The sequence below is a fragment of the Xenopus laevis genome, chromosome 6L (assembly GCF_017654675.1).
Source record: "Xenopus laevis strain J_2021 chromosome 6L, Xenopus_laevis_v10.1, whole genome shotgun sequence".
In the NCBI taxonomy this organism is placed as follows: domain Eukaryota; kingdom Metazoa; phylum Chordata; class Amphibia; order Anura; family Pipidae; genus Xenopus; species Xenopus laevis.
In genome coordinates, this window is record NC_054381.1 from 52,539,829 (window position 1) to 52,675,021 (window position 135,193).

Consider the following 135,193-nt stretch of genomic DNA (forward strand, 5'->3'; position numbering starts at 1 on the left):
CTAAAAGTTAACTTGAAGTTACTTATTGTAACCAGAATTGCCTAGTATTGCTGTTACCTCCTGGAAATCCATCTCATATGAAACAAAATATATAAACGTAATTATATAATATTATATAAACTATATGGTAGTATATAAGCTATTAACATCCAGGCTTGCCAACACGACATCTCTGTGTATCAATTATGTCACTGTATATAATAAATATTTTTATCCTCTATTATTTCAGTGAGTGGATTTTTCCTATCTTCTGATATAGATGTAAACTTCCATTTATATATTTCACAGAGTATGAAGGAAATGCAGAATTATGCTATTTTTTATTGCACATGTTTTAGATCACATGGACCCTTTCTCATGTGTAACCATGGGATCTAAAATATGTTGTGCACTAAAAAATAGCAGCATAGTTCTGCATGGTTACCAGTATTTTACTAGAAGTACCAGTTTTTTTCAATGGTGTAATCTCCAGGTTACACCTTCTGTAGGTTCAGCTGTGAATGACCAATGCCTCTTGGATGCCTCTTGGATTATACATAATGTTGCCCAGGGATCTGGCAAAAGGTTTTAATGGACCTTTCCATTTATACTAAGGTGAAATGTATCAACATAGTTAATAGCAAAGTGCACTGGATATGTGGAATAACTATTACTTTCTGTTGATTTGTTGCTATACATTGAAGTTGTTTATTTTTACCACTCATTTTCCTAGGGTATTTGAATAGAATAATTTGTGTAACCAGGCAGGCTTGATGAAGGGCTAGATAGAGCCCAAAAATGACTGAAGCAACCTGTTTCACCATGGTAATATAGAAGGATCAGACATTATCAGCCAAAAAATACTCTAAAGCATGTTTTTAGTCCAGGAAGAAGGGCCACCTTCTAGTATGGCTTGGAGACTTGCACAGAAGAAATACACCACTGGATTCATTTTAGAAGTCAGTTTCACAAACCAAGTATTTATTTACTTTTTTCAATTTCAGCAAGATATTTCACTATATTAAAAAGAATCCAAGGGACCCAACCTGATGCGTATGTTACAAATTCTTGATCGATATTTAACTTTAATCTTGATGCTCCTATAGAATATATGGAAATGTTCATTCATCCAGGTCATGATATACAGTATCTAGTAGAGTTAAAGGGGTGGTTCATCTTTAAGTGAACTTTTGAAATGTTCCAGAATGGTTAATTCTAAGCAACTTTTCAATTGGTCTTCATTATTTATTTATTTTCTATACTTTTTTTTTATTTATCTTCTTCTTCTGATTTTTCCAGCTTTCAAATGGGGTTGTTTAGAACTAAATCATACATCATACTAAAAGTTAACTCTAAGTTGAACACCCCCTTTAAGTCTAAAGCAACAGGACTGTTTTGAGTTTTCTTTAAAACGTTTCACCACACATCCGGAAGCCACACTGAGTGGTGAAACGTTTTCAAGAAAAAGTCCACTTGCTATAGGCATAAGCCTACTCGATACGGTATTCCTATACGAGAAATATATTGAACAACCGCATTCGAGATATAGTAAGGTGCCTAAATGATTCAACCACTACAGTCAGGCTTAGATGGACTTATTCTAGAAAGAATTCTCCTTTTCCTTCCTTACCAAACTAACAAACTACAAGAAGGTGCTCTTAAAGGAAGAATTCCATCATCAAAAGGAATTTCTTTTCTTGTTTTATGAAGGTCCATTGGGTAATGGGCCCAGATACCCAATTTTAGAATTAATGGTATGGAAGTGTTATTTATTTGGATGCTGTGCACACATGTTTGCACGAGATAAAGCAGGAACCCTAGGAAAGCTGGGACAAGCAGTTAATATTCAAGTGAATGGAGATGCAATTTGGAGCATTTGGTTCCCACCTACCAAGATGGAAATCTTTCTTAAGATGATTGGTTTTCTACATACACAGTGAGCTAATTCACCTTACAAGTCTCTTGACTCTTATCTGTATTTTATATTGCAGGAAGCACTATGGACTTTGAACACCAATAAACCTGAAATCTGTTGTCACTGTGACTCAACAGTTTTTTCTTTTGACTCACACCTTTCCATCCTTATCGCTAAAGGAAAAAGTAGGTGCCCTCTGCAAAATATTCTGTAGAAGGTCACAGTAGCACATTCATTGTCACACATAATTAGCTCTTAATTTTGATTTTTAGTTTACAAAAGCACTACCTAAAATATTTCAGATAGGTAAATTGGCTAAATAAATTCTCAATTGCATTTGAGAAACCATGAAAAATGTATGGTATGCTCAAGGTTACTGAAAATGCCTACCACTTTTTATATAACCTTCCCTAAAGGTGCATAGCCACAGAAATCTGAAAATAATTAAGCCCCAAAATAATATTTCATTATAGCACGATTATGTATAAATGGTGGAATAATTATACCAAAATGTGATTGTGATCTATTTGTGCTTCTGTCATTGGAAAAATTTGCTGCATTGACTTTTATATTATATAAGTATAAATCTGTGTTTTGTGAGTCGGCCCCTAAGCTCAGACAGCTGCCCAGGTCATGTGACATGGATCAGCAGAAAAGAAGATGGGGCACTACTAGGGAATATCTGGTGGTACAGATCTTCGCTTTGATTGCCTTGGGATGGTGCAAAATCCAAAGCATAAGGTGTAGCATTCCCAGCTTAAATCTTTATTAAACATTAGCTTTATATACAGTAAGGCAGAACCTCGAGGAGGAATGCATAAGTGATACACAGTTCTTATTTCATGTGTCACAATAAGAATTTAATTCCTTGTTAATCCACTTGTTTGTAAATTCTTTCAGTCTTTAAGGCTCATCAACAGTTGCTGGAGGAGCCATCTCCACTTAGTATCAAACGAAATAGGGACCGGAGAGCCTTTCAATGTAGTCTGAAGTTCTGTATTGAAGCACTGCATGTTTTGGACAGCAAATGTCCTTCCTCAGGTGCATGTCCAACATGATGTATCTTGGAGGAACCACCACTGATCCTATTCTAGTAAGATGGCAGGTCGTGTATTTAAAGAAAATTTAGCATTGTGTATTGGCTTTAAAACGGATGCAGTCCACAAATCTCTTCCTGTGTGTGACCTTAAGAGTTGTGCTTGCGGTCACAATTATGACTTCAAAGGATTTACTGAATGAAGCGAATGAAGCACTGCACCTTGAACCTCAGTTCTTTATTAAAGGCCATTTTTTTCTCAAATGACTGCTTGTTTTACAGAAAGATTTTTTTCTCTGCCACTGAATAATCTAATTCTCTTCTATTAATTAGTTTTTGTAGTTTCCATATTTTAAATCCATGCAGTTTGCCTACCATCAGGTATGTTGATATTTGCATTTCCTTAAATTTGGCTGCCGGAGAAAGTAAACATGTTGCTTGGCATAGATCAAAATGTAACTTAAATTCTAGAAACAAAACAATGACTTTATGAATTCTGCAAATACCTACAGTTCTCAACAATAAGAACCATGCCTTAGACAGAACTTCACCAGGGAGCGGTAAATAGGTCTAAACCCTGGTTTAGGTAATATCTGTAGTGGTTGGAAAGCCACCCTAGGTTCCTTCTAACCAAAATGTAGCTGTGACATCCTCCCAGAATTTTTCTGGGATTGAAATTGGCCTCATGTGATATAAACATTTAGGCAGAAGCAGCCATTTTAATTTAACATGATGTGTACAATGGAATGTAAAAGTTTAGCCAGCTTGTGCAAATTTTTTATAAAGGAACAAAGAAAATAGTACTTGTGGCATGTGCAAAAGTCTGGAGACCCATTAACTTCTCCAGTGATGAACAGTTTTTTTAAGGTCCTTGACCCCAATTTCCCTTGATTAGCCTTGATAATCATTAGGAGTTGTAACCTGTTGATTGCAGAGCTCTTAACAAAAAAAAAAAAAAAAAGGATGTTCACCCCAGATAGTAATATTTTTCAAAAGTACTCATTCCTCTGGATCCAAAATGTGAACACGTCTTTCTACATCAAAGTAGCAAACTGCAAAGCTTTCCCAAACTTGATTTTGATGACCATTTCCTCTAAACACCTCAAAGCTTCCACTTTGCAGCATCTTATCTCCTACAAGTCATTAGCCTAGAACAGTTCTAACGCAGCACAAGACAACCTGTTCTCCTTATACTGTATATTTTATTTTGTGTACAGTCAAACTATTTTGTCAACAGATAAAGCCAATAAAATTTAGAAACACATTAATAAAACAAATTAAACATATACACTTTATTTACATTTTTTATTACTTACTGTAAATTATAAGAGCCAAAGATGTTGCTGAAAGATACATCTATTAAAGGAAAAATGCCCCTGATTAGAAGGGGTTATCTTCAAACTGTTTTATCTTCATCAGAAAGTTCATTAAAGGGCACACATTAGACTTTGACAAACGGCACATATTTCTGTTATAGACTACAGTGAATGCTTCAACGAAAGGAAGAGTTTCTCCAACTCATATGCAATTTTAACTGTGTGTGTGTGTGCACGCTATTAGAATATACCCTCATATTAGCTGACAAAGGATAAACCCTAATAATGCTGTTATATTTTTCCTTAAACTAGGACTTACTGAAAAAGCCATACTTTGCCAGCCCATTTCATGTTTTCATGCAACCATTTCAGAGAGTAGCTATAGTCAAGGATATAAACCTGTTCATTGGCATTATTGACAGTCATGTGCTTTATGACAAGTCTTGGTGTTGACAGCCTAGAGGCCTGAACCAGCCGGCCCACTGCATCCTGATAGTCATCTTTACATTTAGTATAATCTTTATGCTGAACTCTCTCTTCTTCACATCTGCAAAAGGGAAAAACAAAAAAAACAACCAGAAAACCATCTTGATCCTGAAAGAGCACGGTTATGCTTTATAGTGAGCCTACACACATAAATGACAACTTGGTGCAAAGTGTGTCTGTTTTCTAATAGAATATTATCCAAAATAGAAAAAAGGAAACAGGCCGTACTGCAAATCCTAAGTAAAAACAGTCCTTCATTTCATTGGACTGGCAAGCACCCTACTCCTTTGGTATTTTCCCCAATATCTATAGAAGCAACACAAGGGGTGAGTCTGAGTGGATATATTTTTCTCTTTCTTTCTTTTGTTCTCTAATAGAATATTATGCCATATCTCACAAAAGAAAGGAGAGAACATGGAAATACAAAGGGGCCTATGTGCAAAACACTGGAGAAAAACATCACCAGTGATGTTGCCCATAGCAACCAATCAGATCTTTGCTTTTGTTTTCTAACTTGTAGGTGACTGCTGAAACCTAATTGCTGATTTGTTGCTATGGACAATATCGCTGGTGATGTTTTTCTCCAATGTTTTACAAAGCATGATAAATAGGCCCCAAATTATTCTACATTTACTGACACTTTAAAAAGAGGCCAATATTTGTATTCCCCGTTAGAGAGGGTAAGTCCATTCTGCATGCAAATACATAATGCACAAATATGCTCAAGATTGTACAGAGTTCATAAAGTCCAGTTCATGAAGTCTGGGGAAAATTACATAAAACAACAAGGTTGCCCAATCATAGAGCTACAATATCTTGAACTACACTTTATCAACATGTGCACTGTCTTAACCATAAAATAGTTATGTATTTATGTTTGACCTAATTGAACATATTTTCCATGTAGTATTTATACTTATACATTTGGTACAGTTTATTTATGAATGTTTAAAAACAAAAAGGCGGTATAAATGTGAAACCTTTATTGGCTAACTAAGATAATCATAGCAAGCTTTCAGAACATTTTAGTTCCTTTTACAAGCTGAATATAATGAAGCTGTGGTGTTCTCTGATATAGAGGGAGTCCTCGAGCTACATACACGCGACTTACATACAACTGATACTTACAAAACAGAGGCTATTACAGTAACATACTATGTTTGCTTGGCCTTTATTAGCATTTAGCTTTAATAAACCACCTGCCCAAATCCCCTACTTACTTACTTCAGAGCACAAAAAGGTAAAAAAATAAATATGCACAGAAAGGTAAAACTAAATACTATGTTAAGACAAACCTCTATCTTGTTGCATTTAATAAGTAAATGTATATGTTTAAACATACATACAAATTCAACTTAAGAACAAACTTACAGACCCTATCTCATATGTAAACCATACTGCCTGTATATACAATATTCATAGATCAAATGACCAACAAAAATCAAAGTCCATCTCTGTGTGAAGTGCTAACAAAGTCATATACAAGGGGAAATGCAAGGGTACCGAATAATGTGGATCAAAGTGGCTGAATATTAATCAGGGCTAAATGAATGGAGTGTGAAATAAAAGGAATTCTATATGAACAGGTAGTCTAGTGTCCCAACAGCTGTTTGTGTTTCCTAGGTGAAGGCAGTTCTTAATCCACATAATTAGCCATAAATCCAAGACCCAGGTTCAGTCCCTTCTCCAGAGAAGGGTGGTGGGTTGTGATAGGGCACTTCTTGTTAGTTTTATTTTAGGTTTGGAAGCTAAATGCTAGACGTGGTGTGTCTGGGAATATGCTTTTGAGCCTCTCATCCTCTCATCCAAGTGTACCCTGTATATCCCTGGCTATTTTTCTTAGGGTCTTTAGTTGTGGATTGTATGCGACCACTAGAGGCAACTGATTTATTTCAGGTTTTTCATTATACTCGAGAAGTTGACTCCTGGGTGATTGACATATTGATGTGATGAAATCGATGTGATTTTGGGTTGGGTTAGAGGAATCACCAGTGTGGCAAATTAAAACTTAGGCATGTACTATACTATAGCAATTACTGAGGGCAAACAATGTTAAATGCACTTTTAGTAGCCTTTAATAGAAGTGCAAACTTTCCCCCAATTTTTTTCCTTAATGTAAAATTGACATAGCAACATGTCAAGCAACTATAGTAAAAAGTTGAGCAAAGAATAATCTCTCAGGCTCCAGATCGCTAGACTATATGTATTTCTGGAAAAGTACTTCCATTGACACTGACCAGTCTGACTCCCTGGGACTATCAGAAGTATATTCAGAAGTAATTTCAAAGCAACTCTGGAAACTAAACATAAAAGATACATGCTGCAGTATAAATCCAATGTATTTTTAATGTAAGTGTATTGCTTTGTGCTTTTTATATGCTGAAACCAACCTTTTCAGAATGATTTGCAGAATCTGATTGCTGCCTCCTGGTGACTGAATGCTGCTGGCATTCGATACCATGAAAATTTCAATGGATAACAACATCTCTATCTCGGAAACGAAAGAGGGGATGAGAAGCACTTTACGATACAGATTTCCTTCCATGGGTGGGTAGCAACCCAATGATACTGCACCTGAAAAAAAAAGTGCAGAAAAACAAATTGGGATATAGAGTTCTATAAAAAAAAGTCCAAATATTTTCTGGCAAAATAATGCACTACATTAACTCTACTAATTAACTAGACATTTGCAGCTTGTACACTAGTTGAAAAGTACAGCAGATACCTGGAAAATTAACTTAAAAAATATCACTATAAATCATGCATAATAAGCATTTTAATAATGTCATTCCTTTATAATTAGAGAATAAAGATCCAGGGGTTACCACTGATGTTGTATGATTTAGTCAAGTATCTTCTATAGTGATTATAATCACTATTCTTAGATCCTGGGCCAGCATTAAAATACATTAGCCCAAGGTACTACTCGATTGAGCTCTCAGTGTGCATATAGAGTGGAGTAACAGTTTGCATTCTACAGTCTTCCTGCCCAGGAAGGCCACAAAGGATCCCTGGGACAGAAGAAGTTACAGAACTCATAGATCTTTCGTTGAGAAGAATTGATTTTAAATGTTTGTCACCTTTGTCCTGATGAGTGAGATATAGACATAAGATTGACTAGCAATCAAAAACCTAGCACTATTGATACCTGTATATTATCATGTGCTGTTTACCAACTGCTTGCCTTTATTCACTTGCATGTTGCCTAAATGTTTGTTGAAATGCATATGATTCTTGCATTGTAGTATACTGTACAGCTCCATTTTCACCCTAGCTCCTGTGGACTTTATTTCAGGATGTCTCAAGCTGTACATTCTCATAGTAACCAGCCTTAACTTACTTATATGTGCTGAAGCAAACGCAGGCTGCTTTTTTTTTTTGCCCTTTCACACATTGTACTTTTCCTGGATGATGAGACTGTGAACTGTCTTTTTTAAACGCAGGCCCCTACCACCAACCAGGCAACCTGCCTCCCCCCCCCCCCCCCCGCCTTGCTCTGCCCAGTTGGATTAGCAGATGCAAAACTGACATGGCAAATATGGCAAAAGCACACTGCAAAATGAGGTTTAGAGCAACACAATCCAATTTGGAAGCTAATTAGGTGTGGAAAACAGAGGTAAACGCGAGGGGTAATTTTCTACCAGGAAGGCACAAGAAATTGAGCATTGACTAATGCAATCAGTGCTTGCCGCAGGCCTGTGGCTACTTACACAATGCATCACAGAGAATGCACCCCCCCCAAAAAAATGGCTGATTGCACCAATCAGCCCATAAAAAAAAATATTAAAACAGGGCCTAATTTTCCCACCAAATGTGTATCTCCTCTTGCCATGGGAAATTATTTGATACTATACCTTGATAAACTATTTTTTATAATGCTTTCAGTAACAAATAGTAGCAATTCATTGTTAAGTTTTAGAGATGTGCTTATTATTGATAATTAGCCAACACACAATGCCCATTGGCTACAAATTCCCAAGAATAGGTTGTTATTGATGTAATGTATGACGTGTGCCATGTTTGACTTAAATAAACATAAAGGGTACATTTAGCCCATCATTGTGGAACAGTTTCATATTTCCCTTAGGATAATATGTACTTCTGACTTCTATGCAACAATTAAACTATACAGGTATGGGATCCATTATCCGGAAAACCAGTTATTCAAAAAGCTCTGAATTACGGAAAGACATTTTTTTGGGGTTGACATTCCCTTTAATGTACCCAGTGAAAAAGCTGTATTGCTAGTGTATGCTACTGATTAAAAGTGAAGAGCAGAGAAATAACTGGCACCACTTGGGTTATTTCTAGCAGGGAAAACCCTTGCTCATTTATTGCAGATGCAACATTTCGGGGTGTAACCCCTTTGTCAAGCATGCTTAAGTATGAAACCAGTTTAAGATTTCTCAAAAGCCCATATTTTTACAAGTGTAATGTGTGTGAAAGTGTGTTCTTATTTGTTTAGGATCTTGAGATGCTGGCAAAGGGGTCTTTCATTATTCTGTATAAAATATGTTACAACTCAAAATATACGCATAGATCTATGCTAAGAGGGCAGTACAATGGTGCCATAGTATGTACTCTAATCAAAGTAGCATTGCCAGGTTGTTCGATCTTCAAACATTGTTTACTCACATTTATAAAGTGCTCTTGCTCGGAGCCATAGACAACTTCGTCCCAAGGATGTGATTAATGATCTGAGTAAGGTAAAGTCAACTGGAATTTTTTTGGCAACCATAAAATCTATCACATTTGAGGATACACCAAGAGTATTATTTTCTATGCAGGATTCCAAAAGTTTGTTAAAAAGCAAGCTGTATTGGGAGACATCCACATCCGCTGAAAAAAAAAGAAAACTTTTTTTTATTGAACTTCCTTCAACTTAAGGAGATTAATGATCTTTTAAATACTGGTACAACTTTTCCTGCCCAATGTGCCAGCTTCTGGCCACAAATCTGCATCAACAATGGATATGGTTGGCAGATGGCTTCCAAAAAAAAGAGGGGGCTGATCAATGCACATTCCCTGGGCCAAATCTCACAAGTAATTCACACAGTGTAAGTTCATACACCAGGGGGTTCTAGTCTCAATTTTATCATCACACAATATCCAAACCCACTTTTGGCCATAACATTCACAGGCTTGGTGTGGGGGGCAAAAACAACACGAAGGTTTGGCCTTTCATCCACAGAATGGCTTTGCTTAAAAGGATACTGATGGGAAAATTGTTTTTTTTTTTCTTCAGTTAATAGTGTTGCTCCAGCAGAATACTGCACTGAAATCCGTTTCTCAAAAGAGCAAACAGATTTTTTTATATTTAATTTGAAATCTGACAAGGGGCTAGACATATTGTCTATTTCCCAGCTGGCCTAGTCATGTGATTTGTGCTCTAAATATTTTAGTCACTCTTTACTGCTGCACTACAAGTTGGAGTGATATCACCCCCCCCCTTTCCCCCAGCAGCCTAACAACAGAACAATGGGAAGGTAACCAGATAGCAGCTCCCTAACACAAGATAACAGCTGCCTGGTAGATCTAAGAACAGCACTCAATAGTAAAATCCAGGTCCCACAGCGACACATTCAGTTACATTGAGTAGGAGAAACATCAGCCTGCCAGAAAGCAGTTCCCACCTAAAGTGCTGCCTCTTTCTGAAAGCACATGACCAGGCAAAATGACCGAAGATGGCTGCCTACACACCAATATTACAACTAAAAAAATACACTTGCTGGTTCAGGAATGACATTTTATATTGTAGAGTGAATTATTTGCAGTGTAATTTAGAAATAAAAACTACATCATAAAAATCATGATATAATCCCTTTAAAGGAGAAGGAAAGCTATGAAGTCATTTAATTGCCAATAGATTAGCTGCTATAATGAAAGCTAGAATGCTATATTTATTGTGTAGAATATTTTACCATACCTGAGTAAAAAGCTCTAGAAGCTCTCTGTTTGTTTAGGATAGCAGCTGCAGTATTTGCTTGGTGTGACATCACTTCCTGCCCGAGTCTCTCCCTGCTCTGGGCTTAGATTACAGCAGAGAAGGGAGGGGAGCAAACTGAGCATGCTCACGCCCGGGGCAAGGAGGTTTAAGCTGACGGCAGGAAGTCTAATACAGAAGCCCATGTGTACACAATAGAAGGAAAAAAATGCAGTGTTTCTTTTGACAGGGGACTCAGAGCAGCATTACTTTGAGGGTTTACTGGTATATTTAGGTGGACCTTTCTGATAAGGCTTCTCCTTTAAAGGGGTTGTTGATCTTTAAATTAACTGTTAGTATGAGTGATACTCAGATAATTTGCAATTGGTTTTCATTTTTTATTATTTGAGTTATTTAGCCTTTTATGCAAGAGATCTCCAGATGTTTGCTATTTAAGCAATCTGGTTGCTAGGGTCCAAATGACCATAGCACCATTCACTGATTTGAATAAGAGACTGGAATATGAATAGGGGAGAACATGAATAGAAACATGAGTAATAAGAACATTTGTAGCCTTACAGAGCATTTGTTTTTAAGATGGGGTCAGTGACCCCCATTAAAAAACTGGAAAGAATCATAAGAAAGTGGCAAATTAAAAAAACAGAAAAAGATAGACAATGAAAACAAACTGAAAAGTTGCTTAGAAATGGCCATTCTATAACATACTAAAACTAAACTGAAAGGTGAACCACCCCTTTAAATATAAAAATTCAAATGGGGCTGTAGGAACACTCCAAAAGCAAAGTAAAATAAAAGTAAAGACCTGATCGAATTTGCTTCAAACAAAAAAACATCACAAGTAGTGGGTCTGTGGAGCTCACAGCAAGATAAGTAGCCGTTTTAAGTGAAAGAACAGCTAAGGACTGACCAAACCAATGATTAAATTATGGATGCATATACTACATAGGAGTGACCTGGTCGGCATTTTAAAATAATGAAAATTGAATGTACTGTTGCTCTGCACTGGTAAAATGTGTTTGCTTCAGAAACACTATTACAGTTTATATAAACATGGGGGCAGCCATTCAATCACAGGATAAGCAATAGATAACAGATAAGTTCTGAAGAATCCTATTCTATGCTACAGAGCTTACCTGTTATCTGCGCTGTATCCTGTGCATTTCTTCCTTTTTCAGCTTTGAATGGCTGCCCCCGTGGTTACACAACAGTCTTTTTATATAAACTATAACAGAGTTTCTGAAGCAAACACACCAGTTTTACCAGTGCAGCGCAATAGTACAGAATGTACTTTAATACAATTTTCTTTTTTTGGAGCTACTGTTCCATTAATATGTAAGGAAATGTTCTTGATAATTCCAATTCTGCTGATACGCAACTTGTCTTGTGACCCCTTCCATTAATTGAATGAATTGTGTTATACATCAGTTCTTTCTGAACCTATATTTATAGTTGTTATATGGATTATGTTTTTAACAACGGTTTGTTTTTTTCTAATAAAAAGTGTTTCTGTATGCTTGAAATCCCTTTGAAGCCTGAGTGGGCTCATTCTTGTGTATGGCTTTTCACTAAACAAGAAACCTGTTCTTCTTAGACTTACTTAATGAGCACTGCAGTCCTGGCAGATTCTGAAGCACCTCGAGACACACATCAAACATGTTTTTATTCAGCGTTTCCTGTGCAATTGTACACAGCAGGTTATGGCGATTTAGCACATCCATCCTTTCACAGGGCCACACTTGTGTGTTAATAATCCACTCTGACTCTGGGAAAATTAGAACATTACAAATATGTTGTTCATAGTCTGGCTACTAAAACATTTGGGAACTGTATAACAAGAATAAATTGATCAACTTGCAACACATTTTCTACATTCTTTCATAGACTGCTTGCAAACCAACAACATTTGTATTTATTAGTGTGTGAATATAGCTTTGGATACTCTATGTTAACAGCATGTGCCATGACCTGACTCTTTTGACTTGCATATTTAGGATTTAACATCTCTACTGAGAGATGACGCTTTATTACTCTCTCATATACATTTTTTTTTGCACATGCTGGCACTTACATTTTTATCTCCAAGAAACAACACACACCCTCATACTTGAAAAAAAATCACAAAACTGCACTTAAAGACATAAAGGAGAAGGAAAGGTTAAAACTAAATTAGCCTTATCAGAAAGCTCCACCTAAATACACCAGTAAACCCTCAAAGTAATGCTGTTCTGAGTCCTCTGTCAAAAGAAAATCTTGTGTACACATGGGTAGGGATGTAGCGAACTGTTCGCCGGCGAACTAGTTCGCGCGAACTTCGACTGTTCGCGTCCGCCGCAAGTTCGCGAACGTCGCGCGACGTTCGCCAATAGGCGTTCGCGTCAAAATCGGTCGCCCATTCGACCATTCGATCGCTAAAATCGAACGATTTTCGTTCGATTCGAACGAAAATCGTTCGATCGAACGATTAAAATCCTTCGATCGTTCGAATCGAACGATTTTCGGATGATCGAAGTTCGCGAACAGTTCGCGAACAGTTCGCAAATTATGCCGGTGTTCGCGAACGGCGTTCGCGAACACATCGGCGGCGGTTCGCTACATCCCTACACATGGGCTTCTGTATCAGACTTCCTGCCTTCAGCTTAAACCTCCTTGCCCAGGGCGTGAGCATGCTCAGTTTGCTCCTCTTCCCCCCTTCTCTGCTGTAAATTGAGCCCACAGCTCCAAGGGAGAGACTCAGGCAGGAAGTGATGTCACACCAAGTTAATACTGCAGCTCCTATCCTAAACAAACAGAGAGCTTCTAGAGCTTTTTACTCAGGTATGGTAAAACATTCTACAGAATAAATATAGCATTCTAGCTTGCACTATTGCAGCTATTCTATTGACAATAAAATGCCTCTGTAGCTTTCCATCTCCTTTAAAGGGAACGTTTTTTCTCCAACTAGTCCTTATTACACCTTTTCCCCAAGGTCTTTTGAAGATAACATTAAACAGAATAAGTGGAACCTCAATTTTGCATCCCCTGATTTTAGGTTTTCACAAATTTTACATTGTTGTTTTGTTGTCCCATCTATATATTATGCATAATACATTTCCCTGATTTTACACCATTTTTTTCTGGTCCCCCTGAAAAAAGTAAAATGGGGGTTCTACTGTAATTTAAAAGGTGTAATTAAAAGGTAAGTGATACAAAATTATGAAGATTTTATTGACCCATAATTTTTTTTTACTCAGTTAATTAAAAACCTGGCCGGCCAGGAACTGCACTTACCTCGCAGAACCCACAATGCACCATTTAAGTATTTACAGTTTAAGAAAATCTCTACAGCTGTGTTTACAACTTGACATCGTGTTGCTTTACTCTCATCCCCTGTGAGTCCATTTAGGACTGTGAAATGGATCTGCATTTTCTGAAGTTTTTTGAGCACCTTCCTTCCCTATAAAGAATGAAGGAAACTAGTGTAAGGCATTAATGCTGTACTGCATTAGGTGATATATTTGTATGGTCCAGTACACCTACTGTAAACACATACACATTTCTGCAATTTTATCTCAATGTCAAATATCCATTAGACAGCTAGTACAAAGATAAAGTACCTTTTGCCAAAGTTTATTTCTGGAATAGTGATACATGATGGAAATTCCAATTCTTCCTAAAATATTTTTGTCAATTTCACTTAGTTGGGCGTCTCTGTACACTGCAAATAATAATGTAACAAAGGTAAATTCAAGTATTAGCTTTAAACATTCACTATAAATATTTAATGTCAATTTATCTGACAGTAAAACACAAGAATGCTTTAGAATGGACAAACCTACAGAAAAAGGCTATCACTGCCAAACTTGATCACAAAAGTACCCAATGGATGGTCACAATCATTCCCCTACTGAACATCTGGCATGTATTTGTCCTCAAACAGGGTGGTAATTGCAAAGATGAAATTTATGTCCCTGCTGTGAGCAACATAGTAGTAAAATGATCATACCCAGAGCCGTATGTTTGGTAATAAAAGAATATTTGGTGCTTGCGCTTTCAATTATATGGCTAATTTACTGCAAAAATAATACAGACTTAGTGATAATACCAATTACCTGTGTCTGCAAAGTCACAATATGGAACTTCAGATTTATCGTCCTTTGACTCTTTCTGAAGTGCCCCCACAATGCAATTAGAAAACTTCTTAAGGTCGGTCACATTCTCACAACCTTTACGTAGGTTTAGATACAATGTTCCCAATTTCTGCCAATCATTTTTTTCTTTACAATGCTGGGCAAAAATAAATGTAAAGGTAGTGAGTTTCTTAACATGATCTGTAAATATGTTTAAAGGAAAGGACACTTACCTTATTCTAAATTTTGTATCAAAGAAGGAAGTGAGAAGACAACAAACATATTGAAAGGCAGTTAAGAGAGTTCAGAAGACATTTTCTGGAGCTGGAAAATAATTAGGTCTAGGGGACATAACCTTAAATTGGATAAATGTATGAAATAACGAGGAGAGGTAGTTACACGATTAAAGGAGAAGGAAAGGTGAAAGAGCGCCAAATACGGTACTCCTGTAAGTATAAAACTGCACAGGCTTTGGGTACTTCCTCTTCATCCTTCAATGCCCCCAGGCCCCACAGTGGAGTGAACAAGTCATCTTTTTTAACTCAAAGTTCAGCTTTTCACTCTAGTGCCACACCCGGTGTAAAGAAGGATGATTGCGCCGTTGTGATCGCTCACCCCGGGAATAGAGGACAAAAAGAAGACTTCACTATTTTTTTTTTACCTGAACTATGCAACAGATTATTTGGCAAAAACTTTAATAGAGTACAGGTATGGGATCCGTTATCCAGAAACCCATTATCCAGAAAGTTCTCTACAATTGTCTCTCCTCTTACATGCCTTTTGGGAGTTCTAGATGATATTGTAATGTCCAAATATGCTTGAAATAGATACCGCTCATTTCTATTCTATGCAAGGAAAAACTTAGCCATGCACTGGATGGACCCCGTCCACCAACGGTCAAGACTTGGAAACAATTGGATCACAAAGCTATCCTCCTAATTAAACTGACCTATGAAGTTAGAGGGACTGAAATACTGGCCATCTGTTACTAATGTATCGCTCACCGTTTGCTTCCCTTTGCTACACTCTCTGAACTGGAATGGTCTTGGTTGAATGTATTTTATTAAATATCAATAAAAAAGTTACCTTTAAAAAAACAAAAACGTACATACTTTTGCCTAAAAGCCCACGCCTCTATCACATTCCAATCCGTATACGCCTCTATAACTCTCTCGCAGTGGCTCTGTCTTGTATATGTCATAAAACAGGGAATAACCAAATATGCTTGCCACAATATGCATATAGCCATTATTTTTAGGGATGCACCGAATCCAGGATTCGGCCTTTTTCAGCAGGATTCGGATTCGGCAGAAACCTTCTGCCAGGCCAAACCAAATCCGAATCATAATTTGCATATGCAAATTAGGAGAGGGGAGGAAATTGTGTGAAAAAATGTTTTCCCCTTCCCACCCCTACTTTGCATATGCAAAATAGGATTTGGTTCGGTATTCGGCCGAATCTTTCGCAAAGGATTTGGGGGTTCGGCCGAATCCAAAATAGTGGATTCGGTGCATCCCTAATTATTTTAAGCAGAAACGCCACCTTCAGAATCACATTCCTACTGCTTGTAGATTAAACTTATGTTAGCAAGGCCATCTGCTGCGCCTTCTCTTTCTTTTGTTATGTGAACTACTTCATTTTATTTATAACATAAATGACAGAAATAAATGAAAATGAATAAGATGAAATTATAAAAATAAATGTGCAAAAATATTAAAATAAATCCTACATACCCCAACTTCTGCAACCGCTATATCCAAGTTACACAGCCAGTTCTTTTTTGAAAGTTGCATTTCAATCCTTCATGCAAACAATAAAAAAAGATAAATTAGATTATTCATAGAAATTTTTTTTTTTTCCTGGAAAAATGTAACAGCTATTTTATCTTCCTAAAATGGAATGTTATCCAGTACTGCAGCAGTTTGGTTGGTGAAACTGTAATATTAGGCATATAAATAAAGTGTAATTTCTGAAATATCTGCAGTTATCTTGTGAGCAAGACAACAAAATAACTGGGTAATTACCTTGAGACTTCAAGAGAGGCTGGCACAAGCCTGGGTTGAAAAAGCTTACGTTTTATTTTTCCAAAAATTAAGAACCAAGGCCTGACGCGTTTTGTGTCTACCAAGGACACTTAGTCATAGGCATATAAATAAAGTGTCATTTCTGAAATATCTGCAGTTATCTTGTGAGCAAGACAACAAAATAATTGGGTAATTACCTTACCTATGCAAAAATAATTACATAAAATATTGATTAAAAATGTTAAACGTTACTTTTTGATTAAAAACAAAACCTTTACAACATAGAAAATGCTTTTCTATATCAATACAGAGATTTTATTGGCATAATTCCCTTTTACAAAATACAGTAGAATACACCATTTTACATTTTTCAAGGGACCAGGAAAAATAGTGACAGCCTTAGCAAACCACCCCTTTAAAGAAAAGCCCAAAACAGAGATCCAAGGATAACCATAGCAGAACATGACAGAGTGCAAAAAATGGGGATTGGCACAGTCATAAAAGAACCCTTATAGAATCAGAGAAAATAAAAGAAATAAAATAATTCTTTGCATACAGGAAGTCTGAGAAAACATATGGAGTAATGGACTAAAAGGAGAATCAGCCTGGAATGAAAACACACACAAATGCAGAAAAGAACATTTCTGATTATAGAAAATAAAGCCAAATAAATATAAATTTGAATTATTTGCTTAATATAGACTCTACGAAAGATAGTCTTCCTGTAATTCAAAGCTTTCTGGACAAGAGATCCAGATAAGGGTCCCCATAGCTCTACGTAACATAGAATATGACAGCAACACAGTAAACATAAATTGCAGAAAATGCATTATTCTCTGCACAGTGAGATAATGCTTACACTTATTCAAATGGCAAAGAATACAATTAAAATAACTTTTACAGCTGTTTTAGCTAGGTTTTACCATCAATTAAAATTTAAATTAATTAGTTTTGGTTCCCCTTGTCATGTTTTTTTTTTTTTTTTATATATTCTTTATTTTCCGTTTTTAGAAGACAAAATACACACAATAAACAGCAAGACTGATGTAGAAGAGTTACATGCATACATATCCTAAGAGTAGCATTCATGGACTATCACACGTTGCAAGGTAGTAACCGGAGTGTAGTCTTAGTCACATATACAATTTCCATAGCAATGAGTACAGAGAGTTTTAACCATAAACCTCAAAGTGGAGTCATGTATGCACGCTATACATCAATAACAAGGGGAGGGGGGGGACACAGTTCCAATGCAAAACCATCAATTCCCCTCTCAACAAACGAGGGGAGATACTAAACCCGAGTATGTAGCATCCTATGAGTTGTCTCAAGGTCACCCTGAGCTGTCTTGGACATACAGGTAGAGGAACAGAGAAACAGAGTACGCAATCAATTGACCAGCATATTAGTATAATCAGGTGATTCTCTAAAGACGACCCATGTCGACCATGTGCGGACAAAGTTGTCCGGTGTTTTGTTGGAATAAGAGAGCAATTCTTCATTGCGCATGATAGAATTAAGTTCCTTTATCCAGTCCCCTACTGGCGGGGTAACACTTTGTTTCCAATATCTGGGAATAACTGATCTTGCCGCTGTTAGGGCGAAAGCAACCAATGCCTTCCGCACAATAACGGTTTGTGGAGGAGGTATCGATAAAAGTGCCATCCCCGGGTCAATGGGGAGGTCCATAGCCGTCACTTTAGATATACATTTTATTATAGCGACCCAGTAGGTACGAATCATAGGACACTCCCACCACATATGCAACATATCACCCTTGTGTAAATTACACCTCCAGCATTTGTTAGAGGAGTTTGGGAACATCTTATGAAGGACCACCGGGCACCGATACCATCGGGACAAAATTTTATAATTCGTCTCTTGCGCTTTACAGGCTGTTGCCATCGTATGTGTTAGCTTAAAGCTTACATCCCACTCTTTCTCGGTAATGTTGCGTTTGATATCAGCTGCCCATTTCGTAGTGTAACTAGGTAACTGTAACTGTTTCAGATTGCGAATGATATTGTAAATCTGCGAAATGGTATGTTGTGGTGGGGCTTTAGCCAGACATAGCTCATCAAATGGCGTTGTATCCGTCAATAACTTAACCTTTTCAGAGTGTGTTCGGAACCAATGTACTAACTGGTGATGCATAAATTGAAGGGAGAAAGAGTTCCCTGGCTCAGCGACAATAGTGTGAAGGGGGGCTATGCCATTAGAACTTCTGACTGAGGTAAATGCCAAAGTGTCACGCCCACGTTTATGTAAAAACCCCTTACTCAAAGTACCTGGAGGGAAACTAGGATTACCAATCAGCGGGGTCATGGGTCCCGGATTACTTGAGATGGCGATTGATCTGGATAATTTATCCCACATAGAGAGTGTAAGTTGCGTAACTAGGGGGAGAAGTTGTCTATTAAGTCTGTCAGATACTTTCAGCCAAGGAAGCGCTGTTATGGGCTGCTTCATCTGGTTTTGCTCAAGCTTTACCCATAGTTTGCAAGCAGTGTGATGAAAGCAGTCTACGATACGCTGGCAATTGGCCGCCTGGCAATAAGTAAGTAAATCTGGAAGCCCTAAGCCTCCTTTCCGTTTGTGGGTAAATAGAATAGACCGTTTCGATCTCGGCGATTTGTTGTCCCAAACAAATCGTATCAAAATAGTATTGACCTTCTGGATCATCCCTGGGGGCGGTGGATGAGGTATGGTCTGGAAGTAATATAAGTATTTTGGCAAAATAACCATTTTTATTGCGTTGATCCTTCCAAACCATGACAGGTGAAACAAACCCCAAGAACTGATATCTTGTTTCAGTTGAGCTAATAATGTATTGTAATTCAATGTTGCCGTCTGGCTCAGATCTCTGGGGATTTGAATGCCTAGGTATTTAAGCGAATGAGACTGCCAGGAAAACGGAAAATTCTCCTGTATTCGCCTGGCTTCTCCTGGGGTCAACGAAATATCTAAAGCTTCAGATTTTGTGACATTTACTTTAAAGTTACTGAACTTCCCAAAATTAACCAATTCCGCAAGTAAGGGCGGAGTGGATAGGAATGGAGATTTAAGAAATATTAAGAGGTCATCTGCGAATGCGGCAGTCTTGACCTCCTGGCCCGCAATTGTGGGCCCCAATATCAGCTGATTCGATCTAATCGCTTGCAAGAGGTGTTCCATCGCCAAAATGTATAACAATGGAGATAAGGGACACCCCTGACGTGTCCCATTCGCTAAACTAAACGGTTCAGACAGGATCCCGTTAATTCTAATCCTAGCAGTGGGAACAGTATAAAGGGCCATTACCTTAGATATAAACCGCTCACCCCATCCCACCTGCAGCATTGCAGCTTTAAGGAAGGCCCAACTCACCCTATCGAAGGCCTTCTCCGCATCTAGGGACAATAAGAGCACCGGGGTTTTCCCCGTTTGAACAGTCTGTATAAGAGAGAAGACCTTCAAGGTATTATCTCTCGCTTCCCTCCCGGGCACAAAACCCACCTGATCTGGGTGTATCAAATCATTCAACAACGGCTTAATTCTGTTACCCAACAGTTTTGCGTACAATTTGGTATCTACGTTCAACAACGAAATGGGTCTATAGCTGGTACAATTCTTCGGGTCTTTGCCCGGTTTTAAAATTAAAGTGATGGTAGCCTCCAAGAATGCCGGGGAGGGAGGCGAGAGATCTGAGATAGAGTTATAAGCCGCTAGCATTGCCGGAGCCAAATTCCCTCCCAGGGACTTGTATATTCCCACTGAGAAACCATCAGGACCCGGGCTCTTTCCGCTCGGAGTTGTGGTAATGGCTGCCTTAAGTTCCTCTGCTGTAAAAGGCTGAGATAACGCTTCCTGCAGGGACGGGTCGTGAGTCGTTATGCGAGATGAGTTTTGGATATAATCCAACATTTGTGGGGAGATGTTTGATGCAGCGGGATTATTGATATTGTATAGTGCCTGATAGTACTGCTTAAAGGTCTCAGCCACCTCCGAGGAGAGGTGGGTGGTCGAGCCATTTGGAGTGTTAATGTGGGGAATGTAGGTGGCCAAATGTTTCCTCTTTAACTGTCTAGCCAGTAAACTCCCACATTTACTGCCAATCTCATAGAACCGACCCTTACACCGTTCAATAAATTTCTTATAGCGTTGTTGAGTGAGAGCTAACAATTCCTGACGAGCCTTAGTCAACTCACCAAATACCTGTTGGGACAGAGATTGTTTGTGGGATCGTTCCAAGGATTGAATTTTAAGAATTAACTCCTGCATAACTTTAGCCCTTTGTTTCTTAAGTCTCGCTCCGTGTTTAATCAACGAACCCCGCAGCATACACTTCAGAGTTTCCCATTTAGTTAGACACGGGGTAGGGTCTTCTTTATGATCAGATTCGAAATTAGAAATTACATCTCTTAATTCAGCAAGACAAGGGGCATCATCCAGTAAAGATTCATTAAGTCGCCAAGACCAAGCACGTATGGGAAGGTCAGGAACACTCAGATCTAAATGGACCGGGTGGTGATCTGAACAAGTCTGAGCCCCGATTTCTGTGTTTCTAACCCAATCCAGGACATGATGGGAGATGAAAAGGTAGTCAATCCGACTATATTGGTTATGTGGAATAGAATAATGGGTATAATCCTTAACGGTCGGGTGTTGAAACCTCCAACTATCCACTAACTGATGGGAATGAAGCATTGTTTTAGCTTTTTTCAGTTGGCGATAGGGGATACTCGATTTCCCAGTGGATACATCTAATAGGGGCTCCAGAGCCATGTTCAGATCTCCCCCCACAACCACAACTCCCTCCATCAAATTGGACAAAAATTGAAACGACTTCTCTAAGAATTGGGGCTGTTGAACATTCGGAGCGTAGCAATTGACTATGGTCATAATAGATTTCTGTATCTCAATTTTTACTGCAAGTATACGCCCCAAGTCATCTTTCTTGGTATCAATCAAGTGATGGGTGCAGTTGCGGTGTATGGCTATCGCTGTTCCCTTAGTCCTAGCCTCTGGATTGTCATTAAAAAACCAGGTAGTATAGTATTTGTTGGTGAACACAGGCCTATGTCCTTCCTTAAAATGCGTTTCCTGCAAAAGTAGGATATCTGTTCTAGACTTATGCATTTCATACAGTAATTGTGACCTTTTCTCTGGGGTGTTCATGCCTCTGCAATTTAGAGTGGAGACTCTAATATTAGCCATTATCCAAAATTACCAAAAACCAAACTGCAGGGCATGAACTCCTCGGGCTCGGGGGATGAGGCAATTGGAACTGTGTCAAGGGAATCGGGATTTCACATACAAACAGTAAACAAAAAACTAAGTACACAACTGTGATCACGGGTCTCATACCCATGGTTTCCCTAGTGTGGGGAGCAAAGTCGGGCGCCAGTACCATGTCGTACTGGAGAGCACACTAGAGAGGGGTGTAAAAGAGGAAAAGGGGGCCTCCAAAGCCGCCAAGAACAAACTGGAATAATGATAATTTTTTTTTTTTTTCTCTAAATTTTAAGTTTTGAACTAGAAAAGTAGGAAACAGTCATAGCACCGTGGGGGATCACTACAGAGAAGGCTAACAGGTACGTATGCATCTGAAAGTCACAAATACTCGTGAGCCTGATGTGTGCCTGCACACGCACTGCCACTCAGGATGATTAAGGATATAGAGAAGTAGTGGCAATCTAAGGCCTCTCGTGCAGACCCACATTCAGGCCACTTGCAGCAACCCTAAAAGGCACATATAGTAGGCACAAACCTAGTAACAGCAGTAGTAGCATGACCCTCTCACATATCTGTAATACAGAACATTGGAATATGCAGACGAAGTTGCAGATAGTAAAACAAGAGGAAAGAAGTGGAGGGAGGAAAGACAAAAATAAACAAGATAGAGAAAAAGGCATAGGCATTAATATCTCACGTCTCCCAGACCACGGTGGAAGAGCTGCCATCGATTACAAGTACAGTCACACAGGTATCTCATCGAGGGAATCGGCCAAAGCACTGGATAGGCAAACAGGAGTCCCGGCCAACATTACAGTCCTGGGTAAAGCTGTAGAGAGGTGTCGATGACTCAGACAGGGTCGGAAGCTCCAAATTTTCAGGGTGGTCTCCTCTGCGGGTCCCAAGCGAGTTGATTCCAATCCGGAACCGAGATCTTGGGTAAGCTGAGCCGTTTCGTGAAATCCTCCAAGTCCGCTGGGGATCGCAGCACCGCCGTGCGCCCTCTATCAGATGCAATTAAGGCGAATGGAAAGCCCCACCGATATTTGATACCCTTGTCTTGCATGACCTGCAACAACGGGCGAAGCGCTCTCCTTTGCCTTAGCGTGTATTTGGAGAGGTCAGAAAACAACTTGAGTTTAGCACCATCAAAGTCAATTTCACCTTTATCATTCGCCTTCCGCATAATCATCTCCTTCTCCGCATAGAAATGGACCCGGCAAATGACATCCCTTGGAAATTTAGCCTCCGGGTTGAAAGGCCGTAGTTCCCGATGTACACGGTCCATTTCCAGGTGGGTACCGTCTGGCCGACCCAGTAAGCTATTGAAAATGTCCTGAATGGAGACACGCAAGTCCTCCGGCCCTGTAGCTTCTGGTAGGCCCTTAATGCGGATATTGTTCCGACGGCTCCTATTTTCCTGGTCATCCAGGTGTTGCTGTAGCTGGAGCAGTTGCCGTGACTGGGCGTCAATCACTGCTTGCATGGACTCCGCCTTCTTGGAGTGTTCCCCATGTTGATCCTCGAGCCTCGTTACTTTAGCGCCCAAATGTTGGATGTGCTTGTTAATAGTCGTGATCTCACCCCGCAAAGATTGTTCCAACTGTGCCATCTGCATGGTAAAATCAGTTTTCGTGGGGAGATTGCCAATGAGGCTCCTAATGGCCTGCATATCCGCGGAATAAACACCAGGTGTAGGTGGCAGGTGGGAATGCGCCATAACATCGTCCGCCATTAAGGGTCGCCCCCTCGTGTCTTGGTCAACGGCACCTGTTAGCGACTCAGCCAGAGTGCAGGAGCCAGGTAGTGGGGGTTGCGACTGGTTAACATACACTGCTGCAGAGCAGTCAGGGGGTCGGGCCGCGCAGCCCTCAGACTGTAAGGCCCGCGACTCATGGGCCTTGTCCCACTCCCCCCCGTCGCCACTGCTCCACTCTAGAGAGCCCTCGGCAATAGGCGTATGAGGAACAGTACTTGCCGTGCGGTGTGCTGGGGAGACTGCACTGTCACCTGGCTGTGTGTTGCGCCGCGGTGTCGTGGAGGTGGAGGTAGAATTACCGCTTTCCCGGGCCGCCTCCTCATCTAGGCCTGCTTCCCAAGATGGCCGCCGCTGACGGTCTGTCTGACTGCCACTGCCCTCTTTGGCGTTAAAGAAGGATTGTATTCCGCTCTTAGAGGGTACTTCTTGTCGAGGGGATTTCGCCTTCTGTTTCCCACGTTTAGTCATCTTATATCGCAATTATCTCGGCTTTGGAGGCCCTTCGTCTCGGGAGCTCTCAACACATGCGACTGCACAGGTACAGCGTCAGGCCACGCCCCCCCCTTGTCATGTTTACAAGTAGCAGCTCAGGAAGAATGATTACTAACTTTCTAAATTCTTACAATTTGTGGTAGTGTTTGAAAATCATATGCTTCCTGAAGGCGAACTTCCCCTTAAATGTAGGGACACATAGAATTATGCTATTTTGTATAAGTAGGAGCACACTTTGTAAATTCTACACGGAAAAACTACAATGTGCATCTCCTAAAGCTGAGAAATGATTGCCAGAATTTCACATTTAAAAAAAAATATTGTTCTGAACTTTTTGCTATTTTTATTTAATAAAAAAAAACTTGGGGGTTGTACAAACTTTCAAAACTAAATGCATCTACACAATGGATGAAAATTACTACATATACAAAGGTTACATAAAGATGGATTTGTTCAGTCATTATACAATTCATCAGTCATATTCTCACCTTGTTTTTATGTCTAGAATTATACTGATGGAATTTTTGGTTGCCTGGAGATGGTTCATTGCGGCTATTAACATGTTGATTTCCTCTGGCTTTAGCATCATTCCAGCTTCCACAAGCTGTAGGACAGTAGCACAGTAATGTTCAGTAATTAAAATCAGTTTGCTTACAAATAAAAAATGTGCCAACATATCAAATACAATTTGAGCGGATTAAAAACGTATTAACATACACAAAAGGTGGTCACAGACCAAATACAGATATAGGACATGTTATCCAGAATGCTTGGGACCTGGGATTTTCCAGATAAGGGGTCATTCTGTAATTTGGATCTCTATACCTTAAGTCTACTAAACATTTAACACGTAGGGGCCAATTCACCAAGCTCGAGTGAAGGATTCGAAGTAAAAAAAACGTAGAATTTTGAGGTATTTTTTGGGCTACTTCGAATGGGCTACTTCGACCTTCGACTACGACTTCGGATCGAAGGATTCAAACTAAAAATCGTTCGACTATTCGATAGTCGAAGTACTGTCTCTTTAAGAAAAAACTTCGACCCCCTAGTTCGCCATCTAAAACCTACCGAACCCAATGTTAGCCTATGGGGAAGCTCCCCATAGGCTTGCCTAAGTTTTTTTGGTCGAAGGATAACCCTTCGATCGTTGGATTAAAATCCTTCGAATTGTTCGATTCAAAGGATTTAATCATTCGTTCGATCGATGGATTATTACTTTGATCGTTCGATCGCAGTTTTTGCGCTAAAATTCTTCGACTTCGATATTCGAAGTCGAAGGATTTTAATTCCCAGTCGAATATCGAGGGTTAATTAACCCTCGATATTCGCCTCTTGGTGAATTTGCCCTTAAGATTGTGAGGTTTTGAGTTATTTAGATTTTTCTTCAGCAGCTCTGCAGTTTGGAATTTCAGAAATCTGCTTGCTAGGGTTCAAATTACCCTAGCAACCATGCATTGATTTGAATAAGAGAGTGGAATATGAATAGTAGAGGACCGGAATAGAAAGATGAGTACTAAAAAGTACCAATAACATTACATTTGTAGCCTTACAGAGCATACGATTTTAGATGGGGTCAATGACCCCTATTTGAAAGCTGGGAAGAATCAGAAAAAAAAACTGCAAATTATTCAAAAACTATAAAAAAAAAAAAAAAGAAAAAAAAGAAGACCAATTGAAAAGTTGCTTAAAATTGGCCATTCTGTAACTAAATGTTAACTTAAAGGTGAACCACCCCTTTTAACATAAACAAGAGTCATACCTTGCAGAATACATCCACTAAACTTGGTACTGCGGTTGCTAATCCTGCAGTGGCAATATTTTCAAATAACTTGATAAGCATTTCAGAGGAGGGCTGGAACAAGAAAGTTATTGAAGTCCAAATGTTATAACATCAGCCATTTAAAAAGAGACACTTTTTTTATTTTATAATAGTTATGGACATTGCTAAAATAGAACGCATATAGTAAATGTTCAATATGTAAATTAAATATAGGCCTAGCAAGACCCACTCAAAGAAGATCACATAAACAGGTCAATGCACTCCTTGGCAGACAGGCAGATACAGTACATGTCCCAAAACTCATCTTTTTTTTTTTAATAGGTTTTATTTATGCATTTTCAACATCTTATACATTAAGACATTTTTTCATCTTGGTTTTAGTACAATTTTATTTTATATAACTAACTAAACGCGTTTAGTTAGTTAACCGAAACGCGTTAGTTTCTGCACATACCCACTGCCATGTACCTCGCACTGTGTTTTTGAATAAAGCCACATTTTTCAAAAACGATTCTGCATGATACTTGGATCAGTGCCGGATAGCGGGTTTCATCTCAATACAGGTATACCGGACGGAAGTGGCCGGGTCCCGCGAGAGCAGTGATCCAGTGGTGTCAGTGGACACTGACACTCAAGCACATTATTTCCATTTTATTTAATTACATCTTTTTCATTCACTATTCCACATGGGTCTTTATGTATATAATGAGTGCTACATAGTGCCATAGATTTATTTGGAGCTTTGGTCGCATGTAAAGTAGAACCCCCATTCTACATTTTTCAGGGGACCAGAAAAAAATTGTGTAAAATCCAGGAAAATGTAAAATCAGGGAAATGTGTTATGTATAATATATAGGTGGGACCTCAAAACAACAATGTAAAATGAGTTAAAACTTCAAATCAGGGGATGTAAAATTGACAGATTTACATCATTTGAGGGGGGGGGGGGACGCAAAGTTAGAATAAAGTAAGTTCACCCCAGAAAACCGGAAAGTACACATACCCGCAAATCCAATTTGGGTACCTTTCCTAAATTTGGCAATTTTGGTGACATTTCCAAAAATAACCTAAAAACTTCCAACCTGCAGCATCTTATTTCCCACATCCTATTAGGTATCAAGATAAATCACCCCAAATATGGAAGCCTGGGGTCCTCTGAACAGTTTGATGTCCAATATGTATAGGTGTACCTAAGCACGTGGCATATAGGGGGCCCAAAATGAAGACCCCCCCCCATATGGTTGGTCATTTCAGGTACTGCAAAACCAAAACATCTACATTGTTTTGGGGGACGGCAAAGGTAGAAAAAAGTACGTTCACCCCAGAAAACCATATATTTTCGGAAAGTACACATTCCGCCGAATCCAAATAGGGTATGCATGTCTTTCTACTACACAACACCAAGCTGCAAAACTTTCCTAAATCTTGTGATTTTGGTGACATTTCCAAAAAATCACCTCAAATTTCCACCTTGAGATGTCTTATTTCCCACATACTATTAGGTATCAAGATAAAACACCCCAAATATGAATGCCTGGGGTCCGCTGAACAGTTTGATTCCCAGTGTACATAGGTTTATCAAAGTCCATGGCATGTAAAGACCCCAGAATCTGCCTTGTGCATACTTACTTGATGACTTACATTTAAACTAATTTATAAACCATGCCAGGTTTATGTGGTATTAAAAGTACCAATAATTATGGTGACCCCTGAAAACCATATATCTTTGGAAAGTACACATTCTGACTAATCCAAAATGGTTAATTATGTATTTTTACTCCAAACTACTCAACTGCAAAGCACTGCTAAAGGCAGTGGATTTTATGACATTTCTAAAAATCACCTAAAAAAAGTGGCAGCATTTATCTCACCATATTTCTTACATACAATTGTAAAACACCATCAATATTGACGCCAAGGGTCTACTGAACAGTTTGATGGCAATATGTATAGATAAACCAAAGGAGCTGACATGTGCGGCCCCCAAATAAAAATAGTGCATATGAATTTTCTCCTCTGCCGATTCGCCTTCTGTGAACAAAGCCCCTAACTACGTATTATGTGCCACAAGACCCTTTAACAGCACAAAGACCCCCCCAAAACCATATATATTTTTGTAAAGTACTCATTCTGACGAATACAAAATAGGTAATTATCTTTCTCTACTCCAAACTACCATACTGCAAAGCTACGCTAAAGGCAGCGTTTTTCTGAAAATCGCAATTGGCCACATTTATCTCAACCAATTTCTTACATACAATTGTAAAACACCCTAAATATTGACACCAAGATCTACAAAACAGTTTGATGCCCAATATGCATATATACACTAAAGCAGGTGGCATGTGCGGACCCCAAATAAAAATAGTGCATATGAATTTTCTTGGCTGCCAATTCGCCTTCTGTGAACAAAGCCCCCTAACTGCGTATTATGTGCCACAAGGCCCTCATAACAGCACAAAAACCCCCCAAAACCATATATTTTTGGACACATTCTGATGAATCCAAAGGCGTCTTTCTACACCAAAACTGCATAGCTTTTCTAAACGTAGAGGTTTTTATGACATTTCTGAAAATAGCCTAACATTTTTCCGCATTTATCTCACACAATGTTTTACTTACAAAGAACAATCACCCTAAATATGGACGTCAGAGGTCTACTAAATAGTTTTATGCACAATATGCATAGATTTACCAAAGTATGTGATATGTACGGACTCCAAATGAAAAACGTGCATATGAATGTTCACTCTGATCAACTCAGCTGCTGATGACAGAGCCCCGAATGTGCATTATGTGCTGTAAGACCCCAAAACTGTTAAAAGACCCTCAGAAAACCATATATTTTTGGAAAGTACATATTCTGACAGATCAAACAAGGTAAAATCTGACAATCTGATGGCTGGAGGGATCCTGGAGCAGTGTGTCTGCAGAGTCTCGGCAAGCAGGAAGTGTGTGGGAGTCGCAGAAGAAGGTGGTAAGAAAAAGGAGGCAGGGCATCGCAGCGGATGCGCAATCTGCTGTGTCTGCTGCTTTTAGGTTGGCCCTGACATGTCGCAGGACTGACATGACAGCCCCCCAGCTTCGTTGCCCAGGGGGCTGTCAATGCTGCTAAATCTCTGCAGAGACGGCTAAAGTTGCCAATGTACGTGCTTGGCAATTAAAGGCCTTGCCTGCAAGTACGTATGGCGTACGTGCTTGGCAGCCATAGGGTTAAAACTGTTTTCTGTAGTGCAACAGTTTTGTATGATTTGACCACCTTAATTAAGGATATCATCTCAAGAGTTTATGAGCGGTCAGTTTCATGAAGTACAGCATAAATTTACAGTCTTGTCTGTGTGCGGGCATCTTAATTGCTTTCTGTTGCTTACAGTAAAAATAAAAATATTCCAATATAGAAGCCATTCTCTAATTTATGCACGCTAACATAAATCAAAAATTTCATAACAGTTTTTAATAAAGTAGGTCGTATTAACACATAAATACTCAATGCAGGATCATTTCTAGCAGCTTGCTACTGACACGGAATGTGAACAATATGTTGATGACATTTGAAATTAACTTACCAATATTTTGACAATGGCTCCCTGTACCAACAAATGAAATACATCTCCCCACATTTGACGTACATATAAGGCATGGAGAATTTTGGTCAGTAGATTCGAGTCGTAATGAAAACCAGGAACATACATTCTGTAGTAGGCAGTAAATATCCAAACTAGTATAATAGTGAAAATAAAGATGTTAATGTCAGTGTTTGTGCTATGGGGATTCTCAATCAGCATTATAAAAATCTCCAATACATACATACATACATTTTCTTTCTACATTTTCACAATTCTGTAACCTTTTCAGCTACCTATAAACCAAAGAAATCCAAAAGCTATTGATGATTATCTGTAACACCTGGAGCCTGCATGCCAGAAAATGCTAGTGTATATTACTGATAAAAGGACAGAAATTGTTACTATGCCATCACCACAACGATATATATATATATATATATATATATATATATATATATATATATATATATATATATATATATATATATATATTTATATTTATATATATATATATATATATATATATATATATATATTAATTAATAAATCTAAGTATTTGAAAGCTAATTTTAGTTATTTCTGAGATATTTACACTTTTAGACTGCACCAGGCTTTCAGCTCCACAGATCTCATTGAAGGTCTCACTGAAGTGTCAGCAATCATGTCTATTCAGTTAATCCTAGGATTTCTGAACAAAATGATGCAAAAAGCGTGGCACTGGCAGTCTAAAAAATGTAAACCACTCAGAAATGGCAATGAATTGAATTTCCAAGTAAACTGTAAAAGTGCTCAAAGAAGCACACCAGGCTTGCATCAAATAACTTTTGGGTTAGATCCCCTTTAGCAGACAATGCATCAAAAAAAGGCAGATCCAGTTACATAAAGTCTATTGTCACAAATAAAATAAAATACATACCAGCACGTCTTAATAATGATGTGTGATTTTCATTCACAAGTTTGTGAATCAACTCCATGCACACCTATACATTAAGGAGAAATTATGAAATACTATAGCATGCTTAACAGAGCCTAGGTTATAAGTAGGCATGCACCAAATCCAGAATTCTGCCTTTTTCAGCAGGATTCGGGCGAATCTTTCTGCCCGGCTGAACCAAATCCAGGGAGGGAAATCGCATGACAGTCACAAAACAAGGAAGTAAAAAATGTTTTCCCCTTCCCACCCCTAATTTGCATATGAAAATTAGGATTAGGTTCGGTATTCGGATGAATCTTTTGTAAAGGATTCGAGAGTTTGCCGAATCCAAAATAGTGGATTTGTTGCAATCCTAGTTATAAGGAACACAGTGGTATGTAGATTTTTACATTCATGAGGCGTTAAATCTCAGTATACTGTATAATGCAAAGTCTATGCATACAAATACTATAAAGAACACGTCTGCTGTGTGCAAAGAATTACAGTAGTAAACAGATGCAAACACATTACTTTAATCACTGTTAAACTGCAATATCAAGATGTATGGCTTCTGATTTACTCAAAAATTGATAATTTACATACACTTCATCTTCTATTCCAAACATTTACTTTGGTAGCAGTCATCATCTCATGGCTCAGGGCCCTCTTGATATATACACTGTCATTCTATAACTAGAAAAAAGATATTACCTCCTGGCATTTAAAGTGTGGCAGATTTTACAGTTGTATCTGTGTCAGTATGAATGTGGAAGGCTGAAATGACTTTAGGAAAATGAGAATGCACTGCTCCCATGACACCATTATCCTGGTGAAAAATGGTATATGGTTATTTATGAGAGTGCACAGACAGATCGGAAATTCTCCTTACTGAACAAATTGTCACCAGAAATGGCAATCTTCAGGATAAGAACTGAAAACTCACTGAACCCATTGGCTCAAATGGTACCTGCTGAAGAGCCTTCAAAATCAAGTTCAGGTTACCCACGGATAGGGATCTTTGCATAGTGGATATAGTTTAAAAAATGGCACACTGTTAGCAAGGTTTTGATTAATGGGCTTAAAAAGGAAATTTCTTACCTGGAAAATCTTGCAGGACAACTGGGGTTAAGTTTATCCTTTCCGGAGGCAGGGCAAACTGAAAGAACTTTCTCCAATCTCCTTCTACCTCCTGGCTCCACCTTTTCCTCCAGTTTTGTACCAGAGCCTGCTGGTGCTGACAGAGCCTAAGGGTAGAACTCCACGGGCGATAGCTTCCGTTCCGACGCGCTGAGATAAATCGCAGGCGTTACGTTGGATGCACTGAATCTAAGGTAGGTAATAGGATTTCGGACGTTGTCGCTGCGTGCATCTGTCACGACCTGACTCTCGGATGCGAACACTGAATGCTGGGTCTTCATCAGACATTCATGTCGTATGCACGAGCGACAACATCCGAGATTCCTATTACTTACCTTAGATTTGGCGCATCCGACGTGACGCCTGTGATTCATTTCAGCACGACGGAACGGAAGCTATCACACTTAAAAATCGCTTGTGGAGTTCTACCTTAACTGCCTAGCTAAACTATACTAAATGCCAAGCAGCAAAAAAAAAACGGCACCCCATAAGTAATGACAGTTCGGGCCTATGAGAAAAAGATTTTCCAGGTAAGAAATCTCCTTTTCTCAGTTGGCCCTACCTGTCAGTGCAGGACGACTGGGGAAGTCCCAAAGCCGTCCAAATGGGGGGGGGGACTATGGTGCAAACAAACCTGAACTATAAAAAAGACAGAAACTATACATGTGCCACTGCTGCTCATAGCACCTTTCTGCCGAAGGCAGCTTCTGAAGTGGCCGTAGCATCTTAACTGAAGGGCCCAGCACGGACTTTCCTAGTGGATTGAGCTTGAATTCAAAACGGAACTTTTTGGCCCATGGACTTGAGTATCGCTGAAACTATCCCTCTAGCAAATGAATAGGACAAAGAGGGCCTCTGACTGTCTGAATTCAGCTGTTCTGTGAATGTAATAATTTAATGCCCGTACAGTATCCAGTGTGTGCAGTTGCTGTTTTCTGGAATTCGCTGATTTAGGGCAAAATGACAGTAACACAATCTCCTCATTGAGGTGAAACTCCGAAGTGACCTTTGGTGGATGTGATGGAATTGTCCTAAGGACGACTTTATCCTGATGAAATATCGTCGAAGGTAGTTTCTGAGATAGAGCTGCTAGATCTGACACCCGCCTGGCCGAGCAGATAGCCAGAAGGAAGGCTTTTCAGGATAGAAATTTGATTTTGACAGAACCCAAGGGTTCGAATGTGGCCCGTTGTAGAGCCCTGAGTACCAGGTTTAGATTCCAGGAAGAGATCTGCACCTTCGAATGAGGAGGTGGTGAGACCTTTGTCTACTCCACTTTGTATGAAGTCTAGTATGTGTGAAGATGAAGGAAATTGCCAATATATGCCCTGTGCCCCGCTCCAGGAAATGAAGCAGTTCCATATTCTGTGTTATATTGCCAAGGTGGAATGTTTCCTTGCTGCTAGCAAGGTACGGATCATTCTGCCTTCCACAGCCTGGCTTCAATAGCCATGGCGTTAAATTTAGTCTGTGTATATGGTGGCTACTCCTTCCATTCTTATTTTGTGCAGTAGTTGAGGAATGATCAGAATGGGGGGAAATGAGTACGCTAGCCGGCTGTTCCATGGGCAATTTAAGGTGTCTACTCCGTCTGCCTTGGGATCGTGTGTCTTCAATAGGATTTGTCAGAGTTGTGTGTTGAATCGAAATGCCCTTACGTCTAGGCATGGCAGGCCCCATTTGTCTACTAGTTGTTGAAAGATTGCTGGCTTTAGGCGCCATTCTCCTTGGTCCAAAGTATTGCGACTTAGAAAGTTGGCTTCCCAGTTCTGTACTCCCGGAATTAATATTGCAGATATGAGGACTCTGTTGACTTCTGCCCAAGTCATAATCCAGGATACCTCTCGTAGGGCTGCGGACAATTTAGGTAAGCAACGGTGGTGCTGTTGTCGGATTGGATTCTGACACGCCTGTCTCCAGGTGGTCTTGCCAATTGCACAGGACATAGTAAACTGCCCTGAGTTTCAGAAAGTCTATGTGTAATTTGCTTTCTTGTTGTGACCATGTGCCTTGGCATACCGGGGGTGGACACATCGCTCCCCATCCTGTAAGACTGGCATCCGTCATGATCACGTCCTGGACTGGACATCCCCAGTCCCTGCCTTGTGTTAGATTGGGAAGGTGTGCCCAACATGTGAGACTGTGTATTGCTGTCTGTGAGAAATCGATTATTTGAGAGGCCGTGGTAATTTAGAATTCCACCTTCTAAGGAGCTCCCATTGAACAGGTTGCAAATGAGACCTTGCAAAGGGTACGCATTCTATACTGGAAGCCATCAGGCCGAGCAGTCTGAGAATGTTGTGTGCTGACGGTGGTTGCTGGTGTGCCGCTTGTTGTAGGGAGATTGACTTTGGTCTTGGCAGGAATTTTTTTTGATGTTTGTATTGGATGTGCATGCCCATAAATTCTAGGGACTGTGTTGGTAGCAAAATGCTTCTTGCATGGTTTACAGCCAGCTGTGGCGTTGTGGAGATAGCGGGCATTCTTCTGCATGGAATCTGGCAACCTCTTTGAGTCTGCCACGACCATGAGAGTCTAGGTATGGCATTACGTGGAACCCGTTTCCCTGACCTTGAGATTGTTGTCCTTAAAACCTAGAACAGGGGTAGCCAACCTTTTTTTTACCCGTGAGCTACATTCAGATGTGGGGAGTTGGGGAGCAACACAAGCATAAAAATGTTTATGGTGGTGCAAAATAAGTGCTGTAATTGGCCATTTGGTAGTCTCTATTTGGACTGCCAACCTATTAGGAGGCTTTGTTTGGCAAAATTTGCCTCCAAGCTTGGAATTCAAAAATAAGCACTTGCTTTGAGTCCACTGTGAGTAAAAGCCAAGGGGTTGGTTCACAAGCCACTGTTTGGGGATCCCTGACCTGATCAAAACTGTCTGTTACTGAAGGACCACAACCTGAGGAGATAGTTAATTTTATGGAATTTCTTTTAGGTTTCTTTTTCTGCGAAAGGCTTCTGTCTGAGATGATTTGAGTTCCAGACCAAATAGTTCCAATAGAACAGATCCAATGAATTTAGAGAAGTTAGTGTGTTCTTGGAAGCAGTGTGTCCTGGCCACTGCTGTTACCAGAGCACACTATGGGCTGAAAATGATGTTTCTAAACCTCTGCTGCATCACCTAGAATTGAAATCTATTTTGTTTTCCATTCTTAAAACATTTCCTCGGCTGATTTTTGCTGGCCCTGTGTAACATGGACTACGGCAGTTGTGATACTAAAGAGAGATTAGCAGAAGCCTGTAGTTGAGGCTGAGTGTGGTGACTGTGCTTTATAAAGTGCATGACTGGCTTTCACTATAGTACACTATAATATTGTGTAACCCATAGGACCCAACCATTCAGACATCTTCATTAATATGACATAAGAGTTTACCTGGGAGCAAACTAAAAAACTGGTGGAATAGCCACAGACTTTCTGTCTAAACAGAAAGACTGACAACTTATTCGAGGCCAAACTTGCATGCATTTAATTTCGCATTTTAGTGAATTTGCGTAGCATTGGCGAAACTACGCCTGGCGAAGTGCGGCGAAGCTGTCGTAACTTCGGATCTAAGGGAATTTGCCCCTTTAAAGGAGAATTCAATCCAAAAGTTAAAAAGCCCTCACCCCGCTACCCTTCATAGACCCCCCCCTTCCTCCCAGCCTAGCTGCTACCCTGGGCAAATGCCCCTAAGTCTTTACTTACCCCTCCATGCAGATTCTGTCCAGCGTAGTTCATGGGCACCATCTTCTTCTCTTCAGTAATCTTCGGAATGACGCCGGCGTATCGGCGCATGCGCAGTTGGAGCAACTTTCTGTTTTGCGTCAGCTGCACATGCGCCGAAACTCACGAAAATTCATTCCGAAGATTACCAAAGCGGCTGAAGATGGTGCCCATGAACTCCGCTGGACAGAATCTGCACCGAGGGGTAAATAAAAAGTTAGGGACATTTGCCCGAGTTAGCAGCTAGGCTGGGGGTCTATGTAGGATAGGGTTTTTTTAACTTTTGGGTTTAGTTCTTTAAATACAAAAGGAATGTGGAAGTAGTGTTTCATGCGGATTTATTGAAAATTTCTCCAAAATCTCTTGCCTATAGTTATACTATGTGTCCAGTGAGTTACAATGAGAGATTTATTTTATGTAGATTCAAAAACATGAAGAGTTTTACATTTATAATACAAAAAAGGTGAACATTACGATCATTGTATATAAACATCATGTATAGAACCACTCCTTTGAAAACACAGTTTAAACAAGATATTACCTTTTCATCTGTTTGGGATGGTACATGCTGGTACAAACAATTTGGTTTTGTGCATCCACGGAAAGTATTAAAAAAATATTTGCAGTACCAAATGGGCAATAAGGTCTTCGGTATAGGTTTATAATCCTGCAGAAAGTAATGCATTAAGAAATGTCAAAAACTAGTATCCAATTAAAAGAAAAAAATTATATATATATATATATATATATATATATATATATATATATATATATATATATATATATATATATATATATATATATATATATATATATATATATATATATATATATATATATATATATAGTGAATAAAATACCCCCTCTTGTAAATTATAACGATATTATAACTTACCTAGGTAACTTCTAATATCCTCATATTTTGCAACATGGGGTACTTAATATAAACACACACAACAAAGTCAATTTGCCCACACTCCTCTCCAACCGATTTATCTAGGTGCACGGCCAGTTAAGAATACATATATATAAGGACCATCTCTTGTATTCAATATCAAGTGATAGATATGATTTATAAACCCATAAAAATCAGAATGGGCGTGTATACACTATATGGGAGAAAGCATGGGAAAGCCTTCATGTACTTTCCAAGGGTATAATACCGTTGTTTTGTGGTCCCACCTATATACTATGCATAATACATTTCCCTGATTTTACGTTTTCCTGGATTTTACACCATTTTGTTTTTTGGTCCCCTGAAAAAACGTAAATGTAAAATGGAGGTTCTACTTTATGTTAGTCTTCTCTTTGTTGCTAAGCAGCCTTTACCCTCTACTCTTCTGGGAAGGCTTTCTACTAGATGCTCAAACATCATTGATAAGACTTACATTAGCAATCCAGTTCACACCATTACCGTTACTTAGTTTGGTTGAGGTCAGAGTTTTTTTGCAAGCTAGAAAAGCTCTTCCCCTCCCATCTCTTCCAACCACTTCTGTATAGACCTTACTTTAGTCATGGGGTTACTATGAAAATTACACAAAAAAGGGACTTCGACAACTGTTACCACTAGTATAAAGCATGTCAAGAATGTCATTGTTTGACAGTGGTATGTGTGTTGCTACATGATGAGCATGGCTTAAATAGCCAATTCCAATAGTGTCCACATACTTTTAGCCATATAGTGTATACGCAAGTTAGTTTGTCTTCAGTCATTATATAGTGTTCACAACCAAAGCCCTCAAAAGGTCATATTATAGAGATAAAACCATCTTAAACTAAGCTAGCATAGTTACAGGGTTATCTTTGATTGCAAAATATCGATATTGTTGGCAAAACAATTGGGTTTATTTAATATTAAATGTTTTCTAGTATGTTTAAAATATGGTGATCCAAATTATGTAAATTCTGACAACGCAGTTGTCCCTGTACTCTATACAGTATATGCCCTTTCAGACTGTCAAGGATTCCACTGCCAAGCAAAACACTATAAGAAGTACAAGTAATCCAATTGAAAACGATTATATTGTCTTGAACTGAACCAACTTGTATCCAGTGACTCTTGGCTACTAAAAATTAGATTGCTTTTTATGATGTCAGAGGCCAGTAGCATTTGAAAAGGGGACAGAAAGTAAGTTTAGGAGGAAATAGGAATACCAATATTTCTATCACCTGTCTGCAAGGATGGCCCTATAATAGCCAGCCTCTTCCTGCAAATAGTGTTTAAACGGGTAGCTCACCTTTAAAGAGATAATGACACCAGAAATGCGTTTGTTTTTTTTTACATCGATCATAACATTGTCTTGCATGCTATGTATAATTTTGCCCAATATTTGCCCAATGTTTTTACATTACATATTCAATTCCCCATGTTCCTTAAAAAGGGGGCTGACATTTTTCTGCTGCAGTAGTCCATTATTAGAAACTCTGACAGGTTCAGAAGGGACAGTCAGGTCAGAAAAATAGTCAGGGTTAGAAACTTTACGTAACAATTACTTACAAAAGCAGCCCTATCAGTGATAAACAATGAATCAACATGACCTATTAGTAACTGTTGATACATATGTTCTTGAAGAGTTGTTTTTTAGTGTCACTATCTCTTTAAGTTAACTTTTAGTATTTTATAGATCACCCTATTAGCAACTTTTACATTTCCAGCTTTGAGAGGAGGGTCACTGACCCCAGCAATCAAAAAATGATTGCTTTGTAAAACTACAATTTTACTTATGTGTGGTCAGTGGGGTAAAATTGTACCTTAGCAACCAGATTGTTACTGAAATTTCAAACTAGATAACTGCACAACAAAAATGCTAAATTATTAAAAAAACTACAAAATATAAAGATCAATTGCAGATTGTCACAGAATATGACTTAATATCAATGTCTATATTATACTAAAAGTTCATTTAAAAGTGCATTACCCCTTTATTTAGTCAGTACAAACCTTTGTTCAACAATAATTCTACTAATATGGCTTGTGGTGATTATATTTTTTCTGATTTCTTGAAATAAATAGAGCAAGAAAAGCCTAGGGCTAATATCACCTATTATAGTAAAATACTTTTCTCTTTGTAGATGATCAGAGACTTGTATTGTAATTTGTGAACCCACCCAACCATAAAAAGCCAAAAATATTACAGGAGACCTGTCACCCAGACAGCTGCATGATAAAAATCCTTTTTCAAATTAAACAAGAAACCCAATTGTTATTGTTATGGATCTATATGGATCAATATACAGCAGTTCCTTGTATTTAAGATATAATCCCGTTTATGCGTCATATGAAGACTTGAATTCAAGTTCAGTCAAAATCCAGCACTATTAAGAACAGTCAATTTGTAAGGATATCACCATATTATATGTAGTACTTATAGTACACTTAGGAAACTCCAGGTCCCATATGCGGCTAATTAGAACCGTATTCAATAAACAGTGGATTGGATTGCAAATTCAGAATGCCCATGTACTTGTATTATGACTATGTTGGTACTTATCGTTGAGTCGTCCATAATGGGATAACCACCGCATCCATCCATTTTACATCCAATTAGGTAACGAAACAGTGTACTGTTTATTAATGAGATCATTCGACCACTCCATGCAAGCTGCTCACTTTCGGGGTCAGGGTGAAGAAATAGGGGGGCCCCTTCCAAACCTGCAATTGCCGCACCTCGACAACCGCAGCTTTCTCCAAGTGAATAAATAAAAAGGAGCAGAGGAGTGAAGGGCTTTGAATGTTAGCAGAAGGATTTTTTATGCTATCCTTTGCTTAAAAGGCAGCCATGGTAAGGATTTTAATTGGAGTTGAACAGGTTCCCCAGGAGAGAGCAGGAGGATCCTAGTAGCAGAGATTAAGATTGATTGGAGGGGAGATGGGAGTCAAGAAAACCAGTTAGTAGCAGATTTCAATAGTCTAAACGGGATAGGATAAGGGCATGGATTAGTGTTTGGCTAGTATGTGTCAAAGAAAGGGTCTTTATTGAGGAGGCAGAAGTGGCAGGTTTTGGCAGTAGTATGAATATGATTAGAGAAGGAGAGAGATTGATATGGGAGTGCACAGCCCTAGCTTCATACTGGTCAGAGATTCTTGACACTCTAGTGAACAGTGAAAACCTGCTTTTTCGGTATAGGCCTCAATGATACCTTTACATTCCTGCAGGGACTTTTTGTTAAGGAATGTTAAAAATTGTCTATTTTTAGCAAGGAAGCTCATCACAAGGAAGTGGAAGGATGACCTACCTCCTTCCTCTGCACATTGGAGACAGGAGGTTAAAATACTATGTAACCTAGAGACCTTGGTATATAAAAAAAAAGAGGTAGCATTAAGAAATTTAATAAAATTTGAGATAAGTGGCTGGACTGGGTGCAGGACTAGGGAGTCTCTGATTTTTCTTGGTAATGGTGAACACTGATATGTACTTACTTTGATACTTCTGAAGTGAAATATTGTTTATATAACAGAATGTGCCTTTGGCTTTATTGTATAACCAAATATGATAATGTGATGATATGCTATGTAATTGCATGACTTGTATTATTGAGTTCAATAAACCATGCCTGAATCCAAAAAAAAAAAAAAAAAAAAAAGAGAGAGAGAGAGAGAAGGAGAGAGATTGATCAAAGATGACATTGGATGGGGTTGGTTCATCCAGGACAGTGGTCCCCAACCAGTAGCTCGCGAGCAACATGTTGCTCCCCAACCCCTTGGATGTTGCTCTCAGTGGCCTCAAAGCAGGTGCTTATTTTTTAATTCCTGGCTTGGAAGCAAGTTTTGGTTGCATGAAAACCAGATGTACTGCCAACCAGAACCTCCTGTAGGCTGCCAGTCCACATAGGGGCTACCAATAGCCAATCGCAGCCCTTATTTGGCACCATTTTTCATGCTTGTGTTGCTCCCCAACACTTTTTACATCTGAATGTTGCTCACGAGTGAAAAAGGTTGGGGACCCCTGATCCAGGAGATAGCTAGTAGACAGTTTGCTATCTGAGTCTGAATGTCAGTGGTTAGTGAAGGGGTGTCATTGGCATACAGGTGATATTTGAGACTAAATGAAGATATTAAGTCTCCTAAAGAGAGAGTGTACAAGGAGAACAACAGAGTGCCAATTACAGAACCCCCGAGGCACCCTCACACTAAGCTGAACCAGGGGAGTTGTTTGTTAGCAACATTAACAGAGAAGGAGCGGTCAGAAAAGTAGGAAGATAACCAGAATGCAGCTTGGCCTCTGATACCAAGTGATAGGAAAATTTGCAGTATCAAAAGCAGAAGACCAGGAGATTGAGAATGTCCTTTGGATTTAGCAGTCTGGAGATCATGTGCATAAGGCAGTCTCAGTTGAGCGCGCAGGTCTAAAGTCTGACTGCATCCAGAAGATGACGTTTCAGAAGTTTAGAGGTTAGCGGTAAGAGAGCTAGACAAACAAGATGGGTCCAGTGTAGCTTTTTTCAGAATGGGCTTGATACAGACCTGCTTGAGTAACAAGGGGAAAGTCCCAGAGGTTAGTGAGGAATTGAATATATGAATAAGTACTGGAGTAAGGACAGGAGCACACAGTTTTAGAAATGGCGATGTCATGGGATCAAGTGAGCAAGTTGTTGATGGAGAGGACAGGAGAAGTTTTGAGACTTCAGACTCGGTTATAAGGGCAGAAGAGTTGAAAAGAGAAAGGAGATTTAGGAAGGGTGAGAGCATCTGATGGGTGAGAAAATTGTTTGTGTATTGATTTTGCTTTTAAAAATGTCAGCAAAGTAGTGGGGGTTATGTTTATTTGTAGAGGAATGAGTATTGAGTTGAATATGTAAAATAAGTGTAAAACCAATTCGTATTTGGAGTGTTTGGTATATAGTGTGGAACCCAAACAGATTGCGCTACAGAGTGTGAACCAGAGATGCAGCCGTAGAAGCACAACCCTACTGTGGATGCGACATACACTGGGGAACCGGAACAACAGTAGCAGTTTGAAGAGATTGCACAGCCCAATATTAGAGGGCAGAGAATTTCATGACTGGATATATTACCCCATGACCTGTTTGTGATCCCTTGGAGGGGAGAGGAGAAGAGATTAGCATTTACAGCTATTAAGTTAGTCTGAAAACCGAGAAACACTCGCCAGCAATCGGATATTGACCTGAATATAAGACTTGGTATTTATACCCACGGACACTCTTTTTGAATTTTGGATTGGAGTTTTTTTGTTTTTCCATAGGAGCACTATTAGGACTTATAAGACAGATGCCAAGCTCATCCCACCATAACCAACTTCTCTCTCAATAGCGTTTTGATAGATTCATACCAGGGATGCACCAAATCCACTATTTTAGGATTTGGCCGAATCCCAAATCCTTCACAAAAGATTCAGATGAATACCGAACAGAATCCGAATTTGCAAATCAGGAAAACAAGGGGTGAACGTGTACTGCTAGCCGAGTTTACTTCCTTGCTTATGTGATGAAAAGTCACATGGTTTTTAGGATTTGGTTCGGCCAGGCACTTGGATTTGGCCAAATCTGAATCCTGCTGAAAAAGGCAGAGACCTGACCAAATACCGAACCGAATCCTGGATTCGGTGCATCCCCAATTCATAACATTTATAAGATACATACAAATAACAGTTGGGGATAAGATTTCCTTATATGCATTCCCTTGCTGCAATTATAATTTGAGATACTCACGTGAAAGGGATTATCTTGATTCCACTGTTCTTTCTGATCCAAAGTAAGCACATCCGTCATTACCATGTGTTTGCCTGAGTATCTGAAATCTAAGTAAAGATAAGGAAAGGTCTACTACATCACTTTAACCAAACACCTGCCAATAATGATCTAGAAAAGTGCAAGAATCATTGGTGGAAAACCATATATTTTTTTACAAACATGATGTCGATTGGCATGCCTTACTTGCTATGCTTAAATAAAAACAATTACCGGCCATACTTTTTGCTAGAGATTTATTATTCTATCCATAATAAGACATCATATTATGCAGACGCAGTCACACTGGATGGTGAAATGAGTCAGGCCATACAGATTGTGCTTGATTTGCACCCTTGTAAGTGTAATTTTATTTATGGGATAAATTCATGTTTACACTATGGGAGCATGTCCACTCTTTTTTGTTTGTTTTTTAGATGCTGTTTTGACATACTATTATTTGAGGTGGCTGCACCTGTCTTAACTACAGTATTGAGTGGCTTGTTTAAGATTCCCAACTTTTATAGGATTTACTATGTTCTTTACTTCTTTATATTGGGTATTATCCTATGAACTGGCTCACACACTATGTAAAAAACAAATATATTATATGTGACAATTATAATTAAGGTCCGAGTGTTAGAGAAATGGTGACAAAAGATTCATTTTAATGGTCAAAATTATTCAGCCACCACATGTCACATTGTAAGTAGGCAGCAGAGAAAGCACTATGCATAGCAATTAAGCAATAAGGAGAATGCATATCAAAGGAATTTAGGCGAATTTCAAGCGCTGAGTAAAGTTTTTGCATTGTGACGGAGACGTGTCAGAGAAATGATCCTCGTCACCTCTCAGTGGTGAAATAGATAGATAGATAGATGGTATAAATGCCCCTTTACATTAACTGGGACATACTCCCTTAATTTTTTATGGTCTGTACTGATGTAAGGCATTAATCCAGGTGCCAGAACCACTAGTTATTCATACAGCTTGAGGTTACAGCACTTTTTTAACTTTGGATGAAAGGCACACCTGACAGTTTGTTAAAGAATCAGTAACACTGCCTATTACAGGTCCTTGAGGAGACAGTAGGCCTGCTCCAGAATGCTCCCAGAGCACGTTCATGGTAAAATATATACAATTCCTGTTTTCAAACTCGCTCATGAGGACAAAGTCATCCAAAAGAGATTTGAGAAGTCCAGGTATGATAAAGTTGAATCGTTCCAAGGCTACTATGATGTTTTTTGAAAAGATGTATCCAACTCTATTACTTTTATGATCAGTGACACTTTAATTCTTTACGGTATGGTCTGTTTTTTGTCCGTTTTGTATTTAAAAAACACAAAATTGCAATAAAATTTACATTAAAAAAGTGTGCGTCTCAGGCCTAAATATTATTAAAGCAACATATCTGATGCAAATTAAACCAATAACAGATTATTAGAAGTAAAAATCTTGTTAAACAGAAGACTAGTTAGGGATACTGAAAAGGCAAAAACATTTTAAAAATAAAGCAATATAAATAGTAGAAGGCATGTGTGCCAAAATGTCTATTGTTGAATAGTCTCGGGGAATGAAAAGAAGACAATCGTGTACTGAATGGGCTCAAACTGTAAGAGACTTCATTTTAACTCTTTCAGAAAACTCATTTATGTTTGGCATGCCTAATATTATTGTCAGACAATTTAAGTTTAATGCCAGTTGCTGGCTGGGCAATGCTAGCATTACCATTCATCCAATGCAGAGGCCTATAGGTATGCGAGGTATCTCTTCTCCAACAACGGCTGTGGGAATGAGATGACCCTGGAGAGGCATCCTTGGACGAAGACTCTTCAAAACTCAGACTATAAAACACAAAGAAAACATTCTCCTTTTTAGCTTTTAAGTACTACCTGGAAATGATGCACTCCAGCAAATATTCAAGATCTTTTGAAGCAGCAATGGGTGTTGGAAATAATATTTTAACATATTGGATAACTACAGAGAGCAGGTCACTTTTGGTAAAAAGTGGAGTCTGTGGCTTTTATAGATTAGGGAGTTGGTGATATTGTTTTCTATGTTCCCTATTTAAGAGCATGTACAATATAAATGGCTTAGTTTCTGCATCTGTCTGAATGCTTTCAAGTCCAAGCCCTTTATGAAACGTAGGACACAATTTTTTTTTTGCTGAAAGTTACTGCAGTTTTCCCATTATCAGCTTATACATGGACACTCTCATAGCAATTTGTTGCTCTGCACATGTGAAAACTTAGAAAGACGAACAAGGGAAAGTTGTGCTCACCACCATTTTTTAAAACCATTAGGCGGGGGTGCAATGAGGCTGTGACCACAAAATACATATAGTCAAATACAAGAGTCCTCTGCACTCAACCCATTATCAATATATTTAAGACACCGACATTTTGTGCATACTGCTACTAAAAAATGCCTTACCCTTTAAACAAAACAGGGATTGTTTGTCCATATATTGCAATATATTTAAGCTGGCCAACTACGTCAAAGTCATCCCATATCTGGCCAGTCCTATGCTCAATTTTATCTGATTCATTAAGAATTCTATTGCTTCATTATAAATTTTACAAAGGGACTACGTTTTACCTGCAACTTACTTGCTGCTTTCAAAGTAAACCTCCATACTTGGCTGCCCTTTTATTAGACACCAGTGGGATCACCTGTCTATAGCTGGGAAGGGTGGGAGCTACAACATGGAGCTCAAGGAGTGACCAGCTCCATCCCTGTTTTGTTTAAAGGGTAAGGCATTTTTTAGTAGCAGTATGCACAAAATGTCGCTGTCTTAAATATATTGATAATGTGCAGAGGACTCTTGTATTTGACTAAAACTTAGAACGACAACAATAATTGAAACCAAGGGAGCTATGGAGGGCAGTCAGAATAAGAGGTAAGAAAGGAACATATTTTCATCTAAATCAAACTGAAAGAGTACACATTGCAAAAATGTCAGAGAAGCCAATAAACACTGGGCAGGAGATTTTAAACAGGAGGCCAGCCTCTTGCAAGACAATATGGTCAGGAGCACGAGGAAAGCCAGGATACGGTTTCGCAAGGCAGGAAAACAATATTTTGTAGAACCAGTGGTTGCTCAAATGCAGATAGTTTACACATTGTGAAGATAAATTTTTAATAGTTAACTATAGTATCTTAATTAGGGCTACTTTAAAACTTTCACCAACCTGCTTCCACTTTCAGATGAATTCTTTTCAGCATATTTTACCTGAAGAATGCATTGTAAATAAATATTAAATAAGAATTATTTGCAATCTCATTAAAAATTCACGGTCATAATTTTAATTGGGTGTATTTAAATAAACAATAACACAGAATATAATGTAATAGAAATGTCACACCTACAAACTGCGTGCATCCAACGCGACTATCGTATGCAAACGTCGCACGTTGTGTCTTCATCTGACAGTCGTGTCGGATGCATGCAGTTTGTAGGTGCAACATTCTCACATTATATTCGGCACATCCGTCTCGTCGCATGTGCTTCCTCTCAGCGCCTCAGATCTGAAGAAGGCACACTTTGTAGTTCAGTACTTAGTCTGAACTCAGTAACGTAACTAGAGCAGGGCGGGCCCTGGTGCGTGACGCGCAGCCGCCCCCCCCCCCGCATATGATTTTCAGGACGGATTACAGTGGCGCGCAAGCTGCCGGGGGCCCTGAGGGGGTGCGGGCCCTGGCCCGCTCGCACCCCCTGCTCCCCCGGTAGTTCCGCCACTGTCTGAACTGGTTTTTCACATGATTTGTTACATATTAATTCACAGTTAAAGGGGTTGTTCACCTTCCAAACACTTTATTCAGTTTGGTTGTTTTTCAGATTGTTCACCAGAAAGAAATAGTTTTTCATGACCTTCCATTTTTTAATATTTGAATATTTTTTAATAATTGAAGTTTAAATTTCCTTTCTCGGGTGTTTCAGCTCCGTAATCCATGTGCGGACTCTGAACTGTCACAATTTGCTACATTAGTTATTACATTTCTCTGGAACATCTGAGGAATATCAGCAACTATTGTATCAATTATAACAGCTGCCTTTAATGAAACTCAGGGATTCTGCTCAGCAGGGCCAAATATAAGAAAGATGTATCAACTAAATGTATCAATTTGTTGTTGGTGACAACTCCTTAACAGGTATACTATCTACCGCACTTACTTAATTCTAATCCCACAGTCTATCTACACTAGCTTTCCCATGTTGCTCTCCGACTCCCACTTGCCTACTTTAAATACCCCTCTGAACTCTTAGTCATTGTACTATTTGTCTAAAATAGCAGACAAATACAAAAATTATTCCACTTTAACTATACATTTTAACTATACATTAAACTTCCAAGATCCCACTGTCTTCTAAATTGTTCTCCCAGCTGTTAAAATCATCCCCATAAAGCATTGCCATTTCCTAGTTCACACTTCCTTTCCTCTGACTAATCTGTTGGGATGTACAAATTCAAGATCATCCTCCCTTTTCTTCTTCTTTACATTGGGCTTCCTTACTGTAAGGAAAATTAAAAATCACTTTTTATTCATCATAAATATTAAAAAGTAGGCATACAGACGAATTGATGCTCCGCCTTACGCGTTTCGCACCCACAGGCACTTATTCATAGGCATTACTGTTGTTACATTTGGTCACAAAATTTATACCCCAGGAAATCCCTCCCCAAACGTTAAAACCAATCACGTGTTGCCACCTCACATTTCTTTTCTTAAAGCAACATACATATCAAATTGGTCCTATTAGCAATGTTTTCTGCCTATACTCTGTTTCATCTCACAAACATTTTATTAGGATACCCATATTTAAACAAGTGTTTAAATGGCAATTACTGCCCCATTACATTGTATTTTCATTCCTAATATTATTACCAGTAGATATCACATTCTCTTATCTGCCCCATACAATTCTATACATCCACCTCATTGAAGACATTATTGGCCACATTATAATTTACGTAACGCATGTTACATCAAACTCGTAGTTCAAACCAAGTGGTAACCGAGTGTGCAAGTAAAAAATCCAAAAAAGTTCCCTTTTTGCTAACAGCCCTGCCAGATTACCCCCTCTACTACCCAGTCTTACTTTTTCTATTCCCTGTACAGAAAAATATGCTATATCCCTTACTGTAATGGCCATAGACGTTAAGATTTTTCTCTCCCAAACAACCAATTCTTGTATGATCTGACGAATCAATCAAATTATGGTGAGGTTAGTGGGAATCAAACGATTGTGCATCTAACTATTTTTCATCCAACATCAGTCAGAAAATCGGCCGGGTTAGAAAATTTTCATCGGTCACAGTGAAATCTATCTGCAATTGTTTGCAGAGCTAAGCAGGCAGCTACCCTCAGTTTTCCTAGCTTCAACTAGATAACATCGCTTGAAATGGTCTTTTTAGTTGACGGACAAATCGTACATTCAAACGATCGTTTCAAGATAAGCTTGGTCTTACAATAATGAAAAGATCTTTTAAAAATCCTAACGTCTATAGCCAGCTTTACCCAACTGATTGTCTTATTATACTGCATCTGTTCTCCACCCTAGGTGCTACCTATCCCAGCTAGGACCTGCTATAGTACATTTATAACATCAGGGCAAAGAATATTTTGTTACTTACACATCTTGGTGGTCAGCTACAGGAATTAATAGATTACCTCTCTATCTAGGTCAAGATGACCTCTGAACCCCTCAAAATCAGACTGTGCAGCATCATAAAAATCTTCACTGTTTTCCTCCAAAGAGTTAGGTATGATCAGTGGGTCATTTTTAACTTCTAGATCTGAAAAGCAAACAATTTTATTCAGTTATTTTTGCCAATTTCATACATACATCTATTTATCTACATACTGAAACATCTACACGCAGCCGTTTGGGTATTATTAATGTAAGCTTACTTGAAGAGGTGGTTCACCTTTACGTTAACTTTTAGTCTTCATTGATTTTTTTACAGTTTTTTTTTAACTTCGGACTCTTTCCGCATCTTAAAACCAAATGCTCTGTAAGGCTACACATTTATTGTTATTGCTACTTTTTATTATTTATTTTTCTATTCAGCCCCCCCCCTATTCATATTCCAGGCTCTTATTCAAATCAATGCCGGGTTGCCTAGGGTAATTTGGACCCTAGCAACCAGATTGCTAAACACTGAAAAACAGCAGAGCTGCTAAATAAGTCAAAAATCACAAATGATAAAGAATTAAAACCAATTGCAAATTGTCTCAGAATATCACTCTCTACATTATACTTAAGTTCATTTAACGGTGAACACCCACTTTCAGGTAATATATTTGACTGTATTAAAATAAGCTAGAAGTGTTTAACTCAGTTAAGGATAAAATGGCATAAACCAAATACTAAGGGCAATTCTGACAATTTACAGTCCAGCAGGATCATCCAACATAAAACCCATAAAAACATTAGGACATGAACTGATGGTAGTATATGGGGGGGCACTCAAAATAAAATTACTTTCTTTAAGTCAATTGGCTCAATGGTTTTTTTTCAGATTCTCATGGCAGTAAGCTCTTGTATCTTGGTGTAAGGGGAGCATGACCATTTATCACTAATAAACATGGCATGACTCGTGCTCTCATTCATTTGCATGTTGTTGATTCAATTGCACAAGTCTTGCATAATTGTATATAGCTTAAGGAGTTCAGTAAAGCTTCATATTTAGGGGGTTCTTTTTAAGTGTGTTATGTGATGCAGACACAGATTGCCACCTGTCTCCAAAGGGAGAATTGGAAATCAGGGAAAAAATATTTTCCAAGGTGCATATCTTAAAAACACCCCATCAAATATTATGTAAATGACAGAATATACATTTAAAATTACAAAACGATTATGCAACTAATCATGACAAAGTAATATGTGATTAAATCACAGTTTTCAATTTGTGATATTAAAACTCCATACATATAGTTATGGCATATGCTTGTGCTCAACAATATTAAATCAGTTGTTTCATGTGAAAGGGACAGAGAAATCCTGTGCAAGGATGCCAGGTAGCAATGACGTGCATTTGCTACCTGGCAGGAACAATTTGTCTAAGAAAACATGAATTGCACCTACTTATTGAACTCTGCAGTGTTTTAGTTTATGAGTCCTATGAACTTTTTGAAAGAACTGAAAATCAAAGATACAAAAATTACAGCGGAGAGTATCGCAACCAGTCCAATGTCCAGGGTAAAAGGGCTGTTTCACACAACAACTATTCAACAACCTATTGAACACCAACTTGCTTCCATACACTAGCAGATATAAGATGCTGACAGATTAAGTTTGCAGTTTATTTGGCAGTGTATGGGGCCCTCAGACTGGCTTTCCCGACTTCGACCAACTTTTGGCCAGATGTCGATAGGGCGGGTTTAAAAATCCCATCGGATCGAGGACTGCAACAGTTCCTTGATCCGACTGCCCTTATTCTCCTCCCTAGGGCACACAATCTGATCAGCCCAATATTGCCCATTTCAAGGTGGGCAACTCGGGGAGAGATCCACTCGCTTGGCAACCTTGATAACCGAGAAGATCTCCGTATGAATGGCCAGCTTCAGAAAAACTGCATCTGTTAGACATCATTGAAAACAGAACATTTACAAATGAAGCAGGAACCAAATACATATTAATAGGTTTTACATTGAAAACTATGTCTTCAGCTGTAATTTGTGCCTGATAAATGAACACAGCATACTAGAAAAAAACCTTAGGGTAATGACACAGGTCATTTTGGCCAGGTTGAGAGCTGTGTTATTAAGAGGGCGAAAAAATGCTTTGCCAAAGCTTCTCCGATTAATTTGCATGGCAGTTGCCTGTAAGTTCATTTGCAAGCACATTTCAGATAGTTGCCTTTAATAGCATAACGCCGAATTTTACTGCTGTAGACGTCAATTTTCAGCTACTTCAAATTTTGGTGCTTGAATCTCCCTGTATGTTACGACCATAGGATTGTAATTATTATATTAAGACCCAGACTAAGGCAGTAGGCAGGTTCACAATTTTTATGGCAAAGCGGGAAATTTTCACTCATCCCTATTTATAACTATATAATTACACTGACCAAGAATACAGCTCTACATGAAGATGTTTAGGTCCTTACCAGTCATTCCTTCTGCAAAATATGTACTTCTCTCTTCTACATTTTCCTCAGGACTGGCATCGTTTGTGCTGCAAGGTTATAAATATAACATTGTCTAGCTGAGAAAAGATATAAAATACTGCTACATTTATGTCTATGCATGTATGTATATTAGGTAACTTTAGACAAGCTCAACTATTTTTTCATATCATATAGTCCTTTCAATGGTGTAAAATTAGAATTAACATTTAAAAATGCAAATATTAAAGCAATATATTTTATATATTAAATGCACTATAGTAATATTAATGCCTACAGTTACCTGATTGATGAATGTATTTTATTTGTTAACTACTTAACAATTAAAGATTCAGTTTAAAAAAAATATATATATATTAGTAATAAGCCTGGAATGTAATTTAAAAAAATATATATTTCTCCTTCATTGTTATTGCAGCAGAATATCAAGGGCCTCAAAAATGTATGGACTATCATAGCCTAGTGGGCCAATCTTTTATTCTGCCATAATGGAATTGCAGCAAAGTAAAAAAAGAATGCAATGTACAATAGTGACACAGAACCACAAAGTGTACATCTGGACCACCTTCTGAGATCAGCCACATTTCTGGTGGACACAAAACCTGTACCATACATCCTGGCTCCAATTGGATACATATCCAGAACATGTCATGCTAAATGGCAAATCTGGACATACTACAGGTATGGGACCTGTTATCCAGGATGCTCGGGACCTGGGGTTTTCCGGATAACGGATCTTTCCGTAATTTGGGTCTTCATGCCTTAAGTCTACTAGAAATTCATTTAAACATGCAAACCAAATAGGCTGATTTTGCTTCCAATAAAGATTAATTATATCTTAGTTGGTATCAACTACAAGCTAGCGTTTTATTATTACAGAGAAAAAGGAAATCATTTTTAAAAATTTGGATTATTTGGATGAAATTGAGTCTATGGGAGATAGCCATTCCGTAATTCGGAGCTTTCTGGATATCGGGTTTCTGGATAAGGGGTCCTATACCTGTACTGGCATTCCCTGGGCGAGTCACCTAATAAAATCTAGACTACAAATGCATATAGTAAAGAAACTGTGCAAAAAATTATATATATCTAATCGGTATGCACTATATAAAAGCCTAAGACGTTATAAATCTAGAAAGTAACCACCCCTTTAACCACAGAACATGCATTTAGGAACATTTAAGAAATTACAATTGGCTTGAGGGTAGTCGACTAAATTCCAAAGCTGCACCTTTAAATAAGACTTTTGAAAGGATCAAAAAAATATCCTTATGCCATCCCCCTTTGGCACATCAGCAGAGCTCCCTATCTGATAAACCTAAGCTCTGTAAAGACCAAGGCTACATAAGTTCAAGCAAATTTTGCATTTGGAAGGTGTTCAAAATTCAATTTGTTCAAGTACCTTGAACATGCACCCAACAGGGGTCTTTTTCCTATTATTGGGGATCAAGTGCACTGTAAGTATAGTAACACTATTTTACCCACGATGAACACATTTGGACCCAAAACATCAGTTTTCAAAAACGTAGATTATACTTTCTAAAGGCATTTGATTTAGAGTATTGCACAATCAGGGTATTTTGTTTGCACCTACTTAAAAAATCAGGGGATGTACAAGTAAGGTTTCACTGTAGTTAAGTTCCATTTTACCCTGTTTTGTTCAACCAATATACAACGCATATACATTTCCCTGATTATACAACATTTTCTTCTGGTCCCCTGAAAAAAGTAAAATGGGGGTTCTACTGTACTTGCCTAATCATTAGTGCACGAAAACACATTTTCAGGGGAAAACTACATGAAAGCAGTTAATGTTTTAAGCATATTGGCCAGATATTAGCTCTGTGTGTTTTCAGGAGAAGTCATTTACAAATTTACAAGTAGGTGCTAGAAGTTAACTATAATGTAAGTAGAGAATGGGAGAGAGTAGAGAGTGGGAGCTTGCTTGTTTTTGGAACTAGTGAATTTCTTTAGTGTGCAAATATGTCTTATAGTTTGAATTAAGATATTTTCTGTGTGAGTGTTATTTTACATATATGTGACATATTGCACATTGTTAGTGTAAATAAAACCCCTAGAAACTAAAAAACTAATATGACTGACAGTTCAAACTGGCTACATCGTAGTATAGAGATTTCATAAACACCATGTAACTAACAACAAATACTCTCTATTTAATATATATATATATATATATATATATATATATATATATATATATATATATATATATATATATATATATATAGTAGCAATTTGTAACATTCCACAATTATGTAGAAAACCTCTATTGAATGCCTTAATGGGATTGTACAATGCACAATGTTATTTGTATTAACTTATGAGTTGTAAAAATCCCGATCGGGATTAATGTTTTTATGGGTGTGGCTTGTGAGGCTTTATTAACTGGTGTGGGGGGTTTGCATACCTTATGCTTCTGAGGAAGTGGGGGAATGCTTCCAAAAGAAATGCTTCCAAAATGGGATAATGTCACAGGAAAACATGTTTTTTTCAAAACGCATCAGTTAATAGTGCTGCTCCAGCAGACTTCTGCATTGGAATCCATTTTAAAAGGGTAAACAGATTTTTTTTATATTTAATTTTGAAATTTGCCATGGGGCTAGACATATTGTCAGTTTTCATGCCATGTGACTAGTACTCTGAGAAAACTTGTCACTCTTTACTGCTACACTGCAAGTTGGTGTGATATCACCCCTTCCTTCCCTCCCCAGCAGCCCATCAGCATCCTATAAGCAGAACAATGGGCAGCTAACCAGATTGCAGCCACCTGACGCCTCGGCTGAAGGATTTGTTTGCATTGCTAGCCCCACCTATTGGTAGACATGAGTATAGCAGCAAATCTTAATGCAAACACAACCTAGGGTTGTGGTATAATACAATGGGAAGGGCAGAAACAATAGCTGTCTCAAAACAGTTCCATCCTGAAGTGCTGGCTCCTTCTCAAAGCTCAGAATCAAGCACAATGCACTGAGATGGCTGCCTCCACACCAATATTACTGCTAAAAAAATTGATTTGTTGGCTTAACAATACAATTTTAAATGGTAGAGTGAATTATTTGAAATGTAAGCAGTATAATTTAGAAATAAAAAGTAAACAATAAAAACATTAAATAATCCCTTTAAGTTAATGATATGCAGATTTTGAAAAGACTATTTGCTGGCAAGAAATGACCCATTTTTAAGGTTATCATTATACAGGGTGGTTTTTTTTTACAAAATACCTTTTATTGATTTTTGCGCTCTCCTGTTCCTGCAGATTACGCATTAATGCACTCAGATCATTCTGTTTATTATTTTCACTGTTGTCAGCATTATAAGCTGGGCTTTTATAAGGTTCTTCAGGAATCCCAAAAAGATCTGGATCATCTGAAACAACATCTAGAAACAGCACATCATCTTCATATTCTTTCATCCCATCTGAACTTTTTCCGAATTCCATGAGCTTGCTTTTCTTTGGAGATTCAACCTGGGTCAAAGCCAATCCACTTGAATTTGAATCATCTAATGGGCCACCAGTATTATCAAGTTGTTTGGTGGTATGTTCCTCACTTAGACAGGTGTTATCATTTGCAGTTTTGTGCATACAATGAAAAAAGCTGAATTCTATCTCACCATTATTGTTTGCTTCATTACTGTCTAAACATTCATGTATTGGAGATACATGCTGTATACTCTTTAGCACAGTCTCTGACTGGAGGAAACTCTTATCAGGTTCCATGGAGCTGGCTCTGGAATAAACACTTGGTTCTGAGTTTTCAAAAGAACTGCTAAGGGCAATGTCATCAACTGTTTGTAAAAAAGGTTGAATTTCAGAAAAAGGGCAACTGGTAACATTTTCATCATCAAGAAGCGGTTGAGTAAGAATATTGATGGTACTTTCAATAATAGTTGAACTGCATGGCCAACAATCTAAATTTTCATAGCGGTTTTCTTCATCTAGTGAATGGACACTTTCAGTTACATTACATACCTCCTCAATTACAGTATTAGGTAGCTCAGGAGTTTCTGACTGAGGATGAGGCAAACCCTCATCATAAATAGCTTTGACAGCAAGAGGGTCATTTTTCGATATAAAATCCAACTTTAGTTTTTTACATATTCCTTCGCTGTCATCAATTGTGCTCTGCAATGGTTCTACTGCATTACTCTGAAATAAAGAATTTATATCACTGGGATAGGGGGTGAGAGACAATTCTGAGTCAAGTCCAAGTATATCTGTACTAAATAAAGTGGAAGCTCTTTTTCTTGGGAAAGCCCATACACATGTCCTTGCACAAGAACTTTTCCATTTGGTTTTCCCAGTAAACTGAATTGTTCTCTGACAGGAACAGGTTTTGCATTCTTCCGCACACTCATTTATATGATTATTATTTACAAAGTTAGCCTCTTCTTCTGTAAGTGAACAGTCTGAAAAGCCACCAACCACTGGCTCATTTACAGACATTCTAATAACTGCGGAACAATCTAAGTCAAGGGATTCCCTATCATTTCCTTCATACTTTGACACTACAAGTGGTAATTGTGTAGTCCTGCATTCTATCGGAGGCCAAGCATAACTTTCATTTTTGTTTTGACTTGGGCTTTGATCAAAAAGAGTTTCCTTCAAATTCAAATGTACAGAGTCACTTTTGTTATTGTTTATCTCCTCAATATTCTTTTCCAAAGCATTAGTGCAAGGATCTGATGATTCAGTGTTGACAGAATGATTACTACTACATTTTAAATCTTTCGTTTTCTGTTTGACAGACATTGCAGAGTCCCTTTGAATATGTTCATTAAAACATGTTGTAGAATTACTTGTTTTTTTTCCAAAGTCCCACTTTACCTTCAATATTCTTTTAATTTTCCTATTTGCCAAGCCATTTGTAATAGATTGCAGTTCCTTGGAATTATTACCTCCAATAGAAGAATCTGTACCGACAACTGAATTTACAGTGTAAACAGGAGATGGTAGTTGTTTTTGAGGATCAGGTTCTTCTACTGTTGCTGCAGGACATGTATTCTCATTTCTGGGACTGCTTACCCTCAGATTTGAGCAACGTATAAGCCTCTTCATGTTGCTGCAGTTACGTAATTTTACTACAGGATTTAGAAATGTTAAAGACTGGGAACAACCATATGAACATTTACTTTCTCTATTTTTTGCTTCGTCAAGCAATGGATTTCGCATGCACTTTATTCCATTTACCGTGTGTGCTTGATCTGTAACAGTGAAAGAACAGTTGTGTGTAGAACATAAAGCTTTCTGCTGTGTACGATCTTGTTTCGTCCCTTGCTCTGAAACACAACAATGGAATCCACAGAGTTTTGGCTGTCCTAGAAAACAAAAACAAATAAATTATTATCCAATTTTCATATTTAAAAGCAACAATGGTAAATATTTTCTATTGCATTAGACATTTTGCCCTTTGTTGTATGTGTATATATATATATATTTACATACACACAAAATCACATCTCTCACATGACTTATAAAAAAACAAAAACATTTATTGTTTTAGCTGTTACCAGCCTTTACCAAAGTTACAAAGTACAGTATGGAACCCCCATTAAAGCGATACTGACACGTTCCTATTAAAATCATAGGAACGCGTCAGTATAAAGTAAATGCTGCACCAGGAATCGTTTCGCTCAAAGCCCCCGCAAACCTGTGTTCATCTGACCCTCCGACACAGCTAAAGGTATAGGAACGGGTCAGTATCACGCATTTTCAATTATATCAGCAAAACATTTATTCAATTAATTGAGTGCTCATTGCAAAACTTAGCACAGTAAAGAAAGTGCAAAAGGACTTGCCCAGGGAGAAATAATAAATGCACTGCTACTTTAAAAATTCATGTGTATTTGTCAGATTTAGACTTCTGCATGTGCAGTAGGGTAAAACCATGGGACTTTGCACTACTATGCAGGAACAAATCATAATCGAACTGCCAGGTAAGCAAGATAAGATGGCACTGCTGTGGTGACGTTTTTTCCTAACAGGAGCATTAAGTTCTGTAGAACATAATGGGTTTATCTATTAACCACTATTTAACGTGTGCCATATAGCCTTTTTTCAATTTCTCATCATTGCTACACAGCAGCAATTTATAAAGTTTATATGAACTATAGTAGTGTTACTGAAGCGAACACATCAGTTTTACCAGAGCAAGGCAACAATACATGATATTTTCATTACTTTAAAACACAACATTTTTGGTGTTACTGTTCCTAATGCGTTCAGACACCGTATGGCAAAAAAAAAAAAAAGGGGGGCCATCCTCTGTTCTAAGAAGAGATTAGCAACTCATCAATCTATCTGAGCAATCAGATTTGAGAAATCCATACAGTTTGCCCAAATGTCAAGTTATCCTCCACTCCCAGCCATGCTCATAAAAGAACAGCACTGAAGCATTCCATAGCATCTGCAGAGTAGCAAAGGAGAAAACATAGATCTGAGGTTTTATATAGGCAATAAGCTTGGTTATGCAATCTATTTGCCTGCAAACTTGATAACCAAGGCAATACTGGATAATTAAAGGGGACCAGTCACCCAAACATAAAAGCTCATAATAAAAGTCCCACATAAAACCCAACTTTTTTTTTTTAACTAAAACAACCATACCTATTATAAACATATTTAAAAACAGATTATCTTCACCACCTCTATGCCCTAGACACAACAATCACTTTCCATTCTACACTTTCTAGGGATCACTTTACTGTTGTAACATTCTACCAAGTGAACACACAAGCTATAAATATATGTTCATACAGTAGAACACCCATTTCAGTTTTTCAGGGGACCAGAAAAAAATTGTGTAAAATCCAGGAACATTTAAAATCAGAGACATGTATTATGCATTATATCTTGATGGGACCACAAAAAAAAACAAAAAAAAAATGTAAAGTAGAGTCCTGAACGGAACCAATTTCTAAGACCCGGACCCGCAGCCCTAAACATGACCCGCATATTTACCCACTACCACTACCTGACCCGCAACTGTCTTATCCGCAACCCACTGACCACCATCAAACCGGAAGTGATCTTGCTGCAAACCGGAAGAGACATCATCAAAAGTGGCCGATAGCCAAGGGGGGACAGAAGCACGCCGTGTGATGTAAGAGAGTTGTGTCTGAAGTCAGATGGGAGGGGAAGACGAGTGGAGGGAAAGAGCTGCAGCAGGAAGAGACCCGCGATCCTGCAGCTATACCCGCACCTGAAAAGCCTACCCTCATTCCGCAGGGTACCCGCTTTTTTTTTTTGCAGGTAACCTGTGGGTACCTGACCCGCTGCAGGACTCTAATGTAAAGTGCGGGGAAACAAAATCAGGGGATGTAACACTTAGGTTTCACTGTAAACCCTTTTATGAACAGATAGAAGTCTCTTAATTGCATCTTGCAAAAGGGAGGTTTAATAATAAATAGGGATGCACCAAATCCAGGATTCGGCCTTTTTCAGCAGGAATCGGCCGAATCCTTCTGCCCGGCCAAACTGAATCCCAATCTGCATATGCAAATTAGGGGCAGGGAAGGAAATCTAGTGACTTTTTGTCACAAAACAAGGGGGTAAAAAATGTTTTCCCCTTCCCACCTCTAATTTGCATATGCAAATTAGGATTCAGATTCTGTTCGGTATTCGGCCAAATCTTTGGCGAAGGAATCGGGCGTTCGGCCAAATCCAAAATAGTGGATTCGGTGCATCTCTAATAATAAATATTTTTAATTCCAAGGAAATAAAACCCTATATACTGTTAAGTGGATCTGCAAGAAATTTGTGAGATAATTACACCTATTGAAATTAAGGCTGTTCCCACTCTACTAATTAAAACATTAGCATCAAATATTCTAATATAAAGGGGCTGATCATCTTTGAGTTATTTATATTTTTTATTATTTGTTTTTTTAAGTTATTTAACTTTTTATTCAGCAGCTCTCCAATTTGCAAAATTAGCAATCTGGATGCTATGGTCCAAATTACCCTAGCAACCATTCACTGACTTGAATAAGAGACTAGAATAGGGCCTCAATAGAAAGATGAATAATAAAAAAGTAGCAATAACAAAAAAAATTGTAGTGTTATAGAGCATTTGTTGGGGTCAGTGACCCACTTTTTAAAACTACCAGAGGATTTTGTGCAGGACCTGCGGGTTTCGGGCTGGCCCGCACATCATGTTAAACCTTTAATATATACTGTCGTCACTGCAAAAATAAACATAGAGCACACCTACATGTGATGAAAAAGGTCTTGGTGCAGTTTAAATAAAGGAAAATCAATATAAAAAATAATAATGTAAAATTCTGGAATAAATACCCTTAATCTTTATATATGGCTCTGTGGGATTCAGACCAACAGGGCTAAAATCATAAACATTCACTTAGAAGCAAGGTAGAAAGCATAACAATTCACCACATAACAAATGCAACTTAGAACTCTTGTAGGCATATACCCTAAAGCCTCGGACATGATCAAACTAGTTGGATAACAAAGAATAGGAAGGAATCCTTTGATTTGCATTGCAGTCAGATGAAAGTTCTGACTTAAAGAGCACCAGTTACCAAAACATATTATCCCTAACCAAAGGTGCAAGCTAATAGAGCCTGCACTCCAGTTGGGGGGGGGGGTAACAGTAGCTTTTGCATAAGGCACTTCTGACGTCACGCACATAATGAGCAAGTTGCTGCATTTGCTCATTATACACATGCATGTGCCCCACCCAACATGGCCGCTTGCGATGGGAGTGCTGTCCCGACACAGGTGTCCTAGTGCTGGCGGGGGCAGTCTTAGTGCTGGCGGGGGCAGTTTGAAAAAAAAAAAAAAAAACACTGTTACCCCCGACCGGGCTCTATTAGCCCACACCTTTGGTTGGGGATAATATTTTTTTTGGCAACAGGTGCCTTTTAAGGTGGCCATAGATGCTAAGATTTTTAAAAGATCTTTTCATTATCTTAAGCCTGGAAATGATCTTTAAATTCAGGAATTGTCCATGAAAAAAAAAAAAAAAACATTTCAAGCGATATCATCTAGTTGAAACTAGTAAACTGAGGGTAGCTGCCTGCTTGGCCCTGCGAACAGTTGGGACAATGGGTACATGAAAATGATACACCGATGAAAATTTTCTAACCGGCAGGTGGGGGAATTGATATTTGACCAAAAAAAACCTCAAAAACTTATATTTTCATGGAAAACACAACTTGATCCTTAATAAAACTGCCCCTTATTGTAGATCAAGGGCTACCTGGCGTTTAATTTAATTAAACTTGGCACCGCCACTGAATTTACTTTTCCTTTAAAAGGATAAGCAGGTAACTATATTTGTTATTATTAAAGCAGTTCCTTCCCAGTAATTTTCAGTGGATGGTTATTCCGTATTTGTAACATAATTAAACACACCTTTATTTTATGTCTTCTCAAGTCTTAGGTTAGAACTTTAGTGCTATTCTGAATTAGTTGAGAAAGATACCCCCACCTGCCCTGTATATGCTTCTATTGGAGTAAAAGACTTCCCCGGGCACTCTTTACCAATCCTGGAAATGTAAATTTTGTGCAGAATTAAGCCAATAAAGAACTAGAATTAGCAGTGTCAATTTCACACAAATCTCAAACTGTTACAACTCATATATGCATATATACTATTAGTACTGTAGAACTTCAAGGAAGTGCAGGTGTTATATAAAAACAGAGTAGTTAACCCTTTAATTATTGGATATTCATGCTAACATAACATTCTAAGGTTAGCTACTCCATTACTGGTTACTTTTAGAATCTACAGAATTAAAATAATTCAATGCACATAGAGATAATAGCTTTTGAAATTGATAGGTTTCAATACCAGCTCATAGAAAACTCCCTGCATCCTGCACAATACACAACTTCGAAAATAGTAAAACAGATTGAAAACAGTTGCTCCTAGACTTATAACGACAATGGAAGACCTGTTATGATATTCGTAGACCATTACACAACTTAAACATATAAAAAAGTACATAATTTGAATATTGGGTTTAAAATCATTAAACATTCTCAATAACAGACATCTAAACAAATAAAGTGTCTTACTAGGACTCCTGCGATTCTTTTTTAAGCAGGTCACATCTGTAGCATCATTCCTGTCTTCTGTTTTTGTTGCACCACCTTCCTGCCTATACTCAGACTCCTGAAGTGGCACACTCCTTTGATGTGCTGTGGAGATTTCTGCCCACTGGGGGATAAAGTTCAATGGCAATCGCTGTACCCTGACATGAAGGGTACGCATTTTATCCAACTGTGCACAACACCCAGCACTAATTTTATTTTTGCCAACACCATCACCCACTTTTCTGCCTTTTTTCTTTTCTACTGGTTTTTCACATGCCCGAGTCTCTCCTGTGCCATGCACAGCATCATGCTCAGTTTTTAATTTCCTTCTCATGCTTGTTATTCTTACACATCCTTGTGTTTCGCCTTCACCACTCACAACTTTCTGCTCAGTTTTCGGATTCCTCCCCCTTTTCTTTCCTACTTTCTTAACACAACTCACAACACTGTTCTCTGTTTTTAGCTTCCTTTCCTGTGCTATTAATTCAACACATTGTGGAGACTGGCCTATGCCACACACAGTACCCTTCTCAGTTGTTGGCCTCCTTCCTCTTTTCTGTCCTATTATTTGTCCACATTCCTGAGCCTCTCCCTTGCCACACACAACATTCTGCTTAGATTGTGGTTTCCTTCCCCTTTTCTTTCCTATTAGCTTCAAACATCCTTGTGTTTCTCCTACACTACTCCAATCTTCCTTATCAATTTTTGGGTTGTTTCCTATTTTTGTCAATAATCTCTGTTTGTGCAGCACATGAGCAGGACTGCAAATACTCTTAATATTAAGTGGAACTGTAGCCTTAGTCCTCATATTTGCGGAATGTGTATTTAGTACTAAACTCTCACACTTTTCTGTTTCAGATACCTTTGCAACACACAGATCAGTTGCCTTCCTTCTGGTTTGTCTTTTCACCTGTCTTTGACAAGATGGCAAACTTGAAGCATTAATGATACTTCCTCCAGAGTCATTAAAAGTAAGAACAGGCTCTGGAAGTGCTAGTTTTTCCATCCCTGTGTCATTCATGCTGGTAGCATCAGGTTCTGTAGACACCACTTTGCTTCCACCAGATTCAATCACACCACTCTCTATGTCCTTTGGCACATGACCTGGCACATTCTTTCCATCACCAGTCGCTTCAGAGGGATAATGTAAAGGGAGCGCAGGATTGATGAGAACTGAACAGCTTTTTTCAGTTGTTTCATCCTCATCACAAAGCTCTGCTAAAGAGCTGGATTCAAACTGGTTTGGTGGAACTGGCTTAATTATTTTCCTTGGGCGTAACACAATCATTAGAGGTATGTTTACATTTAAGTAAAATAAGGAAAAGAAAACTCACTTACTTGGCCCAATTAAATTGTTTTTTCAGATACAAACCACCTCTGAGGTTTCTGTGTGGCAATATAAGCATGTAAACACAAAAGAAAATGAAAACATCCCAATCTTAAATGCTTGCCATTTTCACTGGACACGGTTATTATTATGCAAAAAACAGTCATAAATATGTGAACGCGCCAGATCAAAAGAAATGTACTATAAACCCGTAGGTTGGGCAATGCTCACACAGCACATAGGCTCCAATCACTCACAGGCCGCACAACCAAGGCCAGAAAGAAAACACAAATAATTAGCAACACATCATAAAACCAACTATAATAAAGCAATAAAAACCAACATCAAGCTGAGCTTCTATTAAGGCATTGTATCTCTGGCCCTGAAAATAACACACATCCCCCTGCATAATATGGAATCCAATAGCGTCTGTTTTACTCATTCACCAAACCGATCGATCTTCGTAATTCTCAACTATGGAATTCCGCGACCAGACTCCTAGAGCAACACCCACTTTTGGCGCGTATCCGGAAGTCACACGGTTCTGCTCCGCCCGCGCGGCCCACTACGCTGATCTCACGTCGATGACGCCGCGTGTTCCGTACATTCTGTACCACTTGGGGAAATCAGCGCGTCTGGATATATACAGTATAAAACGAATACGGAAATCTTGTTTTTTTAGGTGTCCTATACCTATTTATCTTGCTATATAATCTATCATTTTTATTATTGGCAGCATGCTATTGTTTCAGTCTGAGTTAAGGCACATCTTTGGGGTTGCCTAGAAGGTCTTAAGTACATAGAATAATAATACACCCACAAATCTAAGGCAATTTGGCCTTCAAACTGCCCCCACGTTTTTCTTAAGGATTGTGTGCCTCCCTTCCCAGGCTGCTTGGGTGTTTTAGCACAGGGCCTTTACTTCATCCCAAACCCCACCTAAGTGTTACCATCTCCACCCATTAAAACCACCGCATTATGAATCCACACCATCTATTTGAGCATACCTCCCAAATGTCCCTTTTTCGGAGGGACAGTCCCTCTTTTGACAGCTCAACCCGCAATCCCTCATTTGTACTGGATTTGTCCCTCTTTTCTCTGCACTGAACAGCCAGAAAAAGAAACTTAATTGGCTTTTAGCAGAGAGCCCAGAACAGCTAACAGGTGCAAATAAGATACTTTGTAACAATTTTGAAACACAAAAACACAGTTTAGATAAGGAGAAATATTTTCAAACTTTCATAACCTGCCAAATTTTGTAAAACAAACATGGTAATTAGGCGGTGTGGCCACAGAAATGGGTGTGGTCAAAAAATTGCTGCGCTACATGCGGAAAAAAATTTTTTGTCCCTCTTTTTACTTCCAAAATGTTGGGAGGTATGTTTGAGGAATTTAGATGCATGTTGAATGGCAATCAGTTCAGTCTGCAGCATGCATTTAAAGTAACTGCTAATTAGTCATGAAAGATGTGGTTGGTGTTAAAGGGTTGTAGGTGGCAAGACTAGATACAATTATATTTAAGTTTGGTTTATTCTGGCAGATCTGGGTAGTGACCAAAGGTGCAGTGATTATTATTATTATTAGCTTGCATTTATATAGCATTAACAAATTCCCAGTGTGTCACGAGAATCCAGAAAAAATGCTAGGCTCCCTGGTCTCGGCTCTTGCTTCCGCCTTTAACAGCCGCCTTTCACCTCGGGAGGAGCCCTCGGCTAATTGGATGCCGCCAAGTCTTAATCAGAGAGGAGCCAAGCGAGGGTTCTGGACGAGCAGAGGGGCACGATTGTTTAACAAAGTCTTTTGGGCAGAAGGTCACAGTTCAAGGAACAGACGTAAAGAGTAGTCAAAGCAGGCCGGGTCAGTGCGGGCAGAATACAAGCGATGTCGGCCAGGCAAGGGTCAAAACCAGAAGATCAAATCAGAAGAGTCAAGCCAGGCACGGGTCGGATTCGGAATAGTCGGATAACAGGCAGAGGTTGGGATCACGGAAGTCAGCAAAGTCAGGCAGGCAGGGTCAAAACAGGAATCAGAATACAAACAGATCACACCCAGGAACTGTTTGAATTTGGCACGCCAGCATCAAATGCGCATAAAACACGGAAATGCGCGCCATAGAGCAAACCGGCAGCCAAGAGAGAGGATCAACGCGGCGGTCGTCCCCGCCGAGAGCGTGGCGGGAGCGACCCTGCCGGCCCACTAGACTATCAGTTTTTGAGCTTCTTCCTTTATTATTTGTACACATTACCAAACCTCTCATGTGCCATATAAAACACTAAGAGGGTTATTCACTAAACTCCGAATGCAAAAATCATGAAAGATTTGTGTTATATATATATATATATATATCATCCATCCAAAGAAGATCAGCACTCTCAGGGCTTAAAAATATGAAAAAGGTTTTATTGAAAATAACACAGCATAGGACTAACGTTTCGGCCCTGTCCAAGGCCTTTTTAAAAGTGTGCTTCGGACTAAAACAATTAGAGGTATGTTTACATTTAAGTAAAAAAAAGGAAAAGAAAACTCACTTACTAGGCCCGATTAAATGTTTTTTCAGATACAAACTATCTCTGAAAATGTTCTGTGTGCCAATATAAGCATGTCAATACAAACGCAAGGACAAGAGAAAATTAAAACATCCCAATCCAACAAAATTCAAGGAAAAAATGGTGTATAAAGCTGTGTAAAATAAGTTATCAAGGCGTGTGTAATTTTACACACTGCTGTTATTTTGCATTGCTTCTGGCAGATGTAACTGTAACGTGTAACAATTTTACACGTAAAAAAGGCGTAACAATTTTACACAATTTTTTTACACCTCTATTTTACACAGCGAAGCCTAGCGATGTGTGGTGTATTATACCGCTGTTTTTTGCACTGCATAATAAATATGCCCCTAGGTGTGGCCATGATGGAGAACGGAATTAGCCATCTAGGCAAGGTTGGCATTATTGTAAGTGAAGTATCGTAAAATAAGCTATCAATTAATAACCACGCCTGCAAAGAAGTCTACATTGTAAAAGGGAAAATTGTATCATACTTACCGTAATTTTCCTTTCCTGGTCCTCTCCATGTCAACAACGTTCTGGATAGGTCCCTCCCTCTCCTAATTGTAGAACCCACCCATTAATTAATTAATAAATACTTACCCCCAACACCCACCGGCGTCTAGTTACAAGTTCGTAAAATATCCGAAATACACTGGGTAGGGTAACCTTGACATGGAGAGGACCAGGAAAGGAAAATTACGGTAAGTATGATACAATTTTCCCTTTTCCCCAGTCCTCTCCATGTCAACAACGTTCTGGGACGTAGCAAGTTCACTGTCCCAGGGTGGGAAGAAAAAATAACGCCTCATAGACAAAGATGCTGCAATCATGTTTTAATTTTTTGAGGAGGCAGATTTAAGGACTTTAGCCCCAAAAAGGGAATATTCAGAAGCTCTCACGTCCAGCTTATAGTGAGCAATGAAAGTACAAGGCGTAGACCAAGATGCTGCTCTGCAGATCACCTCTAATGGAACCCCTGCTTCTGCCGCCCAGGAAGCTGCGTGTCCCCTGGTTGAGTGCGCTCTTATTTCAGATGGCTCCGGGAGGTCCGCGGAAGAATAGGCTCTTTTGATTACCCACTTTATCCAATGGGAAATGGATCTGGATGAGGCTGGATTCCCCTTCCTTGAACCAGCCGGGATAACAAAGAGTCTATCCGACTTCCTGATTGAATCTGTTCTTTCGCAGTAGATTCGAATGTTTTCCGCCACATCCAGGGCTTGCAAATCTGGTGAAGCTGATTCCTTCGGAAAAGCTTGTAAAACTAACTCATCCCTGAGATGAAATTGCGAAACCACCTTAGGCTTGAAGGATGGTATGAACCTTAGGATGACTCGATCTGGTAAGAAAGTAGGACTGTCTGGAGAAAAGCTAAGTGCCTGCAGTTCCCCTACTCTCTTAGCTGAGGTAATGGCCACTAAAAAGGCCGCCTTTGGTCAATAACCAAATTGAGAGAGAATCCATTGTGTCGAATGGAGGTGATGACAGCATCTTGAGAACCCTAGGAAGATCCCAATTGGGACACCTTGGTCTTCTTGCTGGTAAGATCCTAATCGCTGCCTTAAAAAATCGGGACACCAAGGGGTGTTGAGCCCATTTTACTCCTGAGACTGCAGATATTGCAGAAACTTGAGTTCTCAGGGTACTGACAGATAATTGCTTTTCCATTCCTGACTGCAAAAATTCCAAGACTTCTGCGACAGAAACTGGCAGAGATAGCGACGACCTTCGACAGTTCGTGAAAGTGTCCCAGACCTTTGAATATCTTGAGTTTGTTGAAGATTTCCTGGATCTTAATAGGGTTTGAATAACGCTTTGGGACAGCCCTTGGGACTCTAAGGTCTGCCGCTCAACCTCCACGCCGTGAGAGCCAGAGGACCTGGATCTGGATGTCTGAAAGGCCCTTGGACTAGAAGATTCTCTGACATTGGGAGTTTCCAAGGACGGTCCTTCGAGAGCTGAACCAGATCCGTGAACCAAGGTCTTCTTGGCCAGGCTGGAGCGATGCAAACCACCTCTGCTTGGTCCTGCTTGATCTTCTGAATCACTGCTTGTATTAGAGGAAGAGGAGGAAAGACGTAGCACAAACGGTGAGTCCATCTCTGGGAAAGAGCATCCACTGCTAGAGCCATCGGATCTGGCTCCCTCGAGAAGAAGAGGGGACATTTGGAATTTGTGGATGAGGCCATAAGGTCTATGACCGGCTGTCCCCATATGCGAACTAGAGTCTTGAAAATCTCTTGATTGAGACTCCAATTGTGCCTTCCCACTGCATACCTGCTGAGAAAATCCGCAGCCTTGTTCAACTTCCCTGGAAGATATACTGCCGTGAAATCTATCACTGTTGACTCTGCCCACTGAAAGATTGGTTCCACCTCTGCCATAAGGAAAGGACTTCTTGTTCCCCCTTGTCTTCTGATATAGGACACCGCCGTTGTATTGTCGCATCTTATTTTTAGTCTTGAGCCTCCCAGCTGATCCTGAAAATATAGGCAGGCTTGATGAATGGCCCTTAGCTCTAAGACATTTGATGGCTCTTCTGACCAAGGTGCTGGCCATGATCCTTGAGCTACCTGGGCGCCTAGCTGAGCCCCCCATCCTCTTCCAGATGCATCTGTAGATATTACAGTCCAGGCTCTTGGAAACAGTTCGGAACCTCGGGACAGATGCTGGGGCTCCGTCCACCAGAGTAAGTCTGGGACCACTGCGGAGCAAATCTCTATCTGTTGATCCTTGCTGTAACCGTCCCATTGATGAATAAATGCATGCTGAAGTTGCCTCATTCTCCAATGGGCCCAGGGAACCAGCCCTATGGTGGATGACATCATCCCCAAGATTCTTAGGCAAGTCCTTGCCGAGACCCTGTGACACTCCAAGATGGATGCAACCTCTTTCCTGAGTGCTTCCTGTCTTTCTCTGGACAATGAAATTGTACCTTCTCTGGAGTCCAAGATTGCGCCCAAGTATTGTAGCACTTGAGCTGGATGCAATTGACTCTTTTGTAGGTTCAGGGTCCATCCGTGGGATCTGAGAAACTCCATCACCCTGTCTCTGTGGTTGACGGCTTGGGCCTGCGTAGAGGCTAGGATAATGAGGTCGTCCAAATAATGAAACACTCGGATGCCCTGCCAACGCAGGTGGGCTATAAGAGTGACCATGACCTTTGAAAACACCCTTGGTGCTGTGGAGAGGCCAAAGGGAAGACACCTGAATTGAAAGTGAGCGTCTCCCACCTTGAATCGGAGGAACCTTCTGTCTTCTCTGCAGACCGGAACATGGTGATAAGCATCCCTGATATCCAGTGAACACATCCAATCTCTTGGTGCAATTGCATTTTTGACCGAGTCTATGGATTCCATTCGGAACCTTTGGACCCTCAAGGCCCGATTGACACTGTTTAAGTCCAGAATCGGACGCCAAGCACCCGAATGCTTTTGTACTATAAAGAAAATCGAATAGTTTCCCTGTCCCCATTCCTTTTTTGGGACCTGGGAAATAACTCTCTGAGACTTTAGAGCTAGTAGACATGACCGGAGACTCCTTCTCTTTATTGGACAGGCTGGAAGAGGTGAAGGACGAAAGCATGGAGAAGGAAGATGTTTGAACTCCAACCTGTAACCTTCTCGAATAATGCTGAGAATCCACTTGTCTTCTATCGATTTCTCCCAGGCGGTTCGAAACAGTGTCAGTCTTGCCCCTACTGTTTGCCCCTGGGGAGCACCACCTTCAGAATTGTTTCCTAGGATTGCTGGAGGATCTACCTCTTGCCACCCTAAAGAATCCTGACTGTCCCCCTCTCCAGCTACCTGCTCTTGGATTGTTGCTTCTGGAACGAAAATTCTGTTGATCGTATGGGGGAGATCTAGATCTGAATGTGCCTCTGCCTCTGGCCGACTGTTTATTGGGGTATCTTCTCTTTCTTTTCTGAGGCATCAGCTGGCTTTTACCTCCTGAAGCCTTTGAAATTAAGTCTTCCAATTTCTTGCCGAAAAGTGTCTGACCCTGGAAGGGCAAGGAGCATAATGCGAATTTAGAGGCTGAGTCCGCTTCCCAGGATCTGAGCCACAGAGCTCTTCTAGCCGACACGGAAAGAGCCAGTGATCTGGAAGCCAAATGAATCTGATCAACAAGGGCGTTCATGAGGAATGAGGACCCCAGCTTGAGTTCCTTCAAACCCTCTATTATGTCAGTCCTATCGCGTCCTTCTTTGAGGGCTGCTTCTATGTTAGTTAGCCAAACTTCAAGAGCCTTGACTACTGACAGACTTGCCATTGCTGGTTTAAGGGATTCCCCTGCCACTAGAAAGGCTCTTTTCAGATCTGTTTCCAATCTCTTGTCCATGGAGTCCTTTAATGTTGCCTGGTCCTCGATAGGAAGAACAGTGTTCTTTGATAGGTTGAGGACTGGAGCATCCACCTTGGGGAGAGTAGATATGTCCTTCATATCTTCTTCCTTAAATGGATAGAGCTTATTGAATCGTGCTTGCGTCGAGCTCCTCTTAGACACTGATTCCCATTCCGATTTGACCAGCTCCAGTACTTCTTGATGTAGCGGGAAAACTTGCGCAGATCCCTTGGCCTTGGGAAGAAAAGAGGAAGAAGTTGCCTGTTCCTCTGATTGCAGAGCTAAGGAGGTTCTGACTGCCCTTATCAATGGCTGAACTAGGGCGAAGTCAAAGGCTGAATGCTGAGTCTCATCTTCCTGATCGGTATCTGATTCCAGCACTGAGCTTGTCCAGAAGTCCCCTTCCTCTTCCGGGGAAATGGAAACCCCTGAGGGTCCCCCCACGTTTTTGGAAGCTGCCTGCACTTCCTTGGCCACAGTTTCTTTTATCCAAGCAAGGATATCTGTACTGGCACCTGCTGACTGCCCTGCTGCCGCATTGAGGCATGACTGGCATAGTTTCTTGTCCGGCAGAGGTGCCTCTGAACATCCCAGGCATTGGGACTGCGTGGTCTGAACATTTTCCTCCCTGGGGATGGACTGTTCCTTTGATCTTTCTCTGGATCTGGAAGGCCTCATAGCACTGCCAGGATGAGAAGAGAGAGAGAGAGAAAGATTTAGAAGTCTTGGGAACTGCTTAACTAGCATCCCGCCTTAGACTGCTCACCCTCCATTAGTTTAGTGTCTAAAAAGAATATATATATATATATATTTTTTTTTTTTTTTTTTTTTTTTTTTTTTTTTTTTTTACCTCAACCAGGGGTGTAGACTTTTCTGGGGATGGCGGCTGGAACAATACCAGGAACTGGGCAACCTACCAAAAAGGAGGAGAAAAACAAAAAGATAAATGAAAATGCATTAAAAATGCATTAGCAGGCTCCTAGCCCAGTTCACAGGCTACTGCTCCCCTACCTACCGAGAAAAACTTAACCACGAGGCAGGAGCAGCGTGTGGTCAGCCGAGTTAGAAAGAGCTTATACGGACCGCTGCTTCCTGTCCCCTAATAAGGCCAAGGGCCCCGCCCCCCAGCCGGAGCCAATCGGCGCGGAGGCGCCTAGCATGGGACGAGAGAGAGAGAGAGACGATGCTCCCGACCCGGAACCATACCGCCGCTTGATCCGCAAATGTGACGTATGCGGAAGTTCCGGGTCCCACGCTCTCTCTCTTCTCTATCGGCAATAGACCTTGCCGAAAGCCGCAAAAAATGTTTCCCTGACTGCCGCCATCCCCCCTGTTCCCCAAAATACTCACAGAGTCCGGGTGAGGGAATGAGCCCCGAGCCGCCGGGCACCAACAGGGGCCGGTAAAGGCTAGGGAACAGGGGGACCACAGCGGACGGCTTCTCTATGGGAAAAAGAGAGAGAGAGAGGCCCTGCTGTCGGAGAAAAAGGCTAAACACCAGCCAAAAAAACTCCGTCCCTGGGACGTACTACGACAGCCCCCTGCTACACCTCTGGAAAAAGAACAAACGAGCTCCTGCAAGGAGCTAGGAGAGAGACAAAAAGAACCCAAAAAAAGACGCCGGTGGGTGTTGGGGGTAAGTATTTATTAATTAATTAATGGGTGGGTTCTACAATTAGGAGAGGGAGGGACCTATCCAGAACGTTGTTGACATGGAGAGGACTGGGGAAATATGATTTACACCAGATTTTACTTTTTTGAGCACCTGCACATTATATGAAAAAAAATAATGCCTGCAAAATAATATTTGAGTATATGAATTTGTTTTCCAAAGACCGTGAAAAAAAAATGTAAATTTCAGAATGATCAATGTAGGGCTTGCAGCATTGTCATGATTTTTGCATTAATATACAATTTATCAGACTGGTTTACAGGCATCAATTGATTACATAATTTCTATCCAACCTTAGTTTTAAGAAATATTTTGCACCACTGAACAATTTAAATGCCAATTTCTCTTAAGTATTATTATACAGGGGTTGCCTGTTGCCATAGTTGCATAGTTGAATCATGCAGCTGTATTTTGCAATCTTGCTTTTCTCATTAAAAATAGACATGGTACGGTAAATGGGAAAAATCTAAAAAAGAGACTATTTTGGCTACTATAATGAAAAATACTATGTGTGTATGAAATGTCAGCAAGATTAGTGTTCTTTCTTTACAGTATGTCTAGCAGAATGACCTTAATGGAAACAATTGCTTAACCACCCATATTGCTATGTCCCTATCAACTTATAAGAAATTGAAATCTTTAGGGAAAGGAGATATAAATAAAATGAGGACTGTGGCACTAAAGAGACAACACTAAGGGGCATATTTATACAGGTATGTAAATTGTTTTATATCACAAAATAATATAAAAAGCATAGTTAAAAAATGTCATATATCAACATTTTACACTCTGCTACACATTTGATACACAGCTTTATCATTTCACATGATTTTACACAATGTAGCATAGAGTTGATTTTGTGATCCCTGGTGTAGAGTCCTGCATCATGTTGGGTACCCCAATAGCTGCAAAGCTGTCAGGTTTCGGGGCAGAAAGACCCCTATTCCCTGACCAAGGCTATTGTGATACTAAGCTCTATAGTTAGTATAGGTATGGGTATATAGAATTTAATTAAAAGTAGAGAGGGGTGTGTGTATGGATGCTGGGTTTTCATTTGGAGGGGTTGAACTTGATGGACTTTTTTCATCCCAATTTAACTATGTAACTATGTCCGCAGGTACGCTAAGTGGGTACCTGGGCCAATTGGAGGCTTGCATTCTCCCCACCTCCTGAAATTAGAGTATAGCATTTTTTACACAATACACAACTTTATAGCTATCCACAGTTACAGACAATTTCACTCAATTATCCTTAAAGGGATGTTCCCTAACTTTTATTATTATATAAAACCTTTAAAACCAACAATAGCTATAAACAATGGTATAGCAACGTATGCTCTTTTACATTTTACTTTTATTTTCTTTACTTACCGTAAGTTCTCCACACTGTATCTTATATAATAACATGTTACTATTAACACTATCCATTCTACAGATTATTCCGTTACATTAGTTCAATATCTCTCCTTATTCTATATAGTATTTAATTTCACAATCAGAGCATAAGTCACATGACTGAGGGCACCTGGCAAACTAAGAACATGTCACGCCCCATGCTAATATTAAAAAAAACCCATTTTTTTTCTACTTTAAAAGACAGATTTCAGTTCAGAATTCTTTAAAGTAGTGGGCAGCCTGCACTCATGATCTGGTTTGCTTATTGATCCTCAGATATAGGGCTTCCTGAAGTCTTACAGGCCCATCTGGGCTCTTAGTGATGGTCCACCGTTCACCACTATGCTTTCTTTTAAAAAATTTTATCATGATCAGTTTTTTTGTGGTTGAGTTTTTAGAGGAAAAAAAATAGAATTTTTATTAAACCCCAAAGCTGCCAAAAATTAAAATCTGGAAATACTCCAGCTAAAATCTGTCATGGTTTTCATATTGTAATCCAATTTGGTGATTTTGGGTGTAAACGATTCAAATGTCAAATTCAAAAAAGTTATACGATTTGAATTGTCACATGATTTTGTCAAGACTTTTTCGGGGCTGATTTTTTGATAAATGCGTTAGATTCGTACATGGGAGTTAAGTCGACTTTGTGTTAATTAAAAAATGGGATAAATTTGAGTTTTAGTAAGTAAGTACCCCATAGTGCTCTAAATCCTGTTAAGAAAACGGAGTATCCCACCTCATAAATTCATGATGTCGGCTATTGTCACATGATGCATATTCTTGAGACAGAGATACGCCTAAAAAGACTCAGGTTGCATTGAACATTTTGCAATTTCAAGTACACAAAAGTTACCATCAAAATACTTCAGAGCTGTAGCTCTAGAAATGTGGGGTAGTGGTTGAGAGGGAGCAGCCTGAAGTTTAGTTAGGTAGAGATTTGGTTATACTGCTTATTTGCTGTTCTAGCTAATCGAGTAATCCCAGACCTAAGATTACCTATCGTCATATATAGGGTCAACGCATATATTCTGTCTGAATTATTCTTAGGGTTATTGCTGAATGGCTAATATTACCATAATGTATTCTGTATATTTGTTATTAAGGAGGCCTGATCAAATCCCTCAAAGGGGGTCTTGAACTAAAAAGAGATTGAAAAACACTGGGAAAGAGAAGATAAACTGTGGATAACAATAATGTGTAGTAACCAAAAGTACTAAAGTAACCACCAATACCATCCAATTGTGGTTCCCATATCCAATGTATGTCCATAGAATCCACAGTTCATTTGTAATAGCCTCTCTCAAAATGTCATTTGTCCACAAGCCACAAATAAATAAACTGTGAAAAATGCACAGCAATTTAACATGAGTTGTTTCCTGGATACATTGTGCTCATACATTTTAGTTACTTTAGTAAAGTTGCTATGTCATAGTTTGGGTGCCACTTTTAAGAATAATAAAATCTTTCATAAAAAAACAATAGTACAGGTAGGGGATCCATTATATGGAAACCCGTTATCTAGAAAGCTGTAAATTATGGAAAGGCCATCTCCCATAGACTCGATTTTATCCAATTTTTTAAAAATTATTTCCTTTTTCTCTGTAATAATGAAACCCAAACAGTAGCTTGTACTTGATCCCAACTACAATATAATTAATCCTTATTGGAGGCAAAACCAGCCTATTGGGTTTATTTAGGGGCAAATTCATCAAGGGTCGAATATCGAGGGTTAATTAATCCTCGATATTCGACTGGGGAATGAAAATCCTTCGACTTCGAATATCGGAGTCGAAGGATTTTGCGCAAATACTTAGATCGAACGAATAATCGTTCGACCGAACGATTAAATCCTTCGAATCGAACGATTCGAAGGATTTTAATCCAACGATCGAAGGATTATCCTTCGACCAAAAAAACTTAGTCAAGCCTAAGACCTTCCCCAAAGGCTAACATTGGGTTCGGTAGCTTTTAGGTGGCGAACTAGGGGGTCGAAGTTTTTTCTTAAAGAGACAGTACTTCGACTATCGAATGGTCGAATAGTCGACACAAAGTCGTGGCCGAATAGTCGATACGAAGTCGTAGTCGAAGGTCGAAGTAACCCATTCGATGGTCGAAGTAGCCCAAAAAACACTTCGAAATTCGAAGTTTTTTTACTTCGAATCCTTCACTTGAGCTTGGTGAATTGGCCCCTTCATGTTTACATAATTTTCTAGTAAGATATGAAGATTACCTTACGGAAAGATCAGTTATCCAGAAAACCACAGGTCCCAAGCATTCTGGATAACAGGTCCCATACCTGTATATACCAAGTACGGAACCTGTTTTCCAGAATGCTCAGGAGTTGGGGGTTTCCAGATAAGGGTAATGTAATTTGGATGTCCATGCCTTGTGTCTACTGAAAAAACATTTAAAAACTCATTTATAAAATTTGATTAAAATGAAGTCTATAGATGATGGCTTTCGAATATGGGATAACAGATCCTATACTTGTATATACAAAATTTCACTCACTGGGGATAAGGTAACCAATAATGACCAAGACTTTCTGCAAGCAAAATGGTTACTTTATTTTGAGCATAGTTCCAAAAATGTATGCAAAAAAGACATATAATGTAATTCATATTTCAATTTCATTTACACCATTACATCTAAAAATAGTGAATTTGGATTTGGTTGTTCCTACAGTATACTGTATCTATTCCTCCGCTGTCTGTGTAGCTTTAGGAACAAGGTTAAGAATAATAGGTTTTGTGGGCTTTAGGTTTCCCTTGGTACAAACTTTCAGTGGATCCTAAAGATAAAAAAAAAAAAATACATTGATTTTAACATGGTAAATTAATGTCAACATTTTTTAATGTGTAGATATGATTTGAGGTTTGGGAAATTGACATTGTCAGACCAACAAATTAATGAAAACAGAAGGAAAAGCAACAATCACTGGGGGCACTATTGTTGTTGCTATAATAAACAGTCTCAATGCTGTCCTACTTTTGTCATGTAGAAGGTCAGATATCCACTATACAAAATGGTCAGGAGACTGTACAAAATCTATGGAGAACCTGTCAAGGGCCTGCACGTGTATCAGTTTTAACAGCAGTTTCTAGTATGTGACTCTCACAGCATGTGTCGGTTCCTATTATTTATCCAATTTGGCCAGTTCGATACAGACATGAAACATCTAAAGGACGGTATGCTGCCCAATAATTTTTTATGGAAAGTAGTACAGTAGGTTTATCTGGAATTTGGCTCCTACTTACTGGAGTGTCTTTACATGTCTCAAATCTGAAATTCTGCAACAAGAGGGTGAGGGCCACTTTCATACTAACTGAGGCAAATCTCATTCCAATACAGTTTCTGGGACCAGTTCCAAAAGGCAGAAAGTTGTAGGGGTCCTGGTTCTTTTGATTCTCTTTACTGAATCTAAAATACAGAAAGAAATGTGACAAGAGGCTTAATTTGCCCTTATATTAGCATAAGCATTGTAGGAATATTTGCTAAAGATGTGTAGTTCAGATTTGGGACCTGTTCTCCAGAATGTTCAGGACCTGAGGTTTTCCAGATAAGGGACCTTTCCAAAATTTAAATCACTATATCTTAAGTATGCAAAAAATCCTTTAAACTTGTAATAAACCCAATGATTGGTGTACCACCAAAAAGTATTAATGATATCTTAGTTTGGATCAAGTACAGCGAAAACATTTTTTAAACCCCAAAGCTGCCAAAAATCCAACTCCAGCTAAAATCTGTCATGGTTTTCATATTGTAATCCAATTTGGTGATTTTGGGATTTCTTTTTTTTTTAAATTTTAAATTGAAGTCTATGGGAGATGACCTCCCCATTATTTTTTTGGATAACAGGTTTCAGGATAATGGATCCTATACCTGTACTTCAGCATTGCTAAATAATTTCTGTCCTGGGTTTTCTCACCAAAATGTATTTGTTCCAATACCCTTCAATAATTTGGTTTGAGGACCCCCCTCTACAATTAAATGATCATTTAATGGTATCTCTGGCATAACAAACTGCTAAGCGTGAAATCAGCTTAAAACAACCACATAAGGCATGGTACCCTATATAGGCATATAGAATTTTCCTGTATAGTATGTGACAAAACTATTCAAACAAACACCAATGTTTGATAGGAAATCTGCATTATGAGCCAATAGCAGCCAATATTTTTATCTCCTCGCCCCCACACCCATTGGGGTATATTTATCAAAGAGTGAAGTTAATAGTGAAGTTCCGCCACTAAAGTGAAATTCCGCCACTCTCCATTCATTTCTATGGGATTTTTATAGGCGTATTTATCAAAGGGTGAACTAATACTTTCACCCATTGATAAATACACCTTTCAAAATCCCATAGAAATTAATTGAGAGCTGCAGAATTTCACTCTAGTGGCGGAACTTCACTCTTTGATAAATTTACCCCTTTGAATTCATCAACAAGACCAGTCTGCAGGGCAGGGTTTCTTCATGATTCACAGGAGCTGGAACAGACTTTGGTAAGTAACATAGCATAGTAAATACAAAACAGCAATACGTACAGCCTATAGAAAAAAGACTTTTAATTTAATGGATCTGAAAAAAGTGTAATCTGAATGGCTGATGGCCATTTAATTCACCAGGTTTGTGTGCAATTGGGACACTTAAATGTATTGCTAACTACCACTTATCTGGGCTCAGCTTGGTTAGGCAATATCTTCCCACTGATTGTTCAGAAATAAGATTGCTGTCAGAGTGTGTGTCAGCAGTTGTCCTGTGTTACAACACAACAGTGTCTTGGGGAGTGGTCAAGACTAAAGGTGGCCATAGACGCACAGATATCGTATGAAACTCATTTTTGTACAATATTCGGTGCGTGTATTCGTACGATATTATCTGTGCGTCTATGGCCACCTTTAGTCTTGACCACTCCCCAAGACACTGTTGTGTTGTAACACAGGACAGCTGCCGATACACACTCTGACAGCAATCTTATTTCTGAACAATCAGTGGCAAGATGTTGCCGACAGATATCGGCATAAGATTTGGATATCGGCTCGTTGATCGGGCTGGACGGAAAATTTTGATTGGGTGCTTTTGAAGGCACCCAAACATTGCCCATTGTTAGTGCTGAATAGTCAGACACAGGTAGAATTCTATTGTTTTTACGTGTATATCTGACGAATCAGCTCTACACGTGTATATTGAAAGAAACAATCTTTCTTGGAAAGATCTTTTCCAAGAAAGATCATAATTGTTACATCTATGGCCACCTTAAGCCGTAAGTAGCAGGAGCCCTAAATGTATTCATATTCTGTACAATTAGAGAACATAAACCCATGTCTAACATACTGTATGCCTTTCCCTTTATTAGGCACAATCAAGCAAATATATTTTTGGAGGCTGTTGGTTTTGTATTTTGTTTACAAAAAGTGTAAAAATTACAAAATAAAAGCATTAACTGCAAATGCAAGTTAATGGTATCACTCTTCATGAATACTCTTAAGACAATATGCCAATACATGTTTCTTGGTGAGGGATGGCATCAGTTGGTGGGAAGTACATGCTGTATAACTTGCTTGTTACAACGTGGTGCAAAGTAAACAAAAGCATTTACCTTTTCCTATCTCCTTAGTCTGCAAAACAATTATTTGGTAAATATGGCTGATTTTCTGGTATACAACCAGAAGCATGTTGGGCAAAGCATGGTATACAAATCATTAAATGGTAGTGTTGTTTTCATAACTAGTTATACATATTTTATTTATTATTTCATTCCTTATGCACATTAAATGAATTTCATTTATGGTACCTTTCTGGTTGGAAATGATCTGGTTCTGGCCAGACCTCCGGATTCAGGTGCAAAGCAAATAATGGCACCACAATTACAACTCCAGCTGGGATTGTTACTCCATTAATCTCCATTGTTTTCTTGCAAACTCTCTCAATTCGTATAGTAGGAGGTAACACTCTCAAGCTCTCATTAATAACCATATCCATATATTCCATTTTCATAAGTGCTTCATAGGTTGGTGGTGCCTGTAGAGAATTTATTATATAATATATTATTGTAGGGTATACTTTACACATCTAAGAACATACTTTCTGGCATGCATAAAATTAATTAACAAAGGTTTTTAGAGACAATTTTCTATATATTATTTACACAATTTAGTAATAGTCTGTCAATAATTCTTGACTGATTGTTTACCTTGTTAGGCAGTAACGTATCAATCTCTTCCTCAAGTTTTTTCTGTACATCCGGATGCCTTGCTAGGTGATAGGTCAGAAACATGAGGGTTGTGCTTGTAGTCTCATAGCCAGCCATTATGAAGATAAGTGATTGTGCCATAATCTCTGTATCTGATAACTCTGCAAGTGCATAAACATGGGAACATCTCAATCGACAATTCAAATATATTTATGTATATAGTCTATAAGAAATGTACTGCATTTGTTACCAAAGCTGGTTACATGAGAGCAAATAATTATAGTAGGTGCTCAGACTGAAACATCCACAAACAGCATCTTAAAGGAGAAGAAAAGGCACTCTTTACTTGGGGTGCCAAAAGTTAGGCACCCCCAAGTGATTGTATATACTTACCTGAAATTCCGGGCTGATGTTGCTATCAGCAGAAAACTGCACGGGCCCAGGGTTCTTCCAGCGAGCAATTGTCTCCCGGCTTCTTCTTCTTTCTTTGTGCAGGTACGCATGCGCAGTAGTGCGAAAAACATGGACTTTAACAAAGAACTTGGCTATTTAGTTCTACTGTGCATGCGTCTGTCCAGGGAAATTTGAAGAAAGTAGAAGAAGGGAGCCAGTCGCTCCGCCGTCCTCGCTGGAAGAACCCCTTGGGGGTGCCTAACTTTTGGTACCCCCAATTAAACATGCATTTCCTGCTCTTTTAAAGGGGATTAATACACAGTCCCAAATGCTTGAGTAATTTTTTTATTTTTTAAGGTGGTGGAATTTAAAAAATGGTGGTGAAAGGTCTGGCAAATGTTTATTGGCAAGTAGTAAAAGAAGATATCCTGCTGTACAACAACAGCTATACCAATCGTCCATTACACCACATTGTCTCAGGTTCCATGAACCAAGTACCCAGAGAAGATCTCTTAAAATGAAGATTATTTGTGTTAACAGTGCCCAAGTGCACAGACAACGTTCACAAAATGAGTATAGTCAAGAATGTTGAAAATGGGTATAGCCTGCTCCAGCACGCCTGTTTACACTGTAGAAAATGGAACAAACAATATCATCACTATTTGAACTGTACTTTGGACTCTAAACTGCAATGTATTACCTTTATATCTCTCTTTTTCCCCTTCTGATACTGACTCGCCTTCATTGTTTTGTGCATCAACCATAAGCTGAAGGAAATCCACTCTATCCTGTAAAAACAATGAATAATTTCTGATTTCCAAGCATATTGGCAGAATTTAGTATATTTACATTTTACTATGTTTCCAATTGATACACTATTTGCGAATTTCACCTATAGCAACCAATCAGCAGGAGTCATTTACTGGTCACCTGTTTAAAAGCAGCCTTCTTATTGGTTACTATCAGGGCCGGAACTAGGGGTAGGCAGAAGAGGCACCTGCCTAGGGCGCAACGAAAGGGGGGCGCTGGGCAGGTACCTGACTTTTGCCTACCACTAGTCCATGTTCGCTGCTCCTCCCACTCCTCCAGCGCTCCTCCCCGCCTCCCTCCCCTCAAACGCTTTACCCCATCTCCCCAGTCACTTTCCCCGCCTCCCTCCCCTCAGTCACTTTCCCTGCCTCTCACCACTCCCCTCGGTCGATTTGCTCTGCCTCCAGCGCTGTAACACTCTCCTCTCCAGCGTTGTGCGAATGTGTGCGCACAATGGTTTCAGGAGCGCGCACGTCCGTGCGAGCGATTGTGGAGGGGAGCACGGAAGAGAGCATGGAGGGGAGCGCGGTGGCCACCCGGGTCTCCTAGGGCGCCCGGTTGGCTTGGCCCACCACTGGTTACTATGGGTACTGTACCTGAGCAGACAGAGCCTTTTGTTACATAGGTGGTTTCGTTCTATGTACTTCCCAAAACACACTGACTACTGTGGGATTGCACACTCATGTGTGGTTTATCTCTAAATAGTTTCCAGCAGCTCATCATAAGCTCATTCATAAGTGGATTGTATATCTGCACAGCACATACAGCAATTCAGGCTCTTGCACCCATCAATTTACCTAGCAATTGCAGCCTAATACAGAGTGAAACAAAAAAGAATGCAAGCCATGCAAATGTCAACACTCCGCTATAAAAACATATAAAACTAAGGACGAATAACCCCCTCACCACAATCCTTTAAGCATGGAATCCCATTAGAATTGGATGGAATTCCAAAATCATAAATAAATGGCCGTGCAATATATTTTAAACAGGTACATGGTCACATCTCCTAAAGCATCCATTACACTCCTACTAATGTTTCCCAAACAAGAGAAAGCTATGGATAAAGCTGTTTATAAGAGGAGGAGGATGAATTCTTTTTAGGATTACAAAAATTAACAAAAAAAGGAAAGCAAGGGCTGTGAAATGTAGGCATGGTCTGAGATAAAGGCATCTTTTCATCTTTGGCGGGAATTCATTAAAGGGTGTATTTTCGCCAGCGAACGCTCTGCCACACTTCGGGCCACTTCGCCAGGAGTAAATTCGATACCACTACACTAACTCATTAAAATGCAAAGCTGTGTCTTTGTAGCTGAATGTGGGCGAAGTTTTGCTAGCCTTAATTCGTCAGCGCGAGCATTTCATAGAGGACTTTCACTAACGTTTGTTTCTGCTCTTACGCTTAGGTCAATTTGAATAGGGCGGGTAGATATATGTCATAAATACGTCTTTATTAGAGATGTTGTAACAAATGCTTGAAGTGGCCAATTATTACAAATGTCCAAGGAAGCAAAATAAAGACAAAAGAGATCCTCTAATGCCCTCAACATGAGCCCACCCTAAAACAAATGTGGCATGCCCCTCAAATGGTTGGGAAAAAAATGTTAACATAAAAAAATAGTTAGGACTTTTGAAGGCAATCCGGCTTTAAAATGTGAAAAAAAGTTTTTTAAAACTTTTATGAGTTTCCGGCGTACAGGATATGATGTCAGTGACATAAGATTGAGGAGGATGTAACTTTATCTTATCAGTTCGCCAGGTCTAAGGTGGCAAGGAAAATCTGGCGAAAGTGGTAACGTTCTGTAAAATTGTAATGATCGTTCGCCTGAACAAAAATTTGCCTGGCGAAAGAGCGCAAAACTACGAATTGTCCTCTGCACCTGTTAGTAAATTGGGGATGTCCCTGCGGATAAGTTTTCTGGCGAATTTTCACTAGCGACAGCCACTTCGCCCTTTAATAAATCTGCCCCTTTGTATGAATGAGAGATGAATGGCAGGAATACTAAAGCAGTATGCTACCTCTACTTTAACTAAGTACATTTTGTGTCTCCTTAGTCTTGTGTACAAAGCAAATGCCCTAACAATACTAAAACCAGTCAAATTTACAGTTGTTAGTTTGTACCTCATGAATACCCTTTTGCCTTTTTTTCTTGATACTTGTGACTGCATCCTTAAAAAAGTTTAGGATTTTCAAAGAGAGAAAACAGAAGTTCATTTTGTCCAAAAGAGGAACAAGGAACGGACATAAAACTGGAGTAAAATGGAAACAAAAGTTAGTGCAAAACTGATCTGAAAGACATTAGAAATCATCAGCATAGATCACTACTGTATTGTCTATCAAGTCTGTGACTGTAAGGAATGTGTGATTAAGTTGGTTGCATTGTTTTTTGCTGTTGGGTCTAGCAGGAGAAAGGAGAGATTGATTGTGGTGAGCATCCATCTATAGATTATTATATAAAAATCTGTTGCAGTTAATAAAACATGGTGGTGGACATTACTGAATCAGTAGACACATTGCTAATCCTTAAAGGAGAAGGAAAGGTATTTTTATAATGCTATGGCAAACTGTTGGTTACATTTCCTCCTCCTAAAACGCCATAGTTTGAGTAGCAAATTTAGTTTAGTTTAATTGTACCGGCACGTTGAAAAAAATCACCACTGTGGACTTTGAGGCCGCCATCTTGGTTAAGGTCACGTCATATCCTCTAATATGAGAATAGTAGGAGAGGAGTCTGCTGCATGCGCACGTGGGATTAGCAAAGCAGGAGCCAGCGTGCGCCAGCAGTTTGTTTTTTCTAAGCTCGTTCATGCATGACTCACTGCTCGTTCTGGTTCATTCTGGGAGGATCAGAGCTTGCTAATTACTGCACTGTAAAATGCCATGTTTAAGATTGTTATTGTTGTTGTCAGGGGCGATCCTGCCCAATTTGCCGCCCGAGGCGGCTTTTGTTTTTGCCGCCCCCTGTCTCCCCCACGGCACATCTTCAGCGCCGTTCGGGGGTCCACATCGCTAGTGCAGAGAGCGCAATTGCGCTCTCTGCACTAGAAGAGCCAAATTTCCGGGTTGAAACCCGGAAATTCGGCTCTTAGTTACCAGGAACGGCATTTTTGCCGCCCCTGGCAACCAGGGGGGGGGCGCTGCCGGCTGAGGCAAGTGCCTCAACGCCCCTGGTTGTTGTCAGCAATCATTAAAACAAAGCTTTTGATATTCCTTGGAAAATATTTTTATTGAAGCAGTTGAACAGGTCAGAATTCCATTTAGACAGTCGCAGATGTTTGGAATGTGCCTGGCTTTGAGCTGAAGGGAACTGGTCATCTGTAGGAGAGTTTCTTTCCCGTGCCGGATAGTTACTACTCGTGCATTTCGGCAGCATAGTGATCACGAAAAGCAGCTGTGCTCTGAATAGTTAAAAGCTTCGCACAGGTCAAAGAGCCACATTCCTAATTGCAGCGGCCATACTCTGTGGATTTTACTGCAGCTCTGTAGCCACTGACATGTTAACAGGAGGCAGGCAGGCACTATGACAAGGGGAGGGAGGATCTTCTAATGCAGCCATTTCCTATGAGGTTACCAGCTTGGGCAGTAAACAAAGCTGCGAGAGAGTTCAGAGTGATTTTCTCCTACACACTCACATTACAGCATTTGCACACTCCCATGAAGAGAACCTGAACGTCATCGCTGGTCTGAGGGAAAGTAGACTATCATTTGCTCATGCGCAGGGCTTGGATGATTTGTTATGCGCATGTACAAGCCCTGTTGTGCAGTTTTCTATAAGCAGAGGGATGTCGTTTATATTTTATGCACTTTTCAATATTTTTAAAGTCGATCTTTGCCTACAGCTGGACAGGAACTTGTATAGAGGCAGCATTATTGTAAGTAGCTCTTCCCTTAAGAGGCAATCCATAGAGCTTTATTTATATTTTACCTTTCCTTCTCCTTTAAAGGCATGCCATATATTAGATTAGCCAAATGTGATAGAAACTCAGCAGTGGCGAAACATATATTGGAAAAACATGACGGGAATATATGTATCTCATTTCAAATCATCGATTTAATAAACCCGGGCGTCAGAAAGGGAGATATGGAAAAATTACTTCTTAAGAGAGAGGCTTTTTGGATCCACACTCTCGATACGATCATGCCCAATGGCCTGAATAGGGAGTGGGAGGTGAGCCTGTTTGTAGACTGATTTGATCTTTCAGCTATCCAATACACATTTGCCCTCTCTCTCATGGTCGAGATTGTATTTAGAACAGGTGTTGAGGTACGATGCTCTAATTATTTTATTATTTTCTAAATTATAGATTTACATTATTATCTAATTATTCTATTGAATTTATTATTCTTTAGACATCATACCTCCACGCCTTTACTATCTCTCTCAATACTGCGTCATGCCAAGTTTATAATAACAGTATACTAAATATTATTGTACATCTAGGGCCTTACATATAAGTAGGTATTTATATTTATATTTATATTTAATGTTTATTCCTTAAATGTCCACACTTTTTGGAGCACAAGCGTGTTTCCAATTTGAAAGGCCCATATATCTGATATTTATAATTCTTCTTTGCTATGAGCGAGTAGTGACTGTGATTTTAAGTGTTTATATGTAGCCTTTAATTATAAGATTGTTCTATATTAATATAAAAACAATATATTTGTTACACATTAACAATTCCCTAACCTAACAGTAGGGGGGAAGCTGCATATATATTGGCTTTGGCAGAAGGCGCATTGGCTTCTTGAGGAAGTGACCAGTTTTGCGTCACGAAACGCGTCAAGCCATGCTCTCACCCTGCCTGCAACTCATGTCTGTGTGCTTACATGTTTTTATGCCACATTTTGAATAAATTTTGACTTTTTATCTTCCGTACATATGGATTCCCTGTTTACGGCAGCCAATGTGCCTGTTTGCTTTGTTCCTTGAAGTACCACGTGACTGGAGTGGAACGGCTGCCTAGCGGATGCTACAGGGTCACCACCCCGAATTTTCCCTAAGACCTCTCCTCTCGGTGTATTCTACCTATTAGATTAGCCAGTAGTTTACCTTCCCTTCTTAGCACCCCCACCCTATATACTGTATATATGTATTGTTTTATTTTCTTCTCGTATGTGCATTTAATTCCAAAAAGCTGATTAACACATTAAGAAACAAATAAAACTCACTTGTAAGCAGAAACAGGGGCTTGAAGAAAGAGAATGTGAAGAGATTCCTGGCGTTGGTGACAAATGGATCGTTGGGGTTATTCATGGAATCCACATTGACGCTGAATGATGTGCTTAGGATCGTGTCCATGCTGTAACTTCCAAAAATACTGCACAAATATAAAACATCAGTGTTAAGGCTAGGGACACACAATTCAGTTTTTGGCTTGTGTTTCTCCGAAGGCCAAGATCCACATGATATGGCCCTAACCTAAGCAGTAGCATGACTGCTTTTGCAGTGGCCATTTCTCATGCAGTAACCGAAGCAAAGTATTCCCCAAGCTCTGTTTTCTTTTTATGGAGTTCTGGGAGTTCAAAACTATTCACACTTTTTCATTGAAATATACAGTAGAACCCCCATTTTTCATTTTTCAGGGGACCAGAAAAAAAATTATGTAAAATCCAGGAAAATGTAAAATCAAGGAAATGTATTATGCATAATATAAAGGTGGGACCACAAAACAACAATGTAAAATGAGGGAAAACTTGAAATCATGGGGGTTCTACTGTATACTAAAAACAGTATTAGTAATAAATGACCCACATTACTGCCCCCACCCATTACTTACTCCTTCATGTCTAGTGGCTCATTATTATCTATTTTCTTTTGGATATTCTTCACCAAAAGCTCTCCATAGTGTTTCATCAGAGGGAACATCTGAAATTGGGCATATTATTTAGTGTAGGAAACTTAAAAGCAATTTCGTTTCATTTCTGTTTTTAATGGTGCTTTAGGTGACATATACAATTAGTTAGCCCTTAAGCCCACTGTACAGCAAATTATACAAGAACAGCTTTATAAAGAATTTATAGTACAAGTATGGGATCCATTATACGGAAACCTGTTAACCAGACAGCTCTAAATTATGGAAAGGCCTTCTCCCATAGACTCCATTTTACCCAAATAATGCAAATTTTTAAAAATGATTTCCTTCTTCTCTTCTCCCCGAACTGTGTCCACAAGTAGTAAAAGTTTCATGGTGCACATAGTATTCCTGTTTGACATGTGGAGGAGCTGAAGTGGCAGCCTCAGACCAACATTACAATGAAGAAGTGGAGATACCATGTAGGACCCCTTGTTCAGTCCTTGGGACAGGTGGATATTGTACAAGATCTGTCTGTCTCTGGCCTCCTCTAGAGTAATGCATAATGGTCCCCTAACCCAATACCAATCAATGCACAAAGTGGACTACCTCTATTTTGAATTGATGCGATTTTTTAAAAAAACAATAAATTAATAATAAATTCCTAAACCTGAACAAAGAGGCCTTACCTGTTTTAATTTTCCACTGGTGAAAGTAGGTGAAAGCACTGTGCGGATCCTTTTCCAATTGTCATCTTTGGAAAGAAAGACAGAAGACTTCAAGGGCCCACTTAAACCAAAATCCTAAGTACCATGGAAAAGTAATAACACAGGTGTCATGGAGGGATTTCATTTATTGAAAGAATATGAAATGACAAGGCAGTTGAATTGATCTCAGTGAAAATATGAATTAACATCCTGTTTCATAGCTCCAGCTGATGCATCATTAACACATTTACTATTGACAAATGAATTGCAGAAGTCTGTTACATTTATACTGTCTTGAAATTTAGAAACACGCACACACACTTATATATTTTATATATATATATATATATATATATATATATATACACATACATTCTGCATCATGTGATGAAACATACCCTTCTGTTGGTGAAGTTGGTGTAGCATTCCTTGACCATGATGCTTTTAATTATCACAGGATCCACTATCGCAAGTACAGGCTGAGGCCCATCATAAAACCTGAAGAAAATCAAGAGACCAGAAAAGGAGTCCAGTAATCAAAATGCCACTGAGCTGTAGAAGATGATACAGTGCGGAACACAAACAATATTTAACTTCCTTAAAACAAAGGAATCAATTGATTCTTATAAGAAGCAAGCTATGTGTTTTGTTCAGTGTTTGCCTTAATTTTTCTTCCTTTTGTGTTCAGTGCCCTCTGCTGTACCATTCTTCTGGCTACTTTGCTCTCCCATTTAACTTTGCAAATTCTTGCTCTATTCCCTCCTGAACAAATATTTTGCTGCCTCTGTAGAAATGTTTAATACACTCTGTAACAAAATACTTGATCTGGGTCACAAAGGGTCATCTATCTTGGAGTTATGCTGGGCCACACTGATCTTTATCTGTTTGGATTGTTTCCTACAGAAGCCATAGTACAAAAGTACAATTAAGGCGGTGCACACTGTAGGAATAATCACACATACGTATAAACATTTTAGATAAGAAAAGGAATGTGTGAACACCAAAATAATTGTATTGTGCAGATGTATATTGTCCATGACAATTGCTTCTTACATGTTATATCTGTATGGTGTTTTGGAAGGTTATGTGCATTCCATTCTAAGAAAAGCATGTATTTGCAAACGGAATAATGTATAAGAAATGTATAAGAAAAATTCTAATGGTAGAGTGACACTTTTTACTGGAACAGTGTGCTACAGTGATTCAAGGACTTTATCTGTTGTTATACTGACAATTTAATTATAAGTATTGGAACAAATCTGTATGCCAGGCTTTACAGTTGTTTATGTCTATGACTGTTTTGTTCAGCATTGCAGTACAGAGAGCTTGCTACAAATTAACAAATAATTAAAGCTGCACGGTCCTATATTGGTTGAAAAATTACATGTTCATAGGGTGTTAAATATAAGCATCTCAAAAGCGCTACACAAAATTTATTTTGGCTTTAACCCTTTCTCACCCTGTAACGACTGTGACCTGGGTGTAAAGACCCCAGGTCCAACACTTCAGCGTGAACCAAAATAAAAGGAAGCCGTCTGAAGCCGGGAAAACACTCACCCGACGTATCGAGTGGTCCGGGTACATCGCCCCGAACCCGTAGCAATGGGTGTTTTGTATGAAGATTGGCAAGCACTCCGGAAACCTCTCTTTTGGTAAAATTCAGCTTTTATTTCAACAAGTTAAAACCATTACATCCTGATGCGTTTCGTATCTGAACGATACGTAATCATAGGCATGAGCTTGCTACTCTCAACAGGTCTTCGTCTACTTAACATGCTTTCCCTTTTCAATGCTACTGCTTATACCAATTGACTTTGTGTTTTCCATACAAGTTGAGAATCTCTTGATAACGCAATATGATCCTTATTATGATATGTGGACCCTATACTGAGTAACAAAATAGATATTGTATAAATCAGACTGTAGCCTTGACGTGTGTACCAACACCATTAGCCTACAATTTAAAAAGCTGATCCTTCATCTATTTATACATCTTATACATCATTTTTGAACCTCTGATCATAAGAGGTTTGAGTGTGGCACTTGGGACATTTTCATATATATATATATATATATATATATATATATATATATATATATATATATTGGATCATTTAAGAGCACTCACGGGTGTTGTGAAGAATATTTTTTTTTTTTATTGGAGTGTTACAATCTACCCCACATCAACGCGTTTCGGTTCTTTCTGAACCGTCGTCAGGATGCACCCAGAAGTCATCACGTGATCCATAAATACAAGCATAAACCAATCAGTGAACAGAGATAATCAGTGAGCAGAGTTAATTAAATATTCACAACAGTGTTCTGCATTAAAGTGTTAGCATAAATTACTAAATCCATTGACAAAAATTCCATATACATGTTAAAAATTCCAAATACATGTTAAAAGATTTTTTATAAAAAGTGTGAAAAAAGTGAAAAAAGTTAGCCTTGTTAAAACTTTAAAAAATATATGTATATAGTGGCTAATATAGTTTCTTAGAGGCATAAGGACTATACAGATGACACATCACAAAACAAGGTTATCAAAGGTATCCATGTGTTTTAGTGCAAAAAGCTGGTCCAAAAGAAAACTTTCAATCTATAAATAATAATGTAGAGCAGCATTTGGGGATGCATAGTGACTGAGTTAATAACAGCCCTTCCAGAGCCATATAGCATCTCATTGGAATAGGGGTCTAATCACATATTAATCTGTCAATGGTTCCATGTACTTCACATATCGAACCGCATGGACTGCTTATCTCTTATTATTGTTGTTTCTACAGGGCAGAATAATCCTGTCCAAAAGCACCACTCAAATATAATCAAATATAAGTTCATCCCTGACATGTGACTGTCTGGAAAATATTTTGAACCATTATTATAGCACCTATATTATATATATTGTTAGCATGGTTCCTTGATACCCAGTTCTGAGGTCAAGTATATGTAGATAGAGGATGATTCCCAATTATAGTGTATCTATATGTCGCCACTCCCATATCCCACTTATCGTGTAGAACAATTCCCTATACCAAGAAAGATAAAAACAAAAAACAGAACCGTACTGCCAATATTTCAAAGTAAGTACGATGTTGATTAGTCCTAGAAACAGGAAAAAAGGAGAAAGAAAAAGGAAAAAGGACGGACAGGAGTCTTCTTAAATAAAACATGCCAATGAGTACATTTCATTGAGGCCCCTGGGGGCAACTGTGTCTAAAGTCCGTATCCACTTGGCCTCTTTTTGAAGCAATATCCTCCCCCTGTCCCCTCCACGTTTAAGTGGGGGGACATGATCAATTAGTACACATCGTATGGAGGCGAGCGAATGTCCAAATCTCACACAGTGTCTCGCAAGTGGACTGTCAGCCTTGCCAGAGGTTAGAGCGGTGCGTATGGTGGATCTGTGGTTGTTCATCCGAATCCGAAAAGTAGTGGTACATTTCCCAATATAGTACAAGCCACAAGGGCAAATAATACAGTATACCACATATTCAGAAAGACAGGTTAATCTATGTCGTATTTCAAATCTCTTACCACTATGAGGATGGGTGAAGTGAGATCCAGTTAGAAGAAAGCCACAAGTGATACAGCCGCTACACCTAAAGCAGCCCATCTTGTTAAATATCTTTTTATTCGATTTCAGCCATGTCTGTGGCAACGTAGTCTCCCGCATGTTTTGCAAGTCCGTGACCATCAACATGTCACGCAGGGCCCGACCCTTTCGGTATGCGCATCTCGGCGCCTCCACTTTAGTGAATGGTAGGCTATTATCCATTTGTAGTATGGGCCAATTCTTTCTAATGGATGTGCATATGTGTTTACTTGCAGGCGAAAAGTTAGAAACAAAGGTTAGAGTGCCCCCCTTGTTCACTTCGCCTGACCTGGTAACTGACTTGTTTGTATCCTCTTTTGAGAGAGCTCTTTCCAATTCCTTGTCCAAGAACTCTTTCTGATACCCACGTTGTACAAATCTCTCATACATCTCATATGCCTGTTGTTTTGCCCGCCCAAAATCAGAATTGTTGCGAACAACTCTAAGAAATTGTGTATATGGTATGGATCTCAAAATAGAGGGCGGATGAAAACTGTGCGCATGCAAAACCGTGTTTCTGTCTGTGTCTTTACGATAAAGAGTAGTGCCCACACCATTGGACGTACGAAAAATTCTGATATCCAGAAAATCAACCGTATCACGATCAAGGGTTAATGTAAATTTGACTGGAGTAGAAAGGGCATTTAATTCGGCAACAAATGTCTGGAGTCCAACGTGGTCCCCCCGCCAAATCAGAAACACATCATCGATATATCTCTTATATAGAAATAGTTGGTCAACATATTTGGAAAGGATGTGTTCTTTTTCAAAAAAATCCATATATAGATTTGCATAGGAGGGGGCCACGTTGGACCCCATTGCCGTGCCCGTCAGTTGTAAATAAAAAGTATTTTCAAAACGGAAATAATTCCGGGTGAGTACCATTTCCAGTAGGGAGCAAAGAAATTCGACCGGTGGCCCCCCCGTGTGTCCATTGATCAATGCCGTCCTACATGCTGAGACACCCTGATCAAGCGGTATAATAGTGTACAAACTAGACACGTCAAGCGTGGCAAAAATAGTGTCATCAGGGAGTGAACCCAGCGTGGCGAGGATTTGAAGAATGGCCGGTGTATCAGCTATGTAGGAGGGCATCTTTAGACACAGGGGTTGAAGGAATGTGTCGAGGTAACAAGCAATGTTTGAGAGAAGAGATCCACGTGCAGAAATAATAGGTCGGCCAGGGGGTGAAGTGATGGATTTGTGTATCTTCGGCAACGTGTATATAATTGGACACCTGGGAAATTCTACAGAAAGATACTGGCAGCATTTTTCACTAATCCACCCATTGACTACAGCTGTGTTAAGAGATATTTAACAAGATGGGCTGCTTTAGGTGTAGCGGCTGTATCACTTGTGGCTTTCTTCTAACTGGATCTCACTTCACCCATCCTCATAGTGGTAAGAGATTTGAAATACGACATAGATTAACCTGTCTTTCTGAATATGTGGTTTACTGTATTATTTGCCCTTGTGGCTTGTACTATATTGGGAAATGTACCACTACTTTTCGGATTCGGATGAACAACCACAGATCCACCATACGCACCGCTCTAACCTCTGGCAAGGCTGACAGTCCACTTGCGAGACACTGTGTGAGATTTGGACATTCGCTCCCCTCCATACGATGTGTACTAATTGATCATGTCCCCCCACTTAAACGTGGAGGGGACAGGGGGAGGATATTGCTTCAAAAAGAGGCCAAGTGGATACGGACTTTAGACACAGTTGCCCCCAGGGGCCTCAATGAAATGTACTCATTGGCATGTTTTATTTAAGAAGACTCCTGTCCGTCCTTTTTCCTTTTTCTTTCTCCTTTTTTCCTGTTTCTAGGACTAATCAACATCGTACTTACTTTGAAATATTGGCAGTACGGTTCTGTTTTTTGTTTTTATCTTTCTTGGTATAGGGAATTGTTCTACACGATAAGTGGGATATGGAGTGGCGACATATAGATACACTATAATGGGAATCATCCTCTATCTACATATACTTGACCTCAGAACTGGGTATCAAGAACCATGCTAACAATATATATAATATAGGTGCTATAATAATGGTTCAAAATATTTTCCAGACAGTCACATGTCAGGGATGAACTTATATTTGATTATATTTGAGTGGTGCTTTTGGACAGGATTATTCTGCCCTGTAGAAACAACAATAATAAGAGATAAGCAGTCCATGCGGTTCGATATGTGAAGTACACGGAACCATTGACAGATTAATATGTGATTAGACCCCTATTCCAATGAGATGCTATATGGCTCTGGAAGGGCTGTTATTAACTCAGTCACTACGCATCCCCAAATGCTGCTCTACATTATTATTTATAGATTGAAAGTTTTTCTTTTGGACCAGCTTTTTGCACTAAAACACATGGATACCCTTTGATAACCTTGTTTTGTGATGTGTCATCTGTATAGTCCTTATGCCTCTAAGAAACTATATTAGCCACTATATACATATATTTTTTAAAGTTTTAACAAGGCTAACTTTTTTCACTTTTTTCACACTTTTTTATAAAAATCTTTTAACATGTATTTGGAATTTTTAACATGTATATGGAATTTTTGTCAATGGATTTAGTAATTTATGCTAACACTTTAATGCAGAACACTGTTGTGAATATTTAACTAACTCTGCTCACTGATTATCTCTGTTCACTGATTGGTTTATGCTTGTATTTATGGATCACGTGATGACTTCTGGGTGCATCCTGACGACGGTTCAGAAAGAACCGAAACGCGTTGATGTGGGGTAGATTGTAACACTCCAATAAAAAAAAAATATTCTTCACAACACCCGTGAGTGCTCTTAAATGATCCAATGTGCAAACTCTTGAAGTAGCACCCGGGGCTTGATGATTTGAGGGTGAGTGCCGGTTCTACTACACCATTATATATATATATATATATATATATATATTACTATGTAATAAAAAGACAATGGGGGCTTATTTATAAACACTGGGCAAATTTGACCCTGGTCAGTAACCCATAGTAACCAATCAGTGATTAGGTTTTTTCAGCCAGCTGCAGGTTGAACATTAAAAGCAATCATCTGGTTGGTTGCCATGGGTTACTGCCCAGGTGCAAATTTGGCCAGTGTTTATAAATAACCCCCAGTGTTTTTTTTACAAAGGTTGTGCCGGTTTAAATATATTTGGTATATATATATATATATATATATATATATATCACAATAAAAGAGTATACATTCACATTTTAAAGAGTGTGCTGAACCTTCATCTATTTATAAAATCATCTTTGATTGTGCACCTCTGATCATAAGAGGTTTAATAGTCATTGTTGCAACCCATTCCAAATGTCTGCGAGTATATTTTTTAGTACTCTAGTTCAATAATTTCCTTTATATTTTGGCACTATTACTGTCCTGCCACATCCATCTCAACATTACATCCAATCAAACCTCACACAATACTCTGCCAAATGTATAATGCAGGTACTCAACTCCTTATTTTCTTATAACTGCAACATCTTGCCATTAGGTCTAAAGTCACAGTTGCAATCCATTTTCAGCTTAAGTGCTGAAAGCTTCTGCTTTATCACAAGATGAATAAAAATCCTGTTCAAAGGGGGTGGCTCATCTTTAATATGTATGTTATAGAATAGACAATTCTAAGCAACTTTTCTTTGTCATTTATTTTGTATAGTTTTTTTAAATTATTTGTCTTTCTCTTCTGACCCTTACCAGCTTTGAAAAGGGAGTCACAAATGCTCCATAAGGCTACACATTTATTGTTAATGCTTCGTTTTATTACTTCTCTTTTTATTCAGCCATTCTTCTATTCATATTCCAGTTTCTTATTCAAATCAATCCATGGTTACTAGGGTAATGTGGACCATAGCCATCAGACTGCTAAAATTGCAAGACTATCACTCTCTACATCATACTAAAAGTAACTCAGAGGTGAATAACCCCTTTAAAGCTTACTAAGCTGTTATTCCCTCATTTATCCACATCATTGCAGATACTGACTGGCCCCTTCATTATTCACACCTCAGATTCAGGCTGTAAAAGCCCCTGCATTGTTCAAACTGATGTATTTACTGTTCATCTTAGAACCTGATAGGTTTCCCTGTCTAATACCCTGCTTTGCCTGTGCCTTCTTTACCCTTCCTGTGTGTGTGTGCCATACTCTGCCTGTGTGCACCATACTCTACCTGCCCTATGCTCCCTGTGTGTGTCATACTCTGCCTGTCCTACTCTGCTTGTGTGTGTCATATTCTGCTTGCCCCACCCTGCTTATGTGTCCCATACTTTGCATGCCCTTCTCTGCTTATGTGTACCATACTCTGATTGCGTGTGTCATACTCTGCCTGTTCTGCATTTGGAAATACTTGTTAGGGGGTCCCCAAGGTGTTTAATCCACAGGGGATGGGAAGATATATGGATTTAAGAATATGTCTTAATATGACTTAATAATTCACATGAGTAATGGTGATATCCCTGCAGTGAGCACCGAGCATTTATTTTTTTGTGTGCTACCACCATTTATGTGGGTATACATTTTTGTGATAAAATGGGTGTGGTTTAAAAAAGGGTAGTGGTCAACAATGGCTTTCATTATCGGTCCTCCACCACATAGACCAGGAAATTCCAGCCCTTGGTACCACAGAAGTTGGACAGCACTGTTCTACATTATCCCTGCTATTTCAAACTGAACTATTGCCCAATGAGGGACAAGGAATCCCACTAAATTCAACTGTTCAGCTTTTCCCCCAGGCCAATGCTCCAAATACACAGAGTCAGGGAGTGTAATTCTTCACAAGGGACACCAGTGAGAGGCAGCACAGATAGTAGGGTGGCACTACATTAGAAAGTTCTCCAGGCCAGTATTTTTATCTGGAAAGAAGCACCAGACCATCACCCCCTATAAATAAAAGTTTCCTTGTCTTGTCCAACCCTGCATAGACACTCTTAACTTTCCCTTTCCCTTAGATGGTATGTTTCCACCTTTGCTTACGTTTAGTTAGGAGATCAGAACAGAAGTGAGGAGAGGGAAGGAAAGTTGTAGATAGGCAGTTGAGAACAATGAAGCAAGGATGAAATTATAAGCATTGACAGTAATGCCTAAACAGAAGCTAATGAAATAAATCAAGTAGAAAATGGCAATGAATTCAACTTTTGAAATACAAAGGGAAAATGAGTAGACATAATGTATATAATCGTAAAGGCACAACAACCAAGGCACAAGAGAAGCTTACTATAGCTGCATCAACACATGCATAAGTTACCTCCAACGCTCCTCTTTTTCAAGATACGTTTATTATAAGTTTTGATGTGAATTTTAAATTCTTTTTTTAAACTATCCTTACATATCTGCTTTCAAAGTATTTGTATTTCTGTACATCTAATTTCTAAATTTCCTTTAAATTTCCAGAAATGTACATGGTTTTTCTGCAGTAAAAGAGTTGTCCAGCTTCTGTACTCCTACACAATGGCTTGCATTTCCAAATGAAATTGTATTGAACTGTATATTCCTGAAATATCTCTGAAGATTAACAGTACAGGAAAAAATAAAATTTAAAGTGTGCCTTTAATGCCACAGATCAATGCCTAATTACTGAACATCCCAACTCACTTGGAATATATTTGTCCCATTGTATGTACTGTACATGCCTTTAATTTGTGCTTGCTTTGTACTAATTGTACAACACTGAAATAAACCAACATACAACATGGTTGGAGCCAGTTTAGTATATAAATGTATTATACTGTATAAACCATACCTAGAACCCTCATGCAGGGGATCTTATTGCACCAGCCTAAAGGTTCAGTTTCTCAATAGCAGCAATAATCCAGGACTTCAAACTTGTCACAGGGGGTCACCATCTTGGAAAGTGTCTGCAACACTCACATGCTCAGTGAGCTCTGAGCAGCTGTTGAGAAGCTAAAATCAGGGATTGTCACAAATTATCAAGCAGAAAATGAGGTTGGCCTGCAATATAAGCTGATGCTGCAGGGCTAATTATTAAATTCTGATGTTAGTTACACTGGTTTCTGTGCTGCCATGTAGTAATTATCTACATGGTCCCTAAGAACAGTAACTATGTACATCATGGAGCATGTGCAGTGAATCAGCATATAAGAAGATGGGAAGCTACTGGGGCATCTTTGGAGACACAGATCTTTACTGCTATAGGGCTGTGGTTGCCTTGGGCAGGTACAGAAGAACAAAACATAATAAACAACATTTCTAGCTACTTCTTTAGTTAGTTTTAGTTCTCCTTTAAACATCCTTGCTCTATGAAATGGAATAACAGCAATAACTTAATTGGTGGTCAACAAGAGACAGGCAATAAACTCACCCCCAAACTTTTCCGTATTTCTTGAAGCACTCCATGTCAAATTTCATAATCCCCTGAAAAAGGTAGTTGTTTCAAGTTAAGTACATTATATCCATAGACAGCTTTAACCTCAATAAAGTGAAAAGCGCACCTAACTTATCTAGGCACAGGTCTATGACAACAGTTACAAGAACCTTTCCAGTACCGATGTCAACTCAGAGTCCCATAAACCCATAATGAATCCAGGCCAAAGAGTTTTTTTTTACAGCATTTATGGGTCTCCAAAGTGACAACTAATATCTTAATTATACAGAGTTACAGAGTGTCATGTAACACATGTAACAGTTATAACTTACAACATTATGGAGCCCTGCCTATAAGCACTTGGTTCATTGCAGAAATGACAAGTTTGTGAGCCCAGGATTTGTCAAAACAGGGATGACATGAGATGATGGTTGGATTGGCATGCTAAGAAATGTATAGTCTTCCAGGCTACTTTCCATTGCTATGCGAGTTCTATAATGTCCCTTTACTTCCAAAACAACAGGGGCAGCAGGCCTCCCTAGGGGAGGAGGATTAAGGATTAGTGGGTTGTATAATCATGTAGGTATACATGATTTTATTATTCCTTTTAGGGATGAATATATTTGGCACATGTGCTTGATTTCACTGTGTGTTCAGTGGGCGAGTCAATAAGGCTAATTTTCAAAGTGCAAAAGAAAACGTAAGCTTTATTCACGCTTAAGTGCGATTGGCAAAATCAGTTGTGGCTACAAAAGATCCCTACAACCTGCACCTAGAGCTTATGTGTCAGTCTATGTGTCAATTTAAGTTTTGCTGAATTGTACTTAGGTAAATGAAATGCCTTGTGTTCCAATGTTATGTGTATTTTTAATATCTGTGAGTAAGGCTGGCTGGGCTTTAGCAGAACCTTTTTGTGACTTTGCTGATTGATCTTTGACTTTCATTGACTCTTCCCTGACAATGTGACACTGTATTCATGTGGCAGATAACAAGAAGCCAAAAAAGCATTTACAGCTGAGGCACAGAACCATTTAATAATTCAAAGGTTTAAATGAAGGCTGATGGCACATAGGTCTCTATTCAGTTGGCTAAAAAGTGTCCCAAATCTCCCCATCGCCATACAGTGACTTACTTACTGGCACCTTCACGCATGGCACTGGGCATTTTTTTTAAATTGGTCTAAACCAGGATTCTTAACCTATAGGCCAGGACCCAAAAATCTCTATCATCCCCTTAAATAAAGTAAATGCTCTTTTTGCAATAGACAAAAGTATTTAAAGGGATTCAGTCATAGGAAAACACTTTTTTTCAAAAGGCATCAGTTATAGGCTGATTATCGTCTGTAGCCGAATTCTGCACTGAAATCCATTTTGTAAAAAAGCAAACAGATTTTTTTTTTATATTTAATTATGAAATCTGACATGGGGCTAGACATATTGTTCGTTTCCCAGGTGCCCCCAGTCATGTGACTTGGGCTCTGATGAACATCAGTCACTCTTTACTGCTACACTGCAAGTTGGAATGATGTTGCCCACCTCCCTTTTGTCCCCAGCAGCCTAACAACAGAACAATGGGAAGGTAACCAGATTCCTGACACACGAAAGCTACCCCTTGGTAGATATAAGAATAGCACCCAATAGTAAAAATCCAAGTCCCACTGCGACTCCTTCAGTTACATTGAGTAGGATAAATGCTTATCTGAAAGCAGCTCCATTATGTAGTGCTGGCTCTTTCTGAAAGCACAGGATCAGGCAAAATGACATGAAATGGCTGCCTACACACCAATATTACACCAAAAAGAATACACGTTTTGTTTCAGGAATAAAATTTTAATCATTTGTAGTGTAAACAGTGTAATTTAGAAATAAAAACTACACCATAAAAATCATGACAGAATCCATTTATAAAGAAAGTAACATCAAAGAATGAAATTGTTTTAAAGTAATAAAAATATAATGCAGTGTTGCCCTGCGCTAGTAAAACTGCTGTGTTTGCTTCAGAAACACTACTATTGTTTATATAAATAAGCTGTTGTGTAGCCATGAGGGCAGCTATTCAAAGGAGAAAAGGCTCAGGTTACACAGCAGATAGCAGATAAGCTCTGTAAAACATAATGGTGTTATCTGTTATCCACTATTTAACCTGTGCCATATAGCTTTTTTTTTTTAATTTCTGCCATTGCTACACAACAGCTTGTATAAACTATAGTAGTGTTTCTGAAGCAAACCCATCAGTTTTTCCAGTGCAGGGCAACTACATGCTATTTTCATTACTATAAAACCAAATTTTTTGGTGCTACTGTTCCTTAAAGAAACACTGGTCTAAAACCATCAAAAGCGAATTAATGAAAAAGAGAAACAGAGAAACAATATACTTAAAGGTTCCTTTCTAAAAAAAAACCAAAACAAACAAAAACCTTTGGACACAAAAATACTAAAAAAAGAAACCAGAGAAATTCTGTATGCCTCTGCTGAAAACTTTTTTTGCTTTACAAGTGTGTGTCTAATTGCATCTGCAAAGGTTACTCCTTGGCTTATCAATACAGTGACTGAACTTTAGTCTGTTTACACTGGTCTGGATGCAAACAAAAGTAATATTACAAAATGGGTGCATTGGAAGGTGTGCTTAGGTGCTTGGCTTGGTGCATACTCGTGTGTGTCATGTAAAGTGTACAGCTAGGCATACATAGCAAGATCTGCCTATTATCCAACAAGGGGATCTTTGTCTGCTTTTGCCACCCACATGCTGGGACAAATTGGCCTGATCAAATTGTTTGGCCAGATAATGTTTGGGCAGGCTATCAATTTGGCCCTAATGCTACCAATCAGTAGCATATCAATATGCTACTGACTCTACTGAGTCTATTGAGTCTATAATGTGTTGAGTACACATCTATGTTGTAATCATATGTAAGCATTATTTACAGTATATACATGCACACTTACATAATACTTACATGTCTGTTTCCAAGAAATGTTCCAACAAATGGAATGGGGGTTGGCCCAGGAATCCCATATCTTTTGAAAAATCTATATGGCCAGATTGCATAACTGTTGAAGAAACAGCAAGCAACATTATTCATTCATTTAAAAACAATAGACAGTGACGTTTCAAGTTTCAAGAAAATACTGGGAGACTATAAGTGCTCTTATTTGATGCAGTCTAATAGGAGTCCGTTCCAACTGTGTGCGCATAGGAGTCCATTTACTTACACAGTGATACAGTATATTGCCCAAGTGCAGTTATCAGTAACTACAATATCGGCTATTGCATTTCAATCTGTTAGGTTAGAAAGTGAAAGCAAACATCTGTCTAGTTGCTATAGGTACTATAATGTACCTAGTTAAGTAAATGTGATTCTATAGGCACAAACATACTATTAATAAAACGGACTATAATACTATATGTGTGTGATAGTGCCCTGGTGCAAGCTGCACTGGGGCAGGGACTGATGTGATTAAAGTGTTGCATAACATATTATTGCTATATAAAGCCTAATAGTGGATGTTTATGATTTTATGGGTGTTGGCAGTACTTTTGTTCTTTTCGAGCACCATGTTTAAACTTGTATGTAAAATATTATGTATGAAATGGATTCTGCCTTTAAGTGCAGGAGAGTTGAGTATCTATTGCTAGCTGGATATTCTGTTAACATACCTCCCAACTGTCCCTTTTTCGGAGGGACAGTCCCACTTTTGACAGCTCAACCTGCAGTCCCTCAATTGCACTGGAAAGTCCCTATTTTCTCTGCACTGAACAGCCAGAAAAAGAAACAAAGTTTCTAACTTAATTGGCTTTTAGCAGAGAGCCCAGAACAGGTGCAAATACTGTAAGATACTTTGTAACAATTTTGAGACACAAAAAACAGTTTAGATAAGGAGAAATATTTTCAAACTTTCATAATCTGCCAAATTTTGTAAAATGAACATGGCAATTAGGGAGTGTGGCCACAGAAAGGGGCGTGACCAAAACATTTTTTTGCCCCTCTTTTTACTTCCAAAATCTTGGGAGGTATGTGTTAACCCTTTGCTGCACATGTGCACTACCCTTATATTCATATTATATAAAATCACTGCTGTATAAGATGGTATTATTTCAAAACAAATCAAGAAGCCTTGTTAATGAATTAGTAAGCAGCATGCAACTACAGAGAATATAAAGAGAATATGTTTCCTGGTTCCCCTAGTATCATATACTATATAGGGCTGGGCCACAGAAAGCTGGCATTCACCCAACAAGAACAATTCACTTACTAAGCAAGGAGTGTCAGCAGCAGGACAAGCAGGGTCCATGTTTCCATGGAGAAGTCTGGGAGGAAAGTCATGTCTGTGCTTCTTGAGATTTCAGTTTCTCCTGGCAGCTCCGATTCAGCTTCCAGGGATCCCACACTGTAGCCTCTACCGTCTCAGGGCTGATATACTGTTTCCTAGTGGTGAGGGTTGTGCTGCGTGATACAGTGTGCTTATACATTTCCTGCTATTAGTTATAAAGGGAGGAGTTTATCTTAAAGGTGCAGTGACAAATTGTGTGTCTGAAGAATTTGTAATGTATACAAATGGTAGATTTAAAAAAACCAGCCTCCTCTTCACTGCTCTGTCTGGACTGTAATACAGTGACTTAAATGCTAAATACTGCCCAGATTTCTAAGTAGCCATGCAACATGCATCTGAAATAATAAAAGTTGTGTGTGCTTCAACCACCTTGTATAATATTGTGAGTTGGGTGCAAAGCAGTCCAGAAACCCTTGCCAGGGGTTAAATAGACATGCTAGAAAAAAAAATACAGCTGTAGCACTTGCAAATTGTGAAAAGTTGAATTTATTAGGTCAGACAACCAGGCATCATTTTGGGCTTAGTCTCGCCCTTTCTCATGCCTGACTGGTGATACAATGTATAAATTATTTATCCCCACCTAGGTGGGAGTGTACACACCAGAACCCACACCTCCCAATCACACATAAACCAACTGTGTACAGGACATAATGCAATTAAAACAATAAATCCAATTTAATTCAATAAATAATCTCTCAGTCAATTTTAATTCATTTAATAATCTCTCAGTAATGTGGCAGACATTTACTCATGACGCAAGGTGAGAATCTTGCCTCAGGCAGCAGCGAGCGTCCAGTTTCAAGGGGCAGCAAAAAGCCTCCTCTCGTAACTTTAAGAGCCGAGTTTCCGTGTTTTAAGACAGAAATTCGCCTTGCGTTCAATGCGCTATCGATGCTGTCCCCTTTGACCCGCTCTGACTCTGATTTTTAAGTGCGGAGCGGGAAAGAAGGCATCTGGGTTGCTGCTGATTGTGTCCAGAAAAAATATTTTTTTCTGGTGTGATACACTCCCACCTAGGTGGGGATAGATAGTTTATACATTGTATCACCAGTCAGTCTTGAGAAAGGGTGAGACCAGGGCCGCCATCAGGGGGGACTGGGGGGACACTTTTTGGGTTTTGGGGGGGGGGGGCGGTGGCTGTACTCACTCTGGCAGGGCCCCCTCCGGTTCTGCCTCCAGGCTCTGTGCTGTGGCGATCAGCTGAACTCTGATTGGATATTTCTGCCACCATTTTATCCAATCAGAGCACAGCTGTACTTACAGACAGTAAAATTTACCAATCAGGGGATGAAATAGGCGGGGCTGGCTAAACTATTGCCTGAAGGTATCGACAGAAGTCAGACTGGCAAGAAGGAGCTGAAATATTTACTCCTATCTGCTTGCAGCCAAATCCATTCCACTCTGGAGAGGTACTACATTTATTCTGAGGGCTATGGGTAACTTACTGAAATAAAAGTTTTTTTTGCTGTCATTAGTCTTAACATTAGTGTTATCCCTGCACATTAATTAACCCATTCCTTTTAAAAATGTGCTTTAAGAATTTTTTAAATACATTTTCTATTTTTGTTTTTCTTAATACTGTTTTGGGGTAATTCAGATGGAGCCTCATAAAGTGCAATATCCTGATATATGTGCTCAGGGTTTTGTACATGAAATTGGTTTTGTGTTTAACCTAGCATTTTCCTTGAGGCTATTATATGTCAGATTAGCACTTCATTTATCTTAAAGTAACTTTAACTTGTAAGGGAGGCCCTGGCACCAGTTTTTTTTAACTTATAAGGGGGCCCTGGCCATCAATAGCTTTTTATAACTTGTGTGTGAGGGAGCTTACCGTTTTTAGCGCTATCTGTTTTGTAACTTTAAAGGAGAAGGAACTTTCCTGGGCGCAAAAACCCTCCCCCCTGCCCTGTGTTGCCCCCCCCCTCCCTCCTCCCCCCTGGCCTACCTGTCCAGCCAGGCAAATGCCCCTAACTTGTTACTCACCTCTCTGCGCAGGTCCAGTCCACGGAGCTCACAGACACCATCTTCTCCCAAGCGATCTTCTTCCTGCTTTGATCGGCAGCTTCTGGCGCATGCGCAGTAGGAGCATTTCGCCGGTACGGATCTACTGCGCATGCGCCAAAAGTCACGAATTGAAATCGGAAAACTTTGTGACTACTGGCGCATGCGCAGTAGATCCGTACCGGCGAAATGCTCCTACTGCGCATGCGCCAAAAACGCCGGTCAAAGCAGGAAGAAGATCGCTTGGGAGAAGATGGCGCCTGTAAACTCCGTGGACTGGACATGCGCAGAGAGGTGAGTAACAAGTTAGGGGCATTTGCCCGGCAGGACAGGTAGGCCAGGGGGGAGGAGGGAGGGGGGGGGCAACACAGGGGAGGGATTTTTGCGCCCAGGGGGTTTCCTTCTCCTTTAACTGTGGTGTGAAGTGGGCGGGATCTGGGGTGGGCTGCCCAAAAATGTTGTTGTATGGGGCCCCATGTTTTCTAATGGTGGCCCTGGGTGAGACTAAGCCTGAAACTTTGCCTGGTTGTCTGACTAATAAATTCAACTTTTCACTTTTTGCAATAAAGAGGTGCTGCAGCGGTAAGTTTTCTAGTATGCAAAATTCTGAATTGCTATTCTATCATACAACGTGAATATAAACAAAAAAATGAAATGATGGTTTGCACACTGTACAGAAATAAAGGGAGAACAAGTTGTTAAAATGTATTAATAAAGTGCCCTGTAAAAGATAGATCATGTGAAATGCATGTTATTTCAAGGCTTTGCAACTCCATGTCATGAGGGAGATAATGATCCGCTCTGGGTTCTTTTGAGATTTTACTTCATGTTACCGTTTAGTGCAGATAGGAATTTAGGTTTAATAAAATCCAGGACTGGATCATGATCTCCCTCAAGGCATGGGATTGGTTAATATCTCTGCTATTCCAGAATGTTGTACAACATCTAGAGGCTTGAAGTATTCCCAACTTTGATATACAATGTCCCCATAAACTGTCTCATCAACATGCTTTTTCTCTAGATAGCATATTTGTTACATTATTTGATAAACTGGTTATTAAAGTGTAATTAAATACCCATTTAAATATTTTAATACATTACACTTAAAGGGGTGGTTCACCGTTATTTTAATTTTTAGTAAGATACAGAATGCCCTATTCTTAGCAACTTTTCAATCTGCCATTTTTTTTTTTTTTTTTTTTTTATAGTTTTCAAATGAATTGCCTTTTTCTTCTAACTCTTTCCAGCTTTTAAATGGAGGACACTGACTCGATCTAAAAAAACAAATGCTCTGTAAGGCTACAAATGTATTGTTATTGCTACTTTTTATTACTTGTCTTTCTATCGAGACCCTCTCCTATTCATATTCCAGTATCTTATTCAAATCAGTGCATGATTGCTAAGGTAATTTGGAATCTAGCAACTAGATTGCTGGAATTGCAAACCGGAGAGCTGCTGAATATAAAGCTACAGTAAATAACCCACAAACTATGAATAATAAAAAATGAAAACCATCTGCAAATAGTTTCTGAATATCACTCCCTACATAACACTAAAAGGTAATTTAAAGGTATACAACCAATTTAAGAGGGACATAATCTCCTCAGTGAGTCCTCCTACTCACCAGGCCTAGATGAGTGTGGGCTCAATATGTAATCCCCACAGGGACTATATAACCGTTGTAAAGGACATATTAAAGCAATATAGAATTCCAACCTCATTGGTATGAGTTTCAATTGATTGCACTGATTAACCTTACAAGTCCTGCGACTCTATGTTTTATATTGCAGTAAGCACTATGCACTTTAAACGCCAATAAATGCCACTTTTGAATCGCTCCTTTTCATCCTTATCTCTATAGGGAAAAGTAGGCGCCCTCTGCAAAATATTCTGTAGATGGTCACAGTAACACTTTCATTAATACCATGCATATTTAGCTCTAAATTTGTTGTTTGATTTTTATGTTGCTAAAGCACTGATTCAAATAGAATCTCAGATATATAAATTGGTTAAACAAAAATTGCACAGAGAAACCATGAAAAATGATTGTTATACTCAAGGTTGCTGAATTTGCCTACCACTTTTATATAACCTTTCCTAAGTGTGCATAGCCATGCATAGATACAGAAATCTGAGCATATTTCAGGGCCACAAATAATATTTCATTTTAGCAGAGCTATGTAGGGGTGGTGGAATAATATACCAGTTATCTAATTGTGACCTTTATCTGCTATTGTACTTCTATCATTGGAAGCGGTTGTTGGAAAATCACCCAGAACTGGTCTCATGAACATCCTTCTATTGGTCATAACTTCACAGCCTAGAGAAATCGATTGTCATGCAGTAAGGCCTAAGGGGCAGACCCAGAGGGAGTGTGAAACTCAACTTTAAATGGGCCAAAGAGAAAATACCTTATCTGTGTATACAAATAACAAAATCACAGAGTTATACCGACACAACATCTCTAAATGTATAGAGGAACTACACAACAACATAAAAAGCAATACAAGGCAATCCAACAGACTGTCTTTCATGGGCACAGAAACTTATTAAAGGGGTGGTTCACCTTTAAGTTATGTTTAAGTTATTTTATGTAATTATTATGTTCAATCTATTTATTGTGTGGAATATGTTGTCACTTTTAATGTGTTTAATATGTGTGAATAAAGTTTATAACAGTTACTTAGAGGCGTATTTATCAAAGGTTGGATTTTAGAGGTTTTTGAACCACAACTAAGCTCATTTTCTCTAAAACTACGAATGCCATAACATTTATGAAAAGTTTCAAATAAAAAGGAGAAGTAAAGTCAAAAATCAAATAAAGCTCTAACTGCTGACCATGAAATAAAAGTATCCTTACCAGTAAGCATTCCCTCATTCGTTTCTCCATTAAGGTTTGTGCTGTCATCGTTTTTAAAAAAAGCTCAATGCTGTATATGGAAGCATTCCCTGGCTGCAGTCCAAAAACTAGTCCTATTAGGGCATGCGCAATCGTTCCCAGCGGTGCCCTGCACATGCGCATGACTATATTGTGGCTTCCCTTTGAAGAGCTGACGTTGCAGGCATGTGATTTAGCCTTTCGTCATTCCTGACCACTCTGCTCCCGCCTGCTTTCACTCAAGCGCCAATTGCGATGCTTCTTCCCTGTCGCTTGGTAACACAGGGAAGCTTACAAGCTCCTGCGCTTGCTCCAGTTATAATTTACAGTTTGGCAGCGAGCGCAGGAGCTGAGGAGCGGAAGTCAGCTAAATATTCCCAGCGCTCTGGTCTGTCTGACAGAGGTCTTAATGAATACATTATTAATAAAACAGTGCAATTTAAAAAGAAGCCTTTATTTTAACACCTCCTTGTTTAGAGGCTGTCAGACAGGAATGAGCGCGTCACCAGGGTTATGAAGGAGGCGCATGCGCAGTACAGTAGAGGCGGACGTGACGCTCCGAATGGAAAATGGCGGCGCCAAAGTTTGAACAGTGGAGAAACTAACGAACGAGGGTGCACAAAGCCACTACTAAATAAACACTTTTTAATATGGCATTTCAGGAGGGGCGCTGCTGGCAAACAGAAAGAAATAGGTATAGTTTTTTAACTTTACTTCTCCTTTAAATGTCTGTATTGCTTTAAAGTAGTCCAATAGGATCAGCGCAGCTTTCATTGACTTCTACTGAACCTGAAGCGAGAGGTTCGGGCATATGCACCAGGACCAACCCAGTGATTGGGTGATAGTTGTAGGGAATTAAGCTTGTATTACGCCTAGATAAAATTGTGAATGTACTTATGAAGTTAGTTGGGTTTGAGCATATTCAATTTGGTTTGTCTTAATTAATTGGGAACACTGAAGGTTAATGAGGTGGGTGGAGTTAAGAGTGCAGCAGGGAGAGGAACCATGAGCACCAAAATGTCTGATCCACACCAGCTCAGAAAACCCTCAGTGGATTAGTGCAGATATGGTTCAAGACAAAGTTCCGATTTCAATTCCAAACCATATGTGACAGATCTTGTTTTTCATCTCATGATTCCTTTCTCTTCCTTTCTTATGTGTATTATTTCATTCAGAGTGTAATAAGATTTCATACAACAATGCTTACAGTGGCGTTAATAAAGTATACTGAGCCCCACAACAAAATCATTATAGAGGCCTGTAATATATTGCATTCATTAACCTATAGTCAAATACAAGAGTCCTCTGCACTCAACCCATTATCAATATATTTAAGACAGATACATTTTGTGCATACTGCTACTGAAAAATGCCTTACCCTTTCAACAACACAGGGATTGTTTGTCCATATATTGCAATATATTTAAGCTGGCCAACTACGTCAAAGTCATCCCATATCTGGCCAGTCCTACGCTTAATTTTCATCTGATTCATTAAGAATTCTATTGCTTCATTATACATTTTACAAAGGGACTAAGTTTTACCTGCAACTTACTTGCTGCTTTCAAAGTAAACCCCCATACTTGGCTGCCCTTTTATTAGACACTAGTGGGATCACCTGACTTACGGTAAGCTGGGAAGGGTGGGAGCTACAACATGGAGCTGGTCACTGCTCCTGTATAACTATAACAAACAAGGGAAAGTTGTGCTCACCACTATTTTTTAAAACCATTAGGAGGGGGTGCAATGAGGCTGTGACCACAAAATACATATAGTCAAATACAAGAGTCCTCTGCACTCAACCCATTATCAATATATTTAAGACAGCGACATTTTGTGCATACTGCTACTGAAAAATGCCTTACCCTTTAAACAAAACAGGGATTGTTTGTCCATAAATTGCAATATATTTAAGCTGGCCAACTACGTCAAAGTCATCCCATATCTGGCAAGTCCTATGCTCAATTTTATCTGATTCATTAAGAATTGTCGTAAGAAAATGTCGCTGTCTTAAATATATTGGATTGATGTGCAGAGGACTCTTGTATTTGATTATATGTATTTTGTGGTCACAGCCTCATTGCACCCCCGCCTAATGGTTTTAAAAAATAGTGGTGAGCACAACTTTCCCTTGTTTGCATTCATTAGCCTGTCAGGACCCCCAAGCAGTTGTCAGGACTGCTCCCACTTTACCTGTGCAGTCTTATTATGTGATGAAATGCTTTCAATTGGGCTCACAAATACAGAGAGTTGCAACAGTACATTATATTGTCATTCATTTAAAACATTCATTTTTTGGTGTTACTGTTCCTTTAAGAGTCGGACTGGCCCACCGGGATACTAGGAAATCTGCCAGCAGGCCCAGGTGTCAGTCAGCCTTTCTACTCAACCAACTATTTGCCTATACAGGTATTGGATCCGTTATCCGGAAAACAATTATGCAGAAAGCTCCGCAATTACGGAAAGGTGGTCTCCCATAGACTCCATTTTATGCAATTAATCCAAATTTTATTAAATGGTTTCCTTTTTTCTCTGTAATAATAAAACAATACTTTGTACTTGATCCAAACTAAGATATAATTAATCCTTATTGGAAGCAAAACTGGCCTATTTGGGTTTATTTAATGTTTACATGTTTTTCTAGTTGACTTAAGATATTATAAATTATGAAAAGATCCATTATGCAGAAAGCCCCAGGTCCCGAGAATTCTGGATAACAAGTCCCATACCTGTACTATGGCCATTCTGCATTTCTATATGAGAACAAAGAAGAGAAATGGAAGGAAGAAGGATAGATGATAGTATGCAAGGAGAAAGTGAGTGAAGAGAGAAGGTAAATTGTTTGGAGAGTACTGGCACCAGAGTCTGACTCTGAATTCCTAAAACTCTGCAAAAGCACATGAGCTGCACTCATTTAAATAAACACCTGCACCTTTAAAGGAGAAGGAAAGCTACGGAGGCATTTTATTGGCAATAGCTTAGCCGCAATAGTGCAAGCTAGAATGCTATATTTATTCTGTAGAATGTTTTACCATACCTGAGTAAAAAGCTCTAGAAACTCTCTGTTTGTTTAGGATAGGAGCTGCAGTATTAATGTGGTGTGACATCACTTCCTGCCTAAGTCTCTCCCTGCTCTGGGCTCAGATTACAGTAGAAAAGGGAGGGGCGGGGGAAGAGGAGCAAACTGAGCATGCTCTTGCCCAGGGCAATGAGGTTTAAGCTGAAGGCAGGAAGTCTGATACAGAAGCCCATGTGTACACAATAGAAGGAAAGAAATGCTGTGTTTCTTTTGACAGGGGACTCAGAGCAGCACTATTTTGGGGGTTTACTGGTATATTTAGATGGACCTTTCTGATAAGGCTTACTTAGTTTTAACCTTTCCTTCTCCTTTAAACTGTCAGTTCAGTAACTGTGTCACTAGATGGCACTAAATAGATAACAGTGACTATTTCTCCAGACACACAAACACAAGGTAGGAATCTAAAAATGCAATGGAATTTCTTTTGAATACCAAGAATAAATAACAAAAGTGTGCAGGACTTCTCTAAAAATAAAACTTTACACAAATTTAAATGATAATCATTTATTTTTAATCCAACCTAGAGGCATTTAAACTATATGACCCCATCCCATCTGCTTGTTAGGTGGATTTTAGTTTCTAAGAATTCCCTCCAAGAACAAAATCTTTCCTTGCTGTTTGTCCTACCCAGGGGCATAACATGTAGTGAGATGGCACAGCATCAAGATCTGGATCTCTGCCCTGATCACCTTCATTTCATACCTGTTTGTATATATTCTACCAAGACATGTGTTCAGTATTCTTTTGTGTAGCAATCACCTGGGGCAAATGTATTATAATTCCTAATGAATTCCCAGCAGTTTAAATTTCATCACATTTATTTTGTTCTAAAAAAAAAACCTGCCACATTTATCAGTTTTGCTCGATGTATCAATTCATCAGAATGTGTTGAGCCTCCGTACTGCATTATGGAATATTAGAACTCAGTGGGGAGTGGTGTGATCTAACACCTCGGTTTTTAAGCCCCATGAGCTTGTTAAATATATTTTTTTACTGAGCAGTAACCATTGTTGAAATTGAAATACCAAATAATAATAAAAACAGAATGCTTATAGGGGTGAGTTAACATATCTGATTTAGTCACTAATAGAGGCTTATTTACTAAAACTCATATAAAAGGGCACCTGTTGGCTAAAAATGTTATCCCCAACCAAAGATGCAGGCTAATAGAGCCCCGTATCCCCCGGTTGGGGATAACAGTAATTTTTTTTTTTTAAATGCCCCCCTTTAAAAAAAACTACAGTTATCCCCAACTGGAATGTGGGCTCTATTAGCCTGCACCTTTGGTTGGGGATAACATTTTTACCCAGCAGGTGCCCTTTAATCACAGTTTTTTATGAAAACAAAGTCGACCAAACTCCCTTCCATGAAATTAACTCATTTATCAATAATTTTTTTCACTAAACGTCAAAACAAAATAGAGTGTCAATTCGTATTGTACAATTGACACTCTGAAAATTCTACTTTATAAAAATTTTCACTGTGAAAACTCGACTTTTTCACATTATTGGACAAAAACCACATTTTTTTCAGATTATCCAACGCAGATCACAATGTCAAAAAACAACATCTGCCATTGACTTCTACGTGACCTCGACAGGTTTCAGATGGTGTATTTTCAGATTTTTAACAGGTTTGGGGTATGATTAATCTCTAAAAAATTTAGTTTTTATTTTTCCACTAAAAATTCGAGTTTTCCCCCTAAAAACCTTGACCAGAAAATAATTGAGGTTTAATAAATGGGCCCCATAATGTTCATACATGGCCAGTTGTTGGCTTTCTGGGAGTGTCATTGTCATTTGCCAGTGAGGATTACATGTTTCATGTCAGTTTACATGAGAGAGTGGGCAAGAGAAAATAAAAGAAAAAGACAAAGAAGTCCCCCAAACATTGCAGGGGAATATTTATCAAAGAGTAAAAATATTTTTAAAATATAGCTTGCCATAGTTCACCAAATATAACATAATATTAACTTTTTTTAACAGCTACTTGCCTTTCTTCCATTCCATAGCATTATTAATTATTAACAGTGTTACGTCTCATTTGCATTGGTCAGTTTTGCAGGTTATAGCCCATGGTACTTTATGGGCTCTCGCAATTGTGCTTGATCTCTTGCACTATGAATAAATATACTAGGTTGCATGCATCTTAATAGATTTTTAGGGAATACAATAGAGGCTGCGAATGAGTTTTCAGAGAAACTGAGGGTGCTCGGCATGTTGAATGGTGTTCTTGTGGGACTGTAGCAGTGGCCCATACTGCAATCTTGTAAGAGTGTGCATAATTGCAGCCAACATGTTTCCGATTTACAAAATACACAAGTTTCTCAGAGGTGCCAGCGTGAATCTTTGTATGTCTTTGTATGTCTGGCAATGCCTGCTCAGCCTCTAACCCTGCTGTAGGCAGATCACAAATTTTGATCACAGTGGCAGGGAAAGTAAATAATTTGGGTGGAAATTATTGATATTGTGTGACTGGGCATTTTGAGGAGGAAGACATGATGAATGAAGTGTTAGCACACACAAAACTCTTGTTTTTGGAAATCCCATATAAATCCTTATAACTTTTTGGACTCATGTCTTGCTTCAGGGTGTCTCATATTCAAACTGATGCTTTACATCAAGGTATTGGGACCAACTTGAGATGAAAGCAGCATTTGTTAGAGCACCATCAGATGATCCTGGACCCTTTATAGTGATGGGGCCTAGAGAGAAACAGCCAGTTGTGGGACCCAGTAATTTATACAATAGTGTTTTTGGATACTGTGAGTTGTAGTTGTTGCTGAAGGTTGTACATCTTTATACAAATGATTTTAAAGGTGTTTCTATGGACATCTCAACTTAGTTTATATATGTTGCCACAGTTACATTCCAGAAGGTATTCGTACTGTCACAGGAGCTGCTGTAAAGACAGAGATCTGTAAGGCGTAGGATCTTGTTTGCTTATAATTTCAAAGAGTACTAGCCCTCCATCTTGAAAATGTCAATCTCACTAAAAGAGGGCTCAGATGTCATTCATAGCTGCCGACACACCCACAGAATGAACAGCTTTGTGACATAGAATAAGATTGGTGCAAATAGAAATACATCATACATCCCAATATAATTAAATATTTGAATGAACAAGAATGCTCTTGATTATTTAATAAGGCGAACTTTTAATATAGAAAATTAAAGAGATTGAAACTGCCGCCATGTACCATAATCTACTGTATCTGGAAGCAGTTTGTATATTTCCAGACTGGAGAAGATAGTGTGCCTCAGCTCTTTAACAAGCCTAGAAACATTGTTTAAATTAAAGGCTGATATCTTCTTGCTTTGGTCTCTCTCTCTCTTTTGTACAGAATAACATGTCTGCTTTGTGCAAATCTGATTATTGTATCAAAAGCTAAAGCAGCTTTTAACCATGATATTCTTAGCTCTATGATTAAAAAATGTTTCCCTCTGATTCTACAAACTTTTCCTTTTGCTTTTTGGTACTCCCAGAAGAAAAGTGTATATCATTTCTGCATTTCTTATGGTACAAGTTACTATAGAGCAGGAGCATATAATATCCATTATTTGTATTATGTTATGGTATGTTTTTTAATAATATTTAAATTCTTTAAAATAAGGGGCTGATTTAACAGTTGATTCAACTAGCATTCAGGAAAGTTTTGATGAATGTTTGTCAATATATGTTCAACTGTAGGGTTTTAACGAACAGAGCAACTCAGCAGAAGCACTGTGCACTACTACCCATAAAATCCTGACTCCCTGATGCATATTATGTGAAAAGAAAGAATTTGAACAATTATTACTGTGATGAATAGCGGAGCTCATCCATACGCCTGTGCCCCAGTGGGCGCTGCTCTCGCAAGATCCCGGGTATCTTCCTTACCGGCTTCTACAACACGTCAGTAACCTCGCTTCTGAGCGCTGATCCAAGACAGGGGAGACGTAGGTAATATCAATTTTCGGCTTCTTTATTTAAGCACACATAGTCAAAATTACAGCAGTGGGGTGCAAAAACTAACACGTTTCGTGCCTACAACTCGGCACTTCCTCAGAATTATTTTCAGCCTGAAACAATGCAATGTTAGAGGTAATGGATAGCACACCCAATTTAGAAAAAAAAGTTAATTTATTACAAAAAGAAAACAATCATAACAAAAAAAATACAAAAATGATACAAAAAAAATATATTGGTGAGCCCAACACGTTTCGACCTTAAGGGTCTTCCTTGGGAGCACAAATTATCGCAAAAAGGCCTTTTTGATTTTTTAGACTTTTTGAATTTTTTTTTGATTATTTTGCAATAGTAATTAAGTAAGCACAAATGATTGCAAATATTTCAACAAAAACTATTATTCACTATGATTTACATGTTTTTTTTGAGATGTAAAAGGCACCTAAAGAATGGTTTATCTTGATCAATTGTTACTCAGAAAAAAAGAGTCTTTGAAAGGTCAAAGTATAAACTGTGTTTTGTAGAAACAGAAAATTCAGTAAGTGTCTAAGGAAGTAGCGCACATAGCCTGAAATGCCATACAATTTGTACACATCTGGCTGAAAATGCTCAGCTTTTAGCAGTAAAATTACTGTATCAGATGTTATCATGAAGAAAAGACAACACAAAGCTACCAGCCGAGCTGAAAGGAGAGGAAGGGTTTGTAAATTGTCCAGGCAAGATGAGTTGCAATAAGATGCTTCCCTTCCCCCATTCATCTGGATTCAGATCACTTATAATTTGTGTCTGTGCATTATTACGTTCCAGGAGTTTGAATAAAGAAACTCCTACTAAAACTGAAAATTCCTAATAGCTTTTAGAAAAGATTATGGTCCTCGTTTTTTGGTATTAGTTATCAATCATTTAATAGGCAATTAACAAATTCATAACAGCTAATAACTCTGGTTGATTAACAAAGGGATTAAATTGGAACCATAACCAACTAATTAGTATAATTTGTAAATGTAAGAAGAAAATAAACTTTAACTTCTCACAAACTTTCATTAAAAAACAAAACCGTGGCTAAAGAGTAGGATTCAGTTCTAAGAAATATACATGTTAATAAAGGCTGAGATTATCAGTTTCTGGTAAGAGCCAACACTGGGCCAACACAAATATATGCCCAAGGCAAGCCTGCCCTTGTCCTGCCCAAGCAAACCTCAGCAACTCCTTTCTTTCTCCTCTTCTCCTACAATGCAGCCTGCTACTTACTAATCACTCTTATTTTTCTTCCCAGATACACTGTCCACATCTGCTTCTCTCTCAACCACTCTTCACTGCTATTTCAGGAGAGCTGGCATTAGAGGAGGCAGGAGAGGTACAGGCCTCTTCTGCCTACCTCTAGTTCCAGCCCTGTTACCAGTGCCCAATCTATTGTGGCCAACTGTCCAGTTTTCAGGGCTGTCCAGTGAAAACTGTCTGTGTAGATATCCAAATTACAAAATGTGAGTATGTGAAGTAAATGATCAACCAATCAGCACCACCCTTGATGTCATGGCCAACCCCCCTAGCCCAATCCTTGTACAGGGTTGCTAAAGCAATGCAACCTTACCCTCATCCTCTCAAGAAGGGCATGAGAAAGTTATCTCAGATACCCCACTCCATTATTATATCCCAAATGCAAGCAAATTAGGAGGTATAGTGGATGCCTATGCCCTGCCTCCCACTCACCCATATATCTGCAGTGTAGGCAACTGCTAATGGTGCTGCATATACAGATGGTCTGCAGTCTGATGGCAATGTTAAATCCCATCAGGTACAATATGAAGTTATGCTAAGCATAAGAAACGTTTGATTGCATATACATTTCACATGTGCTTCTAGCTGGTATAAGGGTAAGATATCATTACATTATAAGTATTATAATACTTATATTATATTGTAAGAAAAAATCTATTGCTACTTTAAAATATAAACATATTAGATGCAGCTTCGGATATCTGTGACCTGTATAAAAGGTTTTGGTTTGCCTTGTGCCAAATATGGGTAATAAACAAGGGACTTTATTCAAGTAATAAGCAACTAATCTATATAAAAGTGTAAACATTAACCCCAGCAAGCTTAAGTAAACTCGCTCAGATAAAGTTCCAATTTTACAATATCCTTTTATGACGTGGAATATGATATTCCTTGTCTTTGTTATCATTCTTTGTGGTTTTAGAATCAGGTAACTTCTATGTTGTTGTATTGAAGCTCTGTATACATCTTTGTAAAAACGTCAATTCAAAAATTAATGTAGTTAATCTTAATTTAAAATAGTAACGGAGACTGAAACTAGGCATCAAGATGGTTGTACAAACAATCCTATTGGGGTTATTTCAAGTTTAAATATTTTTTTGTATACTTAAGATATGGAAATCCAAATTACGGAGAGATCCCTTATCTGGAAAACCCCAGGATCCAAGCATTCTGGAAAATATGTCCCATACCTGTACTTAAAAAGTACACTTCTACCTAAAAGTATATTTTATACGAAAGCATTTTTAACTCATTTAAAAAAGGGATGGGGGGCGGAAAACAGTTACTACACTGAATGTTGTGCAATTTCAAAAAACGGTCCGCACACACCAATGTTGCAGTCGGGGATTGTGCCCCTTTTATTAATGCCACCAACAATCAACGTTTCGGGGGGAACACAGCCTCCCTTCTTCAGGATAAATTTACAAAGTGCACAGTGCCATATTTTTATACCCTTAACTCCTCCCATCCCACCTGTGTGGCATCTCATTAGTGCCGTTTATACAATTAACTCTTAAAGTTCATTCAAAACCAATGTAAATGAGTATGCATCATATTATACATGTGTTACAAATGACCATACATATCTTCATTTAATAAAAAACTTTTTACTCACTGCCCCTGGTTGCGTTTACTTTAGTTCAACTATTTGGAAAATACCACCTCCCATGTATAATAGGGCTATCATGATACATCATCTGTGAAGGAAAAAGGGTGATTTTATAAATTATTAAATAGTGTATAAATATCTAAAACCTACAAAAACCACATATATTATAAAAAACATGTCAAATTAAAATCTTCATTGAGGCCTTTAGGTATAGGTTTACCAAAAAGCCAATTTATTAGGGCTAAAAGAATTACCTCAACAGATGAGTTATATGAAAAACAAGCACAAGTGATTGTAAAACAATTTTGTGAAAGAGGTTATAATAGAGGTGAGCTTTATCAGGTTAAAAATGAGGTAATGGGGATAGAAAGAGAAAATCTGTTAACAAAGAAAGACTCGAAAAAGAAGGAACAGGAGTGTGTATGTGTAACTACGTTTGGTCCACATTCTAATTTGATAAAAAGAAGTATATTGCAACATTGGCATATACTACAAAAGGATCAAGTATATGGCAAATTATTCATCAAAAAACCACTTTTCAGTTTCAAAAGGGGAAGAAGTGTGGCAGATGGAATAGTAAGATCAGACTTTAATCCAAAGAAAACAAAAGGTGTAATGTTTAACAAAAGGGGTACCCTTCCGTGTCATGATTGTGGCCACTGTAGTGGCATCATTAAAGGTGACAAATGTACCCATCCGAGCCAAGGATATGGAATCCGATTAAAACATATGGCAACATGCAATACGGAAGGGGTAATCTATTTGTTAAAATGCCCATGCGGCCTAGGTTACGTGGGCCAAACCTCCAGAGCGGTTAAAATACGTTTGAATGAACACAAAAGCGTGATTAGAAATTATAAACCAGAGGAGGGAACTGACACTAAAGATAAAAAAAGCAAAGAGAAATATAAACGAGAAACCCTATTGGCTAGACATTTCTATAATGCGAAACATAATGTCTCCCAAATAAGATGGCAGATTTTAGAAGTTATGTATAAAAATGCAGGTGTTGATTTTAAAAAATCTTTATTGAGGAGAGAAGCATATTGGATTTGGCGTTTGAAAACACTTTCGCCTAAAGGCCTCAATGAAGATTTTAATTTGACATGTTTTTTATAATATATGTGGTTTTTGTAGGTTTTAGATATTTATACACTATTTAATAATTTATAAAATCACCCTTTTTCCTTCACAGATGATGTATCATGATAGCCCTATTATACATGGGAGGTGGTATTTTCCAAATAGTTGAACTAAAGTAAACGCAACCAGGGGCAGTGAGTAAAAAGTTTTTTATTAAATGAAGATATGTATGGTCATTTGTAACACATGTATAATATGATGCATACTCATTTACATTGGTTTTGAATGAACTTTAAGAGTTAATTGTATAAACGGCACTAATGAGATGCCACACAGGTGGGATGGGAGGAGTTAAGGGTATAAAAATATGGCACTGTGCACTTTGTAAATTTATCCTGAAGAAGGGAGGCTGTGTTCCCCCCGAAACGTTGATTGTTGGTGGCATTAATAAAAGGGGCACAATCCCCGACTGCAACATTGGTGTGTGCGGACCGTTTTTTGAAATTGCACAGCAGTAAGGAGACCGGGCTTGGTCAACGGAGAACCAGCACCACCACGCAGAATAGTGGAAGGAGGTGTGCGGTAATACAATATTTCATTGCACTACACTGAATGTCCCACTTAATGGGTCAGATAATACATATGAATAGCTATGTCAAACGTCACAAACGTTATGCTAAATAGTCTTTTGACTTTCTTGGGTGCACGCAACAAAGTATGTTCACCTTCACATACCTCCATTCAATATTTACACGAATTGCAGCACTCCAATTTTGGTTGGAATAAAAGCGGTTTTAATACCAAAATTGGAGTGCTGCAATTCGTGTATATACTAACTTTACACACACAGTTTTCGCTTGAATTTTGCAGCAACTTGCTTTCACTCTGCTGCTACTCCCTCCCAGCAGCATTACCTCTGCAGCACTTACTTCCTGTAAGCTCACAGGGGTGGGTGTGGACTCCTCCCCCTTCTTGCACACAACAACAGAGGAGAGACATGTATACATAGCTCCCCTACAGCAGTTACAGTATACAGTAGTGTTTTCCCATATGTAATGCATAAACTGTACTGTGTGTAGGAAACATAAGAACAGACTGGTAGCCCGAACAAATGCCATCAAATCCCAATTCTGGGCCCTGGGATGTAAATGGGAGGAAAATCCATAAAAGGCCATCCTTCCTGTGCTCCGTTAACATCTAAAGAAGAAACCTAGGAAACCAATGATATTACGAATTTTTTTAATCGTTTACACAATATGACCAAAGTATTAAAACTTTCCAACATTCTTTACTTGATATTTCTATGGAACTAGATTTTTGTTATTCTCTAGCCTCCAGTCAGAATAAATCTGGATTAAAGATACATCTATTTGTTTCTGTACCTAAAAGCAAGAGGTTTATTGGAAAAAATCCGGCCAACACTACTCACAAATCAATTACATTGAAAGTTATATATTTTAGCCAAAAGTATAAACATGAAAGAATAGGAATGTCAATCACATATATCATTTAGGCTCCTTGCCCTTTTTTTCAAGGAAAAATTCATGGTGAATTCAATGCTTTATATTATATTTAACACATTCCCTCATCAAAAATCTTCCTCCCCACTTTGAATATACATAAATGTCTTGAATCCTGCTGAGATCATCTTCTTCATAGAGAACAATATTTCTGTGCTGTAATCAACCACTGTGTTTCCATCTTTGTTCCTGTGAAGCTCAGCTATATTAGATCAGATAGAGAGATTCATAGGGCTGATTGTAGTTTGTTGTACATGCCTTTCTACTTGCTGAGGTATGCCAATGTTTTTTTTCTTTTGGTGCAATGCTGTATTTATTGTTAGAATGTTTCTGGTGTCCTAGTTTTATGAGGAGACCTAACGTGTTCTATTTTTAGTCTTCACGAGAGAGACCATAATTAGCAGGAGGCAGAAAAGAATTACAAGATAATGAAGAGGCCTGAAGTTGTCTTTGTAGGAGTTTTTGTTTTGATCTGTTGGTATTCTGCTGGCAAAATGCAGACTTGTACAGAATTTCAATACAATTTAAGGTCACTGTTTCTAATAGTAATATTAACATGGGGGCTAAAATGACTATTGCTATCAATATGAAATGTTTAGGGGGATGTAAATCACACTTAATTGGTACTGTACTAACACTCCCAGCATATTGTAACATAATATCAAGGGTAAAATTATGCTAGGAGCTGTAGTACAGCAAAATCATAGTTGTAATTTTGAAGCAATATTGTTCACTAAAACTTTTCTCCAGTCCCCCAGGATCTCCAACACAATTAAAATGGAAAAAGTTTACACAACTAATTTTTTGTTGGTAAGATGCCCTTTAAAAGAAAAGTTGGGGTAGACTTTGGCTGTTTTCCTGTCCAATAGACTGATTTAGTCCTACTAGCAAGGTAGCAGCCCTTAACTTCAATGAATGCATACACCGCCAGTATGAACTTCTTGCAGCAGGATTAGGATCTAAACTGAAAAGGAAACCAAAGGAAGTTGTCAACAGATCTTCTTTTAGTAGGTCCATTATATAGTTACAAATTGTCTAAGCCAAAGGCCTAGAAAGGGGTGTGACCCCGAAACATTGCACTTTGCATTAAACACGCAAGGTGGCTTGCTTGCAATTATCCTGTGTGCCTTGGGATTCTTTCTGCTTGTCTCTATCAACGACATGGAGACCAATCCAATGAGGGAGCTTACCCTGCAAAGCACATGATGGGTCAAGACCATCTACCAGAAATCACTTCTGAGCAGGGTTGCCTTCTTTTTACTGAAACTATACCAGCCATGGCCAGGTCTGTGAGGGTTGGATTATGATATGTAAATGGGTGGGCGAGTGATGTCACAGGGGAGTGTCATGGAACCAAGGAGGTGAATTCGAGTTGTTGAGCGTGGAATAGTGTGGTGATTTGGTGAGCATTGTAGCTATAATGGGGAGAAAGATGTGGATTGGAGTTGGGGCAGACTGACTAGTTACAAGTAAATTGCTGGTATATTTGTAATACCGGCCCTGCCTTTTTTTTACTAGCTAGACCAGTGAAACACTGTCCAGATGGCAACCCTAGCTGTGGCAACTAATAACAAATAGTAATAAAAATAGTAAAACTTTGTTAATTTGTGTTAAAATTGAGTGCTGAGCTAACATTGGTGGAGAGTAGCCTTGATGCATTTCATGGCAATATTAGTCACTTCTTCAAACACCATAGTACCATCCTCAATTAATCAACTCTTTATACATCCAAACAGAACCAAAAACTTGAATGCACACATATTAAGACACACTATATAGATGCAGTAAATTATACATAGAGTTTCTAAACCTTTACAATGAATACATGAGAATGTATATACCAAGCTTTGATTAGTCAAGATTATATAATACACTTGTGTATGTAATGTTCCCTTACCCCCAAATGTCACATCCCCCCTGTTGAAGGTGCTCTGCACAAAGAAATTCAGCAGTGTTTCATTCTGACCTGATTTTCCAGAGAAGCTTTATATCTCCAGCAAACAGATACAGCATCTTTGCTTTTGACTGGTAACATCCCATCTGGGACATCAGTGGCAGCAATTCAAGTACAATTCTGCAGTCTAACCTTCCAGTGTTTCTATCATGCCAGACAATATGATTAAAAGCATGGTCATTAGAATATCATTAGTCAGTGTCAATTAAAATAATCATCATTGTATGGATTTATCCATGTGGACAATATATAGGTTTTCAGTATGGTGTGGCTGACTTTTTTTTTTTTGGCACCATGAGCAGTCCTGCCATGAGTTGAGGTGACTTTTCACAGGTGGTACATTTGGAGGGGAATGTCATTGTTCCCATGGATTAGAAGAAACAGTTGGCTGTTGAACAAGTACAGCAGTGCACCTTTCTGTAGGAGGATTCCTGGGTTGAAAAATAAGAGGCACGGACAAATCTGCCCAGCTAGACAAATAGGTTAGATCACTACAATTGGCACATCTCATCACTAGATAAAAATACTGTATGTAGATAAGGAACTTACTAGAGGGTTCTAAAAAAAAAGAATTCTGAGTTCCCACCTACACAGTAGCTCTGCACTGGGGCTGTAGTTCCAGCTTATTACCATGTCCCATAGCAGCTATAATAAGAATGCCTTTTTAGAACTATCTTTGTTGTTCTTGTCAGCTTCTCTGTTTAGGTTGCTGCAACTGAAAATGTTTAGTGTATGTATATTGTTGTTAATTTTATTTAATTTATACAAAGGTTCCCAGTCTATGTTTGTTACTTGAAAGAGTCTAAATAAAATGCTAAGAAAGAGATTGATCTATTGGGAACAAAATATCTTTTGTCATTGAGCATCATTTATGGGATAGCATTCTCCAGGTTTAAGCAAGGCCATGAACAGTGGGATGTGTGGAGTATATATTTTGTAAGATATGTGTGTAAAAAGGGCACAATATTGTGTGTATTTCACCAGTGTTAGACTGGTGAAATTAAAACTCCAGGGAAACGTGTGTTTCTGAGGCAAGCAGGGCTGTAGTTCTGTTCTGGCTTAGGAAAAGCTGGATAGTGGGCCCTGGAGTGAATGGAAGAGAGCAGGATGGGCTTCCATTCCTTGCTCCATTAGAGGCTTTGCAGCTGCCTAAGTAGAGGTAGCTAAGTAATTCGTTACAGGAGGTGTGGGACTACACCTCAGAGCTTCCCCCTAGAGATCTCCTTGAGTGGAGGAGGGTGAGGGGCCACGTGAGAACCCCCTTGAGTGGGGGGAAAGAGTCTTGAGTGCAGCTGGCAAAATAGTGTGAACCCCGTGTGGGAGAGAGCAGCGCCGATCCGCGCCTATATGCCGCCTGAGGCGGCCTTCCGTTGCCGCCCCGACCCCTCCTCACGGCGCTCACATTTTCTGTGCAGGAGGGGGTCGGGGCGATGCACGAGGCTAGTGCAGAGAGCGCAATTGCGCTCTCTGCACTAGAAGAGCCGAATTTCCGGTTTGAAAACCGGAAATTCGGCTCTTAGTTACCATTTTTGCCGCCCCTGGTTACCAGGGGGGCGCTGCCGCCTGAGGCGAGTGTCTCAACTCGCCTCATTGGTGGAGCGCCCCTGGGAGAGAGCTCCAAAAGGACTGGAAAGTACGAGAGAAACCCTTTCCAGAAGACAAGAGTATCTTAAGTGAGCCCCATAGAGGATTTTGGGAGTTGTGTCCAGTGAAGGCTTTAAGTGCTGGAAATGTTAGTTATGTTAACACCAGTGAGGATGTGAATTGGGACTGAGATTTCCTATGTGAAGCCATTGGCTGAAGATTGTGTTTGTGCCAAAAAGCCAGCAAAGCTGCATTGAAATGTCAAAAGTGGTTTCCATTTAAAGGGGCATTTTTTTTTTTATTAAAAAAGGCCCATGATGCATCACTGATGCTGACACCTACCACCAACACCGAATATAACAAAGAATTTAGAGATTTTCATTTCTAATTGTCAATGCCTAGAAGAGTTACAATGCATTAATATGGTTTAACATGAGCATTAGAGATACACTGAATCCCGGATTCAGATGCATGCAAGCCTTGTTTCTTCAGGATTCCGCTGAATCCAAGTACCTGAACCAAAGCAGAACCCTTAGATGAGCCTAAGCTCATGAAGTTTGGGAAACTTTGTAACTTTTTTTGGCTGTTCAGTGCAGCTTGTACGGAGATCAAAGACCAACGAGGAGCATTTCAATAAGAATCCAGGGGCTGTCAAAGTTGGGAGGTATGCACTCATGATTTGGGTGGTCACATTGTGTGCTGGAAATGATGCCATTCTTCAAAAATGCTGAGCAAATAGCCTTAGCACCAATGTTTGTGCATCATGTGCAAGTTCTGGTGGATGCAACTTACCATGGGCCCACATTCAGGGTAAAAAACTCTGCAGCATTGTGAGTAAAAACATTCCAATTTGTGCCTATAAAGTACACTTGGAAACACTGCAATTGCATTGTAAATGAGTTTTTTTTATAAGATAACAAAGAGTAAAGCAACCGATAGCAGAATAATATAATATATCCTATATAATAATCTTCAACAGGGATGGGCGAATTTGACCCGTTTTGCTTCGCCAAAAATTCGCCGCCGGCGAAATGTCGCAGATGCCCATTAAAGTCTATGGGCGTCAAAAAAATTTTGTCGCGCGGCGAAACTGTTTTGACGTGCGTCTTTTTTTTGACGCACGCTGCCATACGAGTCTATGGGCGTCATTTTTTCGGCGAAACGAGGCGAAAAAATTCGCCCATCCCTAATCTTCAAGTGTCTCTGCGTCCAGTCCCTGTGTCCGTGGGATTGCGCTACTGCGCATGTGCCCCACGGACCGTCGTTACATATGTTCTAGCGCCCGTTAATTTAATGGGCTTAATGTCTAGTAATAAATAATTTCACAAGGATTTATGTTGTACCCATAAATCACAAACATTAGGAGGCATTAGAAAACCTTTTTAGGGACCCCAAAAGTAATTGTGCCTTGTTTAGGAGACAGTCTATATAGTGATACCAGGAGAGACTGATCACTTTTTACTCCAAGTGTAATTTACATTTAGATGCACAGTTTCAATGTTTCTACACAGCAGCAAGCTTCAGGGTGTGTATCATTTCATTGCCTAAATGGAGCAGACATCGTGTGTTCAGGTTTTCATGCCAATGGTGCATGGTGGGCTTCCAGAACTGTGCTTGAGGGATGCCAGGAAAAACAGTCATTGAGGAAGAATGCACTTGGCTAGAGACCAGCTTTTGAATTGGAGTATGCCAGCCTGCCACACACAGCCTCTGGGTTCTTACTATTCCTATGTAGCACAATGCCATTCTGTCTAATCATTTCCTTCTGCGTTGGAATGCCAGCTTACCAGTGGGCTGGGGACAAGCCAAGACATTTAGTTTCATATATGACATTCTTTATAAATTACAAATGTGCCTTCATTTCTCAGATTTTTTTTCCATTGTACAACCATGCAGGAAATTGTGTTAAAATCCAGAAAAATTAAGAAAATGTGATTTTGAGTAAGTGTGGCATTTTGGATTTTAGTATTGATATTATAATCACAAGATATCCCCAGAAAGCAGCACTAAATTATCATAAGCAAAGTTAATAGGGGTAATGGTATTTGGCAGAAGTACAGAGGCACTGGTTATACAAATTAATGTATGATATTCAGTTCATCTTACACAGATGAATTTCACATAATGCAAGTGGCTTAGGGTTATATTGGCTACTTGCTGGGTATCTTTATAAGAACCCCCTCCTTTGTGACTATTCTCTTCATATACATATAGTTTGTGGAACCCCATTATGCTTGGGAGTCAGCTTTGCAGCCTAAGCATTATTTATCTAGAATTAGTTACTATTGTCTACAAATACAGGTATGGGATCCGTTATCTGGAAACCTCTTATCCAGAAAGCTCCAAATTACGGAAAGGCTGTCTCACATAGACTCCATTTTATCCAGATTTTTTTTTAAAAAAATTCTTTTTCTCTGCAATAATAAAACCGTATCTTGTACATGATCCAAATTAAGATATAGTTAATCCTCATTGGAAGCAAAACCAGCCTATTGGGTTTATTTAATGTTTACATGATTTTTTAGCAGACTTAAGCTATGAAGATCCAAATTATTGAAAGATCCGTTATCTGTAAAATCCCAAGCATTCTGGATAAGAGGTCCCATACCTGTACTGCAAATTTAAGGCAAATCTGAAATGGATACAAAAAGTTTTGCAGCGCACTCAACTAAATATAATCAGAAATGGAGAAATAAAGAGATACCAATTTGCATGTAAAAATGTGGCTGTGGCCTATTGAAAGGTGGGAGGCTTCATAAAGAGGTTGTTCACCTTTGAGTTAACTGTTAGTATGATATAGATATTCTGAGGCAATTGGTTTTAATTTATTATTATTTGTGTTTTTTATTTAGCCTTTTATTCAGCAGCTCTTCATTTTGCAATTTCAACCCAAATTACCCTAGCAACCATGCATTGATTTGTATAAGAGAATGGAATATCAATAGGAGAGGATCTGAATAGAAAGTATCAAAAAAAAAAAGTAGCAATAAAAAATACATTGGTAGCCTTACATAGTATTTGTTTTTTAGATGGGGTCAGTGACCCCCATTTGAAATCCAGAGAGAGTCAGAAGAAGAAGACAAATAATTTAGAAACTATAAAAAATACACGATGAAGAAAAATTGAAATGTTAATTAGCGTTAGCCATTCTATAACATACTAAAAATTACCTAAAGGTGAACCACCCCTTTAAAATATCTGAAGCAACGTAGGGGGTTCTTCACAGTCAGGACAGTGAGGTTGTGGAATGCACTGCCGGGTGATGTTGTGATGGCTGATTCAGTTAATGCCTTTAAGAATGGCTTGGATGATTTTTTGGACAGAGTTAATATCAAAAGCTATTGTGATACTAAACTCTATAGTTAGTATAGATATGGGTATATAGAATTTAATTAAAAGTAGAGAGGGGTGTGTGTATGGATGCTGGGTTTTCATTTGGAGGGGTTGAACTTGATGGACTTTGTCTTTTTTCAACCCAATTTAACTATGTAACTATGTATGTCTTAACTGTTTCAATAGTGGGGTTTTATGAATTCCTTGGGATTGCTAGTAGGAACAGAAATAAACTGCACCAGAAATAGAAATATAGCCTCTGAAGCGATGGTCTACAGATTATTATTCTGGGAAAGCTTACAATTTTAAATGCCTGTTTTCTTTTTTTTTACTAGGCAAAAGGATTGGGAACAACTGCTTTGCAACATATAACATCAAACAATTAGCTAAATTTGTTTCTGGAATTCACAGATCTCCCCTCCCATTAGATGAAATGCAAATGTACACTTCACACATGCTATATTTGCATAATTCCAACAGGATGTGAGGTGAGTCTCTATCAGGGCTTTCAACCCATATATGGAATGAAATCTACATAACAGATTTGATTATTTCTGTTACAGTATATAGCTGCATTATATGTGTTACACCGTGGGAGAAAGGGAACTGAAGACTGCAACATTATTTTAATGGTACATGTAGTCAGGATAAGCAGTTGCTTAGAATTACATTTCCGTACATTAAGCTTAATAGCATATTTGTGGTCATTTTTAGTAGTTTTTCACTGGGTTATAATTGACATTTTAATTGTTTTCACTATATTTGCTGCCAAATTTACCCAAATGTACAAATCACAGCATACTACAACACATTTGCAAGGGTTAAAAGCATTCTGGGAGCTGTAGTCCAGGCCTGTATTCTTAAAGCAATGATACTCAATAAAAAGGTTTCCCAAATTCTTCAAGGCCAATGACTCAAGAGATGCAAGCGGATTCACTAGTGAGGTTCCTGCCTACTCTGTGTTCACATAGACCTCTGATCTGTTGATCCAGTTGTCATCAGATGCAATAAGGAAATCTTTAAAGAATTAAACACACACTTAGGGGCAGATTTATCAAGGGTCAAATTTAGAGTTCATGGGAGTTTGTAAAAAATCGGGTTAATGGGATCCACCAGCAAAAACGAATCGAATCTCGAATGTCAGGAAACTAGCAAACAACTCCAAATTGATCCCAGGACGTTCCCCGTAGGCTAAAACAGCAATTCGACAGGTTTAAGGTGGCAAATAGTCGAATTTGTATTCTTTAATTAAAGGGACAGTACATGATAGATTTCTAAACAGAATTAGATTTTTTTTAAAAACTCAAATCGAATTTTAACTATTCCATAGTCGAATTTCACTAAAATAAAGATGAAAATTCAGATTTCAAAATTCAAAATTTCACTTCGACACTTGATAAATCTTCCCATTAAACACTGAGAAATGATGGTGCTGAGTAGCTCAACTTTGCAAAGGCATTTATTTAGATTTGAGTGAAGTTTTATTAGATTGGAGTGAAGTTTCTGCCAGAACGCCAACAGACAGTACTTAGAAAAAAAGTACATTAATTACCTGAAAGTTCAAAAGCTTATAATATTTTATTAGGAGGGTTTACCTTTGCCTATCATTCTAAAATTTCAGTTCAGTCATGTGTGTAAACCGTATTAGAATAAGTCATACATTGGCATGTTAACTCCATGTAAAATCAAACATATTTTTAAAGTCATGTTCTCGTTTTTTGCAAGTGTGTAGTTGAGTATATAATATTGGCCTAAATAAGTCTTCGCTTATTGAGTGCTGCAGCTTTATACATTTTTTTATATATATGAAATTCTTTTCAACCTTAATTTTGACCAAATGGATTACACCAGTGATGTGTTTAATAATAGTGTAATTTCAGGTATTATCCTAGCTTTACAAAATTCACACGTTTATAAATACACAAATCCACTCTTTGCAATGGATTATTCCTAGACTTATGTCACATGTGGGAACAACAACATAATGGTATATTTATCAAAGGGTGAAGTTAGAGATCGCCACAGTCCTCTATAGTGAAATACCGCCTCTCTCCATCCATTTCTATGGGATTTTTAAAGGCGTATTTATCAAATAGTGAACTTTCACTTTCACCCTTTGATAAATACGCCTTTAAAAAAAACCCATAGAAATAAATGAGAGAGAGAGAGGCGGTATTTCACTCTAGCGGACTGTGGTGACCTCTAACTTTACTCTTTGATAAATATATGCCAAAGTGTCAAGTACTAGATTTACTAACACTGGGGTAAATGTTTTAAAAATTCTCAGCTGGGAAAGAGAAATGTTTTTCTTAAATTTACTATTACTTGTAAAAAAAATATCTGCAGCAAATTAATATGTTATGAAATATATTTTCCAAGACAATCAGTAACTATGTTTATATTAATGTATGAATCATGACTTGGGTACAGAGCGTGGGACACTAACATTTATATCACAAAACATACAGAATAAAGTCAATAAAGAATATCATACATTATACTGTTTTGCTGACTATTGAGAGGCAAAATGAAGATGGTTTAGAGCATTTACAATCCACGTGACTTACAGAAACAAATGGCCGGTCACAGCTTATAGTGTTGGAGGCATAGATCCATAAGTCCCAAAATATAAGAAGATTAGGGGGCACATTTACTTAGCTCGAGTGACCTTCGACTTTGAACTAAAAATCGTTAGACTATTCGACCATTCGATAGTCGAAGTACTGTCTCTTTAAAAAAAAACTTAGACTACCTACTTCGCCACCTTAAACCTACCGAGCACCAATGTTAGCCTATGGGGACCTTCCCCATAAGCTTTCTAAGCTTCTTTTGATCGAAGGAAAATCCTTTGTTCGATTAGAAGGATTTGATCGAACGATTTTTCCTTTGATCAAAGCATTTGCGGTAAATCCTTCGACTTCTTCGATCAAAGCATTTGCGGTAAATCCTTCGACTTCTATATTCGAAGTCGAAGGATTTTACTTCGATGGTCGAATATCGAGGGTTAATTAACCCTCGATTTCGACCCTTAGTAAATGTGCCCTTAGGTGTTTAGTGCTCCTTAAAGGAGAAAGAAAGGTTAAAACTAAGTAAGCCTTATCAGAAAGGTCCATCTAAATATACCAGTAAACCCCCAAAGTAATGTTGCTCTGAGTCCCCTGTCAAAAGAAACACAGCATTTCTTTCCTTCTATTGTGTACTCATGGGCTTCTGTATTAGACTTCCTGCCTTCAGCTTAAACCTCATTGCCCTGGGCAAGAGCATGCTCAGTTTGCTCCTCTACCCCCACCCCTCCCTGCTCTACTGTAATCTGAGCCCAGAGCAGGGAGAGACTCAGGCAGGAAGTGATGTCACACCACGTTAATACTGCAGCTCCTATCCTAAACAAACAGAGAGTTTCTAGAGCTTTTTACTCCGGTATGGTAAAACATTCTACAGAATAAATATAGCATTCTAGCTTGCACTATTGCAGCTAATCTATTGGTAATAAAATGCCTCCGTAGCTTTCCTTCTCCTTTAAATTAGGATTATAGTTTCTTATTTAAAATTAAGAGGATATGCAGCACAGGATGAAATTAAGGCAGTAAATAATAGAATGGGTTGGTATTATCGAAAGGTGGTTGTCCTACAAGGAACAGATGAGATGCCCAGGAAGAGATGTGGGTGGGTTGGTACATGGAAGCACTTAGAAGTAATAACAGATAAATGCATGACATGCACAGTGCTGATTGAAAAGATGCAGCTGAGACAGTGATATACATCCTTCACCCCAATTTACACTGTGGGGTAGTTTGAATGTCCAGATGCAGACAGAGGTGAGAAACAACCCTGGTGTTGTGAAGTAGCCGTTTTCTGAGTGGTCACGGCCTGATTCACAACACCAGCTGCTGCGCCACACCAGGTTCCTTACAAAGCTGAACGCACTGGGATCCACCATAATTCACTGGAAATATTCATCTCGTTGCTGAAGGCTTGCTCTTGCTGGTGAGCAGAATCTATATATAAAACATGAAGAAAAACTGTTATATATTGCAGACTATTAATTTAGTTCATTGTGTTTTTATTTCGAATTACTGTTGAACGGCCTTCGCAATAAACAAGTCACATAAATATCTGTATCTCTTCTGTGTATGAATAATAGCTGAATAAAAAACATGCAACAGGCACAGAATCGGAGTGTGTCTAAAGCAGTTCATCAACTATACATTACATTGTGACTTTTAAAATGGCCTCTAATGAGCTGTCCCTTGGCTGTGGGAAGCGGTTCATTCAAAAGTTCACATGAATAAGCAAAGGTTGTGATATCAACATATTTAGTGAGAAATAACATCTGCTGACATATCTTCTTGTACAGGTATGGCACCTGTTATCCAGAATGCTCGGGACCTGGGGTTTTCCGAATAAGGGGGTTTTCTGTAATTTAGATCTCCATACCTACTAAAAGATGATATAAAGATGAATTAAACCCAATAGTATCGTTTTGCCTACAATAAGGATTAATTCTGTCTTAGTCGGGATCAAGTACTGTACAAGGTACTGTTTTATTATTACAGTGAAAAAAAACATTTGCTTAAAATAGAATCTATGGAAGATGGCCTTTCCATAATTCCCTAATTTTCTGGATAACAGGTTTCTGGATAATGGATCCCAAACCTTTATCACAAGTTTCACCTATGTGAACTCTAAAATGCTGTAACAAATGTCAACTAATTATTATTAATATACATTATAGACTAAACTTGATAATATAGAACATGCTTTCAATTGTATTACAGAATAAGTATGGGATATATTATCAGAAATCCTGGAGTTATCTGGATAAGGGATTTTTCAGTAATTTGGATCACCATATCCTAAATTTGCTAAAAATATAAGAAACCCAATAAAATTGTTTTGCCTCATATATGGATTCATGCAACTTAGTTACCATCAAGCACAAGGTACTGTTTTCTTATTACAGAGAAAAAGAAAAATACAATAATTTGCTAAAAATGGAGTCTATGGGAGATGGCCTTCGTTTAATTCAAAGCTCTCTGGATAACGGTTTTCCGGATGAGGGATCCCATACCCTTATCTGTTAACCAAACCTAACAAAACAGAACATATATACTTCCATTTCTATTATACAGCATTTCTGGTGATTAAAGGAGCTCAAAATGTCAAATATTGAAACAGGTGTATTGTAGGCTTTCCTCATCGCCACAGTATCAGGTGTACAAGGACATTCTTATTTTCAGTAATAGCTCTCATACTTTTTAGGTATTTACAACAATTTAAAGGTTTCCTTTATTTTCTAAAAAAAATAGCTGTATTTACTAATTGATGATGTGAAACAGGCATACAGTAAATTATATGATTAGCTGATTCCGCCTGTTGTAACTTATGAGGCATATGAATGTAGCAGACATTCTCACTGGAACAAGCACAAGCTAAAAGATTAGCATTTTTAATATTAGTAATCCTTGCAACAAGCAAATAATTGATGCCTGCTATGCAGTATAATGCATTCATTAAAAAACAATATTACAAAAACCCTATTTAGATTAAAATTTCAGATTCATTATTTTCTGTCTGCATTAAGCAGAAATTGCACGACTGGCGTTTGTGTTTATTTTTTGTCTACCTAACCAGATGTACAGTACATGCTACTGTACAAGAGATTATTTGCTGTTTCTATAAGTACATTATAAATGCATGTAACATGAGTGAGATGAGAAATATTTCAAGAACACATTACACATTATTTTGTTTATAAAAATATATGTATGTAATTCATGGGGCGAATACAACTGGTTCCTAAGGGGCCTATTTACTAACATTCGGATTTCTAATCGTGTGTTTTCTCTAAAAATGTGCATTTTTAAAATCCTTTTAAACTCTGAAAATTTGAGATTAATTAAGTGTAAATGCCACTAAAAACTATAATACAAAACTTCACCAAGTAAAAGCAGTCGAGACCCCACAGAAGTCAAGGCGAGCTGTGCTGATCCTATTGGACTTTTTTTTTAGCCATTCAGACTTTTAGGGGCAGATTTTAGAATGGTCGAATATCGAGGGTTAATTAACCCTCGATATTCGACCAGGAACTAAAATCGTTCGACTTCGAATATCGAAGTCGAACGATTTAGCGCAAATCCTGCGATCGATCGATCGAAGGATTATTCGTTCGATCGAACGATTAAATCCTTCGAATCGAACGATTCGAAGGATTTTAATACAACGATCGAAGGAATATCCTTCGATCAAAAAATCACAGGCAAGCCTATGGGGACCTTCCCCATAGGCTAACATTGACTTCGGTAGCTTTTAGCTGCCGAAGTAGGGGGTCGAAGTTTTTCTTAAAGAGACAGTACTTCGACTATCGAATGGTCGAATAGTCGAACGATTTTTAGTTTGAATCGTTCGATTCGAAGTCGAAGTAGTAGTCGAAGGTCGAAGTAGCCGATTCGATGGTCGAAGTAGCCCAAAAAACACTTCGAAATTCGAAGTTTTTTTAATTCGAATCCTTCACTCGAGCTTAGTAAACTGCCCCTCAGAGGTTTTCTGATTTCTCTCCCCTAGTAATTGTCCCAAAAAGTAGAATTTTTAGAGGTTTTTGGATTATCTTTTGGATCATTCAATGTGTTTTTCCGTTCGTACTTTTTATATTCAGATTTTTTAATAACTATCATGGCATTCGTGGTTTTAGAAAAGAAATAGTTTAAACGTGGTTTCAAAAAGCTCTAATTCCACTAAAATTCAACCTTTAATAAATGGGCCTCATAATATTATGTAGTTACAGGTATGGGATCCGTTATCCACAAAGCTCTAAATTACGGAAAGGCTGTCTCCCATAGACTCCATTTAATCCAAATAATCCAACTTTTTTCTGTAATAATAATAAAACAGTACCTTGTACTTGATACTAACTAAGATATAATTAATCCGGTCTATTGGGTTTATTTAAGGTTTACATGATTTCCTAGTAGATTTACGGTGTGAGCATCCAAATTACAGAAAGATTTGTTATCTGGAAAACCCCAGGTCCTGAGTCTTCTGGATAACAAGTCCCATACCTGTATATGCCAATTTATTCTGCAGCCCTCTTTCATATTATACATTGATGTTAAAACATACAATAACATTTCTTTTAGAACTAGGTCTTTAATCTAATCTACTCTAGTCTGAACTCAATGTATTTATTTGCTTTCTCACATTCTGCAATGTGATATTGCTTTACAGTATGCCAGTATGTGTTGCATTGGCATCATTCATCTGTGCATGCTTATAAAGCAGCCATTCTGATCAAGGAAATTGCGCGACATCTTAGTAATATGCAAATACATTTCAATCACACAAAATTGCTTTTGAATTCCAGCATGGTTACTGGCAGAGTATAGCTTCAGGGCATATTTGCAGATCTGGTAGGATACAGACATTTCATTATGTTAATACCATTAGAAAGACAAGGTTACAAGCACATATAAGCTATGGTTGTGGGAGCCACATTTGTGCTTGTGTAACTCTTGCATACTGCAACGTTCATTGCCTCCTCTCACACTGATCTACATTCAAACACACAGATACAAGACTTGCACATGAAAATGCATCAACAGTCATGCATGTAAAATACCTAAAGCACAGAGGAGGATTAAAGGGGTGGTTCGCCTTTATGTTAAACTTTTTGTATGTTTTAGAACTTTTCAATTGGTCTTCATTATTTATCCTCTATAGTTTTTTAATTATTTGTTTTCTTCTAATTCTTTCCAGCTTTCAAATGGGGGTCACTGACCCCATCTAAAAAACAAATTCTACACATTTATAGTTATTGCTCATTTTTATTACTAATCTTTCAATTCAGGCCTCTCCTATTAATATTCCAGTGACTTTTTCAAATCAATGCATTGTTGCTAGGGTAATCTGGACCATAGAAACTGGATTGCTGAAACTGCAAACTGGAGAGCTGCTGAATAAAAAGCTAAATAACTCAAAAACCACAAATAATAAAAAATGAAAACCAATTGCAAATTGTCTCAGAATATCACTCACTACATCATACTTAAAGTTAACTCAAAGGTGAACAAACCCTTTAATAATGGCCAATTGGCCATAAAAGCCAATAGCCAGCATAGGCCATCATCACCCTGGTTAAATAGGGCTCAATCCATAATTGGTAGGTATTTACACCACTGTATCACCCAGAAGCAATTAGTCCAGAAATATAGCATGGTCTTGTGGTTGCTGGGATGGACTGAATCAGGAGGAGACCAGAGAGCCTTAAAGGAGTGGTTCATCTTTAAGTTAACTTTTAGAATGTTATAGAATGACCATTTCTATGCTATGCTAAACTTTTCAATCGGTCTTCGTTATTTAATTATTATAGCTTTTTTTAAAAAAATATTTGCCTTCTTCTGACTCTTTCAAGCTTTCAAATTGACAATTTTTATTATACATCTATCTATTTAGGTTCACTCCAATTCATACTTGGACATACATGGTAACCTGGACCCTAGCAACTAGATTGCTGAAAATGAGAACTGGAGAGCCTCTAAATAATAAGCTAAACAACTCAAAAACCAAAAATAATAAAAAATGTATATCCAATTGCAAATATATAACGCTCTGCATCATACTTTAAGATCTAACTACCCCTGTTTTAGGTGTGTTCCTGGCAAGGTTGTTATTCAGTAATCTTACTGTTCATTTCAAATTGTGTTTTTTTCAATACTAGTGTGCAGTCTATGTATAAATCTAGAATCTTCACATTCTGTATGCATATTAAGCACACCTTTTTATTCAGTGAGATAAATGTGGCACATTTCTCCAAATGCTGGAATTCACACATATTATCTTAGCTCAGAGTAGCAATTCCTGACATTAAAGAAATCACTTGGGAGGAGTAAGCAAGGCTTTTTCACCATCAGATGCTTGAAATGTAAATAATAATAAATAAATTGTCCAGTATATTGTATCATGTGAGAAAAACGTACTACCATAATAATGTATGCAACAAGCAATGGGAAACTCCAGGTTCCTAAATAAAGTCTAATTGTCATCTAATTGTTTATTTGCCAGCTTTCCTTGGATTGCTAAATACTACCTAAAGGTGGCCATACACGGGCCGATAAAAGCTGCCGACAGACTGTGTCGGCAGCTTATTGGCCCGTGTATGGGGGCCCCCGACGGGCTTCCCCGATCGAGATCTGGCCGAAAGTCGGCCAGATCTCGATCGGATGGGACAGAAAATCCTGTCGGATCGCGGCCGCATCTGTTCGTTGATGCGGTCCCGCGATCCGACCGCCCGTTTACCGAATGCTAGGATCCGATCGTTGGGCCCTAGGGCCCACGATCAGATCTGCCCGAGCGGATCTATCCATGTATGGCCACCTTAAGGCTGGATGTATCTGAAAGGCAACAGTTTCTTCCTCTATTTCATATGGAATGTACATTTGTTAAGCTTCTGAGTTGCCCACCGTTGGTCTATTATACTGTGTTGCCAAACTAGATGCATAACTGGCTCATATTAGAGCTTATAAACATTATTTTTATTTAAAAATAAAAAATATGATTTTGTTAAAAGAAAAAAAAATCTGAATAACAAAAATGTGTCTGTCATACAGGGTTATAAAACATATCCACTGGTTGAGACACCAAAGAGATTGAATGACTATTATTTTCAGCTGCACTACTAAGAAATGAAGCCAAAATGCGAGGGGTTAAAGCCCTCTTGTCTGTTTCATCTTCATGCTCTCCAAATTAATCCTGCCAAACTCTATCTCTGTAGTGATTGTCACACAGTGTGTGTCATCCAACTAAACTGCTTTGTTAATCCTGTTTTATCAGCTTTGTCGCCTTGTCTGCTCATATCCAATAGCATAAAACCTTTGGTGTAGGTTCTTGCTTTCTTTTGCCAATAATAATTCTTCTTCCCTATGGTTTCAATTAAATGACTTGAGTGGGGAAAATGCTGTCTGGACTTTTGCCAAGGTCCTTCATACACAAAGCCAAGACGGTTAATTACATACCATAGGCCTTGAAACCCTTTCCTAAAGCCCACTTAGTAAGCCAGCTGAATGTTACATGCAACATCAAAAGTACTCGGAAAAAAAAACTTCTTAATTATTCTTAATATTTAAGCACTACTTTGTTTTGTTGTGGATTAGACAAATCAAAAAGGCTTTATTACCTGGATGAATTCAGCTCATTTTTGTGAAGTTTAATGGGACTTTATAAGTCCCAAGGTCCTTCTTGAAGTAAGTTCCTGGAGCAGCTGGAGTGGCATGCCTAGCATAGGAAGAAACAGCCACCTAAAATACTGTACCAAGATACAGGACACATTAAAATACTAAGATGATTTAAGCATTTTTATCACCCGCACGTATGGTAACTAGGAACTATATTAATGTCCAGCACTTACAAAGATAGCTACAGAGATGAGTAATTGAGAGCTTCTCTGAGTAACCATTCCTATATATCAACAACCAATAAAGTTCCCCATTGTTCACCATGGAGAAAAGGTTTTTTTCCATAATGAATTATATCTACGCTTCTATAAAATACATTGAGCTTAAACAAATCTGTGAGTCTTTGACTATTAATAAGAGGGATATAAAAACAAATTTGGAAAAATACACGCAAGTAAAAGATGAGGCCCAAGATCTTTCCTCCATATTTACATTCACACAAGAACAGATGAGGGAATAAATATGTACAGTTCTTGATTCAGAATAAATAGTGCAAATCTGCATAAATTACATTGTTTAATGTGCCCACCCCTATATGTGCAGATTCTCCATAGAGCAGTGGTTGTTGGGAGTTTTTCAGTTCAAGCTGTGCTTGGAAGTCCAGAGTTGATTAGGACACCCCCATAACTCATAACAAGGTCACAGATATGGCCAGAATATCTAGGACAGAATATCTAGGACAGCAAATAAGTATTCACCCCAGATATTACTCTGACATTCCAGAGGGACTTTCAGGTGTATCTGGGAGAGCAAATATGCATTCTGCCCAAATATTTACCAGTCATTTTAGATGAGCTCTACCTGCCACTGGGGAGTTCAGCTCCATAGTTAGGGAACAAGTGCCATAGAGAATGTAAACATGTATACTGGCAAAACAGAACCCAAGAACTGAACTTTCCTAATTTACTAGTAATTTGATTAAAAAATAGAGGTCCTTAGTCGACAACTGTACATATTGATATTGATGATGATACA

The 135,193-nt window shown here is 38.7% G+C and overlaps 2 protein-coding genes across 5 annotated transcripts; both read right to left on the minus strand.

Annotated features, from left to right (window-relative positions):
- Positions 1–4,213: 4,213 nt before the first annotated feature.
- topaz1.L (testis and ovary specific PAZ domain containing 1 L homeolog) lies at positions 4,214–62,197 on the minus strand. Of its 3 annotated transcripts, none has more exons than XM_018267482.2 (20): positions 62,118–62,197; positions 53,441–55,535; positions 50,181–50,248; positions 47,740–47,864; positions 45,258–45,298; positions 43,795–43,910; positions 42,049–42,137; positions 35,921–36,046; positions 30,534–30,597; positions 29,618–29,769; positions 26,031–26,123; positions 24,760–24,875; positions 16,516–16,582; positions 14,765–14,939; positions 14,270–14,370; positions 13,944–14,109; positions 12,274–12,438; positions 9,368–9,571; positions 7,123–7,306; positions 4,214–4,793 (listed from the first exon to the last, which is right to left on the minus strand). In XM_018267482.2, the coding sequence occupies exons 2-20, from the start codon at positions 55,387–55,389 to the stop codon at positions 4,562–4,564; spliced, it is 4,233 nt and encodes a 1,410-aa protein (XP_018122971.1). In that variant the 5' UTR covers positions 55,390–55,535; positions 62,118–62,197; the 3' UTR covers positions 4,214–4,561. The 3 variants fall into 3 exon arrangements, with proteins under 3 accessions (XP_018122971.1, XP_018122970.1, XP_041421962.1); XM_018267481.2 differs by lacking the exon at positions 62,118–62,197 and adding an exon at positions 60,259–62,109; XM_041566028.1 differs by lacking the exons at positions 12,274–12,438; positions 62,118–62,197 and adding an exon at positions 60,259–62,109.
- An 11,885-nt stretch (positions 62,198–74,082) lies between these two features.
- On the minus strand, positions 74,083–99,835 carry LOC108718493 (cytochrome P450 3A21-like). Of its 2 annotated transcripts, NM_001367855.1 has the most exon segments (13): positions 74,083–74,353; positions 74,820–74,982; positions 77,360–77,586; positions 77,759–77,919; positions 78,852–78,939; positions 81,084–81,211; positions 84,135–84,283; positions 84,743–84,831; positions 85,447–85,560; positions 85,863–85,962; positions 95,395–95,447; positions 98,354–98,447; positions 99,651–99,835. In NM_001367855.1, coding segments are annotated over 13 exon segments (1,533 nt in total). In that variant the 5' UTR covers positions 99,722–99,835; the 3' UTR covers positions 74,083–74,257.
- Positions 99,836–135,193: the final 35,358 nt, after the last annotated feature.

Coding starts and splice junctions, on each gene's coding strand:
- LOC108718493 (XM_041565218.1), bottom strand. CDS start 85,901: ATGGTCAAGGAATGCTACACCAACTTCACCAACAGAAGG. Junction 78,940..81,083: donor GGCAAAAGGGTATTCATGAG/GTACAAACTAAC, acceptor TTGTTTTTACAG/GATAGAGTGGATTTCCTTCA. Junction 74,983..77,359: donor GATCATTTCCAACCAGAAAG/GTACCATAAATG, acceptor TCTGTATTTTAG/ATTCAGTAAAGAGAATCAAA.
- topaz1.L (XM_018267481.2), bottom strand. CDS start 61,564: ATGATTGTGTTACGCCCAAGGAAAATAATTAAGCCAGTTCCACCAAAC. Junction 50,249..53,440: donor AGCGCAAAAATCAATAAAAG/GTATTTTGTAAA, acceptor ATAACCTTGCAG/CACAAACGATGCCAGTCCTG. Junction 16,583..24,759: donor ATTCTAGACATAAAAACAAG/GTGAGAATATGA, acceptor GTTTGCATGAAG/GATTGAAATGCAACTTTCAA.